Source organism: Camelus bactrianus, chromosome 2 (genome assembly GCF_048773025.1).
Source record: "Camelus bactrianus isolate YW-2024 breed Bactrian camel chromosome 2, ASM4877302v1, whole genome shotgun sequence".
Taxonomy (NCBI): Eukaryota; Metazoa; Chordata; class Mammalia; order Artiodactyla; family Camelidae; genus Camelus; species Camelus bactrianus.
In genome coordinates this window covers 4,200,878-4,342,625 of record NC_133540.1, presented here as the reverse complement: position 1 = coordinate 4,342,625, position 141,748 = coordinate 4,200,878, and positions in this window count along the sequence as shown.

Sequence of the window (141,748 nt, the reverse complement as noted above, 5' to 3'; positions counted from 1 at the left end):
GCAGACAGAAGAAGGAACCCCCCCACACTCAGAAATCCGGAACAAGGGAGACTGTGAGGGGGAGGTTCGGGGCCGCCCTCCACGCAGCTGCCTGGTGTCACAGGTGTTCCCTGGCAGGGGGTAGTCCGCTAATTACCTCCCCAGTCCATGGGGAGGCACTAGATTCTACCTGCGTTTCCAGCACAACCCCCTCCTTTCCGCGGCAGCCCGCACTGGGAGGGACTGGTGGAAGACACTCGAAGGGCTCCTAGGAGATCCCGTGTGCTGCAGACAGAAGAATGAAACCCCCCACACTCAGAATTCCGGAACACGGGTGACTGTGTGGGGGAGGTTCGGGGCCGCCCTCCACGCAGCTGCCTGGTGTCACAGGTGTTCCCTGGCAGGGGGAAGTCCGCTAATTATCTCCCTTGTCCATGGGGAGGCACTAGATGCTACCTGCTTTTCCAGCCCAACCCGCGCCTTTCCCCGGCAGCCCGCACTGGGAGGGACTGGGGGAAGACACTCGAATGGCTCCTAGGAGAACCCGGGTGCTGCAGACAGAAGACGGAACCTCCCCACACTCAGAATTCCGGAACACGGCTGACTGTGTGGGGGAGGTTCGGGGCCGCCCTCCACGCAGCTGCCTTGTGTCACAGGTGTTCCCTCGCAAGGGGAAGTCCGCTAATTACCTCCCTGGTCCATGGGGAGGCACTAGATGCTACCTGCGTTTCCAGCCAAACCCCCGCCTTTCCCCGGCAGCCCGCACTGGGAGGGACTGGGGGAAGACACTCGAATGGCTCCTAGGAGAACCCGGGTGCTGCAGACAGAAGACGAATCCTCCCCACAATCAGAATTTTGGAACACGTCTGACTGTGTGGGGGAGGTTCGGGGCCGCCCTCCACGCAGCTGCCTGGTGTCACAGGTGTTCCCTGGCAGGGGGTACTCCGCTAATTACCTCCCCTGTCCATGGGGAGGCACTAGTTGCTACCAATTTTCCAGCCCAACCCCCGCCTTTCCCCGGCAGCCCGCACTGGGAGGGACTCGGGGAAGACACTCGAAGGGCTCCTAGGAGATCCCGTGTGCTGCAGACAGAAGAAGGAACCCCCCCACACTCAGAAATCCGGAACACGGGTGACTGTGAGGGGGAGGTTCAGAGCCGCCCTCCACGCAGCTGCCTGGTGTCACAGGTGTTCCCTGGCAGGGTGATGTCCGCTAATTACCTCCCCTGTCCATGAGGAGGCACTAGATGCTACCTGCGTTTCCAGCCCAACCCCCGCCTTTCCCCGGCAGCCCGCACTGGGAGGGACTCGGGGAAGACACTCGAAGGGCTCCTAGGAGATCCCGGGTGCTGCAGACAGAAGACGGAACCTCCCCACACTCAGAATTCCGAAACACGGCCGACTGTGTGGGGGAGGTTTGGGGCCGCCCTCCACGAAGATGCCTGGTGTCACAGGTGTTCCCTGGCAGGGGGAAGTCCGCTAATTATCTCCCTTGTCCATGGGGAGGCACTAGATGCTACCTGCTTTTCCAGCACAACCCCCGCCTTTCCCCGGCAGCCCGCACTGTGAGGGACTGGGGGAAGACACTCGAATGGCTCCTAGGAGAACCCGGGTGCTGCAGACAGAAGACGGAACCTCCCCACACTCAGAATTCCGGAACACGGCTGACTGTGTGGGGGAGGTTCGGGGCCGCCCTCCACGCAGCTGCCTGGTGTCACAGGTGTTCCCTGGCAGGGGGTAGTCCGCTAATTACCTCCCCTGTCCATGGGGAGGCACTAGATGCTACCTGCGTTTCCAGCCCAACCCCCGCCTTTCCCCGGCCGCCCGCACAGGGAGGGACTCGGGGAACACACTCGAAGGGCTCCTAGGAGAACCCGGGTGCTGCAGACAGAAGACGGAACCTCCCCACACTCAGAATTCCGGAACACGGATGACTGTGTGGGGGAGGTTTAGGGCCGCCCCCCACGCAGCTTCCTGGTGTCACAGGTGTTCCCTCGCAAGGGGAAGTCCGCTAATTACCTCCCCTGTCCATGGGGAGGCACTAGATGCTACCTGCGTTTCCAGCCAAACCCCCGCCTTTCCCCGGCAGCCCGCACTGGGAGGGACTCGGGGAAGACACTCGAAGGGCTCCTAGGAGAACCCGGGTGCTGCAGACAGAAGACGGAACCTCCCCACACTCAGAATTCTGGAACACGGCTGACTGTGTGGGGGAGGTTCGGGGCCGCCCTCCACGCAGCTGCCTGGTGTCACAGGTGTTCCCTGGCAGGGGGTAGTCCGCTAATTACCTCCCCTGTCCATGGGGAGGCACTAGATGCTACCTGCTTTTCCAGCCCAACCCCCGCCTTTCCCCGGCAGCCCGCACTGGGAGGGACTGGGGGAAGACACTCGAAGGGCTCCTAGGAGATCCCGTGTGCTGCAGACAGAAGAAGGAACCCCCCCACACTCAGAATTCCGGAACACGTATGACTGTGTGGGGGAGGTTCGGAGCCGCCCTCCACGCAGCTGCCTGGTGTCACAGGGTTTCCCTCGCAAGGGGAAGTACGCTAATTACCTCCCCTGTCCAGGGGGAGGCACTAGATGCTACCTGCTTTTCCAGCCCAACCCCCGCCTTTCCCCGGCCGCCCGCACTGAGAGGGACTCGGGGAAGACACTCGAAGGGCTCCTAGGAGATCCCGTGTGCTGCAGACAGAAGAAGGAACCCCCCCACACTCAGAATTCCGGAACACGGTTGACTGTGTGGGGGAGGTTCGGGGCCGCCCTCCACGCAGCTGCCTGGTGTCACAGGTGTTCCCTCGCAAGGGGAATTCCGCTAATTACCTCCCCTCTCCATGGGGAGGCACTAGATGCTACCTGCGTTTCCAGCCAAACCCCCGCCTTTCCCCGGCAGCCCGCACTGGGAGGGACTCGGGGAAGACACTCGAAGGGCTCCTAGGAGAACCCGGGTGCTGCAGACAGAAGACGGAACCTCCCCACACTCAGAATTCCGGAATACGGCTGACTGTGTGGGGGAGGTTCTGGGCCGCCCTCCACGCAGCTGCCTGGTGTCACAGGTGTTCCCTGGCAGGGCGTAGTCCGCTAATTACCTCCCCTGTCCATGGGGAGGAACTAGATGCTACCTGCTTTCCCAGCCCAACCCCCGCCTTTCCCCGGCAGCCCGCACTGGGAGGGACTCGGGGAAGACACTCGAAGGGCTCCTAGGAGATCCCGTGTGCTGCAGACAGAAGAAGGAACCCCCCCACACTCAGAAATCCGGAACACGGGTGACTGTGAGGGGGAGGTTCAGAGCCGCCCTCCACGCAGCTGCCTGGTGTCACAGGTGTTCCCTGGCAGGGTGTTGTCCGCTAATTACCTCCCCTGTCCATGAGGAGGCACTAGATGCTACCTGCGTTTCCAGCCCAACCCCCGCCTTTCCCCGGCAGCCCGCACTGGGAGGGACTCGGGGAAGACACTCGAAGGGCTCCTAGGAGATCCCGGGTGCTGCAGACAGAAGACGGAACCTCCCCACACTCAGAATTCCGGAACACGGCCGACTGTGTGGGGGAGGTTTGGGGCCGCCCTCCACGAAGATGCCTGGTGTCACAGGTGTTCCCTGGCAGGGGGAAGTCCGCTAATTATCTCCCTTGTCCATGGGGAGGCACTAGATGCTACCTGTTTTTCCAGCCCAACCCACGCCTTTCCCCGGCAGCCCGCACTGGGAGGGACTGGGGAAGACACTCGAATGGCTCCTAGGAGAACCCGGGTGCTGCAGACAGAAGACGGAACCTCCCCACACTCAGAATTCCGGAACACGGCTGACTGTGTGGGGGAGGTTCGGGGCCGCCCTCCACGCAGCTGCCTTGTGTCACAGGTGTTCCCTCGCAAGGGGACGTCCGCTAATTACCTCCCTGGTCCATGGGGAGGCACTAGATGCTACCTGCGTTTCCAGCCAAACCCCCGCCTTTCCCCGGCAGCCCGCACTGGGAGGGACTCGGGGAAGACACTCGAAGGGCTCCTAGGAGATCCTGGGTGCTGCAGACAGAAGACGGAACCTCCCCACACTCAGAATTCCGGAACACGGCTGACTGTGTGGGGGAGGTTCGGGGCCGCCCTCCACGCAGCTGCCTGGTGTCACAGGTGTTCCCTGGCAGGGGGTAGTCCGCTAATTACCTCCCCTGTCCATGGGGAGGCACTAGATGCTACCTGCTTTTCCAGCCCAACCCCCGCCTTTCCCCGGCCGCCCGCACAGGGAGGGACTCGGGGAACACATTCGAAGGGCTCCTAGGAGAACCCGGGTGCTGCAGACAGAAGACGGAACCTCCCCACACTCAGAATTCCGGAACACGGATGACTGTGTGGGGGAGGTTTAGGGCCGCCCCCCACGCAGCTTCCTGGTGTCACAGGTTTTCCCTCGCAAGGGGAAGTCCGCTAATTACCTCCCCTGTCCATGGGGAGGAACTAGATGCTACCTGCGTTTCCAGCCAAACCCCCGCCTTTCCCCGGCAGCCCGCACTGGGAGGGACTCGGGGAAGACACTCGAAGTGCTCCTAGGAGATCCCGTGTGCTGCAGACAGAAGAAGGAACCCCCCGACACTCAGAAATCCGGAACAAGGGTGACTGTGAGGGGGAGGTTCGGGGCCGCCCTCCACGCAGCTGCCTGGTGTCACAGGTGTTCCCTGGCAGGGGGTAGTCCGCTAATTACCTCCCCAGTCCATGGGGAGGCACTAGATTCTACCTGCGTTTCCAGCACAACCCCCTCCTTTCCCCGGCAGCCCGCACTGGGAGGGACTCGGGGAAGACACTCGAAGGGCTCCTAGGAGATCCCGAGTGCTGCAGACAGAAGAAGGAACCCCCCCACACTCAGAAATCCGGAACAAGGGTGACTGTGAGGGGGAGGTTCAGAGCCGCCCTCCACGCAGCTGCCTGGTGTCACAGGTGTTCCCTGGCAGGGTGATATCCGCTAATTACCTCCCCTGTCCAGGGGGAGGCACTAGATGCTACCTGCTTTTCCAGCCCAACCCCCACCTTTCCCCGGCAGCCCGCACTGGGAGGGACTGGGGGAAGACACTCGAAGGGCTCCTAGGAGAACCCGGGTGCTGCAGACTGAAGACGGAACCTCCCCACACTCAGAATTCCGGAACAAGGGTGACTGTGTGGGGAAGTTTAGGGCCGCCCTCCACGCGCTTCCTGGTGTCACAGGTGTTCCCTCGCAAGGGGAAGTCCGCTAATTACCTCCCCTGTCCAGGGGGAGGCACTAGATGCTACCTGCGTTTCCAGCCCAACCCCCGTCTTTCCCCGGCAGCCCGCACTGGGAGGGACTCGGGGAAGACACTCGAAGGGCTCCTAGGAGATCCCGGGTGCTGCAGACAGAAGACGGAACCTCCCCACACTCAGAATTCCGGAACACGGCCGACTGTGTGGGGGAGGTTTGGGGCCGCCCTCCACGAAGATGCCTGGTGTCACAGGTGTTCCCTGGCAGGGGGAAGTCCGCTAATTATCTCCCCTGTCCAGGGGGAGGCACTAGATGCTACCTGCTTTTCCAGCCCAACCCCCGCCTTTCCCCGGTAGCCCGCACTGGGATGGACTCGGGGAAGACACTCGAAGGGCTCCTAGGAGATCCCGGGTGCTGCAGACAGAAGACGGAACCTCCCCACACTCAGAATTCCGGAACACGGCCGACTGTGTGGGGGAGGTTTGGGGCCGCCCTCCACGAAGATGCCTGGTGTCACAGGTGTTCCCTGGCAGGGGGAAGTCCGCTAATTATCTCCCTTGTCCATGGGGAGGCACTAGATGCTACCTGCTTTTCCAGCCCAACCCCCGCATTTCCCCGGCAGCCCGCACTGGGAGGGACTGGGGGAAGACACTCGAATGGCTCCTAGGAGAACCCGGGTGCTGCAGACAGAAGACGGAACCTCCCCACACTCAGAATTCCGGAACACGGCTGACTGTGTGGGGGAGGTTCGGGGCCGCCCTCCACGCAGCTGCCTTGTGTCACAGGTGTTCCCTCGCAAGGGGAAGTCCGCTAATTACCTCCCTGGTCCATGGGGAGGCACTAGATGCTACCTGCGTTTCCAGCCAAACCCCCGCCTTTCCCCGGCAGCCCGCACTGGGAGGGACTCGGGGAAGACACTCGAAGGGCTCCTAGGAGAACCTGGGTGCTGCAGACAGAAGACGGAACCTCCCCACACTCAGAATTCCGGAACACGGCTGACTGTGTGGGGGAGTTTTAGGGCCGCCCCCCACGCAGCTGCCTTGTGTCACAGGTGTTCCCTCGCAAGGGGAAGTCCGCTAATTACCTCCCCTGTCCATGGGGAGGAACTAGATGCTACCTGCGTTTCCAGCCAAACCCCCGCCTTTCCCCGGCAGCCCGCACTGGGAGGGACTCGGGGAAGACACTCGAAGGGCTCCTAGGAGAACCCGGGTGCTGCAGACAGAAGACGGAACCTCCCCACACTCAGAATTCCGGAACAAGGGTGACTGTGTGGGGAAGTTTAGGGCCGCCCTCCACGCGCTTCCTGGTGTCACAGGTGTTCCCTCGCAAGGGGAAGTCCGCTAATTACCTCCCCTGTCCAGGGGGAGGCACTAGATGCTACCTGCGTTTCCAGCCCAACCCCCGCCTTTCCCCGGCAGCCCGCACAGGGAGGGACTCGGGGAAGACACTCGAAGGGCTCCTAGGAGATCCCGGGTGCTGCAGACAGAAGACGGAACCTCCCCACACTCAGAATTCCGGAACACGTCCGACTGTGTGGAGGAGGTTTGGGGCCGCCCTCCACGAAGATGCCTGGTGTCACAGGTGTTCCCTGGCAGGGGGAAGTCCGCTAATTATCTCCCCTGTCCAGGGGGAGGCACTAGATGCTACCTGCTTTTCCAGCCCAACCCCCGCCTTTCCCCGGTAGCCCGCACTGGGAGGGACTCGGGGAAGACACTCGAAGGGCTCCTAGGAGATCCCGGGTGCTGCAGACAGAAGACGGAACCTCCCCACACTCAGAATTCCGGAACACGGCCGACTGTGTGGGGGAGGTTTGGGGCCGCCCTCCACGAAGATGCCTGGTGTCACAGGTGTTCCCTGGCAGGGGGAAGTCCGCTAATTATCTCCCTTGTCCATGGGGAGGCACTAGATGCTACCTGCTTTTCCAGCCCAACCCCCGCCTTTCCCCGGCAGCCCGCACTGGGAGGGACTGGGGGAAGACACTCGAATGGCTCCTAGGAGAACCCGGGTGCTGCAGACAGAAGACGGAACCTCCCCACACTCAGAATTCCGGAACACGGCTGACTGTGTGGGGGAGGTTCGGGGCCGCCCTCCACGCAGCTGCCTTGTGTCACAGGTGTTCCCTCGCAAGGGGAAGTCCGCTAATTACCTCCCTGGTCCATGGGGAGGCACTAGATGCTACCTGCGTTTCCAGCCAAACCCCCGCCTTTCCCCGGCAGCCCGCACTGGGAGGGACTCGGGGAAGACACTCGAAGGGCTCCTAGGAGAACCTGGGTGCTGCAGACAGAAGACGGAACCTCCCCACACTCAGAATTCCGGAACACGGCTGACTGTGTGGAGGAGGTTCGGGGCCGCCCTCCACGCAGCTGCCTGGTGTCACAGGTGTTCCCTGGCAGGGGGTAGTCCGCTAATTACCTCCCCTGTCCATGGGGAGGCACTAGATGCTACCTGCGTTTCCAGCCAAACCCCCGCCTTTCCCCGGCAGCCCGCACTAGGAGGGACTCGGGGAAGACACTCGAAGGGCTCCTAGGAGAACCCGGGTGCTGCAGACAGAAGACGGAACCTCCCCACAATCAGAATTCCGGAATACGGATGACTGTGTGGGGGAGTTTTAGGGCCGCCCCCCACGCAGCTGCCTTGTGTCACAGGTGTTCCCTCGCAAGGGGAAGTCCGCTAATTACCTCCCCTGTCCATGGGGAGGAACTAGATGCTACCTGCGTTTCCAGCCAAACCCCCGCCTTTCCCCGGCAGCCCGCACTGGGAGGGACTCGGGGAAGACACTCGAAGGGCTCCTAGGAGAACCCGGGTGCTGCAGACAGAAGACGGAACCTCCCCACACTCAGAATTCCGGAACAAGGGTGACTGTGTGGGGAAGTTTAGGGCCGCCCTCCACGCGCTTCCTGGTGTCACAGGTGTTCCCTCGCAAGGGGAAGTCCGCTAATTACCTCCCCTGTCCAGGGGGAGGCACTAGATGCTACCTGCGTTTCCAGCCCAACCCCCGCCTTTCCCCGGCAGCCCGCACAGGGAGGGACTCGGGGAAGACACTCGAAGGGCTCCTAGGAGATCCCGGGTGCTGCAGACAGAAGACGGAACCTCCCCACACTCAGAATTCCGGAACACGTCCGACTGTGTGGAGGAGGTTTGGGGCCGCCCTCCACGAAGATGCCTGGTGTCACAGGTGTTCCCTGGCAGGGGGAAGTCCGCTAATTATCTCCCCTGTCCAGGGGGAGGCACTAGATGCTACCTGCTTTTCCAGCCCAACCCCCGCCTTTCCCCGGTAGCCCGCACTGGGAGGGACTCGGGGAAGACACTCGAAGGGCTCCTAGGAGATCCCGGGTGCTGCAGACAGAAGACGGAACCTCCCCACACTCAGAATTCCGGAACACGGCCGACTGTGTGGGGGAGGTTTGGGGCCGCCCTCCACGAAGATGCCTGGTGTCACAGGTGTTCCCTGGCAGGGGGAAGTCCGCTAATTATCTCCCTTGTCCATGGGGAGGCACTAGATGCTACCTGCTTTTCCAGCCCAACCCCCGCCTTTCCCCGGCAGCCCGCACTGGGAGGGACTGGGGGAAGACACTCGAATGGCTCCTAGGAGAACCCGGGTGCTGCAGACAGAAGACGGAACCTCCCCACACTCAGAATTCCGGAACACGGCTGACTGTGTGGGGGAGGTTCGGGGCCGCCCTCCACGCAGCTGCCTTGTGTCACAGGTGTTCCCTCGCAAGGGGAAGTCCGCTAATTACCTCCCTGGTCCATGGGGAGGCACTAGATGCTACCTGCGTTTCCAGCCAAACCCCCGCCTTTCCCCGGCAGCCCGCACTGGGAGGGACTCGGGGAAGACACTCGAAGGGCTCCTAGGAGAACCTGGGTGCTGCAGACAGAAGACGGAACCTCCCCACACTCAGAATTCCGGAACACGGCTGACTGTGTGGAGGAGGTTCGGGGCCGCCCTCCACGCAGCTGCCTGGTGTCACAGGTGTTCCCTGGCAGGGGGTAGTCCGCTAATTACCTCCCCTGTCCATGGGGAGGCACTAGATGCTACCTGCGTTTCCAGCCAAACCCCCGCCTTTCCCCGGCAGCCCGCACTAGGAGGGACTCGGGGAAGACACTCGAAGGGCTCCTAGGAGAACCCGGGTGCTGCAGACAGAAGACGGAACCTCCCCACAATCAGAATTCCGGAATACGGATGACTGTGTGGGGGAGTTTTAGGGCCGCCCCCCACGCAGCTTCCTGGTGTCACAGGTGTTCCCTCGCAAGGGGAAGTCCGCTAATTACCTCCCCTGTCCATGGGGAGGAACTAGATGCTACCTGCGTTTCCAGCCAAACCCCCGCCTTTCCCCGGCAGCCCGCACTGGGAGGGACTCGGGGAAGACACTCGAAAGGCTCCTAGGAGATCCCGTGTGCTGCAGACAGAAGAAGGAACCCCCCCACACTCAGAAATCCGGAACAAGGGTGACTGTGAGGGGGAGGTTCAGAGCCGCCCTCCACGCAGCTGCCTGGTGTCACAGGTGTTCCCTGGCAGGGTGATGTCCGCTAATTTCCTCCCCTGTCCAGGGGGAGGCACTAGATGCTACCTGCTTTTCCAGCGCAACCCCCAACTTTCCCCGGCAGCCCGCACTGGGAGGGACTGGGGGAAGACACTCGAAGGGCTCCTAGGAGAACCAGGGTGCTGCAGACAGAAGACGGAACCTCCCCACACTCAGAATTCCGGAACAAGGGTGACTGTGTGGGGAAGTTTAGGGCCGCCCTCCACGCAGCTTCCTGGTGTCACAGGTGTTCCCTCGCTAGGGGAAGTCCGCTAATTACCTCCCCTGTCCAGGGGGAGGCACTAGATGCTACCTGCGTTTCCAGCCATACCCCCGCCTTTCCCCGGTAGCCCGCACTGGGAGGGACTCGGGGAAGACACTCGAAGGGCTCCTAGGAGATCCCGGGTGCTGCAGACAGAAGACGGTACCTCCCCACACTCAGAATTCCGGAACACGGCTGACTGTGTGGGGGAGGTACGGGGCCGCCCTCCACGCAGCTGCCTTGTGTCACAGGTGTTCCCTCGCAAGGGGAAGTCCGCTAATTACCTCCCTGGTCCATGGGGAGGCACTAGATGCTACCTGCGTTTCCAGCCAAACCCCCGCCTTTCCCTGGCTGCCCGCACTGGGAGGGACTGGGGGAAGACACTCGAAGGGCTCCTAGGAGATCCCGCGTGCTGCAGACAGAAGAAGGAACCCCCCCACACTCAGAATTCCGGAACACGGGTGACTGTGTGGGGGAGGTTCGGGGCCGCCCTCCACGCAGCTGCCTGGTGTCACAGGTGTTCCCTGGCAGGGGGAAGTCCGTTAATTACCTCCCCTGTCCAGGGGGAGGCACTAGATGCTACCTGCTTTTCCAGCCCAACCCCCGCCTTTCCCCGGTAGCCCGCACTGGGATGGACTCGGGGAAGACACTCGAAGGGCTCCTAGGAGATCCCGGGTGCTGCAGACAGAAGACGGTACCTCCCCACACTCAGAATTCCGGAACACGGGTGACTGTGAGGGGGAGGTTCAGAGCCGCCCTCCACGCAGCTGTCTGGTGTCACAGGTGTTCCCTGGCAGGGTGATGTCCGCTAATTACCTCCCCTGTCCATGAGGAGGCACTAGATGCTACCTGCGTTTCCAGCCCAACCCCCGCCTTTCCCCGGCAGCCCGCACTGGGAGGGACTCGGGGAAGACACTCGAAGGGCTCCTAGGAGATCCCGGGTGCTGCAGACAGAAGACGGAACCTCCCCACACTCAGAATTCCGGAACACGGCCGACTGTGTGGGGGAGGTTTGGGGCCGCCCTCCACGAAGATGCCTGGTGTCACAGGTGTTCCCTGGCAGGGGGAAGTCCGCTAATTATCTCCCTTGTCCATGGGGAGGCACTAGATGCTACCTGCTTTTCCATCCCAACCCCCGCCTTTCCCCGGCAGCCCGCACTGGGAGGGACTGGGGGAAGACACTCGAATGGCTCCTAGGAGAACCCGGGTGCTGCAGACAGAAGACGGAACCTCCCCACACTCAGAATTCCGGAACACGGATGACTGTGTGGGGGAGGTTCGGGGCCGCCCTCCACGCAGCTGCCTGGTGTCACAGGTGTTCCCTGGCAGGGGGTAGTCCGCTAATTACCTCCCCTGTCCATGGGGAGGCACTAGATGCTACCTGCGTTTCCAGCACAACCCCCGCCTTTCCCCGGCCGCCCGCACAGGGAGGGACTCGGGGAACACACTCGAAGGGCTCCTAGGAGAACCCGGGTGCTGCAGACAGAAGACGGAACCTCCCCACACTCAGAATTCCGGAACACGGATGACTGTGTGGGGGAGGTTTAGGGCCGCCCCCCACGCAGCTTCCTGGTGTCACAGGTGTTCCCTCGCAAGGGGAAGTCCGCTAATTACCTCCCCTTTCCATGGGGAGGTACTAGATGCTACCTGCGTTTCCAGCCAAACCCCCGCCTTTCCCCGGCAGCCCGCACTGGGAGGGACTCGGGGAAGACACTCGAAGGGCTCCTAGGAGAACCCGGGTGCTGCAGACAGAAGACGGAACCTCCCCACACTCAGAATTCTGGAACACGGCTGACTGTGTGGGGGAGGTTCGGGGCCGCCCTCCACGCAGCTGCCTGGTGTCACAGGTGTTCCCTGGCAGGGGGTAGTCCGCTAATTACCTCCCCTGTCCATGGGGAGGCACTAGATGCTACCTGCTTTTCCAGCCCAACCCCCGCCTTTCCCCGGCAGCCCGCACTGGGAGGGACTCGGGGAAGACACTCGAAGGGCTCCTAGGAGATCCCGTGTGCTGCAGACAGAAGAAGGAACCCCCCCACACTCAGAATTCCGGAACACGGATGACTGTGTGGGGGAGGTTCGGAGCCGCCCTCCACGCAGCTGCCTGGTGTCACAGGGGTTCCCTCGCAAGGGGAAGTCCGCTAATTACCTCCCCTGTCCAGGGGGAGGCACTAGATGCTACCTGCTTTTCCAGACCAACCCCCGCCTTTCCCCGGCAGCCCGCACTGAGAGGGACTCGGGGAAAACACTCGAAGGGCTCCTAGGAGATCCCGTGTGCTGCAGACAGAAGAAGGAACCCCCCCACACTCAGAATTCCGGAACACGGGTGACTGTGTGGGGGAGGTTCGGGGCCGCCCTCCACGCAGCTGCCTGGTGTCACAGGTGTTCCCTCGCAAGGGGAATTCCGCTAATTACCTCCCCTCTCCATGGGGAGGCACTAGATGCTACCTGCGTTTCCAGCCAAACCCCCGCCTTTCCCCGGCAGCCCGCACTGGGAGGGACTCGGGGAAGACACTCGAAGGGCTCCTAGGAGAACCCGGGTGCTGCAGACAGAAGACGGAACCTCCCCACACTCAGAATTCCGGAATACGGCTGACTGTGTGGGGGAGGTTCGGGGCCGCCCTCCACGCAGCTGCCTGGTGTCACAGGTGTTCCCTGGCAGGGCGTAGTCCGCTAATTACCTCCCCTGTCCATGGGGAGGAACTAGATGCTACCTGCTTTTCCAGCCCAACCCCCGCCTTTCCCCGGCAGCCCGCACTGGAAGGGACTCGGGGAAGACACTCGAAGGGCTCCTAGGAGATCCCGTGTGCTGCAGACAGAAGAAGGAACCCCCCCACACTCAGAAATCCGGAACACGGGTGACTGTGAGGGGGAGGTTCAGAGCCGCCCTCCACGCAGCTGCCTGGTGTCACAGGTGTTCCCTGGCAGGGTGTTGTCCGCTAATTACCTCCCCTGTCCATGAGGAGGCACTAGATGCTACCTGCGTTTCCAGCCCAACCCCCGCCTTTCCCCGGCAGCCCGCACTGGGAGGGACTCGGGGAAGACACTCGAAGGGCTCCTAGGAGATCCCGGGTGCTGCAGACAGAAGACGGAACCTCCCCACACTCAGAATTCCGGAACACGGGTGACTGTGTGGGGGAGGTTCGGGGCCGCCCTCCACGCAGCTGCCTGGTGTCACAGGTGTTCCCTGGCAGGGGGAAGTCCGCTAATTACCTCCCCTGTCCTGGGGGAGGCACTAGATGCTACCTGCTTTTCCAGCCCAACCCCCGCCTTTCCCCGGCAGCCCGCACTGGGAGAGACTCGGGGAAGACACTCGAAGGGCTCCTAGGAGATCCCGGGTGCTGCAGACAGAAGACGGAACCTCCCCACACTCAGAATTCCGGAACACGGCCGACTGTGTGGGGGAGGTTTGGGGCCGCCCTCCACGAAGATGCCTGGTGTCACAGGTGTTCCCTGGCAGGGGGAAGTCCGCTAATTATCTCCCTTGTCCATGGGGAGGCACTAGATGCTACCTGCTTTTCCAGCCCAACCCCCGCCTTTCCCCGGCAGCCCGCACTGGGAGGGACTGGGGGAAGACACTCGAATGGCTCCTAGGAGAACCCGGGTGCTGCAGACAGAAGACGGAACCTCCCCACACTCAGAATTCCGGAACACGGCTGACTGTGTGGGGGAGGTTCGGGGCCGCCCTCCACGCAGCTGCCTTGTGTCACAGGTGTTCCCTCGCAAGGGGAAGTCCGCTAATTACCTCCCTGGTCCATGGGGAGGCACTAGATGCTACCTGCGTTTCCAGCCAAACCCCCGCCCTTCCCCGGCAGCCCGCACTGGGAGGGACTCGGGGAAGACACTCGAAGGGCTCCTAGGAGAACCTGTGTGCTGCAGACAGAAGACGGAACCTCCCCACACTCAGAATTCCGGAAAATGGCTGACTGTGTGGGGGAGGTTCGGGGCCGCCCTCCACGCAGCTTCCTGGTGTCACAGGTGTTCCCTGGCAGGGGGTAGTCCGCTACTTACCTCCCCTGTCCATGGGGAGGCACTAGATGCTACCTGCGTTTCCAGCCCAACCCCCGCCTTTCCCCGGCCGCCCGCACAGGGAGGGACTCGGGGAACACACTCGAAGGGCTCCTAGGAGAACCCGGGTGCTGCAGACAGAAGACGGAACCTCCCCACACTCAGAATTCCGGAACACGGATGACTGTGTGGGGGAGGTTTAGGGCCGCCCCCCACGCAGCTTCCTGGTGTCACAGGTGTTCCCTCGCAAGGGGAAGTCCGCTAATTACCTCCCCTGTCCATGGGGAGGAACTAGATTCTACCTGCGTTTCCAGCCAAACCCCCGCCTTTCCCCGGCAGCCCGCACTGGGAGGGACTCGGGGAAGACACTCGAAGGGCTCCTAGGAGATCCCGTGTGCTGCAGACAGAAGAAGGAACCCCCCCACACTCAGAAATCCGGAACAAGGGTGACTGTGAGGGGGAGGTTCGGGGCCGCCCTCCACGCAGCTGCCTGGTGTCACAGGTGTTCCCTGGCAGGGGGTAGTCCGCTAATTACCTCCCCAGTCCATGGGGAGGCACTAGATTCTACCTGCGTTTCCAGCACAACCCCCTCCTTTCCCCGGCAGCCCGCACTGGGAGGGACTCGGGGAAGACACTCGAAGGGCTCCTAGGAGAACCCGGGTGCTGCAGACAGAAGACGGAACCTCCCCACACTCAGAATTCCGGAATACGGCTGACTGTGTGGGGGAGGTTCGGGGCCGCCCTCCACGCAGCTGCCTGTTGTCACAGGTGTTCCCTGGCAGGGCGTAGTCCGCTAATTACCTCCCCTGTCCATGGGGAGGAACTAGATGCTACCTGCTTTTCCAGCCCAACCCCCGCCTTTCCCCGGCAGCCCGCACTGGAAGGGACTCGGGGAAGACACTCGAAGGGCTCCTAGGAGATCCCGTGTGCTGCAGACAGAAGAAGGAACCCCCCCACACTCAGAAATCCGGAACACGGGTGACTGTGAGGGGGAGGTTCAGAGCCGCCCTCCACGCAGCTGCCTGGTGTCACAGGTGTTCCCTGGCAGGGTGTTGTCCGCTAATTACCTCCCCTGTCCATGAGGAGGCACTAGATGCTACCTGCGTTTCCAGCCCAACCCCCGCCTTTCCCCGGCAGCCCGCACTGGGAGGGACTCGGGGAAGACACTCGAAGGGCTCCTAGGAGATCCCGGGTGCTGCAGACAGAAGACGGAACCTCCCCACACTCAGAATTCCGGAACACGGGTGACTGTGTGGGGGAGGTTCGGGGCCGCCCTCCACGCAGCTGCCTGGTGTCACAGGTGTTCCCTGGCAGGGGGAAGTCCGCTAATTACCTCCCCTGTCCTGGGGGATGCACTAGATGCTACCTGCTTTTCCAGCCCAACCCCCGCCTTTCCCCGGCAGCCCGCACTGGGAGAGACTCGGGGAAGACACTCGAAGGGCTCCTAGGAGATCCCGGGTGCTGCAGACAGAAGACGGAACCTCCCCACACTCAGAATTCCGGAACACGGCCGACTGTGTGGGGGAGGTTTGGGGCCGCCCTCCACGAAGATGCCTGGTGTCACAGGTGTTCCCTGGCAGGGGGAAGTCCGCTAATTATCTCCCTTGTCCATGGGGAGGCACTAGATGCTACCTGCTTTTCCAGCCCAACCCCCGCCTTTCCCCGGCAGCCCGCACTGGGAGGGACTGGGGGAAGACACTCGAATGGCTCCTAGGAGAACCCGGGTGCTGCAGACAGAAGACGGAACCTCCCCACACTCAGAATTCCGGAACACGGCTGACTGTGTGGGGGAGGTTCGGGGCCGCCCTCCACGCAGCTGCCTTGTGTCACAGGTGTTCCCTCGCAAGGGGAAGTCCGCTAATTACCTCCCTGGTCCATGGGGAGGCACTAGATGCTACCTGCGTTTCCAGCCAAACCCCCGCCCTTCCCCGGCAGCCCGCACTGGGAGGGACTCGGGGAAGACACTCGAAGGGCTCCTAGGAGAACCTGTGTGCTGCAGACAGAAGACGGAACCTCCCCACACTCAGAATTCCGGAAAATGGCTGACTGTGTGGGGGAGGTTCGGGGCCGCCCTCCACGCAGCTTCCTGGTGTCACAGGTGTTCCCTGGCAGGGGGTAGTCCGCTACTTACCTCCCCTGTCCATGGGGAGGCACTAGATGCTACCTGCGTTTCCAGCCCAACCCCCGCCTTTCCCCGGCCGCCCGCACAGGGAGGGACTCGGGGAACACACTCGAAGGGCTCCTAGGAGAACCCGGGTGCTGCAGACAGAAGACGGAACCTCCCCACACTCAGAATTCCGGAACACGGATGACTGTGTGGGGGAGGTTTAGGGCCGCCCCCCACGCAGCTTCCTGGTGTCACAGGTGTTCCCTCGCAAGGGGAAGTCCGCTAATTACCTCCCCTGTCCATGGGGAGGAACTAGATTCTACCTGCGTTTCCAGCCAAACCCCCGCCTTTCCCCGGCAGCCCGCACTGGGAGGGACTCGGGGAAGACACTCGAAGGGCTCCTAGGAGATCCCGTGTGCTGCAGACAGAAGAAGGAACCCCCCCACACTCAGAAATCCGGAACAAGGGTGACTGTGAGGGGGAGGTTCGGGGCCGCCCTCCACGCAGCTGCCTGGTGTCACAGGTGTTCCCTGGCAGGGGGTAGTCCGCTAATTACCTCCCCAGTCCATGGGGAGGCACTAGATTCTACCTGCGTTTCCAGCACAACCCCCTCCTTTCCCCGGCAGCCCGCACTGGAAGGGACTGGGGGAAGACACTCGAAGGGCTCCTAGGAGATCCCGTGTGCTGCAGACAGAAGGAACCCCCCCACACTCAGAATTCCGGAACACGGGTGACTGTGTGGTGGAGGTTCGGGGCCGCCCTCCACGCAGCTGCCTGGTGTCACAGGTGTTCCCTCGCAAGGGGAATTCCGCTAATTACCTCCCCTCTCCATGGGGAGGCACTAGATGCTACCTGCGTTTCCAGCCTAACCCCCGCCTTTCCCCGGCAGCCCGCACTGGGAGGGACTCGGGGAAGACACTCGAAGGGCTCTTAGGAGAACCCGGGTGCTGCAGACAGAAGACGGAACCTCCCCACACTCAGAATTCCGGAATACGGATGACTGTGTGGGGGAGGTTTAGAGCCGCCCCCCACGAAGCTTCCTGGTGTCACAGGTGTTCCCTCGCAAGGGGAAGTCCGCTAATTACCTCCCCTGTCCATGGGGAGGAACTAGATGCTACCTGCGTTTCCAGCCAAACCCCCGCCTTTCCCCGGCATCCCGCAATGGGAGGGACTCGGGGAAGACACTCGAAGGGCTCCTAGGAGATCCCGTGTGCTGCAGACAGAAGAAGGAACCCCCCCACACTCAGAAATCCGGAACAAGGGTGACTGTGAGGGGGAGGTTCAGAGCCGCCCTCCACGCAGCTGCCTGGTGTCACAGGTGTTCCCTGGCAGGGTGATGTCCGCTAATTACCTCCCCTGTCCAGGGGGAGGCACTAGATGCTACCTGCTTTTCCAGACCAACCCCCGCCTTTCCCCGGCAGCCCGCACTGAGAGGGACTCGGGGAAAACACTCGAAGGGCTCCTAGGAGATCCCGTGTGCTGCAGACAGAAGAAGGAACCCCCCCACACTCAGAATTCCGGAACACGGGTGACTGTGTGGGGGAGGTTCGGGGCCGCCCTCCACGCAGCTGCCTGGTGTCACAGGTGTTCCCTCGCAAGGGGAATTCCGCTAATTACCTCCCCTCTCCATGGGGAGGCACTAGATGCTACCTGCGTTTCCAGCCAAACCCCCGCCTTTCCCCGGCAGCCCGCACTGGAGGGACTCGGGGAAGACACTCGAAGGGCTCCTAGGAGAACCCGGGTGCTGCAGACAGAAGACGGAACCTCCCCACACTCAGAATTCCGGAATACGGCTGACTGTGTGGGGGAGGTTCGGGGCCGCCCTCCACGCAGCTGCCTGGTGTCACAGGTGTTCCCTGGCAGGGCGTAGTCCGCTAATTACCTCCCCTGTCCATGGGGAGGAACTAGATGCTACCTGCTTTTCCAGCCCAACCCCCGCCTTTCCCCGGCAGCCCGCACTGGAAGGGACTCGGGGAAGACACTCGAAGGGCTCCTAGGAGATCCCGTGTGCTGCAGACAGAAGAAGGAACCCCCCCACACTCAGAAATCCGGAACACGGGTGACTGTGAGGGGGAGGTTCAGAGCCGCCCTCCACGCAGCTGCCTGGTGTCACAGGTGTTCCCTGGCAGGGTGTTGTCCGCTAATTACCTCCCCTGTCCATGAGGAGGCACTAGATGCTACCTGCGTTTCCAGCCCAACCCCCGCCTTTCCCCGGCAGCCCGCACTAGGAGGGACTCGGGGAAGACACTCGAAGGGCTCCTAGGAGATCCCGGGTGCTGCAGACAGAAGACGGAACCTCCCCACACTGAGAATTCCGGAACACGGATGACTGTGTGGGGGAGGTTTAGGGCCGCCCCCCACGCAGCTGCCTGGTGTCACAGGTGTTCCCTCGCAAGGGGAAGTCCGCTAATTACCTCCCCTGTCCATGGGGAGGAACTAGATGCTACCTGCTTTTCCAGCCAAACCCCCGCCTTTCCCCGGCAGCCCGCACTGGGAGGGACTCGGGGAAGACACTCGAAGGGCTCCTAGGAGATCCCGTGTGCTGCAGACAGAAGAAGGAACCCCCCCACACTCAGAAATCCGGAACAAGGGTGACTGTGAGGGGGAGGTTCGGGGCCGCCCTCCATGCAGCTGCCTGGTGTCACAGGTGTTCCCTGGCAGGGGGTAGTCCGCTAATTACCTCCCCAGTCCATGGGGTGGCACTAGATTCTACCTGCGTTTCCAGCACAACCCCCTCCTTTCCCCGGCAGCCCGCACTGGGAGGGACTGGGGGAAGACACTCGAAGGGCTCCTAGGAGATCCCGTGTGCTGCAGACAGAAGAAGGAACCCCCCCACACTCAGAATTCCGGAACACGGGTGACTGTGTGCGGGAGGTTCGGGGCCGCCCTCCACGCAGCTGCCTGGTGTCACAGGTGTTCCCTCGCAAGGGGAATTCCGCTAATTACCTCCCCTCTCCATGGGGAGGCACTAGATGCTACCTGCGTTTCCAGCCAAACCCCCGCCTTTCCCCGGCAGCCCGCACTGGGAGGGACTCGGGGAAGACACTCGAAGGGATCCTAGGAGATCCCGTGTGCTGCAGACAGAACACGGAACCCCCCCACACTCAGAAATCCGGAACAAGGGTGACTGTGAGGGGGAGGTTCAGAGCCGCCCTCCACGCAGCTGCCTGGTGTCACAGGTGTTCCCTGGCAGGGTGATGTCCGCTAATTACCTCCCCTGTCCAGGGGGAGGCACTAGATGCTACCTTCTTTTCCAGCCCAACCCCCACCTTTCCACGGCAGCCCGCACTGGGAGGGACTGGGGGAAGACACTCGAAGGGCTCCTAGGATAACCCGGGTGCTGCAGACCGAAGACGGAACCTCCCCACACTCAGAATTCCGGAACAAGGGTGACTGTGTGGGGATGTTTAGGGCCGCCCTCCACGCAGCTTCCTGGTGTCACAGGTGTTCCCTCGCAAGGGGAAGTCCGCTAATTACCTCCCCTGTCCAGGGGGAGGCACTAGATGTTACCTGCGTTTCCAGCCCAACCCCCGCATTTCCCCGGCAGCCCGCACTGGGAGGGACTCGGGGAAGACACTCGAAGGGCTCCTAGGATATCCCGGGTGCTGCAGACAGAAGACGGAACCTCCCCACACTCAGAATTCCGGAACACGGCCGACTGTGTGGGGGAGGTTTGGGGCCGCCCTCCACGAAGATGCCTGGTGTCACAGGTGTTCCCTGGCAGGGGGAAGTCCGCTAATTATCTCCCCTGTCCAGGGGGAGGCACTAGATGCTACCTGCTTTTCCAGCCAAATCCCCGCCTTTCCCCTGTAGCCCGCACTGGGAGGGACTCGGGGAAGACACTCGAAGGGCTCCTAGGAGATCCCGGGTGCTGCAGACAGAAGACGGAACCTCCCCACACTCAGAATACCGGAACACGGCCGACTGTGTGGGGGAGGTTTGGGGCCGCCCTCCACGAAGACGCCTGGTGTCACAGGTGTTCCCTGGCAGGGGGAAGTCCGCTAATTATCTCCCTTGTCCATGGGGAGGCACTAGATGCTACCTGCTTTTCCAGCCCAACCCCCGCCTTTCCCCGGCAGCCCGCACTGGGAGGGACTGGGGGAAGACACTCGAATGGCTCCTAGGAGAACCCGGGTGCTGCAGACAGAAGACGGAACCTCCCCACACTCAGAATTCCGGAACACGGCTGACTGTGTGGGGGAGGTTCGGGGCCGCCCTCCACGCAGCTGCCTTGTGTCACAGGTGTTCCCTCGCAAGGGGAAGTCCGCTAATTACCTCCCTGGTCCATGGGGAGGCACTAGATGCTACCTGCGTTTCCAGCCAAACCCCCGCCTTTCCCCGGCAGCCCGCACTGGGAGGGACTCGGGGAAGACACTCGAAGGGCTCCTAGGAGATCCCGTGTGCTGCAGACAGAAGAAGGAACCCCCCCACACTCAGAATTCCGGAACACGGGTGACTGTGTGGGGGAGGTTCGGGGCCGTCCTCCACGCAGCTGCCTGGTGTCACAGGTGTTCCCTCGCAAGGGGAATTCCGCTAATTACCTCCCCTCTCCATGGGGAGGCACTAGATGCTACCTGCGTTTCCAGCCAAACCCCCGCCTTTCCCCGGCAGCCCGCACTGGGAGGGACTCGGGGAAGACACTCGAAGGGCTCCTAGGAGAACCCGGGTGCTGCAAACAGAAGAAGGAACCCCCCCACACTCAGAAATCCGGAACACGGGTGACTGTGAGGGGGAGGTTCAGAGCCGCCCTCCACGCAGCTGCCTGGTGTCACAGGTGTTCCCTGGCAGGGTGTTGTCCGCTAATTACCTCCCCTGTCCATGAGGAGGCACTAGATGCTACCTGCGTTTCCAGCACAACCCCCGCCTTTCCCCGGCAGCCCGCACTGGGAGGGACTCGGGGAAGACACTCGAAGGGCTCCTAGGAGATCCCGGGTGCTGCAGACAGAAGACGGAACCTCCCCACACTCAGAATTCCGGAACACGGGTGACTGTGTGGGGGAGGTTCGGGGCCGCACTCCACGCAGCTGCCTGGTGTCACAGGTGTTCCCTGGCAGGGGGAAGTCCGCTAATTACCTCCCCTGTCCTGGGGGAGGCACTAGATGCTACCTGCTTTTCCAGCCCAACCCCCGCCTTTCCCCGGCAGCCCGCACTGGGAGGGACTCGGGGAAGACACTCGAAGGGCTCCTAGGAGATCCCGGGTGCTGCAGACAGAAGACGGAACCTCCCCACACTCAGAATTCCGGAACACGGCCGACTGTGTGGGGGAGGTTTGGGGCCGCCCTCCACGAAGATGCCTGGTGTCACAGGTGTTCCCTGGCAGGGGGAAGTCCGTTAATTATCTCCCTTGTCCATGGGGAGGCACTAGATGCTACCTGCTTTTCCAGCCCAACCCCCGCCTTTCCCCGGCAGCCCGCACTGGGAGGGACTGGGGGAAGACAGTCGAATGGCTCCTAGGAGAACCCGGGTGCTGCAGACAGAAGACGGAACCTCCCCACACTCAGAATTCCGGAACACGGCTGACTGTGTGGGGGAGGTTCGGGGCCGCCCTCCACGCAGCTGCCTTGTGTCACAGGTGTTCCCTCGCAAGGGGAAGTCCGCTAATTACCTCCCTGGTCCATGGGGAGGCACTAGATGCTACCTGCGTTTCCAGCCAAACCCCCGCCTTTCCCCGGCAGCCCGCACTGGGAGGGACTCGGGGAAGACACTCGAAGGGCTCCTAGGAGAACCTGGGTGCTGCAGACAGAAGACGGAACCTCCCCACACTCAGAATTCCGGAAAATGGCTGACTGTGTGGGGGAGGTTCGGGGCCGCCCTCCACGCAGCTGCCTGGTGTCACAGGTGTTCCCTGGCAGGGGGTAGTCCGCTAATTACCTCCCCTGTCCATGGGGAGGCACTAGATGCTACCTGCGTTTCCAGCCCAACCCCCGCCTTTCCCCGGCCGCCCGCACAGGGAGGGACTCGGGCAACACACTCGAAGGGCTCCTAGGAGAACCCGGGTGCTGCAGACAGAAGACGGAACCTCCCCACACTCAGAATTCCGGAACACGGATGACTGTGTGGGGGAGGTTTAGGGCCGCCCCCCACGCAGCTTCCTGGTGTCACAGGTGTTCCCTCGCAAGGGGAAGTCCGCTAATTACCTCCCCTGTCCATGGGGAGGAACTAGATGCTACCTGCGTTTCCAGCCAAACCCCCGCCTTTCCCCGGCAGCCCGCACTGGGAGGGACTCGGGGAAGACACTCGAAGGGCTCCTAGGAGATCCCGTGTGCTGCAGACAGAAGAAGGAACCCCCCCACACTCAGAAATCCGGAACAAGGGTGACTGTGAGGGGGAGGTTCGGGGCCGCCCTCCACGCAGCTGCCTGGTGTCACAGGTGTTCCCTGGCAGGGGGTAGTCCGCTAATTACCTCCCCAGTCCATGGGGAGGCACTAGATTCTACCTGAGTTTCCAGCACAACCCCCTCCTTTCCCCGGCAGCCCGCACTGGAAGGGACTGGGGGAAGACACTCGAAGGGCTCCTAGGAGATCCCGTGTGCTGCAGACAGAAGGAACCCCCCCACACTCAGAATTCCGGAACACGGGTGACTGTGTGGGGGAGGTTCGGGGCCGCCCTCCACGCAGCTGCCTGGTGTCACAGGTGTTCCCTCGCAAGGGGAATTCCGCTAATTACCTCCCCTCTCCATGGGGAGGCACTAGATGCTACCTGCTTTGCCAGCCTAACCCCCGCCTTTCCCCTGCAGCCCGCACTGGGAGGGACTCGGGGAAGACACTCGAAGGGCTCTTAGGAGAACCCGGGTGCTGCAGACAGAAGACGGAACCTCCCCACACTCAGAATTCCGGAATACGGATGACTGTGTGGGGGAGGTTTAGGGCCGCCCCCCACGAAGCTTCCTGGTGTCACAGGTGTTCCCTCGCAAGGAGAAGTCCGCTAATTACCTCCCCTGTCCATGGGGAGGAACTAGATGCTACCTGCGTTTCCAGCCAAACCCCCGCCTTTCCCCGGCAGCCCGCACTGGGAGGGACTCGGGGAAGACACTCGAAGGGCTCCTAGGAGATCCCGTGTGCTGCAGACAGAAGAAGGAACCCCCCCACACTCAGAAATCCGGAACAAGGGTGACTGTGAGGGGGAGGTTCAGAGCCGCCCTCCACGCAGCTGCCTGGTGTCACAGGTGTTCCCTGGCAGGGTGATGTCCGCTAATTACCTCCCCTGTCCAGGGGGAGGCACTAGATGCTACCTGCTTTTCCAGCCCAACCCCCACCTTTCCCCGGCAGCCCGCACTGGGAGGGACTGGGGGAAGACACTCGAAGGGCTCCTAGGAGAACCCGGGTGCTGCAGACAGAAGACGGAACCTCCCCACACTCAGAATTCCGGAACAAGGGTGACTGTGTGGGGAAGTTTAGGGCCGCCCTCCACGCGCTTCCTGGTGTCACAGGTGTTCCCTCGCAAGGGGAAGTCCGCTAATTACCTCCCCTGTCCAGGGGGAGGCACTAGATACTACCTGCGTTTCCAGCCCAACCCCCGCCTTTCCCCGGCAGCCCGCACTGGGAGGGACTCTGGGAAGACACTCGAAGGGCTCCTAGGAGATCCCGGGTGCTGCAGACAGAAGACGGAACCTCCCCACACTCAGAATTCCGGAACACGGCCGACTGTGTGGGGGAGGTTTGGGGCCGCCCTCCACGAAGATGCCTGGTGTCACTGGTGTTCCCTGGCAGGGGGAAGTCCGCTAATTATCTCCCCTGTCCAGGGGGAGGCACTAGATGCTACCTGCTTTTCCAGCCCAACCCCCGCCTTTCCCCGGTAGCCCGCACTGGGAGGGACTCGGGGAAGACACTCGAAGGGCTCCTAGGAGATCCCGGGTGCTGCAGACAGAAGACGGAACCTCCCCACACTCAGAATTCCGGAACACGGCTAACTGTGTGGGGGAGGTTTGGGGCCGCCCTCCACGAAGATGCCTGGTGTCACAGGTGTTCCCTGGCAGGGGGAAGTCCGCTAATTATCTCCCTTGTCCATGGGGAGGCACTAGATGCTACCTGCTTTTCCAGCCCAACCCCCGCCTTTCCCCGGTAGCCCGCACAGGGAGGGACTCGGGGAAGACACTCGAAGGGCTCCTAGGAAATCCCGGGTGCTGCAGACAGAAGACGGTACCTCCCCACACTCAGAATTCCGGAACACGGCTGACTGTGTGGGGGAGGTTCGGGGCCGCCCTCCACGCAGCTGCCTGGTGTCACAGGTGTTCCCTGGCAGGGGGTAGTCCGCTAATTACCTCCCCTGTCCATGGGGAGGCACTAGATGCTACCTGCGTTTCCAGCCCAACCCCCGCCTTTCCCCGGCCGCCCGCACAGGGAGGGACTCGGGGAACACACTCGAAGGGCTCCTAGGAGAACCCGGGTGCTGCAGACAGAAGACGGAACCTCCCCACACTCAGAATTCCGGAACACGGATGACTGTGTGGGGGAGGTTTAGGGCCGCCCCCCACGCAGCTTCCTGGTGTCACAGGTGTTCCCTCGCAAGGGGAAGTCCGCTAATTACCTCCCTTGTCCATGGGGAGGAACTAGATGCTACCTGCTTTTCCAGCCAAACCCCCGCCTTTCCCCGGCAGCCCGCACTGGGAGGGACTCGGGGAAGACACTCGAAGGGCTCCTAGGAGATCCCGTGTGCTGCAGACAGAAGAAGGAACCCCCCCACACTCAGAAATCCGGAACAAGGGTGACTGTGAGGGGGAGGTTCGGGGCCGCCCTCCACGCAGCTGCCTGGTGTCACAGGTGTTCCCTGGCAGGGGGTAGTCCGCTAATTACCTCCCCAGTCCATGGGGAGGCACTAGATTCTACCTGCGTTTCCAGCACAACCCCCTCCTTTCCCCGGCAGCCCGCACTGGGATGGACTCGGGGAAGACACTCGAAGGGCTCCTAGGAGATCCCGGGTGCTGCAGACAGAAGACGGTACCTCCCCACACTCAGAATTCCGGAACACGGCTGACTGTGTGGGGGAGGTTCGGGGCCGCCCTCCACGCAGCTGCCTGGTGTCACAGGTGTTCCCTGGCAGGGGGTAGTCCGCTAATTACCTCCCCTGTCCATGGGGAGGAACTAGATGCTACCTGCTTTTCCAGCCCAACCCCCGCCTTTCCCCGGTAGCCCGCACTGGGAGGGACTCGGGGAAGACACTCGAAGGGCTCCTAGGAAATCCCGGGTGCTGCAGACAGAAGACGGTACCTCCCCACACTCAGAATTCCGGAACACGGCTGACTGTGTGGGGGAGGTTCGGGGCCGCCCTCCACGCAGCTGCCTGGTGTCACAGGTGTTCCCTGGCAGGGGGTAGTCCGCTAATTACCTCCCCTGTCCATGGGGAGGCACTAGATGCTACCTGCGTTTCCAGCCCAACCCCCGCCTTTCCCCGGCCGCCCGCACAGGGAGGGACTCGGGGAACACACTCGAAGGGCTCCTAGGAGAACCCGGGTGCTGCAGACAGAAGACGGAACCTCCCCACACTCAGAATTCCGGAACACGGATGACTGTGTGGGGGAGGTTTAGGGCCGCCCCCCACGCAGCTTCCTGGTGTCACAGGTGTTCCCTCGCAAGGGGAAGTCCGCTAATTACCTCCCCTGTCCATGGGGAGGAACTAGATGCTACCTGCTTTTCCAGCCAAACCCCCGCCTTTCCCCGGCAGCCCGCACTGGGAGGGACTCGGGGAAGACACTCGAAGGGCTCCTAGGAGATCCCGTGTGCTGCAGACAGAAGAAGGAACCCCCCCACACTCAGAAATCCGGAACAAGGGTGACTGTGAGGGGGAGGTTCGGGGCCGCCCTCCACGCAGCTGCCTGGTGTCACAGGTGTTCCCTGGCAGGGGGTAGTCCGCTAATTACCTCCCCTGTCCATGGGGAGGCACTAGATGCTACCTGCGTTTCCAGCCCAACCCCCGCCTTTCCCCGGCCGCCCGCACAGGGAGGGACTCGGGGAACACACTCGAAGGGCTCCTAGGAGAACCCGGGTGCTGCAGACAGAAGACGGAACCTCCCCACACTCAGAATTCCGGAACACGGATGACTGTGTGGGGGAGGTTTAGGGCCGCCCCCCACGCAGCTTCCTGGTGTCACAGGTGTTCCCTCGCAAGGGGAAGTCCGCTAATTACCTCCCCTGTCCATGGGGAGGAACTAGATGCTACCTGCTTTTCCAGCCAAACCCCCGCCTTTCCCCGGCAGCCCGCACTGGGAGGGACTCGGGGAAGACACTCGAAGGGCTCCTAGGAGATCCCGTGTGCTGCAGACAGAAGAAGGAACCCCCCCACACTCAGAAATCCGGAACAAGGGTGACTGTGAGGGGGAGGTTCGGGGCCGCCCTCCACGAAGCTGCCTGGTGTCACAGGTGTTCCCTGGCAGGGGGTAGTCCGCTAATTACCTCCCCAGTCCATGGGGAGGCACTAGATTCTACCTGCGTTTCCAGCACAACCCCCTCCTTTCCCCGGCAGCCCGCACTGGGAGGGACTGGGGGAAGACACTCGAAGGGCTCCTAGGAGATCCCGTGTGCTGCAGACAGAAGAAGGAACCCCCCCACACTCAGAAATCCGGAACAAGGGTGACTGTGAGGGGGAGGTTCAGAGCCGCCCTCCACGCAGCTGCCTGGTGTCACAGGTGTTCCCTGGCAGGGTGATGTCCGCTAATTACCTCCCCTGTCCAGGGGGAGGCACTAGATGCTACCTGCTTTTCCAGCCCAACCCCCACCTTTCCACGGCAGCCCGCACTGGGAGGGACTGGGGGAAGACACTCGAAGGGCTCCTAGGAGAACCCGGGTGCTGCAGACAGAAGACGGAACCTCCCCACACTCAGAATTCCGGAACACGGATGACTGTGTGGGGGAGGTTTAGGGCCGCCCCCCACGCAGCTTCCTGGTGTCACAGGTGTTCCCTCGCAAGGGGAAGTCCGCTAATTACCTCCCCTGTCCATGGGGAGGAACTAGATGCTACCTGCTTTTCCAGCCAAACCCCCGCCTTTCCCCGGCAGCCCGCACTGGGAGGGACTCGGGGAAGACACTCGAAGGGCTCCTAGGAGATCCCGTGTGCTGCAGACAGAAGAAGGAACCCCCCCACACTCAGAAATCCGGAACAAGGGTGACTGTGAGGGGGAGGTTCGGGGCCGCCCTCCACGCAGCTGCCTGGTGTCACAGGTGTTCCCTGGCAGGGGGTAGTCCGCTAATTTCCTCCCCAGTCCATGGGGAGGCACTAGATTCTACCTGCGTTTCCAGCACAACCCCCTCCTTTCCCCGGCAGCCCGCACTGGGAGGGACTGGGGGAAGACACTCGAAGGGCTCCTAGGAGATCCCGTGTGCTGCAGACAGAAGACGGAACCCCCCCACACTCAGAATTCCGGAACACGGGTGACTGTGTGGGGGAGGTTCGGGGCCGCCCTCCACGCAGCTGCCTGGTGTCACAGGTGTTCCCTCGCAAGGGGAATTCCGCTAATTACCTCCCCTCTCCATGGGGAGGCACTAGATGCTACCTGCGTTTCCAGCCAAACCCCCGCCTTTCCCCGGCAGCCCGCACTGGGAGGGACTCGGGGAAGACACTCGAAGGGCTCCTAGGAGATCCCGTGTGCTGCAGACAGAAGAAGGAACCCCCCCACACTCAGAAATCCGGAACAAGGGTGACTGTGAGGGGGAGGTTCAGAGCCGCCCTCCACGCAGCTGCCTGGTGTCACAGGTGTTCCCTGGCAGGGTGATGTCCGCTAATTACCTCCCCTGTCCAGGGGGAGGCACTAGATGCTACCTGCTTTTCCAGCCCAACCCCCACCTTTCCACGGCAGCCCGCACTGGGAGGGACTGGGGGAAGACACTCGAAGGGCTCCTAGGAGAACCCGGGTGCTGCAGACAGAAGACGGAACCTCCCCACACTCAGAATTCCGGAACACGGCCGACTGTGTGGGGGAGGTTTGGGGCCGCCCTCCACGAAGATGCCTGGTGTCACAGGTGTTCCCTGGCAGGGGGAAGTCCGCTAATTATCTCCCCTGTCCAGGGGGAGGCACTAGATGCTACCTGCTTTTCCAGCCCAACCCCCGCCTTTCCCCGGTAGCCCGCACTGGGAGGGACTCGGGGAAGACACTCGAAGGGCTCCTAGGAGATCCCGGGTGCTGCAGACAGAAGACGGAACCTCCCCACACTCAGAATACCGGAACACGGCCGACTGTGTGGGGGAGGTTTGGGGCCGCCCTCCACGAAGATGCCTGGTGTCACAGGTGTTCCCTGGCAGGGGGAAGTCCGCTAATTATCTCCCTTGTCCATGGGGAGGCACTAGATGCTACCTGCTTTTCCAGCCCAACCCCCGCCTTTCCCCGGCAGCCCGCACTGGGAGGGACTGGGGGAAGACACTCGAATGGCTCCTAGGAGAACCCGGGTGCTGCAGACAGAAGACGGAACCTCCCCACACTCAGAATTCCGGAACACGGCTGACTGTGTGGGGGAGGTTCGGGGCCGCCCTCCACGCAGCTGCCTTGTGTCACAGGTGTTCCCTCGCAAGGGGAAGTCCGCTAATTACCTCCCTGGTCCATGGGGAGGCACTAGATGCTACCTGCGTTTCCAGCCAAACCCCCGCCTTTCCCCGGCAGCCCGCACTGGGAGGGACTCGGGGAAGACACTCGAAGGGCTCCTAGGAGATCCCGTGTGCTGCAGACAGAAGAAGGAACCCCCCCACACTCAGAATTCCGGAACACGGGTGACTGTGTGGGGGAGGTTCGGGGCCGCCCTCCACGCAGCTGCCTGGTGTCACAGGTGTTCCCTCGCAAGGGGAATTCCGCTAATTACCTCCCCTCTCCATGGGGAGACACTAGATGCTACCTGCGTTTCCAGCCAAACCCCCGCCTTTCCCCGGCAGCCCGCACTGGGAGGGACTCGGGGAAGACACTCGAAGGGCTCCTAGGAGAACCCGGGTGCTGCAGACAGAAGACGGAACCTCCCCACACTCAGAATTCCGGAATACGGCTGACTGTGTGGGGGAGGTTCGGGGCCGCCCTCCACGCAGCTACCTGGTGTCACAGGTGTTCCCTGGCAGGGCGTAGTCCGCTAATTACCTCCCCTTTCCATGGGGAGGAACTAGATGCTACCTGCTTTTCCAGCCCAACCCCCGCCTTTCCCCGGTAGCCCGCACTGGGAGGGACTCGGGGAAGACACTCGAAGGGCTCCTAGGAGATCCCGGGTGCTGCAGAAAGAAGACGGTACCTCCCCACACTCAGAATTCCGGAACACGGCTGACTGTGTGGGGGAGGTTCGGGGCCGCCCTCCACGCAGCTGCCTTGTGTCACAGGTGTTCCCTCGCAAGGGGAAGTCCGCTAATTACCTCCCTGGTCCATGGGGAGGCACTAGATGCTACCTGAGTTTCCAGCCAAACCCCCGCCTTTCCCCGGGAGCCCGCACTGGGAGGGACTCGGGGAAGACACACGAAGGGCTCCTAGGAGATCCCGTGTGCTGCAGACAGAAGAAGGAACCCCCCCACACTCAGAATTCCGGAACACGTGTGACTGTGTGGGGGAGGTTCGGAGCCGCCCTCCACGCAGCTGCCTGGTGTCACAGGGGTTCCCTCGCAAGGGGAAGTCCGCTAATTACCTCCCCTGTCCAGGGGGAGGCACTAGATGCTACCTGCTTTTCCAGCCCAACCACCGCCTTTCCCCTGCAGCCCGCACTGGGAGGGACTCGGGTAAGACACTCGAAGGGCTCCTAGGAGATCCCGTGTGCTGCAGACAGAAGAAGGAACCCCCCCACACTCAGAAATCCGGAACAAGGGTGACTGTGAGGGGGAGGTTCAAAGCCGCCCTCCACGCAGCTGCCTGGTGTCACAGGTGTTCCCTGGCAGGGGGTAGTCCGCTAATTACCTCCCCTGTCCATGGGGAGGCACTAGATGCTACCTGCGTTTCCAGCCCAACCCCCGCCTTTCCCCGGCCGCCCGCACAGGGAGGGACTCGAGGAACACACTCGAAGGGCTCCTAGGAGAACCCGGGTGCTGCAGACAGAAGACGGAACCTCCCCACACTCAGAATTCCGGAACACGGATGACTGTGTGGGGGAGGTTTAGGGCCGCCCCCCACGCAGCTTCCTGGTGTCACAGGTGTTCCCTCGCAAGGGGAAGTCCGCTAATTACCTCCCCTGTCCATGGGGAGGAACTAGATGCTACCTGCGTTTCCAGCCAAACCCCCGCCTTTCCCCGGCAGCCCGCACTGGGAGGGACTCGGGGAAGACACTCGAAGGGCTCCTAGGAGATCCCGTGTGCTGCAGACAGAAGAAGGAACCCCCCCACACTCAGAAATCCGGAACAAGGGTGACTGTGAGGGGGAAGTTCGGGGCCGCCCTCCACGCAGCTGCCTGGTGTCACAGGTGTTCCCTGGCAGGGGGTAGTCCGCTAATTACCTCCCCAGTCCATGGGGAGGCACTAGATTCTACCTGAGTTTCCAGCACAACCCCCTCCTTTCCCCGGCAGCCCGCACTGGAAGGGACTGGGGGAAGACACTCGAAGGGCTCCTAGGAGATCCCGTGTGCTGCAGACAGAAGGAACCCCCCCACACTCAGAATTCCGGAACACGGGTGACTGTGTGGGGGAGGTTCGGGGCCGCCCTCCACGCAGCTGCCTGGTGTCACAGGTGTTCCCTGGCAGGGGGAAGTCCGCTAAATATCTCCCTTGTCCATGGGGAGGCACTAGATGCTACCTGCGTTGCCAGCCTAACCCCCGCCTTTCCCCGGCAGCCCGCACTGGGAGGGACTCGGGGAAGACACTCGAAGGGCTCTTAGGAGATCCCGGGTGCTGCAGACAGAAGACGGAACCTCCCCACACTCAGAATTCCGGAATACGGATGACTGTTTGGGGGAGGTTTAGGGCCGCCCCCCACGAAGCTTCCTGGTGTCACAGGTGTTCCCTGGCAGGGTGATGTCCGCTAATTACCTCCCCTGTCCAGGGGGAGGCACTAGATGCTACCTGCTTTTCCAGCCAAACCCCCGCTTTTCCCCGGCAGCCCGCACTGGGAGGGACTCGGGGAAGACACTCGAACGGCTCCTAGGAGATCCCGTGTGCTGCAGACAGAAGAAGGAACCCCCCCACACTCAGAAATCCGGAACAAGGGTGACTGTGAGGGGGAGGTTCAGAGCCGCCCTCCACGCAGCTGCCTGGTGTCACAGGTGTTCCCTGGCAGGGTGATGTCCGCTAATTACCTCCCCTGTCCAGGGGGAGGCACTAGATGCTACCTGCTTTTCCAGCCCAACCCCCACCTTTCCCCGGCAGCCCGCACTGGGAGGGACTGGGGGAAGACACTCGAAGGGCTCCTAGGAGAACCCGGGTGCTGCAGACAGAAGACGGAACCTCCCCACACTCAGAATTCCGGAACAAGGGTGATTGTGTGGGGAAGTTTAGGGCCGCCCTCCACGCGCTTCCTGGTGTCACAGGTGTTCCCTCGCAAGGGGAAGTCCGCTAATTACCTCCCCTGTCCAGGGGGAGGCACTAGATACTACCTGCGTTTCCAGCCCAACCCCCGCCTTTCCCCGGCAGCCCGCACTGGGAGGGACTCGGGGAAGACACTCGAAGGGCTCCTAGGAGATCCCGGGTGCTGCAGACAGAAGACGGAACCTCCCCACACTCAGAATTCCGGAACACGGCCGACTGTGTGGGGGAGGTTTGGGGCCGCCCTCCACGAAGATGCCTGGTGTCACAGGTGTTCCCTGGCAGGGGGAAGTCCGCTAATTATCTCCCCTGTCCAGGGGGAGGCACTAGATGCTACCTGCTTTTCCAGCCCAACCCCCGCCTTTCCCCGGTAGCCCGCACTGGGAGGGACTCGGGGAAGACACTCGAAGGGCTCCTAGGAGATCCCGGGTGCTGCAGACAGAAGACGGAACCTCCCCACACTCAGAATTCCGGAACACGGCCAACTGTGTGGGGGAGGTTTGGGGCCGCCCTCCACGAAAATGCCTGGTGTCACAGGTGTTCCCTGGCAGGGGGAAGTCCGCTAATTATCTCCCTTGTCCATGGGGAGGCACTAGATGCTACCTGCTTTTCCAGCCCAACCCCCGCCTTTCCCCGGCAGCCCGCACTGGGAGGGACTGGGGGAAGACACTCGAATGGCTCCTATGAGAACCCGGGTGCTGCAGACAGAAGACGGAACCTCCCCACACTCAGAATTCCGGAACACGGCTGACTGTGTGGGGGAGGTTCGGGGCCGCCCTCCACGCAGCTGCCTTGTGTCACAGGTGTTCCCTCGCAAGGGGAAGTCCGCTAATTACCTCCCTGGTCCATGGGGAGGCACTAGATGCTACCTGCGTTTCCAGCCAAACCCCCGCCTTTCCCCGGCAGACCGCACTGGGAGGGACTCGGGGAAGACACTCGAAGGGCTCCTAGGAGAACCTGGGTGCTGCAGACAGAAGACGGAACCTCCCCACACTCAGAATTCCGGAACACGGCTGACTGTGTGGGGGAGGTTCGGGGCCGCCCTCCACGCAGCTGCCTGGTGTCACAGGTGTTCCCTGGCAGGGGGTAGTCCGCTAATTACCTCCCCTGTCCATGGGGAGGCACTAGATGCTACCTGCGTTTCCAGCCCAACCCCCGCCTTTCCCCGGCCGCCCGCACAGGGAGGGACTCGGGGAACACACTCGAAGGGCTCCTAGGAGAACACGGGTGCTGCAGACAGAAGACGGAACCTCCCCACACTCAGAATTCCGGAACACGGGTGACTGTGTGGGGGAGGTTTAGGGCCGCCCCCCACGCAGCTTCCTGGTGTCACAGGTGTTCCCTCGCAAGGGGAAGTCCGCTAATTACCTCCCATGTCCATGGGGAGGCACTAGATGCTACCTGCGTTTCCAGCCAAACCCCCGCCTTTCCCCGGCAGCCCGCACTAGGAGGGACTCGGGGAAGACACTCGAAGGGCTCCTAGGAGAACCCGGGTGCTGCAGACAGAAGACGGAACCTCCCCACACTCAGAATTCCGGAATACGGATGACTGTGTGGGGGAGGTTTAGGGCCGCCCCCCACGCAGCTTCCTGGTGTCACAGGTGTTCCCTCGCAAGGGGAATTCCGCTAATTACCTCCCATGTCCATGGGGAGGAACTAGATGCTACCTGGGTTTCCAGCCAAACCCCCGCCTTTCCCCGGCAGCCCGCACTGGGAGGTACTCGGGGAAGACACTCGAAGGGCTCCTAGGAGATCCCGTGTGCTGCAGACAGAAGAAGGAACCCCCCCACACTCAGAAATCCGGAACAAGGGTGACTGTGAGGGGGAGGTTCAGAGCCGCCCTCCACGCAGCTGCCTGGTGTCACAGGTGTTCCCTGGCAGGGTGATGTCCGCTAATTACCTCCCCTGTCCAGGGGGAGGCACTAGATGCTACCTGCTTTTCCAGCCCAACCCCCACATTTCCCCGGCAGCCCGCACTGGGAGGGACTGGGGGAAGACCCTCGAAGGGCTCCTAGGAGAACCCGGGTGCTGCAGACAGAAGACGGAACCTCCCCACACTCAGAATTCCGGAACAAGGGTGACTGTGTGGGGAAGTTTAGGGCCGCCCTCCACGCAGCTTCCTGGTGTCACAGGTGTTCCCTCGCAAGGGGAAGTCCGCTAATTACCTCCCCTGTCCAGGGGGAGGCACTAGATGCTACCTGCGTTTCCAGCCCAACCCCCGCCTTTCCCCGGCAGCCCGCACTGGGAGGGACTCGGGGAAGACACTCGAAGGGCTCCTAGGAGATCCCGGGTGCTGCAGACAGAAGACGGTACCTCCCCACACTCAGAATACCGGAACACGGCTGACTGTGTGGGGGAGGTACGGGGCCGCCCTCCACGCAGCTGCCTTGTGTCACAGGTGTTCCCTCGCAAGGGGAAGTCCGCTAATTACCTCCCTGGTCCATGGGGAGGCACTAGATGCTACCTGCGTTTCCAGCCAAACCCCCGCCTTTCCCCGGCAGCCCGCACTGGGAGGGACTGGGGGAAGACACTCGAAGGGCTCCTAGGAGATCCCGTGTGCTGCAGACAGAAGACGGTACCTCCCCACACTCAGAATTCGGGAACACGGCTGACTGTGTGGGGGAGGTTCGGGGCCGCCCTCCACGCAGCTGCCTGGTGTCACAGGTGTTCCCTGGCAGGGGGTAGTCCGCTAATTACCTCCCCTGTCCATGGGGAGGAACTAGATGCTACCTGCTTTTCCAGCCCAACCCCCGCCTTTCCCCGGTAGCCCGCACTGGGAGGGACTCGGGGAAGACACTCGAAGGGCTCCTAGGAAATCCCGGGTGCTGCAGACAGAAGACGGTACCTCCCCACACTCAGAATTCCGGAACACGGCTGACTGTGTGGGGGAGGTTCGGGGCCGCCCTCCACGCAGCTGCCTGGTGTCACAGGTGTTCCCTGGCAGGGGGTAGTCCGCTAATTACCTCCCCTGTCCATGGGGAGGCACTAGATGCTACCTGCGTTTCCAGCCCAACCCCCGCCTTTCCCCGGCCGCCCGCACAGGGAGGGACTCGGGGAACACACTCGAAGGGCTCCTAGGAGAACCCGGGTGCTGCAGACAGAAGACGGAACCTCCCCACACTCAGAATTCCGGAACACGGATAACTGTGTGGGGGAGGTTTAGGGCCGCCCCCCACGCAGCTTCCTGGTGTCACAAGTGTTCCCTCGCAAGGGGAAGTCCGCTAATTACCTCCCCTGTCCATGGGGAGGAACTAGATGCTACCTGCTTTTCCAGCCAAACCCCCGCCTTTCCCCGGCAGCCCGCACTGGGAGGGACTCGGGGAAGACACTCGAAGGGCTCCTAGGAGATCCCGTGTGCTGCAGACAGAAGAAGGAACCCCCCCACACTCAGAAATCCGGAACAAGGGTGACTGTGAGGGGGAGGTTCGGGGCCGCCCTCCACGCAGCTGCCTGGTGTCACAGGTGTTCCCTGGCAGGGGGTAGTCCGCTAATTACCTCCCCAGTCCATGGGGAGGCACTAGATTCTACCTGCGTTTCCAGCACAACCCCCTCCTTTCCCCGGCAGCCCGCACTGGGAGGGACTGGGGGAAGACACTCGAAGGGCTCCTAGGAGATCCCGTGTGCTGCAGACAGAAGAAGGAACCCCCCACACTCAGAATTCCGGAACACGGGTGACTGTGTGGGGGAGGTTCGGGGCCGCCCTCCACGCAGCTGCCTGGTGTCACAGGTGTTCCCTCGCAAGGGGAATTCCGCTAATTACCTCCCCTCTCCATGGGGAGGCACTAGATGCTACCTGCGTTTCCAGCCAAACCCCCGCCTTTCCCCGGCAGCCCGCACTGGGAGGGACTCGGGGAAGACACTCGAAGGGCTCCTAGGAGATCCCGTGTGCTGCAGACAGAAGAAGGAACCCCCCCACACTCAGAAATCCGGAACAAGGGTGACTGTGAGGGGGAGGTTCAGAGCCGCCCTCCACGCAGCTGCCTGGTGTCACAGGTGTTCCCTGGCAGGGTGATGTCCGCTAATTACCTCCCCTGTCCAGGGGGAGGCACTAGATGCTACCTGCTTTTCCAGCCCAACCCCCACCTTTCCACGGCAGCCCGCACTGGGAGGGACTGGGGGAAGACACTCGAAGGGCTCCTAGGAGAACCCGGGTGCTGCAGACAGAAGACGGAACCTCCCCACACTCAGAATTCCGGAACAAGGGTGACTGTGTGGGGAAGTTTAGGGCCGCCCTCCACGCAGCTTCCTGGTGTCACAGGTGTTCCCTCGCAAGGGGAAGTCCGCTAATTACCTCCCCTGTCCAGGGGGAGGCACTAGATGTTACCTGCGTTTCCAGCCAAACCCCCGCATTTCCCCGGCAGCCCGCACTGGGAGGGACTCGGGGAAGACACTCGAAGGGCTCCTTGGAGATCCCGGGTGCTGCAGACAGAAGACGGAACCTCCCCACACTCAGAATTCCGGAACACGGCCGACTGTGTGGGGGAGGTTTGGGGCCGCCCTCCACGAAGATGCCTGGTGTCACAGGTGTTCCCTGGCAGGGGGAAGTCCGCTAATTATCTCCCCTGTCCAGGGGGAGGCACTAGATGCTACCTGCTTTTCCAGCCCAACCCCCGCCTTTCCCCGGTAGCCCGCACTGGGAGGGACTCGGGGAAGACACTCGAAGGGCTCCTAGGAGATCCCGGGTGCTGCAGACAGAAGACGGAACCTCCCCACACTCAGAATACCGGAACACGGCCGACTGTGTGGGGGAGGTTTGGGGCCGCCCTCCACGAAGATGCCTGGTGTCACAGGTGTTCCCTGGCAGGGGGAAGTCCGCTAATTATCTCCCTTGTCCATGGGGAGGCACTAGATGCTACCTGCTTTTCCAGCCCAACCCCCGCCTTTCCCTGGCAGCCCGCACTGGGAGGGACTGGGGGAAGACACTCGAATGGCTCCTAGGGGAACCCGGGTGCTGCAGACAGAAGACGGAACCTCCCCACACTCAGAATTCCGGAACACGGCTGACTGTGTGGGGGAGGTTCGGGGCCGCCCTCCACGCAGCTGCCTGGTGTCACAGGTGTTCCCTCGCAAGGGGAATTCCGCTAATTACCTCCCTGGTCCATGGGGAGGCACTAGATGCTACCTGCGTTTCCAGCCAAACCCCCGCCTTTCCCCGGCAGCCCGCACTGGGAGGGACTCGGGGAAGACACTCGAAGGGCTCCTAGGAGAACCCGGGTGCTGCAGACAGAAGACGGAACCTCCCCACACTCAGAATTCCGGAATACGGCTGACTGTGTGGGGGAGGTTCGGGGCCGCCCTCCACGCAGCTACCTGGTGTCACAGGTGTTCCCTGGCAGGGCGTAGTCCGCTAATTACCTCCCCTTTCCATGGGGAGGCAATAGATGCTACCTGCTTTTCCAGCCCAACCCCCGCCTTTCCCCGGTAGCCCGCACTGGGAGGGACTCGGGGAAGACACTCGAAGGGCTCCTAGGAGATCCCGGGTGCTGCAGAAAGAAGACGGTACCTCCCCACACTCAGAATTCCGGAACACGGCTGACTGTGTGGGGGAGGTTCGGGGCCGCCCTCCACGCAGCTGCCTTGTGTCACAGGTGTTCCCTCGCAAGGGGAAGTCCGCTAATTACCTCCCTGGTCCATGGGGAGGCACTAGATGCTACCTGAGTTTCCAGCCAAACCCCCGCCTTTCCCCGGGAGCCCGCACTGGGAGGGACTCGGGGAAGACACTCGAAGGGCTCCTAGGAGATCCCGTGTGCTGCAGACAGAAGAAGGAACCCCCCCACACTCAGAATTCCGGAACACGTGTGACTGTGTGGGGGAGGTTCGGAGCCGCCCTCCACGCAGCTGCCTGGTGTCACAGGGGTTCCCTCGCAAGGGGAAGTCCGCTAATTACCTCCCCTGTCCTGGGGGAGGCACTAGATGCTACCTGCTTTTCCAGCCCAACCACCGCCTTTCCCCTGCAGCCCGCACTGGGAGGGACTCGGGTAAGACACTCGAAGGGCTCCTAGGAGATCCCGTGTGCTGCAGACAGAAGAAGGAACCCCCCCACACTCAGAAATCCGGAACACGTGTGACTGTGAGGGGGAGGTTCAAAGCCGCCCTCCACGCAGCTGCCTGGTGTCACAGGTGTTCCCTGGCAGGGTGATGTCCGCTAATTACCTCCCCTGTCCAGGGGGAGGCACTAGATGCTACCTGCTTTTCCAGCCCAACCCCCACCTTTCCCCGGCAGCCCGCACTGGGAGGGACTGGGGGAAGACACTCGAAGGGCTCCTAGGAGAACCCGGGTGCTGCAGACAGAAGACGGAACCTCCCCACACTCAGAATTCCGGAACAAGGGTGACTGTGTGGGGAAGTTTATGGCCGCCCTCCACGCGCTTCCTGGTGTCACAGGTGTTCCCTCGCAAGGGGAAGTCCGCTAATTACCTCCCCTGTCCAGGGGGAGGCACTAGATGCTACCTGCGTTTCCAGCCCAACCCCCGCCTTTCCCCGGAAGCCCGCACTGGGAGGGACTCGGGGAAGACACTCGAAGGGCTCCTAGGAGATCCCGGGTGCTGCAGACAGAAGACGGAACCTCCCCACACTCAGAATTCCGGAACACGGCCGACTGTGTGGGGGAGGTTTGGGGCCGCCCTCCACGAAGATGCCTGGTGTCACAGGTGTTCCCTGGCAGGGGGAAGTCCGCTAATTATCTCCCCTGTCCAGGGGGAGGCACTAGATGCTACCTGCTTTTCCAGCCCAACCCCCGCCTTTCCCCGGTAGCCCGCACTGGGAGGGACTCGGGGAAGACACTCGAAGGGCTCCTAGGAGATCCCGGGTGCCGCAGACAGAAGACGGAACCTCCCCACACTCAGAATTCCGGAACACGGCCGACTGTGTGGGGGAGGTTTGGGGCCGCCCTCCACGAAGATGCCTATGTCACAGGTGTTCCCTGGCAGGTGGAAGTCCGCTAATTATCTCCCTTGTCCATGGGGAGGCACTAGATGCTACCTGCTTTTCCAGCCCAACCCCCGCCTTTCCCCGGCAGCCCGCACTGGGAGGGACTGGGGGAAGACACTCGAATGGCTCCTAGGAGAACCCGGGTGCTGCAGACAGAAGACGGAACCTCCCCACACTCAGAATTCCGGAACACGGCTGACTGTGTGGGGAAGGTTCGGGGCCGACCTCCACGCAGCTGCCTTGTGTCACAGGTGTTCCCTCGCAAGGGGAAGTCCGCTAATTACCTCCCTGGTCCATGGGGAGGCACTAGATGCTACCTGCGTTTCCAGCCAAACCCCCGCCTTTCCCCGGCAGCCCGCACTGGGAGGGACTCGGGGAAGACACTCGAAGGGCTCCTAGGAGAACCTGGGTGCTGCAGACAGAAGACGGAACCTCCCCACACTCAGAATTCCGGAACACGGCTGACTGTGTGGGGGAGGTTCGGGGCCGCCCTCCACGCAGCTGCCTGGTGTCACAGGTGTTCCCAGGCAGGGGGTAGTCCGCTAATTACCTCCCCTGTCCATGGGGAGGCACTAGATGCTACCTGCGTTTCCAGCCCAACCCCCGCCTTTCCCCGGCCGCCCGCACAGGGAGGGACTCGGGGAACACACTCGAAGGGCTCCTAGGAGAACACGGGTGCTGCAGACAGAAGACGGAACCTCCCCACACTCAGAATTCCGGAACACGGGTGAATGTGTGGGGGAGGTTTAGGGCCGCCCCCACGCAGCTTCCTGGTGTCACAGGTGTTCCCTCGCAAGGGGAAGTCCGCTAATTACCTCCCCTGTCCATGGGGAGGCACTAGATGCTACCTGCGTTTCCAGCCAAACCCCCGCCTTTCCCCGGCAGCCCGCACTAGGAGGGACTCGGGGAAGACACTCGAAGGGCTCCTAGGAGAACCCGGGTGCTGCAGACAGAAGACGGAACCTCCCCACACTCAGAATTCCGGAATACGGATGACTGTGTGGGGGAGGTTTAGGGCCGCCCCCCACGCAGCTTCCTGGTGTCACAGGTGTTCCCTCGCAAGGGGAAGTCCGCTAATTACCTCCCCTGTCCATGGGGAGGAACTAGATGCTACCTGCGTTTCCAGCCAAACCCCCGCCTTCCCCGGCAGCCCGCACTGGGAGGGACTCGGGGAAGACACTCGAAGGGCTCCTAGGAGATCCCGTGTGCTGCAGACAGAAGAAGGAACCCCCCCACACTCAGAAATCCGGAACAAGGGTGACTGTGAGGGGGAGGTTCAGAGCCGCCCTCCACGCAGCTGCCTGGTGTCACAGGTGTTCCCTGGCAGGGTGATGTCCGCTAATTACCTCCCCTGTCCAGGGGGAGGCACTAGATGCTACCTGCTTTTCCAGCCCAACCCCCACCTTTCCCCGGCAGCCCGCACTGGGAGGGACTGGGGGAAGACACTCGAAAGGCTCCTAGGAGAACCCGGGTGCTGCAGACAGAAGACGGAACCTCCCCACACTCAGGATTCCGGAACAAGGGTGACTGTGTGGGGAAGTTTAGGGCCGCCCTCCACGCAGCTTCCTGGTGTCACAGGTGTTCCCTCGCAAGGGGAAGTCCGCTAATTACCTCCCCTGTCCAGGGGGAGGCACTAGATGCTACCTGCGTTTCCAGCCAAACCCCCGCCTTTCCCCGGTAGCCCGCACTGGGAGGGACTCGGGGAAGACACTCGAAGAGCTCCTAGGAGATCCCGGGTGCTGCAGACAGAAGACGGTACCTCCCCACACTCAGAATTCCGGAACACGGCTGACTGTGTGGGGGAGGTTCGGGGCCGCCCTCCACGCAGCTGCCTTGTGTCACAGGTGTTCCCTCGCAAGGGGAAGTCCGCTAATTACCTCCCTGGTCCATGGGGAGGCACTAGATGCTACCTGCGTTTCCAGCCAAACCCCCGCCTTTCCCCGGCAGCCCGCACTGGGAGGGACTGGGGGAAGACACTCGAAGGGCTCCTAGGAGATCCCGTGTGCTGCAGACAGAAGAAGGAACCCCCCCACACTCAGAATTCCGGAACACGGGTGACTGTGTGGGGGAGGTTGGGGCCGCCCTCCACGCAGCTGCCTGGTGTCACAGGTGTTCCCTGGCAGGGGGAAGTCCTTTAATTACCTCCCCTGTCCAGGGGGAGGCACTAGATACTACCTGCTTTTCCAGCCCAACCCCCGCCTTTCCCCGGTAGCCCGCACTGGGATGGACTCGGGGAAGACACTCGAAGGGCTCCTAGGAGATCCCGGGTGCTGCAGACAGAAGACGGTACCTCCCCACACTCAGAATTCCGGAACACGGCTGACTGTGTGGGGGAGGTTCGGGGCCGCCCTCCACGCAGCTGCCTGGTGTCACAGTGGTTCCCTGGCAGGGGGTAGTCCGCTAATTACCTCCCATGTCCATGGGGAGGAACTAGATGCTACCTGCTTTTCCAGCCCAACCCCCGCCATTCCCCGGTAGCCCGCACTGGGAGGGACTCGGGGAAGACACTCGAAGGGCTCCTAGGAAATCCCGGGTGCTGCAGACAGAAGACGCTACCTCCCCACACTCAGAATTCCGGAACACGGCTGACTGTGTGGGGGAGGTTCGGGGCCGCCCTCCACGCAGCTGCCTGGTGTCACAGGTGTTCCCTGGCAGGGGGTAGTCCGCTAATTACCTCCCCTGTCCATGGGGAGGCACTAGATGCTACCTGCGTTTCCAGCCCAACCCCCGCCTTTCCCCGGCCGCCCGCACAGGGAGGGACTCGGGGAACACACTCGAAGGGCTCCTAGGAGAACCCGGGTGCTGCAGACAGAAGACGGAACCTCCCCACACTCAGAATTCCGGAACACGGATGACTGTGTGGGGGAGGTTTAGGGCCGCCCCCCACGCAGCTTCCTGGTGTCACAGGTGTTCCCTCGCAAGGGGAAGTCCGCTAATTACCTCCCCTGTCCATGGGGAGGAACTAGATGCTACCTGCTTTTCCAGCCAAACCCCCGCCTTTCCCCGGCAGCCCGCACTGGGAGGGACTCGGGGAAGACACTCGAAGGGCTCCTAGGAGATCCCGTGTGCTGCAGACAGAAGAAGGAACCCCCCCACACTCAGAAATCCGGAACAAGGGTGACTGTGAGGGGGAGGTTCGGGGCCGCCCTCCACGCAGCTGCCTGGTGTCACAGGTGTTCCCTGGCAGGGTGATGACCGCTAATTACCTCCCCTGTCCAGGGGGAGGCACTAGATGCTACCTGCTTTTCCAGCCCAACCCCCACCTTTCCACGGCAGCCCGCACTGGGAGGGACTGGGGGAAGACACTCGAAGGGCTCCTAGGAGAACCCGGGTGCTGCAGACAGAAGACGGAACCTCCCCACACTCAGAATTCCGGAACAAGGGTGACTGTGTGGGGAAGTTTAGGGCCGCCCTCCACGCAGCTTCCTGGTGTCACAGGTGTTCCCTCGCAAGGGGAAGTCCGCTAATTACCTCCCCTGTCCAGGGGGAGGCACTAGATGTTACCTGCGTTTCCAGCCCAACCCCCGCCTTTCCCCGGCAGCCCGCACTGGGAGGGACTCGGGGAAGACACTCGAAGGGCTCCTAGGAGATCCCGTGTGCTGCAGACAGAAGAAGGAACCCCCCCACACTCAGAATTCCGGAACACGTGTGACTGTGTGGGGGAGGTTCGGAGCCGCCCTCCACGAAGCTGCCTGGTTCACAGGGGTTCCCTCGCAAGGGGAAGTCCGCTAATTACCTCCCCTGTCCAGGGGGAGGCACTAGATGCTACCTGCTTTTCCAGCCCAACCCCCGCCTTTCCCCTGCAGCCCGCACTGGGAGGGACTCGGGGAAGACACTCGAAGGGCTCCTAGGAGATCCCGTGTGCTGCAGACAGAAGAAGGAACCCCCCCACACTCAGAATTCCGGAACACGGGTGACTGTGTGGGGGAGGTTCGGGGCCGCCCTCCACGAAGCTGCCTGGTGTCACAGGTGTTGCCTCGCAAGGGGAAGTCCGCTAATTACCTCCCTGGTCCATGGGGAGGCACTAGATGCTACCTGCGTTTCCAGCCAAACCCCCGCCTTTCCCCGGCATCCCGCACTGGGAGCTACTCGGGGAAGACACTCGAAGGGCTCCTAGGAGAACCCGGGTGCTGCAGACAGAAGACGGAACCTCCCCACACTCAGAATTCCGGAACACGGCTGACTGTGTGGGGGAGGTTCGGGGCCGCCCTCCACGCAGCTGCCTGGTGTCACAGGTGTTCCCTGGCAGGGGGTAGTCCGCTAATTACCTCCCCTGTCCATGGGGAGGCACTAGATGCTACCTGCGTTTCCAGCCCAACCCCCGCCTTTCCCCGGCCGCCCGCACAGGGAGGGACTCGGGGAACACACTCGAAGGGCTCCTAGGAGGACCCGGGTGCTGCAGACAGAAGACGGAACCTCCCCACACTCAGAATTCCGGAACACGGATGACTGTGTGGGGGAGGTTTAGGGCCGCCCCCCACGCAACTTCCTGGTGTCACAGGTGTTCCCTCGCAAGGGGAAGTCCGCTAATTACCTCCCCTGTCCATGGGGAGGCACTAGATGCTACCTGCGTTTCCAGCCAAACCCCCGCCTTTCCCCGGCAGCCCGCACTGGGAGGGACTCGGGGAAGACACTCGAAGGGCTCCTAGGAGAACCCGGGTGCTGCAGACAGAAGACGGAACCTCCCCACACTCAGAATTCTGGAACACGGCTGACTGTGTGGTGGAGGTTCGGGGCCGCCCTCCACGCAGCTACCTGGTGTCACAGGTGTTCCCTGGCAGGGGGTAGTCCGCTAATTACCTCCCCTGTCCATGGGGAGGCACTAGATGCTACCTGCTTTTCCAGCCCAACCCCCGCCTTTCCCCGTCAGCCCGCACTGGGAGGGACTGGGGGAAGACACTCGAGGGGCTCCTAGGAGATCCCGTGTGCTGCAGACAGAAGAAGGAACCCCCCCACACTCAGAATTCCGGAACACGTATGACTGTGTGGGGGAGGTTCGGGGCCGCCCTCCACGCAGCTGCCTTGTGTCACAGGTGTTCCCTCGCAAGGGGAAGTCCGCTAATTACCTCCCTGGTCCATGGGGAGGCACTAGATGCTACCTGCGTTTCCAGCCAAACCCCCGCCTTTCCCCGGGAGCCCGAACTGGGAGGGACTCGGGGAAGACACTCGAAGGGCTCCTAGGAGATCCCGTGTGCTGCAGACAGAAGAAGGATCCCCCCAACAATCAGAATTCTGGAACACGGGTGACTGTGTGGGGGAGGTTCGGGGCCGCCCTCCACGCAGCTGCCTGGTGTCACAGGTGTTCCCTCGCAAGGGGAAGTCCGTTAATTACCTCCCCTGTCCAGGGGGAGGCACTGGATGCTACCTGCTTTTCCAGCCCAACCCCCGCCTTTCCCCGGTAGCCCGCACTGGGAGGGACTCGGGGAAGACACTCGAAGGGCTCCTAGGAGATCCCGGGTGCTGCAGACAGAAGACGGTACCTCCCCACACTCAGAATTCCGGAACACGGCTGACTGTGTGAGGGAGGTTCGGGGCCGCCATCCACGCAGCTGCCTTGTGTCACAGGTGTTCCCTCGCAAGGGGAAGTCCGCTAATTACCTCCCCTGTCCAGGGGGAGGCACTAGATGCTACCTGCTTTTCCAGCCCAACCCCCGACTTTCCCCGGCAGCCCGCACTGGGAGGTACTCGGGGAAGACACTCGAAGGGCTCCTAGGAGATCCCGGGTGCTGCAGACAGAAGACGGAACCTCCCCACACTCAGAATTCCGGAACACGGTTGACTGTGTGGGGGAGGTTCGGGGCCGCCCTCCACGCAGCTGCCTTGTGTCACAGGTGTTCCCTCGCAAGGGGAAGTCCGCTAATTACCTCCCTGGTCCATGGGGAGGCACTAGATGCTACCTGAGTTTCCAGCCAAACCCCCGCCTTTCCCCGGAAGCCCGCACTGGGAGGGACTCGGGGAAGACACTCGAAGGGCTCCTAGGAGATCCCGTGTGCTGCAGACAGAAGAAGGAACCCCCCCACACTCAGAATTCCGGAACACGTTTGACTGTGTGGGGGAGGTTCGGAGCCGCCCTCCACGCAGCTGCCTGGTTCACAGGGGTTCCCTCGCAAGGGGAAGTCCGCTAATTACCTCCCTGGTCCATGGGGAGGCACTAGATGCTACCTGCGTTTCCAGCCAAACCCCCGCCTTTCCCCGGCAGCCCGCACTGGGAGGGACTCGGGGAAGACACACGAAGGGCTCCTAGGAGAACCTGGGTGCTGCAGACAGAAGACGGAACCCCCCCACACTCAGAATTCCGGAACACGGCTGACTGTGTGGGGGAGGTTCGGGGCCGCCCTCCACGCAGCTGCCTGGTGTCACAGGTGTTCCCTGGCAGGGGGTAGTCCGCTAATTACCTCCCCTGTCCATGGGGAGGCACTAGATGCTACCTGCGTTTCCAGCCCAACCCCCGCCTTTCCCCGGCCGCCCGCACAGGGAGGGACTCGGGGAACACACTCGAAGGGCTCCTAGGAGGACCCGGGTGCTGCAGACAGAAGACGGAACCTCCCCACACTCAGAATTCCGGAACACGGATGACTGTGTGGGGGAGGTTTAGGGCCGCCCCCCACGCAACTTCCTGGTGTCACAGGTGTTCCCTCGCAAGGGGAAGTCCGCTAATTACCTCCCCTGTCCATGGGGAGGCACTAGATGCTACCTGCGTTTCCAGCCAAACCCCCGCCTTTCCCCGGCAGCCCGCACTGGGAGGGACTCGGGGAAGACACTCGAAGGGCTCCTAGGAGAACCCGGGTGCTGCAGACAGAAGACGGAACCTCCCCACACTCAGAATTCTGGAACACGGCTGACTGTGTGGTGGAGGTTCGGGGCCGCCCTCCACGCAGCTACCTGGTGTCACAGGTGTTCCCTGGCAGGGGGTAGTCCGCTAATTACCTCCCCTGTCCATGGGGAGGCACTAGATGCTACCTGCTTTTCCAGCCCAACCCCCGCCTTTCCCCGTCAGCCCGCACTGGGAGGGACTGGGGGAAGACACTCGAAGGGCTCCTAGGAGATCCCGTGTGCTGCAGACAGAAGAAGGAACCCCCCCACACTCAGAAATCCGGAACACGTATGACTGTGTGGGGGAGGTTCGGGGCCGCCCTCCACGCAGCTGCCTTGTGTCACAGGTGTTCCCTCGCAAGGGGAAGTCCGCTAATTACCTCCCTGGTCCATGGGGAGGCACTAGATGCTACCTGCGTTTCCAGCCAAACCCCCGCCTTTCCCCGGGAGCCCGAACTGGGAGGGACTCGGGGAAGACACTCGAAGGGCTCCTAGGAGATCCCGTGTGCTGCAGACAGAAGAAGGATCCCCCCCACAATCAGAATTCTGGAACACGGGTGACTGTGTGGGGGAGGTTCGGGGCCGCCCTCCACGCAGCTGCCTGGTGTCACAGGTGTTCCCTCGCAAGGGGAAGTCCGTTAATTACCTCCCCTGTCCAGGGGGAGGCACTGGATGCTACCTGCTTTTCCAGCCCAACCCCCGCCTTTCCCCGGTAGCCCGCACTGGGAGGGACTCGGGGAAGACACTCGAAGGGCTCCTAGGAGATCCCGGGTGCTGCAGACAGAAGACGGTACCTCCCCACACTCAGAATTCCGGAACACGGCTGACTGTGTGAGGGAGGTTCGGGGCCGCCATCCACGCAGCTGCCTTGTGTCACAGGTGTTCCCTCGCAAGGGGAAGTCCGCTAATTACCTCCCCTGTCCAGGGGGAGGCACTAGATGCTACCTGCTTTTCCAGCCCAACCCCCGACTTTCCCCGGCAGCCCGCACTGGGAGGTACTCGGGGAAGACACTCGAAGGGCTCCTAGGAGATCCCGGGTGCTGCAGACAGAAGACGGAACCTCCCCACACTCAGAATTCCGGAACACGGTTGACTGTGTGGGGGAGGTTCGGGGCCGCCCTCCACGCAGCTGCCTGGTGTCACAGGTGTTCCCTGGCAGGGGGTAGTCCGCTAATAACCTCCCCAGTCCATGGGGAGGCACTAGATGCTACCTGCGTTTCCAGCACAACCCCCTCCTTTCCCCGACAGCCCGCACTGTGAGGGACTGGGGGAAGACACTCGAAGGGCTCCTAGGAGATCCCGGGTGCTGCAGACAGAAGACGTAACCTCCCCACACTCAGAATTCCGGAACAGGGCTGACTGTGGGTGAGGTTTAGTGCCGCCCCCACGCAACTTCCTGGTGTCACAGGTGTTCCCTCGCAGGGGGAAGTCCGCTAATTACCTCCCCTGTCCATGAGGAGGCACTAGATGCTACCTGCGTTTCCAGCCCAACCCCCGCCTTTCCCCGGCAGCCCGCACTGGGAGGGACTCGGGGAAGACACTCGAAGGGCTCCTAGGAGATCCCGGGTGCTGCAGACAGAAGACGGAACCTCCCCACACTCAGAATTCCGGAACACGGCCGACTGTGTGGGGGAGGTTTGGGGCCGCCCTCCACGAAAATGCCTGGTGTCACAGGTGTTCCCTGGCAGGGGGAAGTCCGCTAAATATCTCCCTTGTCCATGGGGAGGCACTAGATGCTACCTGCGTTTCCAGCCAAACCCCCGCCTTTCCCCGGGAGCCCGCACTGGGAGGGACTCGGGGAAGATACTCGAAGGGCTCCTAGGAGATCCCGTGTGCTGCAGACAGAAGAAGGAACCCCCCCACAATCAGAATTCCGGAACACGGGTGACTGTGTGGGGGAGGTTCGGGGCCGCCCTCGACGCAGCTGCCTGGTGTCACAGGTGTTCCCTCGCAAGGGGAATTCCGTTAATTACCTCCCCTGTCCAGGGGGAGGCACTGGATGCTACCTGATTTTCCAGCCAAACCCCCGCCTTTCCCCGTAAGCCCGCACTGGGAGGGACTCGGGGAAGACACTCGAAGGGCTCCTAGGAGATCCCGGGTGCTGCAGACAGAAGACGGTACCTCCCCACACTCAGAATTCCGGAACACGGCTGACTGTGTGGGGGAGGTTCGGGGCCGCCCTCCGCGCAGCTGCCTTGTGTCACAGGTGTTCCCTCGCAAGGGGAAGTCCGCTAATTACCTCCCCTGTCCAGGGGGAGGCACTAGATGCTACCTGCTTTTCCAGCACAACCCCCTCCTTTCCCCGGCAGCCCGCACTGGGAGGGACTGGGGGAAGACACTCGAAGGGCTCCTAGGAGATCCCGGGTGCTGCAGACAGAAGACGTAACCTCCCCACACTCAGAATTCCGGAACAGGGCTGACTGTGGGTGAGGTTTAGGGCCGCCCCCACGCAACTTCCTGGTGTCACAGGTGTTCCCTCGCAGGGGGAAGTCCGCTAATTACCTCCCCTGTCCATGAGGAGGCACTAGATGCTACCTGCGTTTCCAGCCCAACCCCCGCCTTTCCCCGGCAGCCCGCACTGGGAGGGACTCGGGGAAGACACTCGAAGGGCTCCTAGGAGATCCCGGGTGCTGCAGAAAGAAGACGGAACCTCCCCACACTCAGAATTCCGGAACACGGCCGACTGTGTGGGGGAGGTTTGGGGCCGCCCTCCACGAAGATGCCTGGTGTCACAGGTGTTCCCTGGCAGGGGGAAGTCCGCTAATTATCTCCCTTGTCCATTGGGAGGCACTAGATGCTACCTGCTTTTCCAGCCCAACCCCCGCCTTTCCCCGGCAGCCCGCACTGGGAGGGACTGGGGGAAGACACTCGAATGGCTCCTAGGAGAACCCGGGTGCTGCAGACAGAAGACGGAACCTCCCCACACTCAGAATTCCGGAACACGGCTGACTGTGTGGGGGAGGTTCGGGGCCGCCCTCCACGCAGCTGCCTTGTGTCACAGGTGTTCCCTCGCAAGGGGAAGTCCGCTAATTACCTCCCTGGTCCATGGGGAGGCACTAGATGCTACCTGCGTTTCCAGCCAAACCCCCGCCTTTCCCCGGCAGCCCGCACTGGGAGGGACTCGGGGAAGACACTCGAAGGGCTCCTTGGAGAACCTGGGTGCTGCAGACAGAAGACGGAACCTCCCCACACTCAGAATTCCGGAACACGGCTGACTGTGTGGGGGAGGTTCGGGGCCGCCCTCCACGCAGCTGCCTGGTGTCACAGGTGTTCCCTGGCAGGGGGTAGTCCGCTAATTACCTCCCCTGTCCATGGGGAGGCACTAGATGCTACCTGCGTTTCCAGCCCAACCTCCGCCTTTCCCCGGCAGCCCGCACTGGGAGGGACTGGGGGAAGACACTCGAAGGGCTCCTAGGAGATCCCGTGTGCTGCAGACAGAAGAAGGAACCCCCCCACACTCAGAATTCCGGAACACGGATGACTGTGTGGGGGAGGTTTAGGGCCGCACCCCACGCAGCTTCCTGGTGTCACAGGTGTTCCCTCGCAAGGGGAAGTCCGCTAATTACCTCCCCTGTCCATGGGGAGGCACTAGATGCTACCTGCGTTTCCAGCCAAACCCCCGCATTTCTCCGGCAGCCCGCACTGGGAGGGACTCGGGGAAGACACTCGAAGGGCTCCTAGGAGAACCCGGGTGCTGCAGACAGAAGACGGAACCTCCCCACACTCAGAATTCCGGAACACGGGTGACTGTGTGGGGGAGGTTCGGGGCCGCCCTCCACGCAGCTGCCTGGTGTCACAGGTGTTCCCTCGCAAGGGGAATTCCGCTAATTACCTCCCCTCTCCATGGGGAGGCACTAGATGCTACCTGCGTTTCCAGCCAAACCCCCGCCTTTCCCCGGCAGCCCGCACTTGGAGGGACTCGGGGAAGACACTCGAAGGGCTCCTAGGAGAACCCGGGTGCTGCAGACAGAAGACGGAACCTCCCCACACTCAGAATTCCGGAATACGGCTGACTGTGTGGGGGAGGTTCGGGGCCGCCCTCCACGCAGCTGCCTGGTGTCACAGGTGTTCCCTGGCAGGGGGTAGTCCGCTAATTACCTCCCCTGTCCATGGGGAGGAACTAGATGCTACCTGCTTTTCCAGCCCAACCCCGCCTTTCCCCGGTAGCCCGCACTGGGAGGGACTCGGGGAAGACACTCGAAGGGCTCCTAGGAGATCCCGGGTGCTGCAGACAGAAGACGGTACCTCCCCACACTCAGAATTCCGGAACACGGCTGACTGTGTGGGGGAGGTTCGGGGCCGCCCTCCACGCAGCTGCCTTGTGTCACAGGTGTTCCCTCGCAAGGGGAAGTCCGCTAATTACCTCCCTGGTCCATGGGGAGGAACTAGATGCTACCTGCGTTTCCAGCAAAACCCCCGCCTTTCCCCGGGAGCCTGCACTGGGAGGGACTCGGGGAAGACACTCGAAGGGCTCCTAGGAGATCCCGTGTGCTGCAGACAGAAGAAGGAACCCCCCCACACTCAGAATTCCGGAACACGTGTGACTGTGTGGGGGAGGTTCGGAGCCGCCCTCCACGCAGCTGCCTGGTGTCACAGGGGTTCCCTCGCAAGGGGAAGTCCGCTAATTACCTCCCCTGTCCAGGGGGAGGCACTAGATGCTACCTGCTTTTCCAGCCCAACCCCCGCCTTTCCCCGGCAGCCCGCACTGGGAGGGACTCGGGGAAGACACTCGAAGGGCTCCTATGAGATCCCGTGTGCTGCAGACAGAAGAAGGAACCCCCCCACACTCAGAATTCCGGAACACGGGTGACTGTGTGGGGGAGGTTCGGGGCCGCCCTCCACGCAGCTGCCTGGTGTCACAGGTGTTCCCTCGCAAGGGGAAGTCCGCTAATTACCTCCCTGGTCCATGGGGAGGCACTAGATGCTACCTGCGTTTCCAGCCAAACCCCCGCCTTTCCCCGGCAGCCCGCACTGGGAGGGACTCGGGGAAGACACTCGAAGGGCTCCTAGGAGAACCTGGGTGCTGCAGACAGAAGACGGAACCTCCCACACTCATAATTCCGGAACACGGCTGACTGTGTGGGGGAGGTTCGGGGCCGCCCTCCACGCAGCTGCCTGGTGTCACAGGTGTTCCCTGGCAGGGGGTAGTCCGCTAATTACCTCCCCTGTCCATGGGGAGGCACTAGATGCTACCTGCGTTTCCAGCCCAACCCCCGCCTTTTCCCGGCCGCCCGCACAGGGAGGGACTCGGGGAACACACTCGAAGGGCTCCTAGGAGAACCCGGGTGCTGCAGACAGAAGACGGGACCTCCCCACACTCAGAATTCCGGAACACGGATGACTGTGTGGGGGAGGTTCGGGGCCGCCCTCCACGCAGCTGCCTTGTGTCACAGGTGTTCCCTCGCAAGGGGAAGTCCGCTAATTACCTCCCCTGTCCAGGGGGAGGCACTAGATGCTACCTGCTTTTCCAGCCCAACCCCCGCCTTTCACCGGCAGCCCGCACTGGGAGGTACTCGGGGAAGACACTCGAAGGGCTCCTAGGAGATCCCGGGTGCTGCAGACAGAAGACGGAACCTCCCCACACTCAGAATTCCGGAACACGGGTGACTGTGTGGGGGAGTTTCGGGGCCGCCCTCCACGCAGCTGCCTGGTGTCACAGGTGTTCCCTGGCAGGGGGAAGTCCGTTAATTACCTCCCCTGTCCAGGGGGAGGCACTAGATACTACCTGCTTTTCCAGCCCAACCCCCGCCTTTCCCCGGTAGCCCGCACTGGGATGGACTCAGGGAAGACACTCGAAGGGCTCCTAGGAGATCCCGGGTGCTGCAGACAGAAGACGGTACCTCCCCACACTCAGAATTCCGGAACACGGCTGACTGTGTGGGGGAGGTTCGGGGCCGCCCTCCACGCAGCTGCCTTGTGTCACAGGTGTTCCCTCGCAAGGGGAAGTCCGCTAATTACCTCCCCTGTCCAGGGGGAGGCACTAGATGCTACCTGCTTTTCCAGCCCAACCCCCGACTTTCCCCGGCAGCCCGCACTGGGAGGTACTCGGGGAAGACACTCGAAGGGCTCCTAGGAGATCCCGGGTGCTGCAGACAGAAGACGGAACCTCCCCACACTCAGAATTCCGGAACACGGTTGACTGTGTGGGGGAGGTTCGGGGCCGCCCTCCACGCAGCTGCCTGGTGTCACAGGTGTTCCCTGGCAGGGGGTAGTCCGCTAATTACCTCCCCAGTTCATGGGGAGGCACTAGATGCTACCTGCGTTTCCAGCACAACCCCCTCCTTTCTCCGGCAGCCCGCACTGGGAGGGACTGGGGGAAGACACTCGAAGGGCTCCTAGGAGATCCCGGGTGCTGCAGACAGAAGACGTAACCTCCCCACACTCAGAATTCCGTAACAGGGCTGACTGTGGGTGAGGTTTAGGGCTGCCCCCACGCAACTTCCTGGTGTCACAGGTGTTCCCTCGCAGGGGGAAGTCCGCTAATTACCTCCCCTGTCCATGAGGAGGCACTAGATGCTACCTGCGTTTCCAGCCCAACCCCCGCCTTTCCCCGGCAGCCCGCACTGGGAGGGACTCGGGGAAGACACTCGAAGGGCTCCTAGGAGATCCCGGGTGCTGCAGACAGAAGACGGAACCTCCCCACACTCAGAATTCCGGAACACGGCCGATTGTGTGGGGGAGGTTTGGGGCCGCCCTCCACGCAGCTGCCTGGTGTCACAGGTGTACCCTGGCAGGGGGAAGTCCGCTAATTATCTCCCTTGTCCATGGGGAGGCACTAGATGCTACCTGCTTTTCCAGCCCAACCCCCGCCTTTCCCCGGCAGCCCGCACTGGGAGGGACTGGGGGAAGAAACTCGAATGGCTCCTAGGAGAACCCGGGTGCTGCAGACAGAAGACGGAACCTCCCCACACTCAGAATTCCGGAACACGGCTGACTGTGTGGGGGAGGTTCGGGGCCGCCCTCCACGCAGGTGCCTTGTGTCACAGGTGTTCCCTCGCAAGGGGAAGTCCGCTAATTACCTCCCTGGTCCATAGGGAGGCACTAGATGCTACCTGCGTTTCCAGCCAAACCCCCGCCTTTCCCCGGCAGCCCGCACTGGGAGGGACTCGGGGAAGACACTCGAAGGGCTCCTAGGAGAACCTGGGTGCTGCAGACAGAAGACGGAACCTCCCCACACTCAGAATTCCGGAACACGGCTGACTGTGTGGGGGAGGTTCAGGGCCGCCCTCCACGCAGCTGCCTGGTGTCACAGGTGTTCCCTGGCAGGGGGTAGTCCGCTAATTACCTCCCCTGTCCATGGGGAGGCACTAGATGCTACCTGCGTTTCCAGCCCAACCCCCGCCTTTCCCCGGCTGCCCGCACAGGGAGGGACTCGGGGAACACACTCGAAGGGCTCCTAGGAGAACCCGGGTGCTGCAGACAGAAGACGGAACCTCCCCACACTCAGAATTCCGGAACACGGATGACTGTGTGGGGGAGGTTTATGGCCGCCCCCCATGCAGCTTCCTGGTGTCACAGGTGTTCCCTCGCAAGGGGAAGTCCGCTAATTACCTCCCCTGTCCATGGGGAGGCACTAGATGCTACCTGCGTTTCCAGCCCAACCCCCGCCTTTCCCCGGCAGCCCGCACTGGGAGGGACTCGGGGAAGACACTCGAAGGGCTCCTAGGAGAACCCGGGTGCTGCAGACAGAAGACGGAACCTCCCCACACTCAGAATTCTGGAACACGGCTGACTGTGTGGGGGAGGTTCGGGGCCGCCCTCCACGCAGCTGCCTGGTGTCACAGGTGTTCCCTGGCAGGGGGTAGTCCGCTAATTACCTCCCCTGTCCATGGGGAGGCACTAGATGCTACCTGCTTTTCCAGCCCAACCCCCGCCTTTCCCCGGCAGCCCGCACTGGGAGGGACTGGGGGAAGACACTCGAAGGGCTCCTAGGAGATCCCGTGTGCTGCAGACAGAAGAAGGAACCCCCCCACACTCAGAATTCCGGAACACGGTTGACTGTGTGGGGGAGGTTCGGGGCCGCCCTCCACGCAGCTGCCTGGTGTCACAGGTGTTCCCTCGCAAGGGGAATTCCGCTAATTACCTCCCCTGTCCATGGGGAGGCACAAGATGCTACCTGCGTTTCCAGCCAAACCCCCGCCTTTCCCCTGCAGCCCGCATTGGGAGGGACTCGGGGAAGACACTCGAATGGCTCCTAGGAGAACCCGGGTGCTGCAGACAGAAGACGGAACCTCCCCACACTCAGAATTCCGGAATACGGCTGACTGTGTGGGGGAGGTTCGGGGCCGCCCTCCACGCAGCTGCCTGGTGTCACAGGTGTTCCCTCGCAAGGGGAAGTCCGCTATATACCTCCCTGGTCCATGGGGAGGCACTAGATGCTACCTGCGTTTCCAGCCAAACCCCCGCCATTCCCCGGCAGCCCGCACTGGGAGGGACTCGGGGAAGACACTCGAAGTGCTCCTAGGAGAACCTGGGTGCTGCAGACAGAAGACGGAACCTCCCCACACTCAGAATTCCGGAACACGGCTGACTGTGTGGGGGACGTTCGGGGCCGCCCTCCACGCAGCTGCCTGGTGTCACAGGTGTTCCCTGGCAGGGGGTAGTCCGCTAATTACCTCCCCTGTCCATGGGGAGGCACTAGATGCTACCTGCGTTTCCAGCCCAACCCCCGCCTTTCCCCGGCCGCCCGCACAGGGAGGGACTCGGGGAACACACTCGAAAGGCTCCTAGGAGAACCCGGGTGCTGCAGACAGAAGACGGAACCTCCCCACACTCAGAATTCCGGAACACGGATGACTGTGTGGGGGAGGTTTAGGGCCGCCCCCCACGCAGCTGCCTGGTGTCACAGGTGTTCCCTCTCAAGGGGAAGTCCGCTAATTACCTCCCCTGTCCATGGGGAGGCACTAGATGCTAACTGCGTTTCCAGCCAAACCCCCGCCTTTCCCCGGCAGCCCGCACTGGGAGGGACTCGGGGAAGACACTCGAAGGGCTCCTAGGAGTACCCGGGTGCTGCAGACAGAAGACGGAACCTCCCCACACTCAGAATTCTGGAACACGGCTGACTGTGTGGGGGAGGTTCGGGGCCGCCCTCCACGCAGCTGCCTGGTGTCACAGGTGGTCCCTGGCAGGGGGTAGTCCGCTAATTACCTCCCCTGTCCATGGGGAGGCAATAGATGCTACCTGCTTTTCCAGCCCAACCCCCGCTTTTCCCCGGCAGCCCGCACTGGGAGGGACTGGGGGAAGACACTCGAAGGGCTCCTAGGAGATCCCGTGTGCTGCAGACAGAAGAAGGAACCCCCCCACACTCAGAATTCCGGAACACGTGTGACTGTGTGGGGGAGGTTCGGAGCCGCCCTCCACGCAGCTGCCTGCTGTCACAGGTGTTCCCTCGCAAGGGGAAGTCCGCTAATTACCTCCCCTTTCCAGGGGGAGGCACTAGATGCTACCTGCTTTTCCAGCCCAACCCCCGCCTTTCCCCGGCAGCCCGCACTGGGAGGGACTCGGGGAAGACACTCGAAGGGCTCCTAGGAGATCCCGTGTGCTGCAGACAGAAGAAGGAACCCCCCCACACTCAGAATACCGGAACACGGGTGACTGTGTGGGGGAGGTTCGGGGCCGCCCTCCACGCAGCTGCCTGGTGTCACAGGTGTTCCCTCGCAAGGGGAATTCCGCTAATTTCCTCCCCTCTCCATGGGGAGGCACTAGATGCTACCTGCTTTTCCAGCCCAACCCCCGCCTTTCCCCGGTAGCCCGCACTGGGAGGGACTCGGGGAAGACACTCGAAGGGCTCCTAGGAGATCCCGGGTGCTGCAGACAGAAGACGGTACCTCCCCACACTCAGAATTCCGGAACACGGCTGACTGTGTGGGGAAGGTTCGGGGCCGCCCTCCACGCAGCTGCCTTGTGTCACAGGTGTTCCCTCGCAAGGGGAAGTCCGCTAATTACCTCCCTGGTCCATGGGGAGGCACTAGATGCTACCTGCTTTTCCAACCCAACCCCCGCCTTTCCCCGGCAGCCCGCACTGGGAGGGACTCGGGGAAGACACTCGAAGGGCTCCTAGGAGATCCCGTGTGCTGCAGACAGAAGAAGGAACCCCCCCACACTCAGAATTCCGGAACACGGGTGACTGTGTGGGGGAGGTTAGGGGCCGCCCTCCACGCAGCTGCCTGGTGTCACAGGTGTTCCCTCGCAAGGGGAAGTCCGCTAATTACCTCCCTGGTCCATGGGGAGGCACTAGATGCTACCTGCGTTTCCAGCCAAACCCCCGCCTTTCCCCGGCAGCCCGCACTGTGAGGGACTCGGGGAAGACACTCGAAGGGCTCCTAGGAGAACCTGGGTTCTGCAGACAGAAGACGGAACCTCCCCACACTCATAATTCCGGAACACGGCTGACTGTGTGGGGGAGGTTCGGGGCCGCCCTCCACGCAGCTGCCTGGTGTCACAGGTGTTCCCTGGCAGGGGGTAGTCCGCTAATTACCTCCCCTGTCCATGGGGAGGCACTAGATGCTACCTGCGTTTCCAGCCCAACCCCCGCCTTTCCCCGGTCGCCCGCACAGGGAGGGACTCGGGGAACACACTCGAAGGGCTCCTAGGAGAACCCGGGTGCTGCAGACAGAAGACGGAACCTCCCCACACTCAGAATTCCGGAACACGGATGACTGTGTGGGGGAGGTTCGGGGCCGCCCTCCACGCAGCTGCCTTGTGTCACAGGTGTTCCCTCGCAAGGGGAAGTCCGCTAATTACCTCCCCTGTCCATGGGGAGGCACTAGATGCTACCTGCGTTTCCAGCCAAACCCCCGCCTTTCCCCGGCAGCCCGCACTGTGAGGGACTCGGGGAAGACACTTGAAGGGCTCCTAGGAGAACCTGGGTGCTGCAGACAGAAGACGGAACCTCCCCACACTCATAATTCCGGAACACGGCTGACTGTGTGGGGGAGGTTCGGGGCCGCCCTCCACGCAGCTGCCTGGTGTCACAGGTGTTCCCTGGCAGGGGGAAGTCCGTTAATTACCTCCCCTGTCCAGGGGGTGGCACTAGATGCTACCTGCTTTTCCAGCCCAACCCCCGCCTTTCCCCGGTAGCCCGCACTGGGATGGACTCGGGGAAGACACTCGAAGGGCTCCTAGGAAATCCCGGGTGCTGCAGACAGAAGACGGTACCTCCCCACACTCAGAATTCCGGAACACGGCTGACTGTGTGGGGGAGGTTCGGGGCCGCCCTCCACGCAGCTGTCTTGTGTCACAGGTGTTCCCTCGCAAGGGGAAGTCCGCTAATTAGCTCCCGTGTCCAGGGGGAGGCACTAGATGCTACCTGCTTTTCCAGCACAACCCCCTCCTTTCTCCGGCAGCCCGCACTGGGAGGGACTCGGGGAAGACACTCGAAGGGCTCCTAGGAGATCCCGGGTGCTGCAGACAGAAGACGTAACCTCCCCACACTCAGAATTCCGGAACAGGGCTGACTGTGGGTGAGGTTTAGGGCCGCCCCCACGCAACTTCCTGGTGTCACAGGTGTTCCCTCGCAGGGGGAAGTCCGCTAATTACCTCCCCTGTCCATGAGGAGGCACTAGATGCTACCTGCGTTTCCAGCCCAACCCCCGCCTTTCCCCGGCAGCCCGCACTGGGAGGGACTCGGGGAAGACACTCGAAGGGCTCCTAGGAGATCCCGGGTGCTGCAGACAGAAGACGGAACCTCCCCACACTCAGAATTCCGGAACACGGCCGATTGTGTGGGGGAGGTTTGGGGACGCCCTCCACGAAGATGCCTGGTGTCACAGGTGTTCCCTCGCAAGGGGAAGTCCGCTAATTACCTCCCTGGTCCATGGGGAGGCACTAGATGCTACCTGCTTTTCTAGCCAAACCCCCGCCTTTCCCCGGTAGCCCGCACTGGGAGGGACTCGGGGAAGACACTCGAAGGGCTCCTAGGAGATCCCGGGTGCTGCAGAAAGAAGACGGTACCTCCCCACACTCAGAATTCCGGAACACGGCTGACTGTGTGGGGGAGGTTCGGGGCCGCCCTCCACGCAGCTACCTTGTGTCACAGGTGTTCCCTCGCAAGGGGAAGTCCGCTAATTACCTCCCTGGTCCATGGGGAGGCACTAGATGCTACCTGAGTTTCCAGCCAAACCCCCGCCTTTCCCCGGGAGCCCGCACTGGGAGGGACTCGGGGAAGACACACGAAGGGCTCCTAGGAGATCCCGTGTGCTGCAGACAGAAGAAGGAACCCCCCCACACTCAGAATTCCGGAACACGTGTGACTGTGTGGGGGAGGTTCGGAGCCGCCCTCCACGCAGCTGCCTGGTGTCACAGGGGTTCCCTCGCAAGGGGAAGTCCGCTAATTACCTCCCCTGTCCAGGGGGAGGCACTAGATGCTACCTGATTTTCCAGCCCAACCACCGCCTTTCCCCTGCAGCCCGCACTGGGAGGGACTCGGGGAAGACACTCGAAGGGCTCCTATGAGATCCCGTGTGCTGCAGACAGAAGAAGGAACCCCCCCACACTCAGAAATCCGGAACAAGGGTGACTGTGAGGGGGAGGTTCAAAGCCGCCCTCCACGCAGCTGCCTGGTGTCACAGGTGTTCCCTGGCAGGGTGATGTCCGCTAATTACCTCCCCTGTCCAGGGGGAGGCACTAGATGCTACCTGCTTTTCCAGCCCAACCCCCACCTTTCCCCGGCAGCCCGCACTGGGAGGGACTGGGGGAAGACACTCGAAGGGCTCCTAGGAGAACCCGGGTGCTGCAGACAGAAGACGGAACCTCCCCACACTCAGAATTCCGGAACAAGGGTGACTGTGTGGGGAAGTTTAGGGCCGCCCTCCACGCGCTTCCTGGTGTCACAGGTGTTCCCTCGCAAGGGGAAGTCCGCTAATTACCTCCCCTGTCCAGGGGGAGGCACTAGATGCTACCTGCGTTTCCAGCCCAACCCCCGCCTTTCCCCGGAAGCCCGCACTGGGAGGGACTCGGGGAAGACACTCGAAGGGCTCCTAGGAGATCCCGGGTGCTGCAGACAGAAGATGGAACCTCCCCACACTCAGAATTCCGGAACACGGCCGACTGTGTGGGGGAGGTTTGGGGCCGCCCTCCACGAAGATGCCTGGTGACACAGGTGTTCCCTGGCAGGGGGAAGTCCGCTAATTATCTCCCCTGTCCAGGGGGAGGCACTAGATGATACCTGCTTTTCCAGCCCAACCCCCGCCTTTCCCCGGTAGCCCGCACTGGGAGGGACTCGGGGAAGAAACTCGAAGGGCTCCTAGGAGATCCCGGGTGCCGCAGACAGAAGACGGAACCTCCCCACACTCAGAATTCCGGAACACGGCCGACTGTGTGGGGGAGGTTTGGGGCCGCCTCCACGAAGATGCCTGGTGTCACAGGTGTTCCCTGGCAGGGGGAAGTCCGCTAATTATCTCCCTTGTCCATGGGGAGGCACTAGATGCTACCTGCTTTTCCAGCCCAACCCCCGCCTTTCCCCGGCAGCCCGCACTGGGAGGGACTGGGGGAAGACACTCGAATGGCTCCTAGGAGAACCCGGGTGCTGCAGACAGAAGACGGAACCTCCCCACACTCAGAATTCCGGAACACGGCTGACTGTGTGGGGAAGGTTCGGGGCCGACCTCCACGCAGCTGCCTTGTGTCACAGGTGTTCCCTCGCAAGGGGAAGTCCGCTAATTACCTCCCTGGTCCATGGGGAGGCACTAGATGCTACCTGCGTTTCCAGCCAAACCCCCGCCTTTCCCCGGCAGCCCGCACTGGGAGGGACTCGGGGAAGACACTCGAAGGGCTCCTAGGAGAACCTGGGTGCTGCAGACAGAAGACGGAACCTCCCCACACTCAGAATTCCGGAACACGGCTGACTGTGTGGGGGAGGTTCGGGGCCGCCCTCCACGCAGCTGCCTGGTGTCACAGGTGTTCCCAGGCAGGGGGTAGTCCGCTAATTACCTCCCCTGTCCATGGGGAGGCACTAGATGCTACCTGCGTTTCCAGCCCAACCCCCGCCTTTCCCCGGCCGCCCGCACAGGGAGGGACTCGGGGAACACACTCGAAGGGCTCCTAGGAGAACACGGGTGCTGCAGACAGAAGACGGAACCTCCCCACACTCAGAATTCCGGAACACGGGTGACTGTGTGGGGGAGGTTTAGGGCCGCCCCCCACGCAGCTTCCTGGTGTCACAGGTGTTCCCTCGCAAGGGGAAGTCCGCTAATTACCTCCCCTGTCCATGGGGAGGCACTAGATGCTACCTGCGTTTCCAGCCAAACCCCCGCCTTTCCCCGGCAGCCCGCACTAGGAGGGACTCGGGGAAGACACTCGAAGGGCTCCTAGGAGAACCCGGGTGCTGCAGACAGAAGACGGAACCTCCCCACACTCAGAATTCCGGAATACGGATGACTGTGTGGGGGAGGTTTAGGGCCGCCCCCCACGCAGCTTCCTGGTGTCACAGGTGTTCCCTCGCAAGGGGAAGTCCGCTAATTACCTCCCCTGTCCATGGGGAGGAACTAGATGCTACCTGCGTTTCCAGCCAAACCCCCGCCTTCCCCGGCAGCCCGCACTGGGAGGGACTCGGGGAAGACACTCGAAGGGCTCCTAGGAGATCCCGTGTGCTGCAGACAGAAGAAGGAACCCCCCCACACTCAGAAATCCGGAACAAGGGTGACTGTGAGGGGGAGGTTCAGAGCCGCCCTCCACGCAGCTGCCTGGTGTCACAGGTGTTCCCTGGCAGGGTGATGTCCGCTAATTACCTCCCCTGTCCAGGGGGAGGCACTAGATGCTACCTGCTTTTCCAGCCCAACCCCCACCTTTCCCCGGCAGCCCGCACTGGGAGGGACTGGGGGAAGACACTCGAAGGGCTCCTAGGAGAACCCGGGTGCTGCAGACAGAAGACGGAACCTCCCCACACTCAGGATTCCGGAACAAGGGTGACTGTGTGGGGAAGTTTAGGGCCGCCCTCCACGCAGCTTCCTGGTGTCACAGGTGTTCCCTCGCAAGGGGAAGTCCGCTAATTACCTCCCCTGTCCAGGGGGAGGCACTAGATGCTACCTGCGTTTCCAGCCAAACCCCCGCCTTTCCCCGGTAGCCCGCACTGGGAGGGACTCGGGGAAGACACTCGAAGGGCTCCTAGGAGATCCCGGGTGCTGCAGACAGAAGACGGTACCTCCCCACACTCAGAATTCCGGAACACGGCTGACTGTGTGGGGGAGGTTCGGGGCCGCCCTCCACGCAGCTGCCTTGTGTCACAGGTGTTCCCTCGCAAGGGGAAGTCCGCTAATTACCTCCCTGGTCCATGGGGAGGCACTAGATGCTACCTGCGTTTCCAGCCAAACCCCCGCCTTTCCCCGGCAGCCCGCACTGGGAGGGACTGGGGGAAGACACTCGAAGGGCTCCTAGGAGATCCCGTGTGCTGCAGACAGAAGAAGGAACCCCCCCACACTCAGAATTCCGGAACACGGGTGACTGTGTGGGGGAGGTTGGGGCCGCCCTCCACGCAGCTGCCTGGTGTCACAGGTGTTCCCTGGCAGGGGGAAGTCCTTTAATTACCTCCCCTGTCCAGGGGGAGGCACTAGATACTACCTGCTTTTCCAGCCCAACCCCCGCCTTTCCCCGGCAGCCCGCACTGGGAGGGACTCGGGGAAGACACTCGAAGGGCTCCTAGGAGATCCCGGGTGCTGCAGACAGAAGACGGAACCTCCCCACACTCAGAATTCCGGAACACGGCCGACTGTGTGGGGGAGGTTTGGGGCCGCCCTCCACGAAGATGCCTGGTGTCACAGGTGTTCCCTGGCAGGGGGAAGACCGCTAATTATCTCCCCTGTCCAGGGGGAGGCACTAGATGCTACCTGCTTTTCCAGCCCAACCCCCGCCTTTCCCCGGTAGCCCGCACTGGGAGGGACTCGGGGAAGACACTCGAAGGGCTCCTAGGAGATCCCGGGTGCTGCAGACAGAAGACGGAACCTCCCCACACTCAGAATACCGGAACACGGCCGACTGAGTGGGGGAGTTTTGGGGCCGCCCTCCACGAAGATGCCTGGTGTCACAGGTGTTCCCTGGCAGGGGGAAGTCCGCTAATTATCTCCCTTGTCCATGGGGAGGCACTAGATGCTACCTGCTTTTCCAGCCCAACCCCCGCCTTTCCCCGGCAGCCCGCACTGGGAGGGACTGGGGGAAGACACTCGAATGGCTCCTAGGAGAACCCGGGTGCTGCAGACAGAAGACGGAACCTCCCCACACTCAGAATTCCGGAACACGGCTGACTGTGTGGGGGAGGTTCGGGGCCGCCCTCCACGCAGCTGCCTTGTGTCACAGGTGTTCCCTCGCAAGGGGAAGTCCGCTAATTACCTCCCTGGTCCATGGGGAGGCACTAGATGCTACCTGCGTTTCCAGCCAAACCCCCGCCTTTCCCCGGCAGCCCGCACTGGGAGGGACTCGGGGAAGACACTCGAAGGGCTCCTAGGAGATCCCGTGTGCTGCAGACAGACGAAGGAACCCCCCCACACTCAGAATTCCGGAACACGGGTGACTGTGTGGGGGAGGTTCGGGGCCGCCCTCCACGCAGCTGCCTGGTGTCACAGGTGTTCCCTCGCAAGGGGAATTCCGCTAATTACCTCCCCTCTCCATGGGGAGGCACTAGATGCTACCTGCGTTTCCAGCCAAACCCCCGACTTTCCCCGGCAGCCCGCACTGGGAGGGACTCGGGGAAGACACTCGAAGGGCTCCTAGGAGAACCCGGGTGCTTCAGACAGAAGACGGAACCTCCCCACTCTCAGAATTCCGGAATACGGCTGACTGTGTGGGGGAGGTTCGGGGCCGCCCTCCACGCAGCTGCCTGGTGACACAGGTGTTCCCTGGCAGGGCGTAGTCCGCTAATTACCTCCCCTGTCCATGGGGAAGAACTAGATGCTACCTGCTTTTCCAGCCCAACCCCCGCCTTTCCCCGGTAGCCCGCACTGGGAGGGACTCGGGGAAGACACTCGAAGGGCTCCTAGGAGATCCCGGTGCTGCAGAAAGAAGACGGTACCTCCCCACACTCAGAATTCCGGAACACGGCTGACTGTGTGGGGGAGGTTCGGGGCCGCCCTCCACGCAGCTGCCTTGTGTCACAGGTGTTCCCTCGCAAGGGGAAGTCCGCTAATTACCTCCCTGGTCCATGGGGAGGCACTAGATGCTACCTGAGTTTCCAGCCAAACCCCCGCCTTTCCCCGGAAGCCCGCACTGGGAGGGACTCGGGGAAGACACTCGAAGGGCTCCTAGGAGATCCCGTGTGCTGCAGACAGAAGAAGGAACCCCCCCACACTCAGAATTCCGGAACACGTGTGACTGTGTGGGGGAGGTTCGGAGCCGCCCTCCACGCAGCTGCCTGGTTCACAGGGGTTCCCTCGCAAGGGGAAGTCCGCTAATTACCTCCCCTGTCCAGGGGGAGGCACTAGATGTTACCTGCGTTTCCAGCCCAACCCCCGCCTTTCCCCGGCAGCCCGCACTGGGAGGGACTCGGGGAAGACACTCGAAGGGCTCCTAGGAGATCCCGGGTGCTGCAGACAGAAGACGGAACCTCCCCACACTCAGAATTCCGGAACACGGCCGACTGTGTGGGGGAGGTTTGGGGCCGCCCTCCACGAAGATGCCTGGTGTCACAGGTGTTCCCTGGCAGGGGGAAGACCGCTAATTATCTCCCCTGTCCAGGGGGAGGCACTAGATGCTACCTGCTTTTCCAGCCCAACCCCCGCCTTTCCCCGGTAGCCCGCACTGGGAGGGACTCGGGGAAGACACTCGAAGGGCTCCTAGGAGATCCCGGGTGCTGCAGACAGAAGACGGAACCTCCCCACACTCAGAATACCGGAACACGGCCGACTGAGTGGGGGAGTTTTGGGGCCGCCCTCCACGAAGATGCCTGGTGTCACAGGTGTTCCCTGGCAGGGGGAAGTCCGCTAATTATCTCCCTTGTCCATGGGGAGGCACTAGATGCTACCTGCTTTTCCAGCCCAACCCCCGCCTTTCCCCGGCAGCCCGCACTGGGAGGGACTGGGGGAAGACACTCGAATGGCTCCTAGGAGAACCCGGGTGCTGCAGACAGAAGACGGAACCTCCCCACACTCAGAATTCCGGAACACGGCTGACTGTGTGGGGGAGGTTCGGGGCCGCCCTCCACGCAGCTGCCTTGTGTCACAGGTGTTCCCTCGCAAGGGGAAGTCCGCTAATTACCTCCCTGGTCCATGGGGAGGCACTAGATGCTACCTGCGTTTCCAGCCAAACCCCCGCCTTTCCCCGGCAGCCCGCACTGGGAGGGACTCGGGGAAGACACTCGAAGGGCTCCTAGGAGATCCCGTGTGCTGCAGACAGACGAAGGAACCCCCCCACACTCAGAATTCCGGAACACGGGTGACTGTGTGGGGGAGGTTCGGGGCCGCCCTCCACGCAGCTGCCTGGTGTCACAGGTGTTCCCTCGCAAGGGGAATTCCGCTAATTACCTCCCCTCTCCATGGGGAGGCACTAGATGCTACCTGCGTTTCCAGCCAAACCCCCGACTTTCCCCGGCAGCCCGCACTGGGAGGGACTCGGGGAAGACACTCGAAGGGCTCCTAGGAGAACCCGGGTGCTTCAGACAGAAGACGGAACCTCCCCACACTCAGAATTCCGGAATACGGCTGACTGTGTGGGGGAGGTTCGGGGCCGCCCTCCACGCAGCTGCCTTGTGTCACAGGTGTTCCCTCGCAAGGGGAAGTCCGCTAATTACCTCCCTGGTCCATGGGGAGGCACTAGATGCTACCTGAGTTTCCAGCCAAACCCCCGCCTTTCCCCGGAAGCCCGCACTGGGAGGGACTCGGGGAAGACACTCGAAGGGCTCCTAGGAGATCCCGTGTGCTGCAGACAGAAGAAGGAACCCCCCCACACTCAGAATTCCTTAACACGTGTGACTGTGTGGGGGAGGTTCGGAGCCGCCCTCCACGCAGCTGCCTGGTTCACAGGGGTTCCCTCGCAAGGGGAAGTCCGCTAATTACCTCCCCTGTCCAGGGGGAGGCACTAGATGCTACCTGCTTTTCCAGCCCAACCCCCGCCTTTCCCCTGCAGCCCGCACTGGGAGGGACTCGGGGAAGACACTCGAAGGGCTCCTAGGAGATCCCGTGTGCTGCAGACAGAAGAAGGAACCCCCCCACACTCAGAATTCCGGAACACGGGTGACTGTGTGGGGGAGGTTCGGGGCCGCCCTCCACGCAGCTGCCTGGTGTCACAGGTGTTGCCTCGCAAGGGGAAGTCCGCTAATTACCTCCCTGGTCCATGGGGAGGCACTAGATGCTACCTGCGTTTCCAGCCAAACCCCCGCCTTTCCCCGGCAGCCCGCACTGGGAGGGACTCGGGGAAGACACTCGAAGGGCTCCTAGGAGAACCTGGGTGCTGCAGACAGAAGACGGAACCTCCCCACACTCAGAATTCCGGAACACGGCTGACTGTGTGGGGGAGGTTCGGGGCCGCCCTCCACGCAGCTGCCTGGTGTCACAGGTGTTCCCTGGCAGGGGGTAGTCCGCTAATTACCTCCCCTGTCCATGGGGAGGCACTAGATGCTACCTGCGTTTCCAGCCCAACCCCCGCCTTTCCCCGGCCGCCCGCACAGGGAGGGACTCGGGGAACACACTCGAAGGGCTCCTAGGAGGACCCGGGTGCTGCAGACAGAAGACGGAACCTCCCCACACTCAGAATTCCGGAACACGGCTGACTGTGTGGGGGAGGTTCGGGGCCGCCCTCCGCGCAGCTGCCTTGTGTCACAGGTGTTCCCTCGCAAGGGGAAGTCCGCTAATTACCTCCCCTGTCCAGGGGGAGGCACTAGATGCTACCTGCTTTTCCAGCACAACCCCCTCCTTTCCCCGAGAGCCCGCACTGGGAGGGACTGGGGGAAGACACTCGAAGGGCTCCTAGGAGATCCCGGGTGCTGCAGACAGAAGACGTAACCTCCCCACACTCAGAATTCCGGAACAGGGCTGACTGTGGGTGAGGTTTAGGGCCGCCCCCACGCAACTTCCTGGTGTCACAGGTGTTCCCTCGCAGGGGGAAGTCCGCTAATTACCTCCCCTGTCCATGAGGAGGCACTAGATGCTACCTGCGTTTCCAGCCCAACCCCCGCCTTTCCCCGGCAGCCCGCACTGGGAGGGACTCGGGGAAGACACTCGAAGGGCTCCTAGGAGATCCCGGGTGCTGCAGACAGAAGACGGAACCTCCCCACACTCAGAATTCCGGAACACGGCCGACTGTGTGGGGGAGGTTTGGGGCCGCCCTCCACGAAGATGCCTGGTGTCACAGGTGTTCCCTGGCAGGGGGAAGTCCGCTAATTATCTCCCTTGTCCATTGGGAGGCACTAGACGCTACCTGCTTTTCCAGCCCAACCCCCGCCTTTCCCCGGCAGCCCGCACTGAGAGGGACTGGGGGAAGACACTCGAATGGCTCCTAGGAGAACCCGGGTGCTGCAGACAGAAGACGGAACCTCCCCACACTCTGAATTCCGGAACACGGCTGACTGTGTGGGGGAGGTTCGGGGCCGCCCTCCACGCAGCTGCCTTGTGTCACAGGTGTTCCCTCGCAAGGGGAAGTCCGCTAATTACCTCCCTGGTCCATGGGGAGGCACTAGATGCTACCTGCGTTTCCAGCCAAACCCCCGCCTTTCCCCGGCAGCCCGCACTGGGAGGGACTCGGGGAAGACACTCGAAGGGCTCCTTGGAGAACCTGGGTGCTGCAGACAGAAGACGGAACCTCCCCACACTCAGAATTCCGGAACACGGCTGACTGTGTGGGGGAGGTTCGGGGCCGCCCTCCACGCAGCTGCCTGGTGTCACAGGTGTTCCCTGGCAGGGGATAGTCCGCTAATTACCTCCCCTGTCCATGGGGAGGCACTAGATGCTACCTGCGTTTCCAGCCCAACCTCCGCCTTTCCCCGGCAGCCCGCACTGGGAGGGACTGGGGGAAGACACTCGAAAGGCTCCTAGGAGATCCCGTGTGCTGCAGACAGAAGAAGGAACCCCCCCACACTCAGAATTCCGGAACACGGATGACTGTGTGGGGGAGGTTTAGGGCCGCCCCCCACGCAGCTTCCTGGTGTCACAGGTGTTCCCTCGCAAGGGGAAGTCCGCTAATTACCTCCCCTGTCCATGGGGAGGCACTAGATGCTACCTGCGTTTCCAGCCAAACCCCCGCATTTCTCCGGCAGCCCGCACTGGGAGGGACTCGGGGAAGACACTCGAAGGGCTCCTAGGAGAACCCGGGTGCTGCAGACAGAAGACGGAACCTCCCCACACTCAGAATTCCGGAACACGGGTGACTGTGTGTGGGAGGTTCGGGGCCGCCCTCCACGCAGCTGCCTGGTGTCACAGGTGTTCCCTCGCAAGGGGAATTCCGCTAATTACCTCCCCTCTCCATGGGGAGGCACTAGATGCTACCTGCGTTTCCAGCCAAACCCCCGCCTTTCCCCGGCAGCCCGCACTTGGAGGGACTCGGGGAAGACACTCGAAGGGCTCCTAGGAGAACCCGGGTGCTGCAGACAGAAGACGGAACCTCCCCACACTCAGAATTCCGGAATACGGCTGACTGTGTGGGGGAGGTTCGGGGCCGCCCTCCACGCAGCTGCCTGGTGTCACAGGTGTTCCCTGGCAGGGGGTTGTCCGCTAATTACCTCCCCTGTCCATGGGGAGGAACTAGATGCTACCTGCTTTTCCAGTCCAACCCCGCCTTTCCCCGGTAGCCCGCACTGGGAGGGACTCGGGGAAGACACTCGAAGGGCTCCTAGGAGATCCCGGGTGCTGCAGACAGAAGACGGTACCTCCCCACACTCAGAATTCCGGAACACGGCTGACTGTGTGGGGGAGGTTCGGGGCCGCCCTCCACGCAGCTGCCTTGTGTCACAGGTGTTCCCTCGCAAGGGGAAGTCCGCTAATTACCTCCCTGGTCCATGGGGAGGCACTAGATGCTACCTGCGTTTCCAGCCAAACCCCCGCCTTTCCCCGGGAGCCCGCACTGGGAGGGACTCGGGGAAGACACTCGAAGGGCTCCTAGGAGATCCCGTGTGCTGCAGACAGAAGAAGGAACCCCCCCACACTCAGAATTCCGGAACACGTGTGACTGTGTGGGGGAGGTTCGGAGCCGCCCTCCACGCAGCTGCCTGGTGTCACAGGGGTTCCCTCGCAAGGGGAAGTCCGCTAATTACCTCCCCTGTCCAGGGGGAGGCACTAGATGCTACCTGCTTTTCCAGCCCAACCCCCGCCTTTCCCCGGCAGCCCGCACTGGGAGGGACTCGGGGAAGACACTCGAAGGGCTCCTATGAGATCCCGTGTGCTGCAGACAGAAGAAGGAACCCCCCCACACTCAGAATTCCGGAACACGGGTGACTGTGTGGGGGAGGTTCGGGGCCGCCCTCCACGCAGCTGCCTGGTGTCACAGGTGTTCCCTCGCAAGGGGAAGTCCGCTAATTACCTCCCCTGTCCAGGGGGAGGCACTAGATGCTACCTGCTTTTCCAGCCCAACCCCCTCCTTTCCCCGGCAGCCCGCACTGGGAGGGACTGGGGGAAGACACTCGAAAGGCTCCTAGGAGATCCCGGGTGCTGCAGACAGAAGACGTAACCTCCCCACACTCAGAATTCCGGAACAGGGCTGACTGTGGGTGAGGTTTAGGGCCGCCCCCACGCAACTTCCTGGTGTCACAGGTGTTCCCTCGCAGGGGGAAGTCCGCTAATTACCTCCCCTGTCCATGAGGAGGCACTAGATGCTACCTGCGTTTCCAGCCCAACCCCCGCCTTTCCCCGGCAGCCCGCACTGGGAGGGACTCGGGGAAGACACTCGAAGGGCTCCTAGGAGATCCCGGGTGCTGCAGACAGAAGACGGAACCTCCCCACACTCAGAATTCCGGAACACGGCCGACTGTGTGGGGGAGGTTTGGGGCCGCCCTCCACGAAGATGCCTGGTGTCACAGGTGTTCCCTGGCAGGGGGAAGTCCGCTAATTATCTCCCTTGTCCATTGGGAGGCACTAGATGCTACCTGCTTTTCCAGCCCAACCCCCGCCTTTCCCCGGCAGCCCGCACTGGGAGGGACTGGGGGAAGACACTCGAATGGCTCCTAGGAGAACCCGGGTGCTGCAGACAGAAGACGGAACCTCCCCACACTCAGAATTCCGGAACACGGCTGACTGTGTGGGGGAGGTTCGGGGCCGCCCTCCACGCAGCTGCCTTGTGTCACAGGTGTTCCCTCGCAAGGGGAAGTCCGCTAATTACCTCCTTGGTCCATGGGGAGGCACTAGATGCTACCTGCGTTTCCAGCCAAACCCCCGCCTTTCCCCGGCAGCCCGCACTGGGAGGGACTCGCCGAAGACACTCGAAGGGCTCCTTGGAGAACCTGGGTGCTGCAGACAGAAGACGGAACCTCCCCACACTCAGAATTCCAGAACACGGCTGACTGTGTGGGGGAGGTTCGGGGCCGCCCTCCACGCAGCTGCCTGGTGTCACAGGTGTTCCCTGGCAGGGGATAGTCCGCTAATTACCTCCCCTGTCCATGGGGAGGCACTAGATGCTACCTGCGTTTCCAGCCCAACCTCCGCCTTTCCCCGGCAGCCCGCACTGGGAGGGACTGGGGGAAGACACTCGAAGGGCTCCTAGGAGATCCCGTGTGCTGCAGACAGAAGAAGGAACCCCCCCACACTCAGAATTCCGGAACACGGATGACTGTGTGGGGGAGGTTTAGGGCCGCCCCCCACGCAGCTTCCTGGTGTCACAGGTGTTCCCTCGCAAGGGGAAGTCCGCTAATTACCTCCCCTGTCCATGGGGAGGCACTAGATGCTACCTGCGTTTCCAGCCAAACCCCCGCATTTCTCCGGCAGCCCGCACTGGGAGGGACTCGGGGAAGACACTCGAAGGGCTCCTAGGAGAACCCGGGTGCTGCAGACAGAAGACGGAACCTCCCCACACTCAGAATTCCGGAACACGGGTGACTGTGTGGGGGAGGTTCGGGGCCGCCCTCCACGCAGCTGCCTGGTGTCACAGGTGTTCCCTCGCAAGGGGAATTCCGCTAATTACCTCCCCTCTCCATGGGGAGGCACTAGATGCTACCTGCGTTTCCAGCCAAACCCCCGCCTTTCCCCGGCAGCCCGCACTTGGAGGGACTCGGGGAAGACACTCGAAGGGCTCCTAGGAGAACCTGGGTGCTGCAGACAGAAGACGGAACCTCCCCACACTCAGAATTCCGGAATACGGCTGACTGTGTGGGGGAGGTTCGGGGCCGCCCTCCACGCAGCTGCCTGGTGTCACAGGTGTTCCCTGGCAGGGGGTAGTCCGCTAATTACCTCCCCTGTCCATGGGGAGGAACTAGATGCTACCTGCTTTTCCAGCCCAACCCCGCCTTTCCCCGGTAGCCCGCACTGGGAGGGACTCGGGGAAGACACTCGAAGGGCTCCTAGGAGATCCCCGGTGCTGCAGAAGGAAGACGGTACCTCCCCACACTCAGAATTCCGGAACACGGCTGACTGTGTGGGGGAGGTTCGGGGCCGCCCTCCACGCAGCTGCCTTGTGTCACAGGTGTTCCCTCGCAAGGGGAAGTCCGCTAATTACCTCCCTGGTCCATGGGGAGGCACTAGATGCTACCTGCGTTTCCAGCCAAACCCCCGCCTTTCCCCGGGAGCCCGCACTGGGAGGGACTCGGGGAAGACACTCGAAGGGCTCCTAGGAGATCCCGTGTGCTGCAGACAGAAGAAGGAACCCCCCCACACTCAGAATACCGGAACACGTGTGACTGTGTGGGGGAGGTTCGGAGCCGCCCTCCACGCAGCTGCCTGGTGTCACAGGGGTTCCCTCGCAAGGGGAAGTCCGCTAATTACCTCCCCTGTCCAGGGGGAGGCACTAGATGCTACCTGCTTTTCCAGCCCAACCCCCGCCTTTCCCCGGCAGCCCGCACTGGGAGGGACTCGGGGAAGACACTCGAAGGGCTCCTATGAGATCCCGTGTGCTGCAGACAGAAGAAGGAACCCCCCCACACTCAGAATTCCGGAACACGGGTGACTGTGTGGGGGAGGTTCGGGGCCGCCCTCCACGCAGCTGCCTGGTGTCACAGGTGTTCCCTCGCAAGGGGAAGTCCGCTAATTACCTCCCTGGTCCATGGGGAGGCACTAGATGCTACCTGCGTTTCCAGCCAAACCCCCGCCTTTCCCCGGCAGCCCGCACTGGGAGGGACTCGGGGAAGACACTCGAAGGGCTCCTAGGAGAACCTGGGTGCTGCAGACAGAAGACGGAACCTCCCACACTCATAATTCCGGAACACGGCTGACTGTGTGGGGGAGGTTCGGGGCCGCCCTCCACGCAGCTGCCTGGTGTCACAGGTGTTCCCTGGCAGGGGGTAGTCCGCTAATTACCTCCCCTGTCCATGGGGAGGCACTAGATGCTACCTGCGTTTCCAGCCCAACCCCCGCCTTTCCCCGGCCGCCCGCACAGGGAGGGACTCGGGGAACACACTCGAAGGGCTCCTAGGAGAACCCGGGTGCTGCAGACAGAAGACAGGACCTCCCCACACTCAGAATTCCGGAACACGGATGACTGTGTGGGGGAGGTTCGGGGCCGCCCTCCACGCAGCTGCCTTGTGTCACAGGTGTTCCCTCGCAAGGGGAAGTCCGCTAATTACCTCCCCTGTCCAGGGGGAGGCACTAGATGCTACCTGCTTTTCCAGCCCAACCCCCGCCTTTCACCGGCAGCCCGCACTGGGAGGTACTCGGGGAAGACACTCGAAGGGCTCCTAGGAGATCCCGGGTGCTGCAGACAGAAGACGGAACCTCCCCACACTCAGAATTCCGGAACACGGGTGACTGTGTGGGGGAGTTTCGGGGCCGCCCTCCACGCAGCTGCCTGGTGTCACAGGTGTTCCCTGGCAGGGGGAAGTCCGTTAATTACCTCCCCTGTCCAGGGGGAGGCACTAGATACTACCTGCTTTTCCAGCCCAACCCCCGCCTTTCCCCGGTAGCCCGCACTGGGATGGACTCAGGGAAGACACTCGAAGGGCTCCTAGGAGATCCCGGGTGCTGCAGACAGAAGACGGTACCTCCCCACACTCAGAATTCCGGAACACGGCTGACTGTGTGGGGGAGGTTCGGGGCCGCCCTCCACGCAGCTGCCTTGTGTCACAGGTGTTCCCTCGCAAGGGGAAGTCCGCTAATTACCTCCCCTGTCCAGGGGGAGGCACTAGATGCTACCTGCTTTTCCAGCCCAACCCCCGACTTTCCCCGGCAGCCCGCACTGGGAGGTACTCGGGGAAGACACTCGAAGGGCTCCTAGGAGATCCCGGGTGCTGCAGAAAGAAGACGGAACCTCCCCACACTCAGAATTCCGGAACACGGTTGACTGTGTGGGGGAGGTTCGGGGCCGCCCTCCACGCAGCTGCCTGGTGTCACAGGTGTTCCCTGGCAGGGGGTAGTCCGCTAATTACTTCCCCAGTTCATGGGGAGGCACTAGATGCTACCTGCGTTTCCAGCACAACCCCCTCCTTTCTCCGGCAGCCCGCACTGGGAGGGACTGGGGGAAGACCCTCGAAGGGCTCCTAGGAGATCCCGGGTGCTGCAGACAGAAGACGTAACCTCCCCACACTCAGAATTCCGGAACAGGGCTGACTGTGGGTGAGGTTTAGGGCCGCCCCCACGCAACTTCCTGGTGTCACAGGTGTTCCCTCGCAGGGGGAAGTCCGCTAATTACCTCCCCTGTCCATGAGGAGGCACTAGATGCTACCTGCGTTTCCAGCCCAACCCCCGCCTTTCCCCGGCAGCCCGCACTGGGAGGGACTCGGGGAAGACACTCGAAGGGCTCCTAGGAGATCCCGGGTGCTGCAGACAGAAGACGGAACCTCCCCACACTCAGAATTCCGGAACACGGCCGATTGTGTGGGGGAGGTTTGGGGCCGCCCTCCACGCAGCTGCCTGGTGTCACAGGTGTTCCCTGGCAGGGGGAAGTCCGCTAATTATCTCCCTTGTCCATGGGGAGGCACTAGATGCTACCTGCTTTTCCAGCCCAACCCCCGCCTTTCCCCGGCAGCCCGCACTGGGAGGGACTGGGGGAAGAAACTCGAATGGCTCCTAGGAGAACCCGGGTGCTGCAGACAGAAGACGGAACCTCCCCACACTCAGAATTCCGGAACACGGCTGACTGTGTGGGGGAGGTTCGGGGCCGCCCTCCACGCAGGTGCCTTGTGTCACAGGTGTTCCCTCGCAAGGGGAAGTCCGCTAATTACCTCCCTGGTCCATAGGGAGGCACTAGATGCTACCTGCGTTTCCAGCCAAACCACCGCCTTTCCCCGGCAGCCCGCACTGGGAGGGACTCGGGGAAGACACTCGAAGGGCTCCTAGGAGAACCTGGGTGCTGCAGACAGAAGACGGAACCTCCCCACACTCAGAATTCCGGAACACGGCTGACTGTGTGGGGGAGGTTCAGGGCCGCCCTCCACGCAGCTGCCTGGTGTCACAGGTGTTCCCTGGCAGGGGGTAGTCCGCTAATTACCTCCCCTGTCCATGGGGAGGCACTAGATGCTACCTGCGTTTCCAGCCCAACCCCCGCCTTTCCCTGGCTGCCCGCACAGGGAGGGACTCGGGGAACACACTCGAAGGGCTCCTAGGAGAACCCGGGTGCTGCAGACAGAAGACGGAACCTCCCCACACTCAGAATTCCGGAACACGGATGACTGTGTGGGGGAGGTTTAGGGCCGCCCCCCATGCAGCTTCCTGGTGTCACAGGTGTTCCCTCGCAAGGGGAAGTCCGCTAATTACCTCCCCTGTCCATGGGGAGGCACTAGATGCTACCTGCGTTTCCAGCCAAACCCCCGCCTTTCCCCGGCAGCCCGCACTGGGAGGGACTCGGGGAAGACACTCGAAGGGCTCCTAGGAGAACCCGGGTGCTGCAGACAGAAGACGGAACCTCCCCACACTCAGAATTCTGGAACACGGCTGACTGTGTGGGGGAGGTTCGGGGCCGCCCTCCACGCAGCTGCCTGGTGTCACAGGTGTTCCCTGGCAGGGGGTAGTCCGCTAATTACCTCCCCTGTCCATGGGGAGGCACTAGATGCTACCTGCTTTTGCAGCCCAACCCCCGCCTTTCCCCGGCAGCCCGCACTGGGAGGGACTGGGGGAAGACACTCGAAGGGCTCCTAGGAGATCCCGTGTGCTGCAGACAGAAGAAGGAACCCCCCCACACTCAGAATTCCGGAACACGGTTGACTGTGTGGGGGAGGTTCGGGGCCGCCCTCCACGCAGCTGCCTGGTGTCACAGGTGTTCCCTCGCAAGGGGAATTCCGCTAATTACCTCCCCTCTCCATGGGGAGGCACAAGATGCTACCTGCGTTTCCAGCCAAACCCCCGCCTTTCCCCGGCAGCCCGCATTGGGAGGGACTCGGGGAAGACACTCGAATGGCTCCTAGGAGAACCCGGGTGCTGCAGACAGAAGACGGAACCTCCCCACACTCAGAATTCCGGAATACGGCTGACTGTGTGGGGGAGGTTCGGGGCCGCCCTCCACGCAGCTGCCTGGTGTCACAGGTGTTCCCTCGCAAGGGGAAGTCCGCTATATACCTCCCTGGTCCATGGGGAGGCACTAGATGCTACCTGCGTTTCCAGCCAAACCCCCGCCATTCCCCGGCAGCCCGCACTGGGAGGGACTCGGGGAAGACACTCGAAGTGCTCCTAGGAGAACCTGGGTGCTGCAGACAGAAGACGGAACCTCCCCACACTCATAATTCCGGAACACGGCTGACTGTGTGGGGGAGGTTCGGGGCCGCCCTCCACGCAGCTGCCTGGTGTCACAGGTGTTCCCTGGCAGGGGGTAGTCCGCTAATTACCTCCCCTGTCCATGGGGAGGCACTAGATGCTACCTGCGTTTCCAGCCCAACCCCCGCCTTTCCCCGGCCGCCCGCACAGGGAGGGACTCGGGGAACACACTCGAAAGGCTCCTAGGAGAACCCGGGTGCTGCAGACAGAAGACGGAACCTCCCCACACTCAGAATTCCGGAACACGGATGACTGTGTGGGGGAGGTTTAGGGCCGCCCCCCACGCAGCTGCCTGGTGTCACAGGTGTTCCCTCGCAAGGGGAAGTCCGCTAATTACCTCCCCTGTCCATGGGGTGGCACTAGATGCTACCTGCGTTTCCAGCCAAACCCCCGCCTTTCCCCGGCAGCCCGCACTGGGAGGGACTCGGGGAAGACACTCGAAGGGCTCCTAGGAGAACCCGGGTGCTGCAGACAGAAGACGGAACCTCCCCACACTCAGAATTCTGGAACACGGCTGACTGTGTGGGGGAGGTTCGGGGCCGCCCTCCACGCAGCTGCCTGGTGTCACAGGTGGTCCCTGGCAGGGGGTAGTCCGCTAATTACCTCCCCTGTCCAGGGGGAGGCACTAGATGCTACCTGCTTTTCCAGCCCAACCCCCGCCTTTCCCCGGCAGCCCGCACTGGGAGGGACTCGGGGAAGACACTCGAAGGGCTCCTAGGAGATCCCGTGTGCTGCAGACAGAAGAAGGAACCCCCCCACACTCAGAATTCCGGAACACGGGTGACTGTGTGGGGGAGGTTCGGGGCCGCCCTCCACGCAGCTGCCTGGTGTCACAGGTGTTCCCTCGCAAGGGGAATTCCGCTAATTACCTCCCCTCTCCATGGGGAGGCACTAGATGCTACCTGCGTTTCCAGCCAAACCCCCGCCTTTCCCCGGCAGCCCGCACTGGGAGGGACTCGGGGAAGACACTCGAAGGGCTCCTAGGAGAACCCGGGTGCTGCAGACAGAAGACGGAACCTCCCCACACTCAGAATTCCGGAATACGGCTGACTGTGTGGGGGAGGTTCGGGGCCGCCCTCCACGCAGGTGCCTGGTGTCACAGGTGTTCCCTGGCAGGGGGTAGTCCGCTAATTACCTCCCCTGTCCATGGGGAGGAACTAGATGCTACCTGCTTTTCCAGCCCAACCCCCGCCTTTCCCCGGTAGCCCGCACTGGGAGGGACTCGGGGAAGACACTCGAAGGGCTCCTAGGAGATCCCGGGTGCTGCAGACAGAAGACGGTACCTCCCCACACTCAGAATTCCGGAACACGGCTGACTGTGTGGGGAAGGTTCGGGGCCGCCCTCCACGCAGCTGCCTTGTGTCACAGGTGTTCCCTCGCAAGGGGAAGTCCGCTAATTACCTCCCTGGTCCATGGGGAGGCACTAGATGCTACCTGCTTTTCCAACCCAACCCCCGCCTTTCCCCGGCAGCCCGCACTGGGAGGGACTCGGGGAAGACACTCGAAGGGCTCCTAGGAGATCCCGTGTGCTGCAGACAGAAGAAGGAACCCCCCCACACTCAGAATTCCGGAACACGGGTGACTGTGTGGGGGAGGTTCGGGGCCGCCCTCCACGCAGCTGCCTGGTGTCACAGGTGTTCCCTCGCAAGGGGAAGTCCGCTAATTACCTCCCTGGTCCATGGGGAGGCACTAGATGCTACCTGCGTTTCCAGCCAAACCCCCGCCTTTCCCCGGCAGCCCGCACTGGGAGGGACTCGGGGAAGACACTTGAAGGGCTCCTAGGAGAACCTGGGTGCTGCAGACAGAAGACGGAACCTCCCCACACTCATAATTCCGGAACACGGCTGACTGTGTGGGGGAGGTTCGGGGCCGCCCTCCACGCAGCTGCCTGGTGTCACAGGTGTTCCCTGGCAGGGGGTAGTCCGCTAATTACCTCCCCTGTCCATGGGGAGGCACTAGATGCTACCTGCGTTTCCAGCCCAACCCCCGCCTTTCCCCGGTCGCCCGCACAGGGAGGGACTCGGGGAACACACTCGAAGGGCTCCTAGGAGAACCCGGGTGCTGCAGACAGAAGACGGAACCTCCCCACACTCAGAATTCCGGAACACGGATGACTGTGTGGGGGAGGTTCGGGGCCGCCCTCCACGCAGCTGCCTTGTGTCACAGGTGTTCCCTCGCAAGGGGAAGTCCGCTAATTACCTCCCCTGTCCATGGGGAGGCACTAGATGCTACCTGCGTTTCCAGCCAAACCCCCGCCTTTCCCCGGCAGCCCGCACTGTGAGGGACTCGGGGAAGACACTTGAAGGGCTCCTAGGAGAACCTGGGTGCTGCAGACAGAAGACGGATCCTCCCCACACTCATAAATCCGGAACACGGCTGACTGTGTGGGGGAGGTTCGGGGCCGCCCTCCACGCAGCTGCCTGGTGTCACAGGTGTTCCCTGGCAGGGGGAAGTCCGTTAATTACCTCCCCTGTCCAGGGGGTGGCACTAGATGCTACCTGCTTTTCCAGCCCAACCCCCGCATTTCCCCGGTAGCCCGCACTGGGATGGACTCGGGGAAGACACTCGAAGGGCTCCTAGGAGATCCCGGGTGCTGCAGACAGAAGACGGTACCTCCCCACACTCAGAATTCCGGAACACGGCTGACTGTGTGGGGGAGGTTCGGGGCCGCCCTCCACGCAGCTGTCTTTTGTCACAGGTGTTCCCTCGCAAGGGGAAGTCCGCTAATTAGCTCCCGTGTCCAGGGGGAGGCACTAGATGCTACCTGCTTTTCCAGCCCAACCCCCGCCTTTCCCCGGCAGCCCGCACTGGGAGGTACTCGGGGAAGTCACTCGAAGGGCTCCTAGGAGATCCCGGGTGCTGCAGACAGAAGACGGAACCTCCCCACACTCAGAATTCCGGAACACGGTTGACTGTGTGGGGGAGGTTCGGGGCCGCCCTCCACGCAGCTGCCTGGTGTCACAGGTGTTCCCTGGCAGGGGGTAGTCCGCTAATTACCTCCGCAGTCCATGGGGAGGCACTAGATGCTACCTGCGTTTCCAGCACAACCCCCTCCTTTCTCCGGCAGCCCGCACTGGGAGGGACTGGGGGAAGACACTCGAAGGGCTCCTAGGAGATCACGGGTGCTGCAGACAGAAGACGTAACCTCCCCACACTCAGAATTCCGGAACAGGGCTGACTGTGGGTGAGGTTTAGGGCCTCCCCCACGCAACTTCCTGGTGTCACAGGTGTTCCCTGGCAGGGGGTAGTCCGCTAATTACCTCCCCTGTCCATGGGGAGGCACTAGATGCTACCTGCGTTTCCAGCCCAACCCCCGCCTTTCCCCGGCCGCCCGCACAGGGAGGGACTCGGGAAACACACTCGAAGGGCTCCTAGGAGAACCCGGGTGCTGCAGACAGAAGACGGAACCTCCCCACACTCAGAATTCCGGAACACGGATGACTGTGTGGGGGAGGTTTAGGGCCGCCCCCCACGCAGCTTCCTGATGTCACAGGTGTTCCCTCGCAAGGGGAAGTCCGCTAATTACCTCCCCTGTCCATGGGGAGGAACTAGATGCTACCTGCTTTTCCAGCCAAACCCCCGCCTTTCCCCGGCAGCCCGCACTGGGAGGGACTCGGGGAAGACACTCGAAGGGCTCCTAGGAGATCCCGTGTGCTGCAGACAGAAGAAGGAACCCCCCCACACTCAGAAATCCGGAACAAGGGTGACTGTGAGGGGGAGGTTCAGAGCCGCCCTCCACGCAGCTGCCTGGTGTCACAGGTGTTCCCTGGCAGGGTGATGTCCGCTAATTACCTCCCCTGTCCAGGGGGAGGCACTAGATGCTACCTGCTTTTCCAGCCCAACCCCCACCTTTCCACGGCAGCCCGCACTGGGAGGGACTGGGGGAAGACACTCGAAGGGCTCCTAGGAGAACCCGGGTGCTGCAGACAGAAGACGGAACCTCCCCACACTCAGAATTCCGGAACAAGGGTGACTGTGTGGGGAAGTTTAGGGCCGCCCTCCACGCAGCTTCCTGGTGTCACAGGTGTTCCCTCGCAAGGGGAAGTCCGCTAATTACCTCCCCTGTCCAGGGGGAGGCACTAGATGTTACCTGCGTTTCCAGCCCAACCCCCGCCTTTCCCCGGCAGCCCGCACTGGGAGGGACTCGGGGAAGACACTCGAAGGGCTCCTAGGAGATCCCGGGTGCTGCAGACAGAAGACGGAACCTCCCCACACTCAGAATTCCGGAACACGGCCGACTGTGTGGGGGAGGTTTGGGGCCGCCCTCCACGAAGATGCCTGGTGTCACAGGTGTTCCCTGGCAGGGGGAAGTCCGCTAATTATCTCCCCTGTCCAGGGGGAGGCACTAGATGCTACCTGCTTTTCCAGCCCAACCCCCGCCTTTCCCCGGTAGCCCGCACTGGGAGGGACTCGGGGAAGACACTCGAAGGGCTCCTAGGAGATCCCGGGTGCTGCAGACAGAAGACGGAACCTCCCAACACTCAGAATACCGGAACACGGCCGACTGTGTGGGGGAGTTTTGGGGCCGCCCTCCACGAAGATGCCTGGTGTCACAGGTGTTCCCTGGCAGGGGGAAGTCCGCTAATTATCTCACTTGTCCATGGGGAGGCACTAGATGCTACCTGCTTTTCCAGCCCAACCCCCGCCTTTCCCCGGCAGCCCGCACTGGGAGGGACTGGGGGAAGACACTCGAATGGCTCCTAGGAGAACCCGGGTGCTGCAGACAGAAGACGGAACCTCCCCACACTCAGAATTCCGGAACACGGCTGACTGTGTGGGGGAGGTTCGGGGCCGCCCTCCACGCAGCTGCCTGGTGTCACAGTTGTTCCCTCGCAAGGGGAATTCCGCTAATTACCTCCCCTCTCCATGGGGAGGCACTAGATGCTACCTGCGTTTCCAGCCACAACCCCGCCTTTCCCCGGCAGCCCGCACTGGGAGGGACTCGGGGAAGACACTCGAAGGGCTCCTAGGAGAACCCGGGTGCTGCAGACAGAAGACGGAACCTCCCCACACTCAGAATTCCGGAATACGGCTGACTGTGTGGGGGAGGTTCGGGGCCGCCCTCCACGCAGCTGCCTGGTGTCACAGGTGTTCCCTGGCAGGGCGTAGTCCGCTAATTACCTCCCCTGTCCATGGGGAGGAACTAGATGCTACCTGCTTTTCCAGCCCAACCCCCGCCTTTCCCCGGTAGCCCGCACTGGGAGGGACTCGGGGAAGACACTCGAAGGGCTCCTAGGAGATCCCGGTGCTGCAGAAAGAAGACGGTACCTCCCCACACTCAGAATTCCGGAACACGGCTGACTGTGTGGGGGAGGTTCGGGGCCGCCCTCCACGCAGCTGCCTTGTGTCACAGGTGTTCCCTCGCAAGGGGAAGTCCGCTAATTACCTCCCTGGTCCATGGGGAGGCACTAGATGCTACCTGAGTTTCCAGCCAAACCCCCGCCTTTCCCCGGAAGCCCGCACTGGGAGGGACTCGGGGAAGACACTCGAAGGGCTCCTAGGAGATCCCGTGTGCTGCAGACAGAAGAAGGAACCCCCCCACACTCAGAATTCCGGAACACGTGTGACTGTGTGGGGGAGGTTCGGAGCCGCCCTCCACGCAGCTGCCTGGTTCACAGGGGTTCCCTCGCAAGGGGAAGTCCGCTAATTACCTCCCCTGTCCAGGGGGAGGCACTAGATGCTACCTGCTTTTCCAGCCCAACCCCCGCCTTTCCCCTGCAGCCCGCACTGGGAGGGACTCGGGGAAGACACTCGAAGGGCTCCTAGGAGATCCCGTGTGCTGCAGACAGAAGAAGGAACCCCCCCACACTCAGAATTCCGGAACACGGGTGACTGTGTGGGGGAGGTTCGGGGCCGCCCTCCACGCAGCTGCCTGGTGTCACAGGTGTTCCCTCGCAAGGGGAAGTCCGCTAATTACCTCCCTGGTCCATGGGGAGGCACTAGATGCTACCTGCGTTTCCACCCAAACCCCCGCCTTTCCCCGGCAGCCCGCACTGGGAGGGACTCGGGGAAGACACTCGAAGGGCTCCTAGGAGAACCTGGGTGCTGCAGACAGAAGACGGAACCTCCCCACACTCAGAATTCCGGAACACGGCTGACTGTGTGGGGGAGGTTCGGGGCCGCCCTCCACGCAGCTGCCTGGTGTCACAGGTGTTCCCTGGCAGGGGGTAGTCCGCTAATTACCTCCCCTGTCCATGGGGAGGCACTAGATGCTACCTGCGTTTCCAGCCCAACCCCCGCCTTTCCCCGGCAGCCCGCACAGGGAGGGACTCGGGGAACACACTCGAAGGGCTCCTAGGAGGACCCGGGTGCTGCAGACAGAAGACGGAACCTCCCCACACTCAGAATTCCGGAACACGGATGACTGTGTGGGGGAGGTTTAGGGCCGCCCCCCACGCAACTTCCTGGTGTCACAGGTGTTCCCTCGCAAGGGGAAGTCCGCTAATTACCTCCCCTGTCCATGGGGAGGCACTAGATGCTACCTGCGTTTCCAGCCAAACCCCCACCTTTCCCCGGCAGCCCGCACTGGGAGGGACTCGGGGAAGACACTCGAAGGGCTCCTAGGAGAACCCGGGTGCTGCAGACAGAAGACGGAACCTCCCCACACTCAGAATTCTGGAACACGGCTGACTGTGTGGTGGAGGTTCGGGGCCGCCCTCCACGCAGCTACCTGGTGTCACAGGTGTTCCCTGGCAGGGGGTAGTCCGCTAATTACCTCCCCTGTCCATGGGGAGGCACTAGATGCTACCTGCTTTTCCAGCCCAACCCCCGCCTTTCCCCGTCAGCCCGCACTGGGAGGGACTGGGGGAAGACACTCGAAGGGCTCCTAGGAGATCCCGTGTGCTGCAGACAGAAGAAGGAACCCCCCCACACTCAGAATTCCGGAACACGTATGACTGTGTGGGGGAGGTGCGGGGCCGCCCTCCACGCAGCTGCCTTGTGTCACAGGTGTTCCCTCGCAAGGGGAAGTCCGCTAATTACCTCCCTGGTCCATGGGGAGGCACTAGATGCTACCTGCGTTTCCAGCCAAACCCCCGCATTTCCCCGGGAGCCCGCACTGGGAGGGACTCGGGGAAGACACTCGAAGGGCTCCTAGGAGATCCCGGGTGCTGCAGACAGAAGACGGTACCTCCCCACACTCAGAATTCCGGAACACGGCTGACTGTGTGGGGGAGGTTCGGGGCCGCCCTCCACGCAGCTGCCTTGTGTCACAGGTGTTCCCTCGCAAGGGGAAGTCCGCTAATTACCTCCCCTGTCCAGGGGGAGGCACTAGATGCTACCTGCTTTTCCAGCCCAACCCCCGACTTTCCCCGGCATCCCGCACTGGGAGGTACTCGGGGAAGACACTCGAAGGGCTCCTAGGAGATCCCGGGTGCTGCAGACAGAAGACGGAACCTCCCCACTCTCAGAATTCCGGAACACGGTTGACTGTGTGGGGGAGGTTCGGGGCCGCCCTCCACGCAGCTGCCTGGTGTCACAGGTGTTCCCTGGCAGGGGGTAGTCCGCTAATTACCTCCCCTGTCCATGGGGAGGCACTAGATGCTACCTGCGTTTCCAGCACAACCCCCTCCTTTCCCTGGCAGCCCGCACTGGGAGGGACTGGGGGAAGACACTCGAAGGGCTCCTAGGAGATCCCGGGTGCTGCAGACAGAAGACGTAACCTCCCCACACTCAGAATTCCGGAACAGGGCTGACTGTGGGTGAGGTTTAGGGCCGCCCCCACGCAACTTCCTGGTGTCACAGGTGTTCCCTCGCAGGGGGAAGTCCGCTAATTACCTCCCCTGTCCATGAGGAGGCACTAGATGCTACCTGCGTTTCCAGCCCAACCCCCGCCTTTCCCCGGCAGCCCGCACTGGGAGGGACTCGGGGAAGACACTCGAAGGGCTCCTAGGAGATCCCGGGTGCTGCAGACAGAAGACGGAACCTCCCCACACTCAGAATTCCGGAACACGGCCGACTGTGTGGGGGAGGTTTGGGGCCGCCCTCCACGAAGATGCCTGGTGTCACAGGTGTTCCCTGGCAGGGGGAAGTCCGCTAATTATCTCCCCTGTCCAGGGGGAGGCACTAGATGCTACCTGCTTTTCCAGCCCAACCCCCGCCTTTCCCCGGTAGCCCGCACTGGGAGGGACTCGGGGAAGACACTCGAAGGGCTCCTAGGAGATCCCGGTTGCTGCAGACAGAAGACGGAACCTCCCCACACTCAGAATACCGGAACACGGCCGACTGTGTGGGGGAGTTTTGGGGCCGCCCTCCACGAAGATGCCTGGTGTCACAGGTGTTCCCTGGCAGGGGGAAGTCCGCTAATTATCTCCCTTGTCCATGGGGAGGCACTAGATGCTACCTGCTTTTCCAGCCCAACCCCCGCCTTTCCCCGGCAGCCCGCACTGGGAGGGACTGGGGGAAGACACTCGAATGGCTCCTAGGAGAACCCGGGTGCTGCAGACAGAAGACGGAACCTCCCCACACTCAGAATTCCGGAACACGGCTGACTGTGTGGGGGAGGTTCGGGGCCGCCCTCCACGCAGCTGCCTTGTGTCACAGGTGTTCCCTCGCAAGGGGAAGTCCGCTAATTACCTCCCTGGTCCATGGGGAGGCACTAGATGCTACCTGCGTTTCCAGCCAAACCCCCGCCTTTCCCCGGCAACCCGCACTGGGAGGGACTCGGGGAAGACACTCGAAGGGCTCCTAGGAGATCCCGTGTGCTGCAGACAGAAGAAGGAACCCCCCCACACTCAGAATTCCTGAACCCGGGTGACTGTGTGGGGGAGGTTCGGGGCCGCCCTCCACGCAGCTGCCTGGTGTCACAGTTGTTCCCTCGCAAGGGGAATTCCGCTAATTACCTCCCCTCTCCATGGGGAGGCACTAGATGCTACCTGCGTTTCCAGCCACACCCCCGCCTTTCCCCGGCAGCCCGCACTGGGAGGGACTCGGGGAAGACACTCGAAGGGCTCCTAGGAGAACCCGGGTGCTGCAGACAGAAGACGGAACCTCCCCACACTCAGAATTCCGGAATACGGCTGACTGTGTGGGGGAGGTTCGGGGCCGCCCTCCACGCAGCTGCCTGGTGTCACAGGTGTTCCCTGGCAGGGCGTAGTCCGCTAATTACCTCCCCTGTCCATGGGGAGGAACTAGATGCTACCTGCTTTTCCAGCCCAACCCCCGCCTTTCCCCGGTAGCCCGCACTGGGAGGGACTCGGGGAAGACACTCGAAGGGCTCCTAGGAGATCCCGGTGCTGCAGAAAGAAGACGGTACCTCCCCACACTCAGAATTCCGGAACACGGCTGACTGTGTGGGGGAGGTTCGGGGCCGCCCTCCACGCAGCTGCCTTGTGTCACAGGTGTTCCCTCGCAAGGGGAAGTCCGCTAATTACCTCCCTGGTCCATGGGGAGGCACTAGATGCTACCTGAGTTTCCAGCCAAACCCCCGCCTTTCCCCGGAAGCCCGCACTGGGAGGGACTCGGGGAAGACACTCGAAGGGCTCCTAGGAGATCCCGTGTGCTGCAGACAGAAGAAGGAACCCCCCCACACTCAGAATTCCGGAACACGTGTGACTGTGTGGGGGAGGTTCGGAGCCGCCCTCCACGCAGCTGCCTGGTTCACAGGGGTTCCCTCGCAAGGGGAAGTCCGCTAATTACCTCCCCTGTCCAGGGGGAGGCACTAGATGCTACCTGCTTTTCCAGCCCAACCGCCGCCTTTCCCCTGCAGCCCGCACTGGGAGGGACTCGGGGAAGACACTCGAAGGGCTCCTAGGAGATCCCGTGTGCTGCAGACAGAAGAAGGAACCCCCCCACACTCAGAATTCCGGAACACGGGTGACTGTGTGGGGGAGGTTCGGGGCCGCCCTCCACGCAGCTGCCTGGTGTCACAGGTGTTCCCTCGCAAGGGGAAGTCCGCTAATTACCTCCCTGGTCCATGGGGAGGCACTAGATGCTACCTGCGTTTCCACCCAAACCCCCGCCTTTCCCCGGCAGCCCGCACTGGGAGGGACTCGGGGAAGACACTCGAAGGGCTCCTAGGAGAACCTGGGTGCTGCAGACAGAAGACGGAACCTCCCCACACTCAGAATTCCGGAACACGGCTGACTGTGTGGGGGAGGTTCGGGGCCGCCCTCCACGCAGCTGCCTGGTGTCACAGGTGTTCCCTGGCAGGGGGTAGTCCGCTAATTACCTCCCCTGTCCATGGGGAGGCACTAGATGCTACCTGCGTTTCCAGCCCAACCCCCGCCTTTCCCCGGCAGCCCGCACAGGGAGGGACTCGGGGAACACACTCGAAGGGCTCCTAGGAGGACCCGGGTGCTGCAGACAGAAGACGGAACCTCCCCACACTCAGAATTCCGGAACACGGATGACTGTGTGGGGGAGGTTTAGGGCCGCCCCCCACGCAACTTCCTGGTGTCACAGGTGTTCCCTCGCAGGGGGAAGTCCGCTAATTACCTCCCCTGTCCATGAGGAGGCACTAGATGCTACCTGCGTTTCCAGCCAAACCCCCACCTTTCCCCGGCAGCCCGCACTGGGAGGGACTCGGGGAAGACACTCGAAGGGCTCCTAGGAGAACCCGGGTGCTGCAGACAGAAGACGGAACCTCCCCACACTCAGAATTCTGGAACACGGCTGACTGTGTGGTGGAGGTTCGGGGCCGCCCTCCACGCAGCTACCTGGTGTCACAGGTGTTCCCTGGCAGGGGGTAGTCCGCTAATTACCTCCCCTGTCCATGGGGAGGCACTAGATGCTACCTGCTTTTCCAGCCCAACCCCCGCCTTTCCCCGTCAGCCCGCACTGGGAGGGACTGGGGGAAGACACTCGAAGGGCTCCTAGGAGATCCCGTGTGCTGCAGACAGAAGAAGGAACCCCCCCACACTCAGAATTCCGGAACACGTATGACTGTGTGGGGGAGGTTCGGGGCCGCCCTCCACGCAGCTGCCTTGTGTCACAGGTGTTCCCTCGCAAGGGGAAGTCCGCTAATTACCTCCCTGGTCCATGGGGAGGCACTAGATGCTACCTGCGTTTCCAGCCAAACCCCCGCCTTTCCCCGGGAGCCCGCACTGGGAGGGACTCGGGGAAGACACTCGAAGGGCTCCTAGGAGATCCCGTGTGCTGCAGACAGAAGAAGGATCCCCCCCACAATCAGAATTCTGGAACACGGTGACTGTGTGGGGGAGGTTCGGGGCCGCCCTCCACGCAGCTGCCTGGTGTCACAGGTGTTCCCTCGCAAGGGAAGTCCGTTAATTACCTCCCCTGTCCAGGGGGAGGCACTGGATGCTACCTGCTTTTCCAGCCCAACCCCCGCCTTTCCCCGGTAGCCCGCACTGGGAGGGACTCGGGGAAGACACTCGAAGGGCTCCTAGGAGATCCCGGGTGCTGCAGACAGAAGACGGTACCTCCCCACACTCAGAATTCCGGAACACGGCTGACTGTGTGGGGGAGGTTCGGGGCCGCCCTCCACGCAGCTGCCTTGTGTCACAGGTGTTCCCTCGCAAGGGGAAGTCCGCTAATTACCTCCCCTGTCCAGGGGGAGGCACTAGATGCTACCTGCTTTTCCAGCCCAACCCCCGACTTTCCCCGGCATCCCGCACTGGGAGGTACTCGGGGAAGACACTCGAAGGGCTCCTAGGAGATCCCGGGTGCTGCAGACAGAAGACGGAACCTCCCCACACTCAGAATTCCGGAACACGGTTGACTGTGTGGGGGAGGTTCGGGGCCGCCCTCCACGCAGCTGCCTGGTGTCACAGGTGTTCCCTGGCAGGGGGTAGTCCGCTAATTACCTCCCCAGTCCATGGGGAGGCACTAGATGCTACCTGCGTTTCCAGCACAACCCCCTCCTTTCCCCGGCAGCCCGCACTGGGAGGGACTGGGGGAAGACACTCGAAGGGCTCCTAGGAGATCCCGGGTGCTGCAGACAGAAGACGTAACCTCCCCACACTCAGAATTCCGGAACAGGGCTGACTGTGGGTGAGGTTTAGGGCCGCCCCCACACAACTTCCTGGTGTCACAGGTGTTCCCTCGCAGGGGGAAGTCCGCTAATTACCTCCCCTGTCCATGAGGAGGCACTAGATGCTACCTGCGTTTCCAGCCCAACCCCCGCCTTTCCCCGGCAGCCCGCACTGGGAGGGACTCGGGGAAGACACTCGAAGGGCTCCTAGGAGATCCCGGGTGCTGCAGACAGAAGACGGAACCTCCCCACACTCAGAATTCCGGAACACGGCCGACTGTGTGGGGGAGGTTTGGGGCCGCCCTCCACGAAGATGCCTGGTGTCACAGGTGTTCCCTGGCAGGGGGAAGTCCGCTAATTATCTCCCTTGTCCATGGGGAGGCACTAGATGCTACCTGCGTTTCCAGCCAAACCCCCGCCTTTCCCCGGGAGCCCGCACTGGGAGGGACTCGGGGAAGACACGCGAAGGGCTCCTAGGAGATCCCGTGTGCTGCAGACAGAAGAAGGAACCCCCCCACAATCAGAATTCCGGAACACGGGTGACTGTGTGGGGGAGGTTCGGGGCCGCCCTCCACGCAGCTGCCTGGTGTCACAGGTGTTCCCTCGCAAGGGGAAGTCCGTTAATTAACTCCCCTGTCCAGGGGGAGGCACTGGATGCTACCTGCTTTTCCAGCCCAACCCCCGCCTTTCCCCGTTAGCCCGCACTGGGATGGACTCGGGGAAGACACTCGAAGGGCTCCTAGGAGATCCCGGGTGCTGCAGACAGAAGACGGTACCTCCCCACACTCAGAATTCCAGAACACGGCTGACTGTGTGGGGGAGGTTCGGGGCCGCCCTCCACGCAGCTGCCTTGTGTCACAGGTGTTCCCTCGCAAGGGGAAGTCCGCTAATTACCTCCCCTGTCCAGGGGGAGGCACTAGATGCTACCTGCTTTTCCAGCCCAACCCCTGACTTTTCCCCGCAGCCCGCACTGGGAGGTACTCGGGGAAGACACTCGAAGGGCTCCTAGGAGATCCCGGGTGCTGCAGACAGAAGACGGAACCTCCCCACACTCAGAATTCCGGAACACGGTTGACTGTGTGGGGGAGGTTCGGGGCCGCCCTCCAAGCAGATGCCTGGTGTCACAGGTGTTCCCTGGCAGGGGGTAGTCCGCTAATTACCTCCCCTGTCCATGGGGAGGCACTAGATGCTACCTGCGTTTCCAGCACAACCCCCTCCTTTCCCCGGCAGCCCGCACTGGGAGGGACTGGGGGAAGACACTCGAAGGGCTCCTAGGAGATCCCGGGTGCTGCAGACAGAAGACGTAACCTCCCCACAGTCAGAATTCCGGAACAGGTCTGACTGTGGGTGAGGTTTAGGGCCGCCCCCACGCAACTTCCTGGTGTCACAGGTGTTCCCTCGCAGGGGGAAGTCCGCTAATTACCTCCCCTGTCCATGAGGAGGCACTAGATGCTACCTGCGTTTCCAGCCCAACCCCCGCCTTTCCCCGGCAGCCCGCACTGGGAGGGACTCGGGGAAGACACTCGAAGGGCTCCTAGGAGATCCCGGGTGCTGCAGACAGAAGACGGAACCTCCCCACACTCAGAATTCCGGAACACGGCTGACTGTGTGGGGGAGGTTCGGGGCCGCCCTCCACGCAGCTGCCTGGTGTCACAGGTGTTCCCTGGCAGTGGGTAGTCCGCTAATTACCTCCCCTGTCCATGGGGAGGCACTAGATGCTACCTGGGTTTCCAGCCCAACCCCCGCCTTTCCCCGGCAGCCCGCACTGGGAGGGACTGGGGGAAGACACTCGAAGGGCTCCTAGGAGATCCCGTGTGCTGCAGACAGAAGAAGGAACCCCCCCACACTCAGAATTCCGGAACACGTATGACTGTGTGGGGGAGGTTCGGAGCCGCCCTCCACGCAGCTGCCTGGTGTCACAGGGATTCCCTCGCAAGGGGAAGTTCGCTAATTATCTCCCCTGTCCAGGGGGAGGCACTAGATGCTACCTGCTTTTCCAGCCCAACCCCCGCCTTTCCCCGGCAGCCCGCACTGGGAGGGACTCGGGGAAGACACTCGATGGGCTCCTAGGAGATCCCGTGTGCTGTAGACAGAAGAAGGAACCCCCCCACACTCAGAATTCCGGAACACGGGTGACTGTGTGGGGGAGGTTCGGGGCCGCCCTCCACGCAGCTGCCTGGTGTCACAGGTGTTCCCTCGCAAGGGGAATTCCGCTAATTACCTCCCCTCTCCATGGGGAGGCACTAGATGCTACCTGCGTTTCCAGCCAAACCCCCGCCTTTCCCCGGCAGCCCGCATTGGGAGGTACTCTGGGAAGACACTCGAATGGCTCCTAGGAGAACCCGGGTGCTGCAGACAGAAGACGGAACCTCCCCACACTCAGAATTCCGGAATACGGCTGACTGTGTGGGGGAGGTTCGGGGCCGCCCTCCACGCAGCTGCCTGGTGTCACAGGTGTTCCCTGGCAGGGGGTAGTCCGCTAATTACCTCCCCTGTCCATGGGGAGGAACTAGATGCTACCTGCTTTTCCAGCCCAACCCCCGCCTTTCCCCGGCAGCCCGCACTGGGAGGGACTCGGGGAAGACACTCGAAGGGCTCCTAGGAGATCCCGTGTGCTGCAGACAGAAGAAGGAACCCCCCCACACTCAGAAATCCGGAATACGGGTGACTGTGAGGGGGAGGTTCAGAGCCGCCCTCCACGCAGCTGCCTGGTGTCACAGGTGTTCCCTCGCAAGGGGAAGTCCGCTATATACCTCCCTGGTCCATGGGGAGGCACTAGATGCTACCTGCGTTTCCAGCCAAACCCCCGCCATTCCCCGGCAGCCCGCACTGGGAGGGACTCGGGGAAGACACTCGAAATGCTCCTAGGAGAACCTGGGTGCTGCAGACAGAAGACGGAACCTCCCCACACTCAGAATTCCGGAACACGGCTGACTGTGGGGGAGGTTCGGGGCCGCCCTCCACGCAGCTGCCTGGTGTCACAGGTGTTCCCTGGCAGGGGGTAGTCCGCTAATTACCTCCCCTGTCCATGGGGAGGCACTAGATGCTACCTGCGTTTCCAGCCCAACCCCCGCCTTTCCCCGGCCGCCCGCACAGGGAGGGACTCGGGGAACACACTCGAAGGGCTCCTAGGAGAACCCGGGTGCTGCAGACAGAAGACGGAACCTCCCCACACTCAGAATTCCGGAACACGGATGACTGTGTGGGGGAGGTTTAGGGCCGACCCCCACGCAGCTTCCTGGTGTCACAGGTGTTCCCTCGCAAGGGGAAGTCCGCTAATTACCTCCCCTGTCCATGGGGAGGCACTAGATGCTACCTGCGTTTCCAGCCAAACCCCCGCATTTCTCCGGCAGCCCGCACTGGGAGGGACTCGGGGAAGAAACTCGAAGGGCTCCTAGGAGAACCCGGGTGCTGCAGACAGACGACGGAACCTCCCCACACTCAGAATTCCGGAACACGGGTGACTGTGTGGGGGAGGTTCGGGGCCGCCCTCCACGCAGCTGCCTGGTGTCACAGGTGTTCCCTGGCAGGGGGTAGTCCGCTAATTACCTCCCCTGTCCATGGGGAGGCACTAGATGCTACCTGCGTTTCCAGCCCAACCCCCGCCTTTCCCCGGCAGCCCGCACTGGGAGGGACTGGGGGAAGACACTCGAAGGGCTCCTAGGAGATCCCGGGTGCTGCAGACAGAAGACGTAACCTCCCCACACTCAGAATTCCGGAACAGGGCTGACTGTGGGTGAGGTTTAGGGCCGCCCCCACGCAACTTCCTTGTGTCACAGGTCTTCCCTCGCAGGGGGAAGTCCGCTAATTACCTCCCCTGTCCATGAGGAGGTACTAGATGCTACCTGCGTTTCCAGCCCAAACCCCGCCTTTCCCCGGCAGCCCGCACTGGGAGGGACTCGGGGAAGACACTCGAAGGGCTCCTAGGAGATCCCGGGTGCTGCAGACAGAAGACGGAACCTCCCCACACTCAGAATTCCGGAACACGGCCGACTGTGTGGGGGAGGTTTGGGGCCGCCCTCCACGAAGATGCCTGGTGTCACAGGTGTTCCCTCGCAAGGGGAAGTCCGCTAATTACCTCCCTGGTCCATGGGGAGGCACTAGATGCTACCTGCGTTTCCAGCCAAACCCCCGCCTTTCCCCGGCAGCCCGCACTGGGAGGGACTCGGGGAAGACACTCGAAGGGCTCCTAGGAGAACCCGGGTGCTGCAGACAGAAGACGGAACCTCCCCACACTCAGAACTCCGGAATACGGCTGACTGTGTGGGGGAGGTTCGGGGCCGCCCTCCACGCAGCTGCCTGGTGTCACAGGTGTTCCCTGGCAGGGGGTAGTCCGCTAATTACCTCCCCTGTCCATGGGGAGGCACTAGATGCTACCTGCGTTTCCAGCCCAACCCCCGCCTTTCCCCGGCAGCCCGCACTGGGAGGGACTGGGGGAAGACACTCGAAGGGCTCCTAGGAGATCCCGGGTGCTGCAGACAGAAGACGTAACCTCCCCACACTCAGAATTCCGGAACAGGGCTGACTGTGGGTGAGGTTTAGGGCCGCCCCCACGCAACTTCCTTGTGTCACAGGTCTTCCCTCGCAGGGGGAAGTCCGCTAATTACCTCCCCTGTCCATGAGGAGGTACTAGATGCTACCTGCGTTTCCAGCCCAAACCCCGCCTTTCCCCGGCAGCCCGCACTGGGAGGGACTCGGGGAAGACACTCGAAGGGCTCCTAGGAGATCCCGGGTGCTGCAGACAGAAGACGGAACCTCCCCACACTCAGAATTCCGGAACACGGCCGACTGTGTGGGGGAGGTTTGGGGCCGCCCTCCACGAAGATGCCTGGTGTCACAGGTGTTCCCTCGCAAGGGGAAGTCCGCTAATTACCTCCCTGGTCCATGGGGAGGCACTAGATGCTACCTGCGTTTCCAGCCAAACCCCCGCCTTTCCCCGGCAGCCCGCACTGGGAGGGACTCGGGGAAGACACTCGAAGGGCTCCTTGGAGAACCTGGGTGCTGCAGACAGAAGACGGAACCTCCCCACACTCAGAATTCCGGAACACGGCTGACTGTGTGGGGGAGGTTCGGGGCCGCCCTCCACGCAGCTGCCTGGTGTCACAGGTGTTCCCTGGCAGGGGGTAGTCCGCTAATTACCTCCCCTGTCCATGGGGAGGCACTAGATGTTACCTGCGTTTCCAGCCCAACCCCCGCCTTTCCCCGGCAGCCCGCACTGGGAGGGACTGGGGGAATACACTCGAAGGGCTCCTAGGAGATCCCGTGTGCTGCAGACAGAAGAAGGAACCCCCCCACACTCAGAATTCCGGAACACGGGTGACTGTGTGGGGGAGGTTCGGGGCCGCCCTCCACGCAGCTGCCTGGTGTCACAGGTGTTCCCTCGCAAGGGGAATTCCGCTAATTACCTCCCCTCTCCATGGGGAGGCACTAGATGCTACCTGCGTTTCCAGCCAAACCCCCGCCTTTCCCCGGCAGCCCGCATTGGGAGGGACTCGGGGAAGACACTCGAATGGCTCCTAGGAGAACCCGGGTGCTGCAGACAGAAGACGGAACCTCCCCACACTCAGAATTCCGGAATACGGCTGACTGTGTGGGGGAGGTTCGGGGCCGCCCTCCACGCAGCTGCCTGGTGTCACAGGTGTTCCCTGGCAGGGGGTAGTCCGCTAATTACCTCCCCTGTCCATGGGGAGGAACTAGATGCTACCTGCTTTTCCAGCCCAACCCCCGCCTTTCCCCGGCAGCCCCCACAGGGAGGGACTCGGGGAAGACACTCGAAGGGCTCCTAGGAGATCCCGTGTGCTGCAGACAGAAGAAGGAACCCCCCCACACTCAGAATTCCGGAACACGGGTGACTGTGTGGGGGAGGTTCGGGGCCGCCCTCCACGCAGCTGCCTGGTGTCACAGGTGTTCCCTCGCAAGGGGAATTCCGCTAATTACCTCCCCTCTCCATGGGGAGGCACTAGATGCTACCTGCGTTTCCAGCCAAACCCCCGCCTTTCCCCAGCAGCCCGCACTGGGAGGGACTCGGGGAAGACACTCGAAGGGCTCCTAGGAGAACCCGGGTGCTGCAGACAGAAGACGGAACCTCCCCACACTCAGAATTCCGGAATACGGCTGACTGTGTGGGGGAGGTTCGGGGCCGCCCTCCACGCAGCTGCCTGGTGTCACAGGTGTTCCCTGGCAGGGGGTAGTCCGCTAATTACCTCCCCTGTCCATGGGGAGGAACTAGATGCTACCTGCTTTTCCAGCCAAACCCCCGCCTTTCCCCGGCAGCCCGCACTGTGAGGGACTCGGGGAAGACACTTGAAGGGCTCCTAGGAGAACCTGGGTGCTGCAGACAGAAGACGGAACCTCCCCACACTCAGAATTCCGGAACACGGCTGACTGTGTGGGGGAGGTTCGGGGCCGCCCTCCACGCAGCTGCCTGGTGTCACAGGTGTTCCCTGGCAGGGGGTAGTCCGCTAATTACCTCCCCTGTCCATGGGGAGGCACTAGATGCTACCTGCGTTTCCAGCCCAACCCCCGCCTTTCCCCGGTCGCCCGCACAGGGAGGGACTCGGGGAACACACTCGAAGGGCTCCTAGGAGAACCCGGGTGCTGCAGACAGAAGACGGAACCTCCCCACACTCAGAATTCCGGAACACGGATGACTGTGTGGGGGAGGTTCGGGGCCGCCCTCCACGCAGCTGCCTTGTGTCACAGGTGTTCCCTCGCAAGGGGAAGTCCGCTAATTACCTCCCCTGTCCATGGGGAGGCACTAGATGCTACCTGCGTTTCCAGCCAAACCCCCGCCTTTCCCCGGCAGCCCGCACTGTGAGGGACTCGGGGAAGACACTTGAAGGGCTCCTAGGAGAACCTGGGTGCTGCAGACAGAAGACGGAACCTCCCCACACTCATAATTCCGGAACACGGCTGACTGTGTGGGGGAGGTTCGGGGCCGCCCTCCACGCAGCTGCCTGGTGTCACAGGTGTTCCCTGGCAGGGGGAAGTCCGTTAATTACCTCCCCTATCCAGGGGGTGGCACTAGATGCTACCTGCTTTTCCAGCCCAACCCCCGCCTTTCCCTGGTAGCCCGCACTGGGATGGACTCGGGGAAGACACTCGAAGGGCTCCTAGGAGATCCCGGGTGCTGCAGACAGAAGACGGTACCTCCCCACACTCAGAATTCCGGAACACGGCTGACTGTGTGGGGGAGTTTCGGGGCCGCCCTCCACGCAGCTGCCTTGTGTCACAGGTGTTCCCTCGCAAGGGGAAGTCCGCTAATTAGCTCCCCTGTCCAGGGGGAGGCACTAGATGCTACCTGCTTTTCCAGCCCAACCCCCGCCTTTCCCCGGCAGCCCGCAGTGGGAGGTACTCGGGGAAGTCACTCGAAGGGCTCCTAGGAGATCCCGGGTGCTGCAGACAGAAGACGGAACCTCCCCACACTCAGAATTCCGGAACACGGTTGACTGTGTGGGGGAGGTTCGGGGCCGCCCTCCACGCAGCTGCCTGGTGTCACAGGTGTTCCCTGGCAGGGGGTAGTCCGCTAATTACCTCCGCAGTCCATGGGGAGGCACTAGATGCTACCTGCGTTTCCAGCACAACCCCCTCCTTTCTCCGGCAGCCCGCACTGGGAGGGACTGGGGGAACACACTCGAAGGGCTCCTAGGAGATCCCGGGTGCTGCAGACAGAAGACGTAACCTCCCCACACTCAGAATTCCGGAACAGGGCTGACTGTGGGTGAGGTTTAGGGCCGCCCCCACGCAACTTCCTGGTGTCACAGGTGTTCCCTCGCAGGGGGAAGTCCGCTAATTACCTCCCCTGTCCATGAGGAGGCACTAGATGCTACCTGCGTTTCCAGCCCAACCCCCGCCTTTCCCCGGCAGCCCGCACTGGGAGGGACTCGGGGAAGACACTCGAATGGCTCCTAGGAGATCCCGGGTGCTGCAGACAGAAGACGGAACCTCCCCACACTCAGAATTCCGGAACACGGCCGATTGTGTGGGGGAGGTTTGGGGACGCCCTCCACGAAAATGCCTGGTGTCACAGGTGTTCCCTGGCAGGGGGAAGTCCGCTAATTATCTCCCTTGTCCATGGGGAGGCACTAGATGCTACCTGCTTTTCCAGCCCAACCCCCGCCTTTCCCCGGCAGCCCGCACTGGGAGGGACTGGGGGAAGACACTCGAATGGCTCCTAGGAGAACCCGGGTGCTGCAGACAGAAGACGGAACCTCCCCAAACTCAGAATTCCGGAACACGGCTGACTGTGTGGGGGAGGTTCGGGGCCGCCCTCCACGCAGCTGCCTTGTGTCACAGGTGTTCCCTCGCAAAGGGAAGTCCGCTAATTACCTCCCTGGTCCATGGGGAGGCACTAGATGCTACCTGCGTTTCCAGCCAAACCCCCGCCTTTCCCCGGCAGCCCGCACTGGGAGGGACTCGGGGAAGACACTCGAAGGGCTCCTAGGAGAACCTGGGTGCTGCAGACAGAAGACGGAACCTCCCCACACTCAGAATTCCGGAACACGGCTGACTGTGTTGGGGAGGTTCAGGGCCGCCCTCCACGCAGCTGCCTGGTGTCACAGGTGTTCCCTGGCAGGGGGTAGTCCGCTAATTACCTCCCCAGTCCATGGGGAGGCACTAGATGCTACCTGCGTTTCCAGCACAACCCCCTCCTTTCTCCGGCAGCCCACACTGGGAGGGACTGGGGGAACACACTCGAAGGGCTCCTAGGAGATCCCGGGTGCTGCAGACAGAAGACGTAACCTCCCCACACTCAGAATTCCGGAACAGGGCTGACTGTGTGTGAGGTTTAGGGCCGCCCCCACGCAACTTCCTGGTGTCACAGGTGTTCCCTCACAGGGGGAAGTCCGCTAAATACCTCCCCTGTCCATGAGGAGGCACTAGATGCTACCTGCGTTTCCAGCCCAACCCCCGCCTTTCCCCGGCAGCCCGCACTGGGAGGGACTAGGGGAAGACACTCGATGGGCTCCTAGGAGATCCCGGGTGCTGCAGACAGAAGACGGAACCTCCCCACACTCAGAATTCCGGAACACGGCCGATTGTGTGGGGGAGGTTTGGGGCCGCCCTCCACGAAGATGCCTGGTGTCACAGGTGTTCCCTGGCAGGGGGAAGTCCGCTAATTATCTCCCTTGTCCATGGGGAGGCACTAGATGCTACCTGCTTTTCCAGGCCAACCCCCGCCTTTCCCCGGCAGCCCGCACTGGGAGGGACTGGGTGAAGACACTCGAATGGCTCCTAGGAGAACCCGGGTGCTGCAGACAGAAGACGGAACCTCCCCACACTCAGAATTCCGGAACACGGCTGACTGTGTGGGGGAGGTTCGGGGCCGCCCTCCACGCAGCTGCCTTGTGTCACAGGTGTTCCCTCGCAAGGGGAAGTCCGCTAATTACCTCCCTAGTCCATGGGGAGGCACTAGATGCTACCTGCGTTTCCAGCCAAACCCCCGCCTTTCCCCGGCAGCCCGCACTGGGAGGGACTCGGGGAAGACACTCGAAGGGCTCCTAGGAGAACCTGGGTGCTGCAGACAGAAGACGGAACCTCCCCACACTCAGAATTCCGGAACACGGCTGACTGTGTGGGGGAGGTTCAGGGCCGCCCTCCACGAAGCTGCCTGGTGTCACAGGTGTTCCCTGGCAGGGGGTAGTCCGCTAATTACCTCCCCTGTCCATGGGGAGGCACTAGATGCTACCTGCGTTTCCAGCCCAACCCCCGCCTTTCCCCGGCCGCCCGCACAGGGAGGGACTCGGGGAACACACTCGAAGGGCTCCTAGGAGAACCCGGGTGCTGCAGACAGAAGACGGAACCTCCCCACACTCAGAATTCCGGAACACGGATGACTGTGTGGGGGAGGTTTAGGGCCGCCCCCCACGCAGCTTCCTGGTGTCACAGGTGTTCCCTCGCAAGGGGAAGTCCGCTAATTACCTCCCCTGTCTATGGGGAGGCACTAGATGCTACCTGCGTTTCCAGCCCAACCCCCGACTTTCCCCGGCAGCCCGCACTGGGAGGGACTCGGGGAAGACACTCGAAGGGCTCCTAGGAGAACCCGGGTGCTGCAGACAGAAGACGGAACCTCCCCACACTCAGAATTCTGGAACACGGCTGACTGTGTGGGGGAGGTTCGGGGCCGCCCTCCACGCAGCTGCCTTGTGTCACAGGTGTTCCCTGGCAGGGGGTAGTCCGCTAATTACCTCCCCTGTCCATGGGGAGGCACTAGATGCTACCTGCTTTTCCAGCCCATCCCCCGCCTTTCCCAGGCAGACCGCACTGGGAGGGACTGGGGGAAGACACTCGAAGGGCTCCTAGGAGATCCCGTGTGCTGCAGACAGAAGAAGGAACTCCCCCACACTCAGAATTCCGGAACACGGTTGACTGTGTTGGGGAGGTTCGGGGCCGCCCTCCACGCAGCTGCCTGGTGTCACAGGTGTTCCCTGGCAGGGGGTAGTCCGCTAATTACCTCCCCAGTCCATGGGGAGGCACTAGATGCTACCTGCGTTTCCAGCACAACCCCCTCCTTTCTCCGGCAGCCCGCACTGGGAGGGACTGGGGGAACACACTCGAAGGGCTCCTAGGAGATCCCGGGTGCTGCAGACAGAAGACGTAACCTCCCCACACTCAGAATTCCGGAACAGGGCTGACTGTGTGTGAGGTTTAGGGCCGCCCCCACGCAACTTCCTGGTGTCACAGGTGTTCCCTCACAGGGGGAAGTCCGCTAAATACCTCCCCTGTCCATGAGGAGGCACTAGATGCTACCTGCGTTTCCAGCCCAACCCCCGCCTTTCCCCGGCAGCCCGCACTGGGAGGGACTCGGGGAAGACACTCGATGGGCTCCTAGGAGATCCCGGGTGCTGCAGACAGAAGACGGAACCTCCCCACACTCAGAATTCCGGAACACGGCCGATTGTGTGGGGGAGGTTTGGGGCCGCCCTCCACGAAGATGCCTGGTGTCACAGGTGTTCCCTGGCAGGGGGAAGTCCGCTAATTATCTCCCTTGTCCATGGGGAGGCACTAGATGCTACCTGCTTTTCCAGCCCAACCCCCGCCTTTCCCCGGCAGCCCGCACTGGGAGGGACTGGGGGAAGACACTCGAATGGCTCCTAGGAGAACCCGGGTGCTGCAGACAGAAGACGGAACCTCCCCACACTCAGAATTCCGGAACACGGCTGACTGTGTGGGGGAGGTTCGGGGCCGCCCTCCACGCAGCTGCCTGGTGTCACAGGTGTTCCCTGGCAGGGGGTAGTCCGCTAATTACCTCCCCTCTCCATGGGGAGGCACTAGATGCTACCTGCGTTTCCAGCCAAACCCCCGCCTTTCCCCGGCAGCCCGCACTGGGAGGGACTCGGGGAAGACACTCGAAGGGCTCCTAGGAGATCCCGTGTGCTGCAGACAGAAGAAGGAACCCCCCCACACTCAGAATTCCGGAACACGGGTGACTGTGTGGGGGAGGTTCGGGGCCGCCCTCCACGCAGCTGCCTGGTGTCACAGGTGTTCCCTCGCAAGGGGAATTCCGCTAATTACCTCCCCTCTCCATGGGGAGGCACTAGATGCTACCTGCGTTTCCAGCCAAACCCCCGCCTTTCCCCGGCAGCCCGCACTGGGAGGGACTCGGGGAAGACACTCGAATGGCTCCTAGGAGAACCCGGGTGCTGCAGACAGAAGACGGAACCTCCCCACACTCAGAATTCCGGAATACGGCTGACTGTGTGGGGGAGGTTCGGGGCCGCCCTCCACGCAGCTGCCTGGTGTCACAGGTGTTCCCTGGCAGGGGGTAGTCCGCTAATTACCTCCCCTGTCCATGGGGAGGAACTAGATGCTACCTGCTTTTCCAGCCCAACCCCCGCCTTTCCCCGGCAGCCCGCTTTGGGAGGGACTGGGGGAAGACACTCGAAGGGCTCCTAGGAGATCCCGTGTGCTGCAGACAGAAGAAGGAACCCCCCCACACTCAGAAATCCGGAACACGGGTGACTGTGAGGGGGAGGTTCAGAGCCGCCCTCCACGCAGCTGCCTGGTGTCACAGGTGTTCCCTGGCAGGGTGATGTCCGCTAATTACCTCCCCTGTCCATGAGGAGGCACTAGATGCTACCTGCGTTTCCAGCCCAACCCCCGCCTTTCCCCGGCAGCCCGCACTGGGAGGGACTCGGGGAAGACACTCGAAGGGCTCCTAGGAGATCCCGGGTGCTGCAGACAGAAGACGGAACCTCCCCACACTCAGAATTCCGGAACACGTCCCACTGTGTGGGGGAGGTTTGGGGCCGCCCTCCACGAAGATGCCTGGTGTCACAGGTGTTCCCTGGCAGGGGGGTCCGCTAATTACCTCCCTGGTCCATGGGGAGGCACTAGATGCTACCTGCGTTTCCAGCCCAACCCCCGCCTTTCCCCGGCCGCCCGCACAGGGAGGGACTCGGGGAACACACTCGAAGGGCTCCTAGGAGAACCCGGGTGCTGCAGACAGAAGACGGAACCTCCCCACACTCAGAATTCCGGAACACGGATGACTGTGTGGGGGAGGTTTAGGGCCGCCCCCCACGCAGCTTCCTGGTGTCACAGGTGTTCCCTCGCAAGGGGAAGTCCGCTAATTACCTCCCCTGTCTATGGGGAGGCACTAGATGCTACCTGCGTTTCCAGCCCAACCCCCGACTTTCCCCGGCAGCCCGCACTGGGAGGGACTCGGGGAAGACACTCGAAGGGCTCCTAGGAGAACCCGGGTGCTGCAGACAGAAGACGGAACCTCCCCACACTCAGAATTCTGGAACACGGCTGACTGTGTGGGGGAGGTTCGGGGCCGCCCTCCACGCAGCTGCCTTGTGTCACAGGTGTTCCCTGGCAGGGGGTAGTCCGCTAATTACCTCCGCAGTCCATGGGGAGGCACTAGATGCTACCTGCGTTTCCAGCACAACCCCCTCCTTTCTCCGGCAGCCCGCACTGGGAGGGACTGGGGGAACACACTCGAAGGGCTCCTAGGAGATCCCGGGTGCTGCAGACAGAAGACGTAACCTCCCCACACTCAGAATTCCGGAACAGGGCTGACTGTGGGTGAGGTTTAGGGCCGCCCCCACGCAACTTCCTGGTGTCACAGGTGTTCCCTCGCAGGGGGAAGTCCGCTAATTACCTCCCCTGTCCATGAGGAGGCACTAGATGCTACCTGCGTTTCCAGCCCAACCCCCGCCTTTCCCCGGCAGCCCGCACTGGGAGGGACTCGGGGAAGACACTCGAATGGCTCCTAGGAGATCCCGGGTGCTGCAGACAGAAGACGGAACCTCCCCACACTCAGAATTCCGGAACACGGCCGATTGTGTGGGGGAGGTTTGGGGACGCCCTCCACGAAAATGCCTGGTGTCACAGGTGTTCCCTGGCAGGGGGAAGTCCGCTAATTATCTCCCTTGTCCATGGGGAGGCACTAGATGCTACCTGCTTTTCCAGCCCAACCCCCGCCTTTCCCTGGCAGCCCGCACTGGGAGGGACTGGGGGAAGACACTCGAATGGCTCCTAGGAGAACCCGGGTGCTGCAGACAGAAGACGGAACCTCCCCAAACTCAGAATTCCGGAACACGGCTGACTGTGTGGGGGAGGTTCGGGGCCGCCCTCCACGCAGCTGCCTTGTGTCACAGGTGTTCCCTCGCAAAGGGAAGTCCGCTAATTACCTCCCTGGTCCATGGGGAGGCACTAGATGCTACCTGCGTTTCCAGCCAAACCCCCGCCTTTCCCCGGCAGCCCGCACTGGGAGGGACTCGGGGAAGACACTCGAAGGGCTCCTAGGAGAACCTGGGTGCTGCAGACAGAAGACGGAACCTCCCCACACTCAGAATTCCGGAACACGGCTGACTGTGTTGGGGAGGTTCAGGGCCGCCCTCCACGCAGCTGCCTGGTGTCACAGGTGTTCCCTGGCAGGGGGTAGTCCGCTAATTACCTCCCCAGTCCATGGGGAGGCACTAGATGCTACCTGCGTTTCCAGCACAACCCCCTCCTTTCTCCGGCAGCCCGCACTGGGAGGGACTGGGGGAACACACTCGAAGGGCTCCTAGGAGATCCCGGGTGCTGCAGACAGAAGACGTAACCTCCCCACACTCAGAATTCCGGAACAGGGCTGACTGTGTGTGAGGTTTAGGGCCGCCCCCACGCAACTTCCTGGTGTCACAGGTGTTCCCTCACAGGGGGAAGTCCGCTAAATACCTCCCCTGTCCATGAGGAGGCACTAGATGCTACCTGCGTTTCCAGCCCAACCCCCGCCTTTCCCCGGCAGCCCGCACTGGGAGGGACTAGGGGAAGACACTCGATGGGCTCCTAGGAGATCCCGGGTGCTGCAGACAGAAGACGGAACCTCCCCACACTCAGAATTCCGGAACACGGCCGATTGTGTGGGGGAGGTTTGGGGCCGCCCTCCACGAAGATGCCTGGTGTCACAGGTGTTCCCTGGCAGGGGGAAGTCCGCTAATTATCTCCCTTGTCCATGGGGAGGCACTAGATGCTACCTGCTTTTCCAGGCCAACCCCCGCCTTTCCCCGGCAGCCCGCACTGGGAGGGACTGGGTGAAGACACTCGAATGGCTCCTAGGAGAACCCGGGTGCTGCAGACAGAAGACGGAACCTCCCCACACTCAGAATTCCGGAACACGGCTGACTGTGTGGGGGAGGTTCGGGGCCGCCCTCCACGCAGCTGCCTTGTGTCACAGGTGTTCCCTCGCAAGGGGAAGTCCGCTAATTACCTCCCTAGTCCATGGGGAGGCACTAGATGCTACCTGCGTTACCAGCCAAACCCCCGCCTTTCCCCGGCAGCCCGCACTGGGAGGGACTCGGGGAAGACACTCGAAGGGCTCCTAGGAGAACCTGGGTGCTGCAGACAGAAGACGGAACCTCCCCACACTCAGAATTCCGGAACACGGCTGACTGTGTGGGGGAGGTTCAGGGCCGCCCTCCACGAAGCTGCCTGGTGTCACAGGTGTTCCCTGGCAGGGGGTAGTCCGCTAATTACCTCCCCTGTCCATGGGGAGGCACTAGATGCTACCTGCGTTTCCAGCCCAACCCCCGCCTTTCCCCGGCCGCCCGCACAGGGAGGGACTCGGGGAACACACTCGAAGGGCTCCTAGGAGAACCCGGGTGCTGCAGACAGAAGACGGAACCTCCCCACACTCAGAATTCCGGAACACGGATGACTGTGTGGGGGAGGTTTAGGGCCGCCCCCCACGCAGCTTCCTGGTGTCACAGGTGTTCCCTCGCAAGGGGAAGTCCGCTTATTACCTCCCCTGTCTATGGGGAGGCACTAGATGCTACCTGCGTTTCCAGCCCAACCCCCGACTTTCCCCGGCAGCCCGCACTGGGAGGGACTCGGGGAAGACACTCGAAGGGCTCCTAGGAGAACCCGGGTGCTGCAGACAGAAGACGGAACCTCCCCACACTCAGAATTCTGGAACACGGCTGACTGTGTGGGGGAGGTTCGGGGCCGCCCTCCACGCAGCTGCCTTGTGTCACAGGTGTTCCCTGGCAGGGGGTAGTCCGCTAATTACCTCCCCTGTCCATGGGGAGGCACTAGATGCTACCTGCTTTTCCAGCCCATCCCCCGCCTTTCCCAGGCAGACCGCACTGGGAGGGACTGGGGGAAGACACTCGAAGGGCTCCTAGGAGATCCCGTGTGCTGCAGACAGAAGAAGGAACTCCCCCACACTCAGAATTCCGGAACACGGTTGACTGTGTGGGGGAGGTTCGGGGCCGCCCTCCACGCAGCTGCCTGGTGTCACAGGTGTTCCCTGGCAGGGGGTAGTCCGCTAATTACCTCCCCAGTCCATGGGGAGGCACTAGATGCTACCTGCGTTTCCAGCACAACCCCCTCCTTTCTCCGGCAGCCCGCACTGGGAGGGACTGGGGGAACACACTCGAAGGGCTCCTAGGAGATCCCGGGTGCTGCAGACAGAAGACGTAACCTCCCCACACTCAGAATTCCGGAACAGGGCTGACTGTGTGTGAGGTTTAGGGCCGCCCCCACGCAACTTCCTGGTGTCACAGGTGTTCCCTCACAGGGGGAAGTCCGCTAAATACCTCCCCTGTCCATGAGGAGGCACTAGATGCTACCTGCGTTTCCAGCCCAACCCCCGCCTTTCCCCGGCAGCCCGCACTGGGAGGGACTCGGGGAAGACACTCGATGGGCTCCTAGGAGATCCCGGGTGCTGCAGACAGAAGACGGAACCTCCCCACACTCAGAATTCCGGAACACGGCCGATTGTGTGGGGGAGGTTTGGGGCCGCCCTCCACGAAGATGCCTGGTGTCACAGGTGTTCCCTGGCAGGGGGAAGTCCGCTAATTATCTCCCTTGTCCATGGGGAGGCACTAGATGCTACCTGCTTTTCCAGCCCAACCCCCGCCTTTCCCCGGCAGCCCGCACTGGGAGGGACTGGGGGAAGACACTCGAATGGCTCCTAGGAGCACCCGGGTGCTGCAGACAGAAGACGGAACCTCCCCACACTCAGAATTCCGGAACACGGCTGACTGTGTGGGGGAGGTTCGGGGCCGCCCTCCACGCAGCTGCCTTGTGTCACAGGTGTTCCCTCGCAAGGGGAAGTCCGCTAATTACCTCCCTGGTCCATGGGGAGGCACTAGATGCTACCTGCGTTTCCAGCCAAACCCCCGCCTTTCCCCGGCAGCCCGCACTGGGAGGTACTCGGGGAAGACACTCGAAGGGCTCCTAGGAGAACCTGGGTGCTGCAGACAGAAGACGGAACCTCCCCACACTCAGAATTCCGGAACACGGCTGACTGTGTGGGGGAGGTTCAGGGCCGCCCTCCACGCAGCTGCCTGGTGTCACAGGTGTTCCCTGGCAGGGGGTAGTCCGCTAATTACCTCCCCTCTCCATGGGGAGGCACTAGATGCTACCTGCGTTTCCAGCCAAACCCCCGCCTTTCCCCGGCAGCCCGCACTGGGAGGGACTCGGGGAAGACACTCGAAGGGCTCCTAGGAGATCCCGTGTGCTGCAGACAGAAGAAGGAACCCCCCCACACTCAGAATTCCGGAACACGGGTGACTGTGTGGGGGAGGTTCGGGGCCGCCCTCCACGCAGCTGCCTGGTGTCACAGGTGTTCCCTCGCAAGGGGAATTCCGCTAATTACCTCCCCGCTCCATGGGGAGGCACTAGATGCTACCTGGGTTTCCAGCCAAACCCCCGCCTTTCCCCGGCAGCCCGCACTGGGAGGGACTCGGGGAAGACACTCGAATGGCTCCTAGGAGAACCCGGGTGCTGCAGACAGAAGACGGAACCTCCCCACACTCAGAATTCCGGAATACGGCTGACTGTGTGGGGGAGGTTCGGGGCCGCCCTCCACGCAGCTGCCTGGTGTCACAGGTGTTCCCTGGCAGGGGGTAGTCCGCTAATTACCTCCCCTGTCCATGGGGAGGAACTAGATGCTACCTGCTTTTCCAGCCCAACCCCCGCCTTTCCCCGGCAGCCCGCTTTGGGAGGGACTGGGGGAAGACACTCGAAGGGCTCCTAGGAGATCCCGTGTGCTGCAGACAGAAGAAGGAACCCCCCCACACTCAGAAATCCGGAACAAGGGTGACTGTGAGGGGGAGGTTCAGAGCCGCCCTCCACGCAGCTGCCTGGTGTCACAGGTGTTCCCTGGCAGGGTGATGTCCGCTAATTACCTCCCCTGTCCATGAGGAGGCACTAGATGCTACCTGCGTTTCCAGCCCAACCCCCGCCTTTCCCCGGCAGCCCGCACTGGGAGGGACTCGGGGAAGACACTCGAAGGGCTCCTAGGAGATCCCGGGTGCTGCAGACAGAAGACGGAACCTCCCCACACTCAGAATTCCGGAACACGTCCCACTGTGTGGGGGAGGTTTGGGGCCGCCCTCCACGAAGATGCCTGGTGTCACAGGTGTTCCCTGGCAGGGGGGTCCGCTAATTACCTCCCTGGTCCATGGGGAGGCACTAGATGCTACCTGCGTTTCCAGCCAAACCCCCGCCTTTCCCCGGCAGCCCGCACTGGGAGGGACTCGGGGAAGACACTCGAAGGGCTCCTAGGAGAACCTGGGTGCTGCAGACAGAAGACGGAACCTCCCCACACTCAGAATTCCGGAACACGGCTGACTGTGTGGGGGAGGTTCGGGGCCGCCCTCCACGCAGCTGCCTGGTGTCACAGGTGTTCCCTGGCAGGGGGTAGTCCGCTAATTACCTCCCCTGTCCATGGGGAGGCACTAGATGCTACCTGCGTTTCCAGCCCAACCCCCGCCTTTCCCCGGCCGCCCGCACAGGGAGGGACTCGGGGAACACACTCGAAGGGCTCCTAGGAGAACCCGGGTGCTGCAGACAGAAGACGGAACCTCCCCACACTCAGAATTCCGGAACACGGATGACTGTGTGGGGGAGGTTTAGGGCCGCCCCCCACGCAGCTTCCTGGTGTCACAGGTGTTCCCTGGCAGGGGGAAGTCCGTTAATTACCTCCCCTGTCCAGGGGGAGGCACTAGATGCTACCTGCTTTTCCAGCCCAACCCCCGCCTTTCCCCGGTAGCCCGCACTGGGAGGGACTCGGGGAAGACACTCGAAGGGCTCCTAGGAGATCCCGGGTCCTGCAGACAGAAGACGGTACCTCCCCACACTCAGAATTCCGGAACACGGCTGACTGTGTGGGGGAGGTTCGGGGCCGCCCTCCACGCAGCTGCCTTGTGTCACAGGTGTTCCCTCGCAAGGGGAAGTCCGCTAATTACCTCCCCTGTCCAGGGGGAGGCACTAGATGCTACCTGCTTTTCCAGCAAAACCCCCGACTTTCCCCGGCAGCCCGCACTGGGAGGTACTCGGGGAAGACACTCGAAGGTCTCCTAGGAGATCCCGGGTGCTGCAGACAGAAGACGGAACCTCCCCACACTCAGAATTCCGGAACACGGGTGACTGTGTGGGGGAGGTTCGGGGCCGCACTCCACGCAGCTGCCTGGTGTCACAGGTGTTCCCTGGCAGGGGGAAGTCCGTTAATTACCTCCCCTGTCCAGGGGGAGGCACTAGATGCTACCTGCTTTTCCAGCCCAACCCCCGCATTTCCCCGGTAGCCCGCACTGGGATGGACTCGGGGAAGACACTCGAAGGGCTCCTAGGAGATCCCGGGTGCTGCAGACAGAAGACGGTACCTCCCCACACTCAGAATTCCGGAACACGGCTGACTGTGTGGGGGAGGTTCGGGGCCGCCCTCCACACAGCTGCCTTGTGTCACAGGTGTTCCCTCGTAAGGGGAAGTCCGCTAATTACCTCCCCTGTCCAGGGGGAGGCACTAGATGCTACCTGCTTTTCCAGCCCAACCCCCGCCTTTCCCCGGCAGCCTGCACTGGGAGGGACTGGGGGAAGACACTCGAATGGCTCCTAGGAGAACCCGGGTGCTGCAGACAGAAGACGGAACCTCCCCACACTCAGAATTCCGGAACACGGCTGACTGTGTGGGGAGGTTCGGGGCCGCCCTCCACGCAGCTGCCTTGTGTCACAGGTGTTCCCTCGCAAGGGGAAGTCCGCTAATTACCTCCCTGGTCCATGGGGAGGCACTAGATGCTACCTGCGTTTCCAGCCAAACCCCCGCCTTTCCCCGGCAGCCCGCACTGGGAGGGACTCGGGGAAGACACTCGAAGGGCTCCTAGGAGAACCTGGGTGCTGCAGACAGAAGACGGAACCTCCCCACACTCAGAATTCCGGAACACGGCTGACTGTGTGGGGGAGGTTCAGGGCCGCCCTCCACGCAGCTGCCTGGTGTCACAGGTGTTCCCTGGCAGGGGGTAGTCCGCTAATTACCTCCCTGGTCCATGGGGAGGCACTAGATGCTACCTGCGTTTCCAGCCCAACCCCCGCCTTTCCCCGGCCGCCCGCACAGGGAGGGACTCGGGGAACACACTCGAAGGGCTCCTAGGAGAACCCGGGTGCTGCAGACAGAAGACGGAACCTCCCCACACTCAGAATTCCGGAACACGGATGACTGTGTGGGGGAGGTTTAGGGCCGCCCCCCACGCAGCTTCCTGGTGTCACAGGTGTTCCCTCGCAAGGGGAAGTCCGCTAATTACCTCCCCTGTCCATGGGGAGGCACTAGATGCTACCTGCGTTTCCAGCCAAACCCCCGCCTTTCCCCGGCAGCCCGCACTGGGAGGGACTCGGGGAAGACACTCGAAGGGCTCCTAGGAGAACCCGGGTGCTGCAGACAGAAGACGGAACCTCCCCACACTCAGAATTCTGGAACACGGCTGACTGTGTGGGGGAGGTTCGGGGCCGCCCTCCACGCAGCTGCCTGGTGTCACAGGTGTTCCCTGGCAGGGGGTAGTCCGCTAATTACCTCCCCTGTCCATGGGGAGGCACTAGATGCTACCTGCTTTTCCAGCCCATCCCCCGCCTTTCCCCGGCAGCCCGCACTGGGAGGGACTGGGGGAAGACACTCGAAAGGCTCCTAGGAGATCCCGTGTGCTGCAGACAGAAGAAGGAACCCCCCCACACTCAGAATTCCGGAACACGGTTGACTGTGTGGGGGAGATTCGGGGCCGCCCTCCACGCAGCTGCCTGGTGTCACAGGTGTTCCCTGGCAGGGGGTAGTCTGCTAATTACCTCCCCAGTCCATGGGGAGGCACTAGATGCTACCTGCGTTTCCAGCACAACCCCCTCCTTTCTCCGGCAGCCCGCACTGGGAGAGACTGGGGGAACACACTCGAAGGGCTCCTAGGAGATCCCGGGTGCTGCAGACAGAAGACGTAACCTCCCCACACTCAGAATTCCGGAACAGGGCTGACTGTGTGTGAGGTTTAGGGCCGCCCCCACGCAACTTCCTGGTGTCACAGGTGTTCCCTCACAGGGGGAAGTCCACTAAATACCTCCCCTGTCCATGAGGAGGCACTAGATGGTACCTGCGTTTCCAGCCCAACCCCCGCCTTTCCCCGGCAGCCCGCACTGGGAGGGACTCGGGGAAGACACTCGATGGGCTCCTAGGAGATCCCATGTGCTGCAGACAGAAGACGGAACCTCCCCACACTCAGAATTCCGGAACACGGCCGATTGTGTGGGGGAGGTTTGGGGCCGCCCTCCACGAAGATGCCTGGTGTCACAGGTGTTCCCTGGCAGGGGGAAGTCCGCTAATTATCTCCCTTGTCCATGGGGAGGCACTAGATGCTACCTGCTTTTCCAGCCCAACCCCCGCCTTTCCCCGGCAGCCCGCACTGGGAGGGACTGGGGGAAGACACTCGAATGGCTCCTAGGAGAACCCGGGTGCTGCAGACAGAAGACGGAACCTCCCCACACTCAGAATTCCGGAACACGGCTGACTGTGTGGGGGAGGTTCGGGGCCGCCCTCCACGCAGCTGCCTTGTGTCACAGGTGTTCCCTCGCAAGGGGAAGTCCGCTAATTACCTCCCTGGTCCATGGGGAGGCACTAGATGCTACCTGCGTTTCCAGCCAAACCCCCGCCATTCCCCGGCAGCCCGCACTGGGAGGGACTCGGGGAAGACACTCGAAGGGCTCCTAGGAGATCCCGTGTGCTGCAGACAGAAGAAGGAACCCCCCCACACTCAGAATTCCGGAACACGGTTGACTGTGTGGGGGAGGTTCGGGGCCGCCCTCCACGCAGCTGCCTGGTGTCACAGGTGTTCCCTGGCAGGGGGTAGTCCGCTAGTTACCTCCCCTGTCCATGGGGAGGAACTAGATGCTACCTGCTTTTCCAGCCCAACCCCCGCCTTTCCCCGGCAGCCCGCTCTGGGAGGGACTGGGGGAAGACACTCGAAGGGCTCCTAGGAGATCCCGTGTGCTGCAGACAGAAGAAGGAACCCCCACACACTCAGAAATCCGGAACACGGGTGACTGTGAGGGGGAGGTTCAGAGCCGCCCTCCACGCAGCTGCCTGGTGTCACAGGTGTTCCCTGGCAGGGTGATGTCCGCTAATTACCTCCCCTGTCCATGAGGAGGCACTAGATGCTACCTGCGTTTCCAGCCCAACCCCCGCCTTTCCCCGGCAGCCCGCACTGGGAGGGACTCGGGGAAGTCACTCGAAGGGCTCCTAGGAGATCCCGGGTGCTGCAGACAGAAGACGGAACCTCCCCACACTCAGAATTCCGGAACACGGCCCACTGTGTGGGGGAGGTTTGGGGCCGCCCTCCACGAAGATGCCTGGTGTCAAAGGTGTTCCCTGGCAGGGGGGTCCGCTAATTACCTCCCTGGTCCATGGGGAGGCACTAGATGCTACCTGCGTTTCCAGCCAAACCCCCGCCTTTCCCCGGCAGCCCGCACTGGAAGGGACTCGGGGAAGACACTCGAAGGGCTCCTAGGAGAACCTGGGTGCTGCAGACAGAAGACGGAACCTCCCCACACTCAGAATTCCGGAACACGGCTGACTGTGTGGGGGAGGTTCGGGGCCGCCCTCCACGAAGCTGCCTGGTGTCACAGGTGTTCCCTGGCAGGGGGTAGTCCGCTAATTTCCTCCCCTGTCCATGGGGAGGCACTAGATGCTACCTGCGTTTCCAGCCCAACCCCCGCCTTTCCCCGGCCGCCCGCACAGGGAGGGACTCGGGGAACACACTCGAAGGGCTCCTAGGAGAACCCGGGTGCTGCAGACAGAAGACGGAACCTCCCCACACTCAGAATTCCGGAACACGGCTGACTGTGTGGGGGAGGTTCGGGGCCGCCCTCCACGCAGCTGCCTTGTGTCACAGGTGTTCCCTCGCAAGGGGAAGTCCGCTAATTACCTCCCTGGTCCATGGGGAGGCACTAGATGCTACCTGCGTTTCCAGCCAAACCCCCGCCATTCCCCGGCAGCCCGCACTGGGAGGGACTCGGGGAAGACACTCGAAGGGCTCCTAGGAGATCCCGTGTGCTGCAGACAGAAGAAGGAACCCCCCCACACTCAGAATTCCGGAACACGGTTGACTGTGTGGGGGAGGTTCGGGGCCGCCCTCCACGCAGCTGCCTGGTGTCACAGGTGTTCCCTGGCAGGGGGTAGTCCGCTAGTTACCTCCCCTGTCCATGGGGAGGAACTAGATGCTACCTGCTTTTCCAGCCCAACCCCCGCCTTTCCCCGGCAGCCCGCTCTGGGAGGGACTGGGGGAAGACACTCGAAGGGCTCCTAGGAGATCCCGTGTGCTGCAGACAGAAGAAGGAACCCCCACACACTCAGAAATCCGGAACACGGGTGACTGTGAGGGGGAGGTTCAGAGCCGCCCTCCACGCAGCTGCCTGGTGTCACAGGTGTTCCCTGGCAGGGTGATGTCCGCTAATTACCTCCCCTGTCCATGAGGAGGCACTAGATGCTACCTGCGTTTCCAGCCCAACCCCCGCCTTTCCCCGGCAGCCCGCACTGGGAGGGACTCGGGGAAGTCACTCGAAGGGCTCCTAGGAGATCCCGGGTGCTGCAGACAGAAGACGGAACCTCCCCACACTCAGAATTCCGGAACACGGCCCACTGTGTGGGGGAGGTTTGGGGCCGCCCTCCACGAAGATGCCTGGTGTCAAAGGTGTTCCCTGGCAGGGGGGTCCGCTAATTACCTCCCTGGTCCATGGGGAGGCACTAGATGCTACCTGCGTTTCCAGCCAAACCCCCGCCTTTCCCCGGCAGCCCGCACTGGAAGGGACTCGGGGAAGACACTCGAAGGGCTCCTAGGAGAACCTGGGTGCTGCAGACAGAAGACGGAACCTCCCCACACTCAGAATTCCGGAACACGGCTGACTGTGTGGGGGAGGTTCGGGGCCGCCCTCCACGAAGCTGCCTGGTGTCACAGGTGTTCCCTGGCAGGGGGTAGTCCGCTAATTACCTCCCCTGTCCATGGGGAGGCACTAGATGCTACCTGCGTTTCCAGCCCAACCCCCGCCTTTCCCCGGCCGCCCGCACAGGGAGGGACTCGGGGAACACACTCGAAGGGCTCCTAGGAGAACCCGGGTGCTGCAGACAGAAGACGGAACCTCCCCACACTCAGAATTCCGGAACACGGATGACTGTGTGGGGGAGGTTTAGGGCCGCCCCCCACGCAGCTTCCTGGTGTCACAGGTGTTCCCTGGCAGGGGGAAGTCCGTTAATTATCTCCCCTGTCCAGGGGGAGGCACTAGATGCTACCTGCTTTTCCAGCCCAACCCCCGCCTTTCCCAGGCAGCCCGCACTGGGAGGGACTCGGGGAAGACACTCGAAGGGCTCCTAGGAGATCCCGGGTGCTGCAGACAGAAGACGGTACCTCCCCACACTCAGAATTCCGGAACACGGCTGACTGTGTGGGGGAGGTTCGGGGCCGCCCTCCACGCAGCTGCCTTGTGTCACAGGTGTTCCCTCGCAAGGGGAAGTCCGCTAATTACCTCCCCTGTCCAGGGGGAGGCACTAGATGCTACCTGCTTTTCCAGCCCAACCCCCGACTTTCCCCGGCAGCCCGCACTGGGAGGTACTCGGGGAAGACACTCGAAGGGCTCCTAGGAGATCCCGGGTGCTGCAGACAGAAGACGGATCCTCCCCAAACTCAGAATTCCGGAACACGGGTGACTGTGTGGGGGAGGTTCGGGGCCGCACTCCACGCAGCTGCCTGGTGTCACAGGTGTTCCCTGGCAGGGGGAAGTCCGTTAATTACCTCCCCTGTCCAGGGGGAGGCACTAGATGCTACCTGCTTTTCCAGCCCAACCCCCGCATTTCCCCGGTAGCCCGCACTGGGATGGACTCGGGGAAGACACTCGAAGGGCTCCTAGGAGATCCCGGGTGCTGCAGACAGAAGACGGTACCTCCCCACACTCAGAATTCCGGAACACGGCTGACTGTGTGGGGGAGGTTCGGGGCCGCCCTCCACACAGCTGCCTTGTGTCACAGGTGTTCCCTCGCAAGGGGAAGTCCGCTAATTACCTCCCCTGTCCAGGGGGAGGCACTAGATGCTACCTGCTTTTCCAGCCCAACCCCCGCCTTTCCCCGGCAGCCCGCACTGGGAGGGACTGGGGGAAGACACTCGAATGGCTCCTAGGAGAACCCGGGTGCTGCAGACAGAAGACGGAACCTCCCCACACTCAGAATTCCGGAACACGGCTGACTGTGTGGGGGAGGTTCGGGGCCGCCCTCCACGCAGCTGCCTGGTGTCACAGGTGTTCCCTGGCAGGGGGTAGTCCGCTAATTACCTCCCCAGTCCATGGGGAGGCACTAGATGCTACCTGCGTTTCCAGCACAACCCCCTCCTTTCCCCGGCAGCCCGCACTGGGAGGGACTGGGGGAAGACACTCGAAGGGCTGCTAGGAGATCCCGGGTGCTGCAGACAGAAGACGTAACCTCCCCACACTCAGAATTCCGGAACAGGGCTGACTGTGGGTGAGGTTTAGGGCCGCCCCCACGCAACTTCCTGGTGTCACAGGTGTTCCCTCGCAAGGGGAAGTCCGCTAATTACCTCCCCTGTCCATGGGGAGGCACTAGATGCTACCTGCGTTTCCAGCCAAACCCCCGCCTTTCCCCGGCAGCCCGCACTGGGAGGGACTCGGGGAAGACACTCGAAGGGCTCCTAGGAGATCCCGGGTGCTGCAGACAGAAGAAGGAACCCCCCCACACTCAGAATTCCGGAACACGGCTGACTGTGTGGGGGAGGTTCGGGGCCGCCCTCCACGCAGCTGCCTGGTGTCACAGGTGTTCCCTCGCAGGGGGAAGTCCGCTAATTACCTCCCCTGTCCAGGGGGAGGCACTAGATGCTACCTGCTTTTCCAGCCCAACCCCCGCCTTTCCCCGGCAGCCCGCACTGGGAGGGACTCGGGGAAGACACTCGAAGGGCTCCTAGGAGATCCCGTGTGCTGCAGACAGAAGAAGGAACCCCCCCACACTCAGAATTCCGGAACACGGGTGACTGTGTGGGGGAGGTTCGGGGCCGCCCTCCACGCAGCTGCCTGGTGTCACAGGTGTTCCCTCGCAAGGGGAATTCCGCTAATTACCTCCCCTCTCCATGGGGAGGCACTAGATGCTACCTGCGTTTCCAGCCAAACCCCCGCCTTTCCCCGGCAGCCCGCACTGGGAGGGACTAGGGGAAGACACTCGAATGGCTCCTAGGAGAACCCGGGTGCTGCAGACAGAAGACGGAACCTCCCCACACTCAGAATTCCGGAATACGGCTGACTGTGTGGGGGAGGTTCGGGGCCGCCCTCCACGCAGCTGCCTGGTGTCACAGGTGTTCCTTGGCAGGGGGTAGTCCGCTAATTACCTCCCCTGTCCATGGGGAGGAACTAGATGCTACCTGCTTTTCCAGCCCAACCCCCGCCTTTCCCCGGCAGCCCGCACTGGGAGGGACTCGGGGAAGACACTCGAAGGGCTCCTAGGAGATCCCGTGTGCTGCAGACAGAAGAAGGAACCCCCCCACACTCAGAAATCCGGAACACGGGTGACTGTGAGGGGGAGGTTCAGAGCCGCCCTCCACGCAGCTGCCTGGTGTCACAGGTGTTCCCTGGCAGGGTGATGTCCGCTAATTACCTCCCCTGTCCATGAGGAGGCACTAGATGCTACCTGCGTTTCCAGCCCAACCCCCGCCTTTCCCCGGCAGCCCGCACTGGGAGGGACTCGGGGAACACACTCGAAGGGCTCCTAGGAGATCCCGGGTGCTGCAGACAGAAGACGGAACCTCCCCACACTCAGAATTCCGGAACACGGCCGACTGTGTGGGGGAGTTTCGGGGCCGCCCTCCACGCAGCTGCCTTGTGTCACAGGTGTTCCCTCGCAAGGGGAAGTCCGCTAATTACCTCCCTGGTCCATGGGGAGGCACTAGATGCTACCTGCGTTTCCAGCCAAACCCCCGCCTTTCCCCGGCAGCCCGCACTGGGAGGGACTCGGGGAAGACACTCGAAGGGCTCCTAGGAGAACCTGGGTGCTGCAGACAGAAGACGGAACCTCCCCACACTCAGAATTCCGGAACACGGCTGACTGTGTGGGGGAGGTTCGGGGCCGCCCTCCACGCAGCTGCCTGGTGTCACAGGTGTTCCCTGGCAGGGGGTAGTCCGCTAATTACCTCCCCTGTCCATGGGGAGGCACTAGATGCTACCTGCGTTTCCAGCCCAACCCCCGTCTTTCCCCGGCCGCCCGCACAGGGAGGGACTCGGGGAACACACTCGAAGGGCTCCTAGGAGAACCCGGGTGCTGCAGACAGAAGACGGAACCTCCCCACACTCAGAATTCCGGAACACGGATGACTGTGTGGGGGAGGTTTAGGGCCGCCCCCCACGCAGCTTCCTGGTGTCACAGGTGTTCCCTCGCAAGGGGAAGTCCGCTAATTACCTCCCCTGTCCATGGGGAGGCACTAGATGCTACCTGCGTTTCCAGCCAAACCCCCGCCTTTCCCCGGCAGCCCCCACTGGGAGGGACTCGGGGAAGACACTCGAAGGGCTCCTAGGAGAACCCGGGTGCTGCAGACAAAAGACGGAACCTCCCCACACTCAGAATTCTGGAACACGGCTGACTGTGTGGGGGAGGTTCGGGGCCGCCCTCCACGCAGCTGCCTGGTGTCACAGGTGTTCCCTGGCAGGGGGTAGTCCGCTAATTACCTCCCCTGTCCATGGGGAGGCACTAGATGCTACCTGCTTTTCCAGCCCAACCCCCGCCTTTCCCCGGCAGCCCGCACTGGGAGGGACTGGGGGAAGACATTCGAAGGGCTCCTAGGAGATCCCGTGTGCTGCAGACAGAAGAAGGAACCCCCCCACACTCAGAATTCCGGAACACATGTGACTGTGTGGGGGAGGTTCGGAGCCGCCCTCCACGCAGCTGCCTGGTGTCACAGGTGTTCCCTCGCAAGGGGAATTCCGCTAATTACCTCCCCTCTCCATGGGGAGGCACTAGATGCTACCTGCGTTTCCAGCCAAACCCCCGCCTTTCCCCGGCAGCCCGCACTGGGAGGGACTCGGGGAAGACACTCGAAGGGCTCCTAGAAGAACCCGGGTGCTGCAGACAGAAGACGGAACCTCCCCACACTCAGAATTCCGGAATACGGCTGACTGTGTGGGGGAGGTTCGGGGCCGCCCTCCACGCAGCTGCCTGGTGTCACAGGTGTTCCCTGGCAGGGGGTAGTCCGCTAATTACCTCCCCTGTCCATGGGGAGGAACTAGATGCTACCTGCTTTTCCAGCCCAACCCCCGCCTTTCCCCGGCAGCCCGCACTGGGAGGGACTCGGGGAAGACACTCGAAGGGCTCCTAGGAGATCCCGGGTGCTGCAGACAGAAGACGGCACCTCCCCACACTCAGAATTCCGTAACACGGCTGACTGTGTGGGGGAGGTTCGGGGCCGCCCTCCACGCAGCTGCCTGCTGTCACAGGTGTTCCCTGGCAGGGGGAAGTCCGTTAATTACCTCCCCTGTCCAGGGGGAGGCACTAGATGCTACCTGCTTTTCCAGCCCAACCCCCGCATTTCCCCGGTAGCCCGCACTGGGATGGACTCGGGGAAGACACTCGAAGGGCTCCTAGGAGATCCCGGGTGCTGCAGACAGAAGACGGTACCTCCCCACACTCAGAATTCCGGAACACGGCTGACTGTGTGGGGGAGGTTCGGGGCCGCCCTCCACACAGCTGCCTTGTGTCACAGGTGTTCCCTCGCAAGGGGAAGTCCGCTAATTACCTCCCCTGTCCAGGGGGAGGCACTAGATGCTACCTGCTTTTCCAGCCCAACCCCCGACTTTCCCCGGCAGCCCGCACTGGGAGGTACTCGGGGAAGACACTCGAATGGCTCCTAGGAGATCCCGGGTGCTGCAGACAGAAGACGGAACCTCCCCACACTCAGAATTCCGGAACACGGTTGACTGTGTGGGGGAGGTTCGGGGCCGCCCTCCACGCAGCTGCCTGGTGTCACAGGTGTTCCCTGGCAGGGGGTAGTCCGCTAATTACCTCCCCAGTCCATGGGGAGGCACTAGATGCTACCTGCGTTTCCAGCACAACCCCCTCCTTTCCCCGGCAGCCCGCACTGGGAGGGACTGGGGGAAGACACTCGAAGGGCTCCTAGGAGATCCCGGGTGCTGCAGACAGAAGACGTAACCTCCCCACACTCAGAATTCCGGAACAGTGCTGACTGTGGGTGAGGTTTAGGGCCGCCCCCACGCAACTTCCTGGTGTCACAGGTGTTCCCTCGCAGGGGGAAGTCCGCTAATTACCTCACCTGTCCATGAGGAGGCACTAGATGCTACCTGCGTTTCCAGCCCAACCCCCGCCTTTCCCCGGCAGCCCGCACTGGGAGGGACTCGGGGAAGACAATCGAAGGGCTCCTAGGAGATCCCGGGTGCTGCAGACAGAAGACGGAACCTCCCCAAACTCAGAATTCCGGAATACGGCTGACTGTGTGGGGGAGGTTCGGGGCCGCCCTCCACGCAGCTGCCTGGTGTCACAGGTGTTCCCTGGCAGGGGGTAGTCCGCTAATTACCTCCCCTGTCCATGGGGAGGAACTAGATGCTACCTGCTTTTCCAGCCCAACCCCCGCCTTTCCCCGGCAGCCCGCACTGGGAGGGACTCGGGGAAGACACTCGAAGGGCTCCTAGGAGATCCCGTGTGCTGCAGACAGAAGAAGGAACCCCCCCACACTCAGAAATCCGGAACACGGGTGACTGTGGGGGGAGGTTCAGAGCCGCCCTCCACGCAGCTGCCTGGTGTCACAGGTGTTCCCTGGCAGGGTGATGTCCGCTAATTACCTCCCCTGTCCAGGGGGAGGCACTAGATGCTACCTGCTTTTCCAGCCCAACCCCCGCCTTTCCCCGGCAGCCCGCACTGGGAGGGACTGGGGGAAGACACTCGAAGGGCTCCAAGGGGAACCCGGGTGCTGCAGACAGAAGACGGAACCTCCCCACACTCAGAATTCCGGAACAAGGGTGACTGTGTGGGGAAGTTTAGGGCCGCCCTCCACGCAGCTTCCTGGTGTCACAGGTGTTCCCTCGCAAGGGGAAGTCCGCTAATTACCTCCCCTGTCCAGGGGGAGGCACTAGATGCTACCTGCTTTTCCAGCCCTACCCCCGCCTTTCCCGGCAGCCCGCACTGGGAGGGACTGGGGGAAGACACTCGAATGGCTCCTAGGAGAACCCGGGTGCTGCAGACAGAAGACGGAACCTCCCCACACTCAGAATTCCGGAACACGGCTGACTGTGTGGGGGAGGTTCGGGGCCGCCCTCCACGCAGCTGCCTTGTGTCACAGGTGTTCCCTCGCAAGGGGAAGTCCGCTAATTACCTCCCTGGTCCATGGGGAGGCACTAGATGCTACCTGCGTTTCCAGCCAAACCCCCGCCTTTCCCCTGCAGCCCGCACTGGGAGGGACTCGGGGAAGACACTCGAAGGGCTCCTAGGAGAACCTGGGTGCTGCAGACAGAAGACGGAACCTCCCCACACTCAGAATTCCGGAACAAGGCTGACTGTGTGGGGGAGGTTCGGGGCCGCCCTCCACGCAGCTGCCTGGTGTCACAGGTGTTCCCTGGCAGGGGGTAGTCCGCTAATTACCTCCCCTGTCCATGGGGAGGCACTAGATGCTACCTGCGTTTCCAGGCCAACCCCCGCCTTTCCCCGGCCGCCCGCAAAGGGAGGGACTCGGGGAACACACTCGAAGGGCTCCTAGGAGAACCCGGGTGCTGCAGACAGAAGACGGAACTTCCCCACACTCAGAATTCCGGAACACGGATGACTGTGTGGGGGAGGTTTAGGGCCGCCCCACACGCAGCTTCCTGGTGTCACAGGTGTTCCCTCGCAAGGGGAAGTCCTCTAATTACCTCCCCTGTCCATGGGGAGGCACTAGATGCTACCTGCGTTTCCAGCCAAACCCCCGCCTTTCCCCGGCAGCCCGCACTGGGAGGGACTCGGGGAAGACACTCGAAGGGCTCCTAGGAGAACCCGGGTGCTGCAGACAGAAGACGGAACCTCCCCACACTCAGAATTCCGGAACACGGCCGACTGTGTGGGGGAGGTTTGGGGCCGCCCTCCACGAAGATGCCTGGTGTCACAGGTGTTCCCTGGCAGGGGGTTCCGCTAATTATCTCCCTTGTCCATGGGGAGGCACTAGATGCTACCTGCTTTTCCAGCCCAACCCCCGCCTTTCCCCGGCAGCCCGCACTGGGAGGGACTGGGGGAAGACACTCGAATGGCTCCTAGGAGAACCCGGGTGCTGCAGACAGAAGACGGAACCTCCCCACACTCAGAATACCGGAACACGGCTGACTGTGTGTGGGAGTTTCGGGGCCGCCCTCCACGCAGCTGCCTTGTGTCACAGGTGTTCCCTCGCAAGGGGAAGTCCGCTAATTACCTCCCTGGTCCATGGGGAGGCACTAGATGCTACCTGCGTTTCCAGCCAAACCCCCGCCTTTCCCCGGCAGCCCGCACTGGGAGGGACTCGGGGAAGACACTCGAAGGGCTCCTAGGAGAACCTGGGTGCTGCAGACAGAAGACGGAACCTCCCCACACTCAGAATTCCGGAACACGGCTGACTGTGTGGGGGAGGTTCGGGGCCGCCCTCCACGCAGCTGCCTGGTGTCACAGGTGTTCCCTGGCAGGGGGTAGTCCGCTAATTACCTCCCCTGTCCATGGGGAGGCACTAGATGCTACCTGCGTTTCCAGCCCAACCCCCGTCTTTCCCCGGCCGCCCGCACAGGGAGGGACTCGGGGAACACACTCGAAGGGCTCCTAGGAGAACCCGGGTGCTGCAGACAGAAGACGGAACCTCCCCACACTCAGAATTCCGGAACACGGATGACTGTGTGGGGGAGGTTTAGGGCCGCCCCCCACGCAGCTTCCTGGTGTCACAGGTGTTCCCTCGCAAGGGGAAGTCCGCTAATTACCTCCCCTGTCCATGGGGAGGCACTAGATGCTACCTGCGTTTCCAGCCAAACCCCCGCCTTTCCCCGGCAGCCCCCACTGGGAGGGACTCGGGGAAGACACTCGAAGGGCTCCTAGGAGAACCCGGGTGCTGCAGACAAAAGACGGAACCTCCCCACACTCAGAATTCTGGAACACGGCTGACTGTGTGGGGGAGGTTCGGGGCCGCCCTCCACGCAGCTGCCTGGTGTCACAGGTGTTCCCTGGCAGGGGGTAGTCCGCTAATTACCTCCCCTGTCCATGGGGAGGCACTAGATGCTACCTGCTTTTCCAGCCCAACCCCCGCCTTTCCCCGGCAGCCCGCACTGGGAGGGACTGGGGGAAGACATTCGAAGGGCTCCTAGGAGATCCCGTGTGCTGCAGACAGAAGAAGGAACCCCCCCACACTCAGAATTCCGGAACACATGTGACTGTGTGGGGGAGGTTCGGAGCCGCCCTCCACGCAGCTGCCTGGTGTCACAGGGGTTCCCTCGCAAGGGGAAGTCCGCTAATTACCTCCCCTGTCCAGGGGGAGGCACTAGATGCTACCTGCTTTTCCAGCCCAACCCCCGCCTTTCCCCGGCAGCCCGCACTGGGAGGGACTCGGGGAAGACCCTCGAAGGGCTCCTAGGAGATCCCGTGTGCTGCAGACAGAAGAAGGAACCCCCCCACACTCAGAATTCCGGAACACGGGTGACTGTGTGGGGGAGGTTCGGGGCCGCCCACCACGCAGCTGCCTGGTGTCACAGGTGTTCCCTCGCAAGGGGAATTCCGCTAATTACCTCCCCTCTCCATGGGGAGGCACTAGATGCTACCTGCGTTTCCAGCCAAACCCCCGCCTTTCCCCGGCAGCCCGCACTGGGAGGGACTCGGGGAAGACACTCGAAGGGCTCCTAGGAGAACCCGGGTGCTGCAGACAGAAGACGGAACCTCCCCACACTCAGAATTCCGGAATACGGCTGACTGTGTGGGGGAGGTTCGGGGCCGCCCTCCACGCAGCTGCCTGGTGTCACAGGTGTTCCCTGGCAGGGGGTAGTCCGCTAATTACCTCCCCTGTCCATGGGGAGGAACTAGATGCTACCTGCTTTTCCAGCCCAACCCCCGCCTTTCCCCGGTAGCCCGCACTGGGAGGGACTCGGGGAAGACACTCGAAGGGCTCCTAGGAGATCCCGGGTGCTGCAGACAGAAGACGGCACCTCCCCACACTCAGAATTCCGTAACACGGCTGACTGTGTGGGGGAGGTTCGGGGCCGCCCTCCACGAAGCTGCCTTGTGTCACAGGTGTTCCCTCGCAAGGGGAAGTCCGCTAATTACCTCCCTGGTCCATGGGGAGGCACTAGATGCTACCTGCGTTTCCAGCCAAACCCCCGCCTTTCCCCGGGAGCCCGCATTGGGAGCGACTCGGGGAAGACACTCGAAGGGCTCCTAGGAGATCCCGTGTGCTGCAGACAGAAGAAGAAACCCCCCCACACTCAGAATTCCGGAACACATGTGACTGTGTGGGGGAGGTTCGGGGCCGCCCTCCACGCAGCTGCCTGGTGTCACAGGTGTTCCCTGGCAGGGGGAAGTCCGTTAATTACCTCCCCTGTCCAGGGGGAGGCACTAGATGCTACCTGCTTTTCCAGCCCAACCCCCGCCTTTCCCCGGTAGCCCGCACTGGGAGGGACTCGGGGAAGACACTCGAAGGGCTCCTAGGAGATCCCGGGTGCTGCAGACAGAAGACGGTACCTCCCCACACTCAGAATTCCGGAACACGGCTGACTGTGTGGGGGAGGTTCGGAGCCGCCCTCCACGCAGCTGCCTTGTGTCACAGGTGTTCCCTCGCAAGGGGAAGTCCGCTAATTACCTCCCCTGTCCAGGGGGAGGCACTAGATGCTACCTGCTTTTCCAGCCCAACCCCCGACTTTCCCCGGCAGCCCGCACTGGGAGGTACTCGGGGAAGACACTCGAAGGGCTCCTAGGAGATCCCGGGTGCTGCAGACAGAAGACGGAACCTCCCCACACTCAGAATTCCGGAACACGGGTGACTGTGTGGGGGAGGTTCGGGGCCGCCCTCCACGCAGCTGCCTGCTGTCACAGGTGTTCCCTGGCAGGGGGAAGTCCGTTAATTACCTCCCCTGTCCAGGGGGAGGCACTAGATGCTACCTGCTTTTCCAGCCCAACCCCCGCATTTCCCCGGTAGCCCGCACTGGGATGGACTCGGGGAAGACACTCGAAGGGCTCCTAGGAGATCCCGGGTGCTGCAGACAGAAGATGGTACCTCCCCACACTCAGAATTCCGGAACACATGTGACTGTGTGGGGGAGGTTCGGAGCCGCCCTCCACGCAGCTGCCTGGTGTCACAGGTGTTCCCTCGCAAGGGGAATTCCGCTAATTACCTCCCCTCTCCATGGGGAGGCACTAGATGCTACCTGCGTTTCCAGCCAAACCCCCGCCTTTCCCCGGCAGCCCGCACTGGGAGGGACTCGGGGAAGACACTCGAAGGGCTCCTAGAAGAACCCGGGTGCTGCAGACAGAAGACGGAACCTCCCCACACTCAGAATTCCGGAATACGGCTGACTGTGTGGGGGAGGTTCGGGGCCGCCCTCCACGCAGCTGCCTGGTGTCACAGGTGTTCCCTGGCAGGGGGTAGTCCGCTAATTACCTCCCCTGTCCATGGGGAGGAACTAGATGCTACCTGCTTTTCCAGCCCAACCCCCGCCTTTCCCCGGCAGCCCGCACTGGGAGGGACTCGGGGAAGACACTCGAAGGGCTCCTAGGAGATCCCGGGTGCTGCAGACAGAAGACGGCACCTCCCCACACTCAGAATTCCGTAACACGGCTGACTGTGTGGGGGAGGTTCGGGGCCGCCCTCCACGCAGCTGCCTGCTGTCACAGGTGTTCCCTGGCAGGGGGAAGTCCGTTAATTACCTCCCCTGTCCAGGGGGAGGCACTAGATGCTACCTGCTTTTCCAGCCCAACCCCCGCATTTCCCCGGTAGCCCGCACTGGGATGGACTCGGGGAAGACACTCGAAGGGCTCCTAGGAGATCCCGGGTGCTGCAGACAGAAGACGGTACCTCCCCACACTCAGAATTCCGGAACACGGCTGACTGTGTGGGGGAGGTTCGGGGCCGCCCTCCACACAGCTGCCTTGTGTCACAGGTGTTCCCTCGCAAGGGGAAGTCCGCTAATTACCTCCCCTGTCCAGGGGGAGGCACTAGATGCTACCTGCTTTTCCAGCCCATCCCCCGACTTTCCCCGGCAGCCCGCACTGGGAGGTACTCGGGGAAGACACTCGAATGGCTCCTAGGAGATCCCGGGTGCTGCAGACAGAAGACGGAACCTCCCCACACTCAGAATTCCGGAACACGGTTGACTGTGTGGGGGAGGTTCGGGGCCGCCCTCCACGCAGCTGCCTGGTGTCACAGGTGTTCCCTGGCAGGGGGTAGTCCGCTAATTACCTCCCCAGTCCATGGGGAGGCACTAGATGCTACCTGCGTTTCCAGCACAACCCCCTCCTTTCCCCGGCAGCCCGCACTGGGAGGGACTGGGGGAAGACACTCGAAGGGCTCCTAGGAGATCCCGGGTGCTGCAGACAGAAGACGTAACCTCCCCACACTCAGAATTCCGGAACAGTGCTGACTGTGGGTGAGGTTTAGGGCCGCCCCCACGCAACTTCCTGGTGTCACAGGTGTTCCCTCGCAGGGGGAAGTCCGCTAATTACCTCACCTGTCCATGAGGAGGCACTAGATGCTACCTGCGTTTCCAGCCCAACCCCCGCCTTTCCCCGGCAGCCCGCACTGGGAGGGACTCGGGGAAGACAATCGAAGGGCTCCTAGGAGATCCCGGGTGCTGCAGACAGAAGACGGAACCTCCCCAAACTCAGAATTCCGGAATACGGCTGACTGTGTGGGGGAGGTTCGGGGCCGCCCTCCACGCAGCTGCCTGGTGTCACAGGTGTTCCCTGGCAGGGGGTAGTCCGCTAATTACCTCCCCTGTCCATGGGGAGGAACTAGATGCTACCTGCTTTTCCAGCCCAACCCCCGCCTTTCCCCGGCAGCCCGCACTGGGAGGGACTCGGGGAAGACACTCGAAGGGCTCCTAGGAGATCCCGTGTGCTGCAGACAGAAGAAGGAACCCCCCCACACTCAGAAATCCGGAACACGGGTGACTGTGGGGGGAGGTTCAGAGCCGCCCTCCACGCAGCTGCCTGGTGTCACAGGTGTTCCCTGGCAGGGTGATGTCCGCTAATTACCTCCCCTGTCCAGGGGGAGGCACTAGATGCTACCTGCTTTTCCAGCCCAACCCCCGCCTTTCCCCGGCAGCCCGCACTGGGAGGGACTGGGGGAAGACACTCGAAGGGCTCCAAGGGGAACCCGGGTGCTGCAGACAGAAGACGGAACCTCCCCACACTCAGAATTCCGGAACAAGGGTGACTGTGTGGGGAAGTTTAGGGCCGCCCTCCACGCAGCTTCCTGGTGTCACAGGTGTTCCCTCGCAAGGGGAAGTCCGCTAATTACCTCCCCTGTCCAGGGGGAGGCACTAGATGCTACCTGCTTTTCCAGCCCTACCCCCGCCTTTCCCGGCAGCCCGCACTGGGAGGGACTGGGGGAAGACACTCGAATGGCTCCTAGGAGAACCCGGGTGCTGCAGACAGAAGACGGAACCTCCCCACACTCAGAATTCCGGAACACGGCTGACTGTGTGGGGGAGGTTCGGGGCCGCCCTCCACGCAGCTGCCTTGTGTCACAGGTGTTCCCTCGCAAGGGGAAGTCCGCTAATTACCTCCCTGGTCCATGGGGAGGCACTAGATGCTACCTGCGTTTCCAGCCAAACCCCCGCCTTTCCCCTGCAGCCCGCACTGGGAGGGACTCGGGGAAGACACTCGAAGGGCTCCTAGGAGAACCTGGGTGCTGCAGACAGAAGACGGAACCTCCCCACACTCAGAATTCCGGAACAAGGCTGACTGTGTGGGGGAGGTTCGGGGCCGCCCTCCACGCAGCTGCCTGGTGTCACAGGTGTTCCCTGGCAGGGGGTAGTCCGCTAATTACCTCCCCTGTCCATGGGGAGGCACTAGATGCTACCTGCGTTTCCAGGCCAACCCCCGCCTTTCCCCGGCCGCCCGCAAAGGGAGGGACTCGGGGAACACACTCGAAGGGCTCCTAGGAGAACCCGGGTGCTGCAGACAGAAGACGGAACTTCCCCACACTCAGAATTCCGGAACACGGATGACTGTGTGGGGGAGGTTTAGGGCCGCCCCACACGCAGCTTCCTGGTGTCACAGGTGTTCCCTCGCAAGGGGAAGTCCTCTAATTACCTCCCCTGTCCATGGGGAGGCACTAGATGCTACCTGCGTTTCCAGCCAAACCCCCGCCTTTCCCCGGCAGCCCGCACTGGGAGGGACTCGGGGAAGACACTCGAAGGGCTCCTAGGAGAACCCGGGTGCTGCAGACAGAAGACGGAACCTCCCCACACTCAGAATTCCGGAACACGGCCGACTGTGTGGGGGAGGTTTGGGGCCGCCCTCCACGAAGATGCCTGGTGTCACAGGTGTTCCCTGGCAGGGGGTTCCGCTAATTATCTCCCTTGTCCATGGGGAGGCACTAGATGCTACCTGCTTTTCCAGCCCAACCCCCGCCTTTCCCCGGCAGCCCGCACTGGGAGGGACTGGGGGAAGACACTCGAATGGCTCCTAGGAGAACCCGGGTGCTGCAGACAGAAGACGGAACCTCCCCACACTCAGAATACCGGAACACGGCTGACTGTGTGTGGGAGTTTCGGGGCCGCCCTCCACGCAGCTGCCTTGTGTCACAGGTGTTCCCTCGCAAGGGGAAGTCCGCTAATTACCTCCCTGGTCCATGGGGAGGCACTAGATGCTACCTGCGTTTCCAGCCAAACCCCCGCCTTTCCCCGGCAGCCCGCACTGGGAGGGACTCGGGGAAGACACTCGAAGGGCTCCTAGGAGAACCTGGGTGCTGCAGACAGAAGACGGAACCTCCCCACACTCAGAATTCCGGAACACGGCTGACTGTGTGGGGGAGGTTCGGGGCCGCCCTCCACGCAGCTGCCTGGTGTCACAGGTGTTCCCTGGCAGGGGGTAGTCCGCTAATTACCTCCCCTGTCCATGGGGAGGCACTAGATGCTACCTGCGTTTCCAGCCCAACCCCCGTCTTTCCCCGGCCGCCCGCACAGGGAGGGACTCGGGGAACACACTCGAAGGGCTCCTAGGAGAACCCGGGTGCTGCAGACAGAAGACGGAACCTCCCCACACTCAGAATTCCGGAACACGGATGACTGTGTGGGGGAGGTTTAGGGCCGCCCCCCACGCAGCTTCCTGGTGTCACAGGTGTTCCCTCGCAAGGGGAAGTCCGCTAATTACCTCCCCTGTCCATGGGGAGGCACTAGATGCTACCTGCGTTTCCAGCCAAACCCCCGCCTTTCCCCGGCAGCCCCCACTGGGAGGGACTCGGGGAAGACACTCGAAGGGCTCCTAGGAGAACCCGGGTGCTGCAGACAAAAGACGGAACCTCCCCACACTCAGAATTCTGGAACACGGCTGACTGTGTGGGGGAGGTTCGGGGCCGCCCTCCACGCAGCTGCCTGGTGTCACAGGTGTTCCCTGGCAGGGGGTAGTCCGCTAATTACCTCCCCTGTCCATGGGGAGGCACTAGATGCTACCTGCTTTTCCAGCCCAACCCCCGCCTTTCCCCGGCAGCCCGCACTGGGAGGGACTGGGGGAAGACATTCGAAGGGCTCCTAGGAGATCCCGTGTGCTGCAGACAGAAGAAGGAACCCCCCCACACTCAGAATTCCGGAACACATGTGACTGTGTGGGGGAGGTTCGGAGCCGCCCTCCACGCAGCTGCCTGGTGTCACAGGGGTTCCCTCGCAAGGGGAAGTCCGCTAATTACCTCCCCTGTCCAGGGGGAGGCACTAGATGCTACCTGCTTTTCCAGCCCAACCCCCGCCTTTCCCCGGCAGCCCGCACTGGGAGGGACTCGGGGAAGACCCTCGAAGGGCTCCTAGGAGATCCCGTGTGCTGCAGACAGAAGAAGGAACCCCCCCACACTCAGAATTCCGGAACACGGGTGACTGTGTGGGGGAGGTTCGGGGCCGCCCACCACGCAGCTGCCTGGTGTCACAGGTGTTCCCTCGCAAGGGGAATTCCGCTAATTACCTCCCCTCTCCATGGGGAGGCACTAGATGCTACCTGCGTTTCCAGCCAAACCCCCGCCTTTCCCCGGCAGCCCGCACTGGGAGGGACTCGGGGAAGACACTCGAAGGGCTCCTAGGAGAACCCGGGTGCTGCAGACAGAAGACGGAACCTCCCCACACTCAGAATTCCGGAATACGGCTGACTGTGTGGGGGAGGTTCGGGGCCGCCCTCCACGCAGCTGCCTGGTGTCACAGGTGTTCCCTGGCAGGGGGTAGTCCGCTAATTACCTCCCCTGTCCATGGGGAGGAACTAGATGCTACCTGCTTTTCCAGCCCAACCCCCGCCTTTCCCCGGTAGCCCGCACTGGGAGGGACTCGGGGAAGACACTCGAAGGGCTCCTAGGAGATCCCGGGTGCTGCAGACAGAAGACGGCACCTCCCCACACTCAGAATTCCGTAACACGGCTGACTGTGTGGGGGAGGTTCGGGGCCGCCCTCCACGAAGCTGCCTTGTGTCACAGGTGTTCCCTCGCAAGGGGAAGTCCGCTAATTACCTCCCTGGTCCATGGGGAGGCACTAGATGCTACCTGCGTTTCCAGCCAAACCCCCGCCTTTCCCCGGGAGCCCGCATTGGGAGCGACTCGGGGAAGACACTCGAAGGGCTCCTAGGAGATCCCGTGTGCTGCAGACAGAAGAAGAAACCCCCCCACACTCAGAATTCCGGAACACATGTGACTGTGTGGGGGAGGTTCGGGGCCGCCCTCCACGCAGCTGCCTGGTGTCACAGGTGTTCCCTGGCAGGGGGAAGTCCGTTAATTACCTCCCCTGTCCAGGGGGAGGCACTAGATGCTACCTGCTTTTCCAGCCCAACCCCCGCCTTTCCCCGGTAGCCCGCACTGGGAGGGACTCGGGGAAGACACTCGAAGGGCTCCTAGGAGATCCCGGGTGCTGCAGACAGAAGACGGTACCTCCCCACACTCAGAATTCCGGAACACGGCTGACTGTGTGGGGGAGGTTCGGAGCCGCCCTCCACGCAGCTGCCTTGTGTCACAGGTGTTCCCTCGCAAGGGGAAGTCCGCTAATTACCTCCCCTGTCCAGGGGGAGGCACTAGATGCTACCTGCTTTTCCAGCCCAACCCCCGACTTTCCCCGGCAGCCCGCACTGGGAGGTACTCGGGGAAGACACTCGAAGGGCTCCTAGGAGATCCCGGGTGCTGCAGACAGAAGACGGAACCTCCCCACACTCAGAATTCCGGAACACGGGTGACTGTGTGGGGGAGGTTCGGGGCCGCCCTCCACGCAGCTGCCTGCTGTCACAGGTGTTCCCTGGCAGGGGGAAGTCCGTTAATTACCTCCCCTGTCCAGGGGGAGGCACTAGATGCTACCTGCTTTTCCAGCCCAACCCCCGCATTTCCCCGGTAGCCCGCACTGGGATGGACTCGGGGAAGACACTCGAAGGGCTCCTAGGAGATCCCGGGTGCTGCAGACAGAAGATGGTACCTCCCCACACTCAGAATTCCGGAACACGGCTGACTGTGTGGGGGAGGTTCGGGGCCGCCCTCCACACAGCTGCCTTGTGTCACAGGTGTTCCCTCGCAAGGGGAAGTCCGCTAATTACCTCCCCTGTCCAGGGGGAGGCACTAGATGCTACCTGCTTTTCCAGCCCAACCCCCGACTTTCCCCGGCAGCACGCACTGGGAGGTACTCGAGGAAGACACTCGAATGGCTCCTAGGAGATCCCGGGTGCTGCAGACAGAAGACGGAACCTCCCCACACTCAGAATTCCGGAACACGGTTGACTGTGTGGGGGACGTTCGGGGCCGCCCTCCACGAGGCTGCCTGGTGTCACAGGTGTTCCCTGGCAGGGGGTAGTCCGCTAATTACCTCCCCAGTCCATGGGGAGGCACTAGATGCTACCTGCGTTTCCAGCACAACCCCCTCCTTTCCCCGGCAGCCCGCACTGGGAGGGACTGGGGGAAGACACTCGAAGGGCTCCTAGGAGATCCCGGGTGCTGCAGACAGAAGACGTAACCTCCCCACACTCAGAATTCCGGAACAGGGCTGACTGTGGGTGAGGTTTAGGGCCGCCCCCACGCAACTTCCTGGTGTCACAGGTGTTCCCTCGCAGGGGGAAGTCCGCTAATTACCTCACCTGTCCATGAGGAGGCACTAGATGCTACCTGCGTTTCCAGCCCAACCCCCGCCTTTCCCCGGCAGCCCGCACTGGGAGGGACTCGGGGAAGACAATCGAAGGGCTCCTAGGAGATCCCGGGTGCTGCAGACAGAAGACGGAACCTCCCCAAACTCAGAATTCCGGAATACGGCTGACTGTGTGGGGGAGGTTCGGGGCCGCCCTCCACGCAGCTGCCTGGTGTCACAGGTGTTCCCTGGCAGGGGGTAGTCCGCTAATTACCTCCCCTGTCCATGGGGAGGAACTAGATGCTACCTGCTTTTCCAGCCCAACCCCCGCCTTTCCCCGGCAGCCCGCACTGGGAGGGACTCGGGGAAGACACTCGAAGGGCTCCTAGGAGATCCCGTGTGCTGCAGACAGAAGAAGGAACCCCCCCACACTCAGAAATCCGGAACACGGGTGACTGTGGGGGGAGGTTCAGAGCCGCCCTCCACGCAGCTGCCTGGTGTCACAGGTGTTCCCTGGCAGGGTGATGTCCGCTAATTACCTCCCCTGTCCAGGGGGAGGCACTAGATGCTACCTGCTTTTCCAGCCCAACCCCCGCCTTTCCCCGGCAGCCCGCACTGGGAGGGACTGGGGGAAGACACTCGAAGGGCTCCAAGGGGAACCCGGGTGCTGCAGACAGAAGACGGAACCTCCCCACACTCAGAATTCCGGAACAAGTGTGACTGTGTGGGGAAGTTTAGGGCCGCCCTCCACGCAGCTTCCTGGTGTCACAGGTGTTCCCACGCAAGGGGAAGTCCGCTAATTACCTCCCCTGTCCAGGGGGAGGCACTAGATGCTACCTGCTTTTCCAGCCCTACCCCCGCCTTTCCCGGCAGCCCGCACTGGGAGGGACTGGGGGAAGACACTCGAATGGCTCCTAGGAGAACCCGGGTGCTGCAGACAGAAGACGGAACCTCCCCACACTCAGAATTCCGGAACACGGCTGACTGTGTGGGGGAGATTCGGGGCCGCCCTCCACGCAGCTGCCTTGTGTCACAGGTGTTCCCTCGCAAGGGGAAGTCCGCTAATTACCTCCCTGGTCCATGGGGAGGCACTAGATGCTACCTGCGTTTCCAGCCAAACCCCCGCCTTTCCCCGGCAGCCCGCACTGGGAGGGACTCGGGGAAGACACTCGAAGGGCTCCTAGGAGAACCTGGGTGCTGCAGACAGAAGACGGAACCTCCCCACACTCAGAATTCCGGAACAAGGCTGACTGTGTGGGGGAGGTTCGGGGCCGCCCTCCACGCAGGTGCCTGGTGTCACAGGTGTTCCCTGGCAGGGGGTAGTCCGCTAATTACCTCCCCTGTCCATGGGGAGGCACTAGATGCTACCTGCGTTTCCAGCCCAACCCCCGCCTTTCCCCGGCCGCCCGCAAAGGGAGGGACTCGGGGAACACACTCGAAGGGCTCCTAGGAGAACCCGGGTGCTGCAGACAGAAGACGGAACATCCCCACACTCAGAATTCCGGAACACGGATGACTGTGTGGGGGAGGTTTAGGGCCGCCCCACACGCAGCTTCCTGGTGTCACAGGTGTTCCCTCGCAAGGGGAAGTCCTCTAATTACCTCCCCTGTCCATGGGGAGGCACTAGATGCTACCTGCGTTTCCAGCCAAACCCCCGCCTTTCCCCGGCAGCCCGCACTGGGAGGGACTCGGGGAAGACACTCGAAGGGCTCCTAGGAGAACCCGGGTGCTGCAGACAGAAGACGGAACCTCCCCACACTCAGAATTCCGGAACACGGCCGACTGTGTGGGGGAGGTTTGGGGCCGCCCTCCACGAAGATGCCTGGTGTCACAGGTGTTCCCTGGCAGGGGGTTCCGCTAATTATCTCCCTTGTCCATGGGGAGGCACTAGATGCTACCTGCTTTTCCAGCCCAACCCCCGCCTTTCCCCGGCAGCCCGCACTGGGAGGGACTGGGGGAAGACACTCGAATGGCTCCTAGGAGAACCCGGGTGCTGCAGACAGAAGACGGAACCTCCCCACACTCAGAATACCGGAACACGGCTGACTGTGTGGGGGAGTTTCGGGGCCGCCCTCCACGCAGCTGCCTTGTGTCACAGGTGTTCCCTCGCAAGGGGAAGTCCGCTAATTACCTCCCTGGTCCATGGGGAGGCACTAGATGCTACCTGCGTTTCCAGCCAAACCCCCGCCTTTCCCCGGCAGCCCGCACTGGGAGGGACTCGGGGAAGACACTCGAAGGGCTCCTAGGAGAACCTGGGTGCTGCAGACAGAAGACGGAACCTCCCCACACTCAGAATTCCGGAACACGGCTGACTGTGTGGGGGAGGTTCGGGGCCGCCCTCCACGCAGCTGCCTGGTGTCACAGGTGTTCCCTGGCAGGGGGTAGTCCGCTAATTACCTCCCCTGTCCATGGGGAGGCACTAGATGCTACCTGCGTTTCCAGCCCAACCCCCGTCTTTCCCCGGCCGCCCGCACAGGGAGGGACTCGGGGAACACACTCGAAGGGCTCCTAGGAGAACCCGGGTGCTGCAGACAGAAGACGGAACCTCCCCACACTCAGAATTCCGGAACACGGATGACTGTGTGGGGGAGGTTTAGGGGCGCCCCCCACGCAGCTTCCTGGTGTCACAGGTGTTCCCTCGCAAGGGGAAGTCCGCTAATTACCTCCCCTGTCCATGGGGAGGCACTAGATGCTACCTGCGTTTCCAGCCAAACCCCCGCCTTTCCCCGGCAGCCCCCAATGGGAGGGACTCGGGGAAGACACTCGAAGGGCTCCTAGGAGAACCCGGGTGCTGCAGACAAAAGACGGAACCTCCCCACACTCAGAATTCTGGAACACGGCTGACTGTGTGGGGGAGGTTCGGGGCCGCCCTCCACGCAGCTGCCTGGTGTCACAGGTGTTCCCTGGCAGGGGGTAGTCCGCTAATTACCTCCCCTGTCCATGGGGAGGCACTAGATGCTACCTGCTTTTCCAGCCCAACCCCCGCCTTTCCCCGGCAGCCCGCACTGGGAGGGACTGGGGGAAGACATTCGAAGGGCTCCTAGGAGATCCCGTGTGCTGCAGACAGAAGAAGGAACCCCCCCACACTCAGAATTCCGGAACACATGTGACTGTGTGGGGGAGGTTCGGAGCCGCCCTCCACGCAGCTGCCTGGTGTCACAGGGGTTCCCTCGCAAGGGGAAGTCCGCTAATTACCTCCCCTGTCCAGGGGGAGGCACTAGATGCTACCTGCTTTTCCAGCCCAACCCCCGCCTTTCCCCGGCAGCCCGCACTGGGAGGGACTCGGGGAAGACCCTCGAAGTGCTCCTAGGAGATCCCGTGTGCTGCAGACAGAAGAAGGAACCCCCCCACACTCAGAATTCCGGAACACGGGTGACTGTGTGGGGGAGGTTCGGGGCCGCCCTCCACGCAGCTGCCTGGTGTCACAGGTGTTCCCTCGCAAGGGGAATTCCGCTAATTACCTCCCCTCTCCATGGGGAGGCACTAGATGCTACCTGCGTTTCCAGCCAAACCCCCGCCTTTCCCCGGCAGCCCGCACTGGGAGGGACTCGGGGAAGACACTCGAAGGGCTCCTAGGAGAACCCGGGTGCTGCAGACAGAAGACGGAACCTCCCCACAATCAGAATTCCGGAATACGGCTGACTGTGTGGGGGAGGTTCGGGGCCGCCCTCCACGCAGCTGCCTGGTGTCACAGGTGTTCCCTGGCAGGGGGTAGTCCGCTAATTACCTCCCCTGTCCATGGGGAGGAACTAGATGCTACCTGCTTTTCCAGCCCAACCCCCGCCTTTCCCCGGTAGCCCGCACTGGGAGGGACTCGGGGAAGACACTCGAAGGGCTCCTAGGAGATCCCGGGTGCTGCAGACAGAAGACGGCACCTCCCCACCCTCAGAATTCCGTAACACGGCTGACTGTGTGGGGGAGGTTCGGGGCCGCCCTCCACGCAGCTGCCTTGTGTCACAGGTGTTCCCTCGCAAGGGGAAGTCCGCTAATTACCTCCCTGGTCCATGGGGAGGCACTAGATGCTACCTGCGTTTCCAGCCAAACCCCCGCCTTTCCCCGGTAGCCCGCACTGGGAGGGACTCGGGGAAGACACTCGAAGGGCTCCTAGGAGATCCCGTGTGCTGCAGACAGAAGAAGTAACCCCCCCACACTCAGAATTCCGGAACACATGTGACTGTGTGGGGGAGGTTCGGGGCCGCCCTCCACGCAGCTGCCTGGTGTCACAGGTGTTCCCTGGCAGGGGGAAGTCCGTTAATTACCTCCCCTGTCCAGGGGGAGGCACTAGATGCTACCTGCTTTTCCAGCCCAACCCCCGCCTTTCCCCGGTAGCCCGCACTGGGAGGGACTCGGGGAAGACACTCGAAGGGCTCCTAGGAGATCCCGGGTGCTGCAGACAGAAGACGGTACCTCCCCACACTCAGAATTCCGGAACACGGCTGACTGTGTGGGGGAGGTTCGGAGCCGCCCTCCACGCAGCTGCCTTGTGTCACAGGTGTTCCCTCGCAAGGGGAAGTCCGCTAATTACCTCCCCTGTCCAGGGGGAGGCACTAGATGCTACCTGCTTTTCCAGCCCAACCCCCGACTTTCCCCGGCAGCCCGCACTGGGAGGGACTGGGGGAAGACATTCGAAGGGCTCCTAGGAGATCCCGTGTGCTGCAGACAGAAGAAGGAACCCCCCCACACTCAGAATTCCGGAACACATGTGACTGTGTGGGGGAGGTTCGGAGCCGCCCTCCACGCAGCTGCCTGGTGTCACAGGGGTTCCCTCGCAAGGGGAAGTCCGCTAATTACCTCCCCTGTCCAGGGGGAGGCACTAGATGCTACCTGCTTTTCCAGCCCAACCCCCGCCTTTCCCCGGCAGCCCGCACTGGGAGGGACTCGGGGAAGACCCTCGAAGGGCTCCTAGGAGATCCCGTGTGCTGCAGACAGAAGAAGGAACCCCCCCACACTCAGAATTCCGGAACACGGGTGACTGTGTGGGGGAGGTTCGGGGCCGCCCTCCACGCAGCTGCCTGGTGTCACAGGTGTTCCCTCGCAAGGGGAATTCCGCTAATTACCTCCCCTCTCCATGGGGAGGCACTAGATGCTACCTGCGTTTCCAGCCAAACCCCCGCCTTTCCCCGGCAGCCCGCACTGGGAGGGACTCGGGGAAGACACTCGAAGGGCTCCTAGGAGAACCCGGGTGCTGCAGACAGAAGACGGAACTTCCCCACACTCAGAATTCCGGAATACGGCTGACTGTGTGGGGGAGGTTCGGGGCCGCCCTCCACGCAGCTGCCTGGTGTCACAGGTGTTCCCTGGCAGGGGGTAGTCCGCTAATTACCTCCCCTGTCCATGGGGAGGAACTAGATGCTACCTGCTTTTCCAGCCCAACCCCCGCCTTTCCCCGGTAGCCCGCACTGGGAGGGACTCGGGGAAGACACTCGAAGGGCTCCTAGGAGATCCCGGGTGCTGCAGACAGAAGACGGCACCTCCCCACACTCAGAATTCCGTAACACGGCTGACTGTGTGGGGGAGGTTCGGGGCCGCCCTCCACGCAGCTGCCTTGTGTCACAGGTGTTCCCTCGCAAGGGGAAGTCCGCTAATTACCTCCCTGGTCCATGGGGAGGCACTAGATGCTACCTGCGTTTCCAGCCCAACCCCCGCCTTTCCCCGGGAGCCCGCATTGGGAGCGACTCGGGGAAGACACTCGAAGGGCTCCTAGGAGATCCCGTGTGCTGCAGACAGAAGAAGTAACCCCCCCAAACTCAGAATTCCGGAACACATGTGACTGTGTGGGGGAGGTTCGGGGCCGCCCTCCACGCAGCTGCCTGGTGTCACAGGTGTTCCCTGGCAGGGGGAAGTCCGTTAATTACCTCCCCTGTCCAGGGGGAGGCACTAGATGCTACCTGCTTTTCCAGCCCAACCCCCGCCTTTCCCCGGTAGCCCGCACTGGGAGGGACTCGGGGAAGACACTCGAAGGGCTCCTAGGAGATCCCGGGTGCTGCAGACAGAAGACGGTACCTCCCCACACTCAGAATTCCGGAACACGGCTGACTGTGTGGGGGAGGTTCGGAGCCGCCCTCCACGCAGCTGCCTTGTGTCACAGGTGTTCCCTCGCAAGGGGAAGTCCGCTAATTACCTCCCCTGTCCAGGGGGAGGCACTAGATGCTACCTGCTTTTCCAGCCCAACCCCCGACTTTCCCCGGCAGCCCGCACTGGGAGGTACTCGGGGAAGACACTCGAAGGGCTCCTAGGAGATCCCGGGTGCTGCAGACAGAAGACGGAACCTCCCCACACTCAGAATTCCGGAACACGGGTGACTGTGTGGGGGAGGTTCGGGGCCGCCCTCCACGCAGCTGCCTGCTGTCACAGGTGTTCCCTGGCAGGGGGAAGTCCGTTAATTACCTCCCCTGTCCAGGGGGAGGCACTAGATGCTACCTGCTTTTCCAGCCCAACCCCCGCATTTCCCCGGTAGCCCGCACTGGGATGGACTCGGGGAAGACACTCGAAGGGCTCCTAGGAGATCCCGGGTGCTGCAGACAGAAGACGGTACCTCCCCACACTCAGAATTCCGGAACACGGCTGACTGTGTGGGGGAGGTTCGGGGCCGCCCTCCACACAGCTGCCTTGTGTCACAGGTGTTCCCTCGCAAGGGGAAGTCCGCTAATTACCTCCCCTGTCCAGGGGGAGGCACTAGATGCTACCTGCTTTCCAGCCCAACCCCCGACTTTCCCCGGCAGCCCGCACTGGGAGGTACTCGGGGAAGACACTCGAATGGCTCCTAGGAGATCCCGGGTGCTGCAGACAGAAGACGGAACCTCCCCACACTCAGAATTCCGGAACACGGTTGACTGTGTGGGGGAGGTTCGATGCCGCCCTCCACGCAGCTGCCTGGTGTCACAGGTGTTCCCTGGCAGGGGGTAGTCCGCTAATTACCTCCCCAGTCCATGGGGAGGCACTAGATGCTACCTGCGTTTCCAGCCCAACCCCCGCCATTCCCCGGCAGCCCGCACTGGGAGGGACTCGGGGAAGACAATCGAAGGGCTCCTAGGAGATCCCGGGTGCTGCAGACAGAAGACTGAACCTCCCCAAACTCAGAATTCCGGAATACGGCTGACTGTGTGGGGGAGGTTCGGGGCCGCCCTCCACGCAGCTGCCTGGTGTCACAGGTGTTCCCTGGCAGGGGGTAGTCCGCTAATTACCTCCCCTGTCCATGGGGAGGAACTAGATGCTACCTGCTTTTCCAGCCCAACGCCCGCCTTTCCCCGGCAGCCCGCACTGGGAGGGACTCGGGGAAGACACTCGAAGGGCTCCTAGGAGATCCCGTGTGCTGCAGACAGAAGAAGGAACCCCCCCACACTCAGAAATCCGGAACACGGGTGACTGTGGGGGGAGGTTCAGAGCCGCCCTCCACGCAGCTGCCTGGTGTCACAGGTGTTCCCTGGCAGGGTGATGTCCGCTAATTACCTCCCCTGTCCAGGGGGAGGCACTAGATGCTACCTGCTTTTCCAGCCCAACCCCCGCCTTTCCCCGGCAGCCCGCACTGTGAGGGACTGGGGGAAGACACTCGAAGGGCTCCAAGGGGAACCCGGGTGCTGCAGACAGAAGACGGAACCTCCCCACACTCAGAATTCCGGAACAAGGGTGACTGTGTGGGGAAGTTTAGGGCCGCCCTCCACGCAGCTTCCTGGTGTCACAGGTGTTCCCTCGCAAGGGGAAGTCCGCTAATTACCTCCCCTGTCCAGGGGGAGGCACTAGATGCTACCTGCTTTTCCAGCCCTACCCCCGCCTTTCCCGGCAGCCCGCACTGGGAGGGACTGGGGGAAGACACTCGAATGGCTCCTAGGAGAACCCGGGTGCTGCAGACAGAAGACGGAACCTCCCCACACTCAGAATTCCGGAACACGGCTGACTGTGTGGGGGAGGTTCGGGGCCGCCCTCCACGCAGCTGCCTTGTGTCACAGGTGTTCCCTCGCAAGGGGAAGTCCGCTAATTACCTCCCTGGTCCATGGGGAGGCACTAGATGCTACCTGCGTTTCCAGCCAAACCCCCGCCTTTCCCCGGCAGCCCGCACTGGGAGGGACTCGGGGAAGACACTCGAAGGGCTCCTAGGAGAACCTGGGTGCTGCAGACAGAAGACGGAACCTCCCCACACTCAGAATTCCGGAACAAGGCTGACTGTGTGGGGGAGGTTCGGGGCCGCCCTCCACGCAGCTGCCTGGTGTCACAGGTGTTCCCTGGCAGGGGGTAGTCCGCTAATTACCTCCCCTGTCCATGGGGAGGCACTAGATGCTACCTGCGTTTCCAGCCCAACCCCCGCCTTTCCCAGCCGCCCGCAAAGGGAGGGACTCGGGGAACACACTCGAAGGGCTCCTAGGAGAACCCGGGTGCTGCAGACAGAAGACGGAACCTCCCCACACTCAGAATTCCGGAACACGGATGACTGTGTGGGGGAGGTTTAGGGCCGCCCCCCACGCAGCTTCCTGGTGTCACAGGTGTTCCCTCGCAAGGGGAAGTCCGCTAATTACCTCCCCTCTCCATGGGGAGGCACTAGATGCTACCTGCGTTTCCAGCCAAACCCCCGCCTTTCCCCGGCAGCCCGCACTGGGAGGGACTCGGGGAAGACACTCGAAGGGCTCCTAGGAGAACCCGGGTGCTGCAGAAAGAAGACGGAACCTCCCCACACTCAGAATTCTGGAACACGGCTGACTGTGTGGGGGAGGTTCGGGGCCGACCTCCACGCAGCTGCCTGGTGTCACAGGTGTTCCCTGGCAGGGGGTAGTCCGCTAATTACCTCCCCTGTCCATGGGGAGGCACTAGATGCTACCTGCTTTTCCAGCCCAACCCCCGCCTTTCCCCGGCAGCCCGCACTGGGAGGGACTGGGGGAAGACACTCGAAGGGCTCCTAGGAGATCCCGTGTGCTGCAGACAGAAGAAGGAACCCCCCCACACGCAGAATTCCGGAACACGTGTGACTGGGTGGGGGAGGTTCGGAGCCGCCCTCCACGCAGCTGCCTGGTGTCACAGGGGTTCCCTCGCAAGGGGAAGTCCGCTAATTACCTCCCCTGTCCAGGGGGAGGCACTAGATGCTACCTGCTTTTCCAGCCCAACCCCCGCCTTTCCCCGGCAGCCCGCACTGGGAGGGACTCGGGGAACACACTCGAAGGGCTCCTAGGAGAACCCGGGTGCTGCAGACAGAAGACGGAACCTCCCCACACTCAGAATTCCGGAACACGGATGACTGCGTGGGGGAGTTTTAGGGCCGCCCCCCACGCAGCTTCCTGGTGTCACAGGTGTTCCCTCGCAAGGGGAAGTCCTCTAGTTACCTCCCCTGTCCATGGGGAGGCACTAGATGCTACCTGCGTTTCCAGCCAAACCCCCGCCTTTCCCCGGCAGCCCGCACTGGGAGGGACTCGGGGAAGACACTCGAAGGGCTCCTAGGAGAACCCGGGTGCTGCAGACAGAAGACGGAACCTCCCCACACTCAGAATTCTGGAACACGGCTGACTGTGTGGGGGAGGTTCGGGGCCGCCCTCCACGCAGCTGCCTGGTGTCACAGGTGTTCCCTGGCAGGGGGTAGTCCGCTAATTACCTCCCCTGTCCATGGGGAGGCACTAGATGCTACCTGCTTTTCCAGCCCAACCCCCTCCTTTCCCCGGCAGCCCGCACTGGGAGGGACTCCGGGAAGACACTCGAAGGGCTCCTAGGAGAACCCGTGTGCTGCAGACAGAAGAAGGAACCCCCCCACACTCAGAATTCCGGAACACGGTTGACTGTGTGGGGGAGGTTCGTGGCCGCCCTCCACGCAGCTGCCTGGTGTCACAGGTGTTCCCTGGCAGGGGGTAGTCCGCTAATTACCTCCCGAGTCCATGGGGAGGCACTAGATGCTACCTGCGTTTCCAGCACAACCCCCTCCTTTCCCCGGCAGCCCGCACTGGGAGGGACTGGGGGAAGACACTCGAAGGGCTCCTAGGAGATCCCGGGTGCTGCAGACAGAAGACGTAACCTCCCCACACTCAGAATTCCGGAACAGGGCTGACTGTGTGGGTGAGGTTTAGGGCCGCCCCCACGCAACTTCCTGGTGTCACAGGTGTTCCCTCGCAGGGGGAAGTCCGCTAATTACCTCCCCTGTCCATGAGGAGGCACTAGATGCTACCTGCGTTTCCAGCCAAACCCCTTCTTTCCCCGGCCGCCCGCACTGGGAGGGACTCGGTGAAGACCCTCGAAGGGCTCCTAGGAGATCCCGGGTGCTGCAGACAGAAGACGGAACCTCCCCACACTCAGAATTCCGGAACACGGCCGACTGTGTGGGGGAGGTTTGGGGCCGCCCTCCACGAAGATGCCTGGTGTCACAGGTGTTCCCTGGCAGGGGGAAGTCCGCTAATTATCTCCCTTGTCCATGGGGAGGCACTAGATGCTACCTGCTTTTCCAGCCCAACCCCCGCCTTTCCACGGCAGCCCGCACTGGGAGGGACTGGGGGAAGACAATCGAATGGCTCCTAGGAGAACCCGGGTGCTGCAGACAGAAGACGGAACCTCCCCACACTCAGAATTCCGGAACACGGCTGACTGTGTGGGGGAGGTTCGGGGCCGCCCTCCACGCAGCTGCCTTGTGTCACAGGTGTTCCCTCGCAAGGGGAAGTCCGCTAATTACCTCCCTGGTCCATGGGGAGGCACTAGATGCTACCTGCGTTTCCAGCCAAACCCCCGCCTTTCCCCGGCAGCCCGCACTGGGAGGGACTCGGGGAAGACACTCGAAGGGCTCCTAGGAGAACCTGGGTGCTGCAGACAGAAGACGGAACCTCCCCACACTCAGAATTCCGGAACACGGCTGACTGTGTGGGGGAGGTTCGGGGCCGCCCTCCACGCAGCTGCCTGGTGTCACAGGTGTTCCCTGGCAGGGGGTAGTCCGCTAATTACCTCCCTTGTCCATGGGGAGGCACTAGATGCTACCTGCGTTTCCAGCCCAACCCCCGCCTTTCCCCGGCCGCCCGCACAGGGAGAGACTCGGGGAACACACTCGAAGGGCTCCTAGGAGAACACGGGTGCTGCAGACAGAAGACGGAACCTCCCCACACTCAGAATTCCGGAACACGGATGACTGTGTGGGGGAGGTTTAGGGCCGCCCCCCACGCAGCTTCCTGGTGTCACAGGTGTTCCCTCGCAAGGGGAAGTCCGCTAATTACCTCCCCTGTCCATGGGGAGGCACTAGATGCTACCTGCGTTTCCAGCCAAACCCCCGAATTTCCCCGGTAGCCCGCACTGGGAGGGACTCGGGGAAGACACTCGAAGGGCTCCTAGGAGAACCCGGGTGCTGCAGACAGAAGACGGAACCTCCCCACACTCAGAATTCTGGAACACGGCTGACTGTGTGGGGGAGGTTCGGGGCCGCCCTCCACGCAGCTGACTGGTGTCACAGGTGTTCCCTGGCAGGGGGTAGTTCGCTAATTACCTCCCCTGTCCATGGGGAGGAACCAGATGCTACCTGCTTTTCCAGCCCAACCCCCGCCTTTCCCCGGCAGCCCGCACTGGGAGGGACTCGGGGAAGACACTCGAAGGGCTCCTAGGAGATCCCGTGTGCTGCAGACAGAAGAAGGAACCCCCCCACACTCAGAAATCCGGAACACGGGTGACTGTGTGGGGGAGGTTCAGAGCCGCCCTCCACGCAGCTGCCTTTTATCACAGGTGTTCCCTCGCAAGGGGAAGTCCGCTAATTACCTCCCTGGTCCATGGGGAGGCACTAGATGCTACCTGCGTTTCCAGCCCAACCCCCGCCTTTCCCCGGCCGCCCGCACTGGGAGGGACTCGGTGAAGACCCTCGAAGGGCTCCTAGGAGATCCCGGGTGCTGCAGACAGAAGACGGAACCTCCCCACACTCAGAATTCCGGAACACGGCCGACTGTGTGGGGGAGGTTTGGGGCCGCCCTTCACGAAGATGCCTGGTGTCACAGGTGTTCCCTGGCAGGGGGAAGTCCGCTAATTATCTCCCTTGTCCATGGGGAGGCACTAGATGCTACCTGCTTTTCCAGCCCAACCCCCGCCTTTCCACGGCAGCCCGCACTGGGAGGGACTGGGGGAAGACACTCGAATGGCTCCTAGGAGAACCCGGGTGCTGCAGACAGAAGACGGAACCTCCCCACACTCAGAATTCCGGAACACGGCTGACTGTGTGGGGGAGGTTCGGGGCCGCCCTCCACGCAGCTGCCTTGTGTCACAGGTGTTCCCTCGCAAGGGGAAGTCCGCTAATTACCTCCCTGGTCCATGGGGAGGCACTAGATGCTACCTGCGTTTCCAGCCAAACCCCCGCCTTTCCCCGGCAGCCCGCACTGGGAGGGACTCGGGGAAGACACTCGAAGGGCTCCTAGGAGAACCTGGGTGCTGCAGACAGAAGACGGAACCTCCCCAAACTCAGAATTCCGGAACACGGCTGACTGTGTGGGGGAGGTTCGGGGCCGCCCTCCACGCAGCTGCCTGGTGTCACAGGTGTTCCCTGGCAGGGGGTAGTCCGCTAATTACCTCCCTTGTCCATGGGGAGGCACTAGATGCTACCTGCGTTTCCAGCCCAACCCCCGCCTTTCCCCGGCCGCCCGCACAGCGAGGGACTCGGGGAACACACTCGAAGGGCTCCTAGGAGAACACGGGTGCTGCAGACAGAAGACGGAACCTCCCCACACTCAGAATTCCGGAACACGGATGACTGTGTGGGGGAGGTTTAGGGCCGCCCCCCACGCAGCTTCCTGGTGTCACAGGTGTTCCCTCGCAAGGGGAAGTCCGCTAATTACCTCCCCTGTCCATGGGGAGGCACTAGATGCTACCTGCGTTTCCAGCCAAACCCCCGAATTTCCCCGGTAGCCCGCACTGGGAGGGACTCGGGGAAGACACTCGAAGGGCTCCTAGGAGAACCCGGGTGCTGCAGACAGAAGACGGAACCTCCCCACACTCAGAATTCTGGAACACGGCTGACTGTGTGGGGGAGGTTCGGGGCCGCCCTCCACGCAGCTGACTGGTGTCACAGGTGTTCCCTGGCAGGGGGTAGTTCGCTAATTACCTCCCCTGTCCATGGGGAGGCACTAGATGCTACCTGCTTTTCCAGCCCAACCCCCGCCTTTCCCCGGCAGCCCGCACTGGGAGGGACTGGGGGAAGACACTCGAAGGGCTCCTAGGAGATCCCGTGTGCTGCAGACAGAAGAAGGAACCCCACCACACTCAGAATTCCGGAACACGTATGACTGTGTGGGGGAGGTTCGGAGCCGCCCTCCACGCAGCTGCCTGGTGTCACAGGGGTTCCCTCGCAAGGGGAAGTCCGCTAATTACCTCCCCTGTCCAGGGGGAGGCACTAGATGCTACCTGCTTTTCCAGCCAAACCCCCGCCTTTCCCCGGCAGCCCGCACTGGGAGGGACTCGGGGAAGACACTCGAAGGGCTCCTAGGAGATCCCGTGTGCTGCAGACAGAAGAAGGAACCCCCCCACACTCAGAATTCCGGAACACGGGTGACTGTGTGGGGGAGGTTCGGGGCCGCCCTCCACGCAGCTGCCTGGTGTCACAGGTGTTCCCTGGCAGGGGGTAGTCCGCTAATTACCTCCCCTGTCCATGGGGAGGAACCAGATGCTACCTGCTTTTCCAGCCCAACCCCCGCCTTTCCCCGGCAGCCCGCACTGGGAGGGACTCGGGGAAGACACTCGAAGGGCTCCTAGGAGATCCCGTGTGCTGCAGACAGAAGAAGGAACCCCCCCACACTCAGAAATCCGGAACACGGGTGACTGTGATGGGGAGGTTCAGAGCCGCCCTCCACGCAGCTGCCTTTTATCACAGGTGTTCCCTCGCAAGGGGAAGTCCGCTAATTACCTCCCTGGTCCATGGGGAGGCACTAGATGCTACCTGCGTTTCCAGCCAAACCCCCGCCTTTCCCCGGCAGCCCGCACTGGGAGGGACTCGGGGAAGACAATCGAAGGGCTCCTAGGAGAACCTGGGTGCTGCAGACAGAAGACGGAACCTCCCCACACTCAGAATTCCGGAACACTGCTGACTGTGTGGGGGAGGTTCGGGGCCGCCCTCCACGCAGCTGCCTGGTGTCACAGGTGTTCCCTGGCAGGGGGTAGTCCGCTAATTACCACCCCTGTCCATGGGGAGGCACTAGATGCTACCTGCGTTTCCAGCCCAACCCCCGCATTTCCCCGGCCGCCCGCACAGGGAGGGACTCGGGGAACACACTCGAAGGGCTCCTAGGAGAACCCGGGTGCTGCAGACAGAAGACGGAACCTCCCCACACTCAGAATTCCGGAACACGGATGACTGTGTGGGGGAGGTTTAGGGCCGCCCCCCACGCAGCTTCCTGGTGTCACAGGTGTTCCCTCGCAAGGGGAAGTCCGCTAATTACCTCCCCTGTCCATGGGGAGGCACTAGATGCTACCTGCGTTTCCAGCCAAACCCCCGCCTTTCCCCGGCAGCCCGCACTGGGAGGGACTCGGGGAAGACACTCGAAGGGCTCCTAGGAGAACCCGGGTGCTGCAGACAGAAGACGGAACCTCCCCACACTCAGAATTCTGGAACACGGCTGACTGTGTGGGGGAGGTTCGGGGCCGCCCTCCACGCAGCTGCCTGGTGTCACAGGTGTTCCCTGGCAGGGGGTAGTCCGCTAATTACCTCCCCTGTCCATGGGGAGGCACTAGATGCTACCTGCTTTTCCAGCCCAACCCCCGCCTTTCCCCGGCAGCCCGCACTGGGAGGGACTGGGGGAAGACACTCGAAGGGCTCCTAGGAGATCCCGTGTGCTGCAGACAGAAGAAGGAACCCCCCCACACGCAGAATTCCGGAACACGTGTGACTGTGTGGGGGAGGTTCGGAGCCGCCCTCCACGCAGCTGCCTGGTGTCACAGGGGTTCCCTCGCAAGGGGAAGTCCGCTAAT